The following is a 144,179-nucleotide window of genomic DNA, read 5'->3' as shown; positions in this document are numbered from 1 at the left end:
CTGCATTCATTTGCAGAATTCTTACAGTATCACATAAATTCTCCCGAATCCAGTTCCTGTTTGTCCAGCAAGCGAAAGCCTTTGAACGTATTGAAGCCATTCAGTTTAAAGTTCATGGCTGCAGAGAAATCAGCAAGGAAGGGTGGCAGAAAGTGTCGAGGAGAAACATCAAGAGATCTGCCCGATGACCTCTCAGAGCTGTACAAGACAGATCCTGAAGAGGATTACAATCAGCGCAAGACACGAATCCAATGAATTCGACGATATTGGGCAGAACAGTGGTTCAAGTACAGGTTTGTGACAAAGGAATATGCTGAGAAGAATGCCATCAAGCGACCATGGGGAGACATCCTCTACAAAAATCTTCAACCCAGGTCCAGAGATGAAGCCATTGAACAAGGCGTCTATCCCTGCATGGTCCGTGGACCACAGCCTGCGGATGCTGACCCATCGTCACTGCTATGGTGTCGTGACGACAATCTGTTCAAGCGCAACTTCCAGTTTGCTCAGAATTCGACGAAGCAGAACAAGAAGTCTTTGGGATTAGACTTCAACCCTGGTACCTCTGCTCCCCGTGCCGATGGGATCCGCGAAGCTGAACCCAATCTTGTTGGGCCCTTCTACAACCTGGAAGGTCTCATCACTCATATCGTGGTTCAAGGGACAGCCGTGGATGAGCCTGCAGATGATGCTGAATCAGATGAAGCGCCTGCAGCGCTGAAGCCAAAGAAGCAGCCTAAAGCTTCAAAGCCTGCCTCTGCACCAAAAATCTCACGGGCGAAGCCACTGGCTACTGCACCTCCTGAAGACAGTGCGCAGTCTGAAGATTTGTCACGCATCTCCAAGCCCCAAAAAGTCAAGATGCCTCTGCCACACACCGGCCAAGAACTGACAGCTGCTGCTATTCTGCGCAACGATGCCATCGATCTGTCCAGTGATGAAGATCTTGCAGATGACGCTCTTGAGCAACTGATCAAGAGCAAGGAAGAAGCAGAAATCTTCAATGATCTGCCTCTCTTTGACGTGGCAATCATACACAACTTCATTGATGAGTGGTTTGACACGCCCAACCTCAGCTTCGAAGATCTGCAACTCCCAATTGGCCTCAGTGTCGCCTTCCATGGCGCCATTGCTTTAGAGCTAGCTCTAGCTCAGCGCATCGTCGAACTGAAGCAAAAGATTGACTTTGAGAAAGCCCAGTTCAAGAAGCACATGGCCAAGCTCAGCGTGCAAGAGGTGAAAAACTTTAAGATTATGCTGCACGAGCTCAAAGAAGCATTTCTCAAGAAACGTGCAGAAGCTCAAGGTTCTCGTGAGCGCATGAAGGTCCTGGCTGACAAGAGTGTGCAAGCCTACAATTAGGCTGAGAAGCGCAAGGCCCTTGGTTGTCCTGGCATCGACCCCAGGATGGCTGCAAAGCAAAAGAAGAAGAAGAAGAAGAAGAAGAAGAAGAAGAAGAAGAAGAAGAAGAAGAAGAAGAAGAAGAAGAAGAAGAAGAAGAAGAAGAAGAAGAAGAAGAAGAAGAAGAAGAAGAAGAAGAAGAAGAAGCCTGGCTGAACCCGACGCACCAAGGTAGGAAGCAGATCCCATTGTCCTCCCAACTAGCATGACTGGCTCAATGTCAAAAGCCAGGTCTACCGCTTCAGAACTGAAGAAGACAAGGACTGCTGAGGCTGAAGTCCGAAAGAGGAAACATTCTGAAGCCTCTGATGCTGCTCCCTCCAAGAAGAAGAGGAAGACCAAAAAGGAACGGGCTGCTCCCATAGAGCCCTTAATTGTTGAACCCATCTCCATGGTTCGCCCTACCGCTGAACATCAAGAGCGCCAACTGACTGTCCATGAGCCTGCTTCCACAGAGGCTCATGAAGCTGATGACTTTCCAGCAGCTGATCCCACCGCTGCTGAAGACATTGGTCACCATAACCATGTTGAAGATGATGCAGTTCTTCCTCAGATCGAGCACCAACAGGTATCATCGCCTGTGCTTACGCACAGCGAACTCATCAGCATTGGTCGTCCTCTGACGCCAATTGCTCAGGATGCATCATGGGCTGATCACCCACAAGCGCAAGAGGAAGATGAATTTGAGGCCCCGCCAACTCCAACTCCACAGGCATCGCCAGCGTTACGCAGGCTTCGCAAAGGACCAAGGCCTCCAGTCTTCGAGTCTGAAGCTAAAGCTGCTGAAGACATTCCGGCTGCATCAGCCGATGAAAAAGAAACCCCAAGAGTTGCTACACCCCCGTCTCACCAAGAAGCTATTCTCGAGGAGAACGTGTCTGTGCCCGACCCTCCAGCTCATCAAGTGGAGGTAGAAAATCTTGAGGCTGCCACCACCAACACCAATGAAGCCACTGACACTGTCATGGCTGAAGCAAATGTGGAGCCTCCATTAACCCAAGAACCAGAAGTCAGTGAAGCAAATGCTACTGCTCCTGTTCCTGCGCCTGCTGCTGGTCCTCAGTTTGACTATCATGTTGAGCATAGGCCTCAGGTACAGAAGCCAATTCCAAGGTTGCCCAGGTTTCCAGGTCCTGCATCAGCACCTGGATCCTTCAATGTCAACGGCTTCAAAGCAGACAATACTTTCTTCAATAGCTCCAAGAACCCCTACTCAAGGGAAAGAATATCTTCTGATCGGTTCTGGAGCTATCCGCAGCGAAGCTATTACTCCTGCATTTTGTACAATCAAGGTCACATCTTCCCGCATAAGCGCCTTGACACCGAAGCAATAGCTGGTATGCCCTGTCTGGAAGAAGCTCTGGATTACTTCAAAGAGGTTGGATTGTTGCCGTTTTTCACCGACCAAGAGCACTGGAATGAAGAGTTGCTGCTCCAATTCTATGCCACACTTCACATCCGTGGGTACAACAGAGATCCGAAGACTTGGGTCCTGGAGTGGATGACAGGAAATGTTCATCATGAAGCCAAAGCCTTTGATATCATTGAGCTCACTGGTCTGCCCACTCCTGGCGATCTCTACGAACCTGGCTGTCAGCTTCACAGTGAAGCTATGGAGAGCATCTTTCAGAAGTCTGAACCAAACATGAGTCAGATGCTCAGTATGATGAAGCCCTTGCCACAAGATGTTGCATATCCTAAGGAGTTCTTTGTTGAAGACCTGGAGTATCTGCCAAGGACTATCTATCACATCATAAGGCGAACTCTCTGGCCCATCAAAGGACATTCTCCACATGACAAGCTGGAAGGTGCAATGAAGACTTTGGTCTTCTATATTCTTCATGGCAAATGCTTCAATGCACAAGACTTCTTCATCCGCCAACTTGCTGCATCAGGCTTCTATCTTTTTGGCTTGAAGTTCTACGCTCCATGGATAATGCGGCTGATTAAACTCCACTCCGCTATCTCATATCAGCCATCTGCTCGCAATCATCGGATCTTTCTGCCTGATGTGGATATGTCCGTTGAAGCTATTTATCCTGAGCCTGCCAAGGAGCCTCTTAGTCTTCAAAATGCGGAGCATCAAAGTTTCTCTCAGCACATTGAAGGAGTTGAAGCAGTCACTCGTGTTTATCCTTTGGCTGGAACTACACGTGCACCACATCCTGCCCTTACTGAAGCCACCGAAAGCACAATTGCCCAACAACCTAAGAAGCGCACTCTGGTTCTCAATGACCGAGAGCTTCTGATGGCTCTTCATCAGAAACAGGATAGGCATCATGACTAGCTGAAGCGTCAAATGCAAAGCCTCTTGGTGGATGTCAACAGCATTCGCAATCTTGCCACCAAGAATGCCTTTGTTGCACATGAAACCTCTCGACGCACATGGAAGGGGCTGACGCTTATGTGCTCTAAAGATGATCTTCAAGAGGATGGCTTCTCTGAACGCTTGAAGTTTGACTCCACACCTCCTCGAAGGGCAGTGCTGCGACGAACTCCATCTCTTGAAGACTCTGAGTTCTCTTCCTCTGCGGCAACTGTGAATGCCAGCGTGATCAAGAACGAAGACGATGCTACTTCACCGCCCCCTCCTTCAGCACGCTTTGACACTGCTCCAAGTTCTTCTGCACCGCCGAACACCACCGACGACCCTGCTGCTTCACCTACTCTTCATGGGAACGAGTAGATGCTCTATGACTTCAAACCTTTTTGGTCCTTACTGACAAAAGGGGGAGAAGCATATGAGTTTAATAGTCTTCAAGCGGGTCCCTATGGGCGGTTGCTTTATATTTTGCCTAGTGGTTACAACTCTCGTTTTGATACGTTTGATTCTTTGAGTCGTAACACTTAAACTCGATGGTCGTCTGCTACTTATTTGCTACTTTGTGATGCAATGATAAATTCCACATGTGCGAACCGCACTTAGATCATTTTGCAGACGTCCATTTTCTATTATGCATGTCATTATCTTCACATACCTTCACATGCATAATGAATTCTCATCATAAGTTGAAGAGGATCTCCACGAGTACAACCTGCCTTGTGCATTTGCATTCCAAAAGCAAATTACTTATATGCACATCTTCAGGGGGAGCCCTTGCAACTTATGAAGACAATTCCTTATCCTTTACAATTTCACATATTATATTCCCCGTTGAAAACTTCAACTAGTTTGTCATCAATCACCAAAAAGGGGGAGATTGTAAGTGCATCTAGTGCCACCCCTAGTTGGTTTTAGAGTATTGACGACAAACCTAGTTGAGGGACTAATGTGTTTGTGAGAATTGCAGGATAACACAGGTAGAAGTCCCTCATTGATTCGGTTTTCCTAACAAAGATGACCCCTAAAAATGTATGAAGACATTGATGTCAAAGGTGGTATGTGAAGATATTCACATTGAAGACTATGACAAGAGAAGACATCGCATGAAGCCTATGAAGCTCGAAGACTCAGATCTTTTGTAGTTCTTTTTCTTCTTTATTGAGTCATAGGAACCACCGTACTGTTAAGTGGGGTCCAAGAGAACCGGTCAGAATGACTGAAGTGATGCTTAACCAAAACCTATGTCTTCGAGTGAAGACTATGAGAGCGAATCTTGTCTAGAGTCGGACAAGTCAGCTTTGCTTGTAGCCCAAGTAAAGTTGCCGTGTGTGTTTGAAATCTGACCGTTGGAACATGTGTCAGTTCCTTAGTGACCCAGGGTCATTTCGGACAAATCAGGTCGGGTTGCCTAGTGGCTATAAATAGCCCACCCCCTACAACCATAAACGGTTGGCTGCTCAGAGTTAGAGTACGGCTTTTGTCGTTTGAGAGCAACCCACCTCGAAGCCTTTGAGAGAGAATTCCTTGCGAGGATAAAGCCCTAACCACCCAGAGCCAAAGAGTGTTAGGCATCACTTAAGTCTTCCTGTCTGTGTGATCTGAAGACTTATTACACTTGAGGATTGTGAATCCTCCAGCCGGTTAGGCGTCGCGTTCTGAGCATCCAAGAGCCATTGTGAATCGCCGGTGAACGAAGTCTGTGAAGGTTTGGGAGTCTACCTTGAAGACTTACCAGAGTGATTGGGCGAGGTCTGTGTGACCTTAGCACAAGGGGAATACGGTGAGGACTGGGTGTCCTGAGCTGCGTGTTCAGGACTGGGTGTCCGGAACTGTGTGTCCTCAGGTTTAAATACCTAGCCACCCTAACCAGACGTACAGTTGTCACAGCAACTGGAACTGGTCCAACAAATTATTGTCTTCAACAAGTCACTGGTTTCATCCTTCCCTTCCCTTTACTTACTATTGGTCCTTGTGAAGTCATTGTATGATTGCATTATCTTTTGTCTTCACTGAGTGACTGCTTGATCTGATTGGCTTCATAATATCTTCCTATCTGATCCTTACTACCTAGCTGCTATTAGTCATTGTGCTTTCACTTCATTGAATACTTGACTATGGCTTGCCTAGTGTAGTCTACTTTCCGCTGCATGATAATAGGTTTATTTCTATCGTTTGTCTTCGAAACTTCCACGTTTTGAAGACTTCCATAAAAATCGCCTATTCACCCCCCCTCTAGTCGATATAACGCACTTTCACGTTTGCACTTTTTCCATGCTTGTTTGAACCTGCTATTGAGTGAATTAGTCGTAGCTCAGTGTTCATATTTTGTCAAGCATCTTGAGTGGATCCCCGCCATGTGATTTTTTGCTATGTTAAAGTGCAGTAGCTTGTTGTTCTTGATGCATTTAGATGGCCTCGTGCTGTTAATCGCGACTTTGTGCCATTATTGTTTTGCTTGCCATTTGCAAACCGTGCATCCGATTCCGGTGATCTTTATATCGATTTCGACCGAAATCAACTCATCTTTCCAGCGGCACTCTTGGTTTGCCAAGTTGAGGCCTGATTCAATCTTTCCTTTCCGAAACATGCATATGCATTGCATATCACGTCCCGCATATCATGCCATGTTTTGCATCATGTTGCTTGCGCATTGCACCGTGATTGATTGTTGGTCCTTTTGCTTGTGTTCTTGCCTTGGGTAGAGTCGGGAGACGAGTTCGTGTTCGAGGATCCGTTGAGTTCGGTTACAAGGATCAAGCTTTCGTCAACTCGGAGAACTTTGCAGTCAAGATGACCATACCCTCAAAATCACTTTTATCTTTACTTGCTAGATGCTCGCTCTATTGCTATGCCTATGCTACGATACCTACCACTTGCTTATCATGCCTCCCATATTGCCATGTCAAAACCTCTAACACAGCTTGTCCTAGCAAACCGTTGTTTGGCTATGTTATCGTTTTGCTCAGCCCCTCTTATAGCGTTGTTAGTTGCAGGTGAAGATTGGAGTTTGTTCCTTGTTGGAACATGGATATGTTGGGATATCACAATATCTCTTATTTTAAATTAATGCATCTATATACTTGGTAAAGGGTGGAAGACTCGGCCTTATGCCTGGTGTTTTGTTCCACTTTTGCCGCCCTAGTTTTCCGTCATACCGGTGTTATGTTTCTTGATTTTGCATTCCTTACGCGGTTGGGTTATATTGGGAACCCCTTAACAGTTCGCCTTAAATAAAACTCCTCCAGCAAGGCCCAACCTTGGTTTTACCATCTGCACTAACAACCTAGCCTTTTCCCTTGGGTTTCCGGAGCCCGGGGGTCATCTTTATTTTAACACCCCCCCGGGGCCAGTGCTCCTCTGAGTGTTGGTCCGAACTGAGCTGTCTGAGGGGCCACCTCGGGGAAACTTGAGGGTTGGTTTTACTCGTAGCTAGTCTCATCCGGTGTTGCCCTGAGAACGAGGTACGTGCGATTCCTATCGAGATTTGTCGGCACATCGGGTGGCTTTGCTGGTCTTGTTTTACCATTGTCGAAATGTCTTGTAACCGGGATTCCGAGCCTGATCGGGTCTTCATCGGAGAAGGAATATTCTTCGTTGACCGTGAGAGCTTGTGATGGGCTAAGTTGGGACACCCCTGCAGGGTTTTGAACTTTCGAAAGTCGTGCCCGCGGTTATGCGCAGATGGGAATTTTGTTAGTGTCCGGTTGTAGAAAACTTGACACTTAACTTAATTAAAATGCATCTACCGCGGGTGTAGCCGTGATGGTCTCTTCTCGGCGGGGTCCAGGAAATGAACACGGTGTTGGAGTTATGCTTGAACGTAAGTAGTTTCAGGATCACTCTTGATCACTTCTAGTTCACGACCGTACTTTGCCTTCTCTCCTCGCTCTCATTTGCGTATGTTAGCCACCATATATGCTAGTGCTTGCTGCAGCTCCACCTCACTACCTTTTTTTCCTACCCATAAGCTTAAATAGTCTTGATCGCGAGGGTGTGAGATTGCTGAGTCCCCGTGGCTCACAGATTACTTTCAAAACCAGCTTGCAGGTGCCGATGATATCGTGCAGGTGACGCAACCGAGCTCGAGGAGGAGCTCGATGAAGATCTCGTTCATTGTGTTGTTTCGTTTCCAGTTGATCAGTAGTGGAGCCCAGTTGAGGCGATCAGGGATCTTTTGCGTTAGGGGTGATCTTCTTTTATTTTGGTTCCGTAGTCGGACCTTGTTTGTATGATGAATGATGTAATGCTATATTCATATATTGTGTGAAGTAGCGATTGTAAGCCAACTCTATACCTCTTTCTTATTCGGTACATGGGATGTGTAAAAATTACCCTTTTGCGACATGCCTACAATGCGGTTATGCCTTTAAGTCGTGCTCCGACACGTGGGAGATATAGCCGCATCGTGGGTGTTACAACTACACAGCATGTTACTATAAAACACCAGGTGATGTTAATGGAGTTCAAATCAACCATGCGGATGTCACAAGAGGTGGAGGCATTATTAGAACAGAGCAAAATGCGGAACTACACCACGAGACACGAAATATTTGAGTATGCGTTTAGAACTGGAATACACATAAGGAAACGAAACATCCAGAAGCAGCACATTTGCTGGGAAACATGCACGCGACAGATTGTTATGATTGGAAGTGCATAGGTTGAGATGACCACCTTGAAATGGTAAGAATTGCTACAGCACACTGACCAAAAATTCAGCAAGCCTTGTAACATAACCTTACACGAAACTACTTTTTTTGACCCAGATGAGCAGACGCATGATGATTGCAGCAAGTTAAGTTGCTACCAGCAGAAAATCGATATGAACTACAGTGAGCACGCCTTGCTATAACACAATAACCAACACATGAAACTGTTATTGCATTGAAATAGATGAGCACACACATGATTGCTGCAGGTTAAGCTGCTAGCCAGCGGAAAATCAATATGAACTACCAAAAATAACTTCAAGATTAAGATAAACCTGTCAAGCAAGCATATATCTGAAGCAGTAAACAAATAAGCTATAACCTTATACCTCCAACTCAACCAGTCCCTGCAGCATATGAATAATGAATCATCTTCAAGCATATCAACAAGAGGAAAACAAAACGGCCAACAGTCAAGGACATAACGACAGATGGCAGATCAAGATGTATCTTTGTCGTGAATACTACAAAGTATGCAATTTCACTTGAAGAAAAATGTGCCATACTACAATTTCACAAGAGCCTTCCCTAAATGCATAATAACAACTACATAGCATTTCGCAAAAGAGTAAATGAGGAAAATTCTCACGGTGGATATCCTCCATCCACTTTACTGAATGATATTATTGATGACACCGGCACCGACGGTCTTGCCACCTTCACGGATGGCAAACCTCATTCCCTGCTCACAAGCCACAGGCTGGATGAGCTCCACAACCATCTTGATACGGTCACCCGGCATGCACATCTTCGCCTCCTCATCCTTGTCATTCATAATGTTTGTCACATTCCCCGTGACATCAGTAGTCCGCATGTAGAATTGCGGACGGTAACCAGGAAAAAATGGGGAGTGCCGGCCACCCTCCTCCTTCTTGAGCACATACACAACAGCCTCAAACTTGGTGTGTGGCGTGATGGAACCGGGCTTTGCCAACACCATGCCTCTCTCAATGTCTTCCTTCTGCATACCACGGAGCAGAAGCCCAACATTGTCCCCAGCAATGGCATCATCCATGGTCTTCTGGAACATCTCAACACCAGTGACCGTGGCATTGCGAGTCTCCCTGATGCCGACGAGGTCGACTGGGTCCCCAACCTTGACGGTGCCACGCTCGATACGGCCAGTGGCAACTGTACCACGACCAGTGATGGAGAAGACATCCTCAACAGCGAGCAAGAAGGGTAGGTCGGTCTGCCTCTGCGGGACAGGGATGTGGGTATCCACGGAGTCAATCAAGGAGAAGATGCCATCCACCCACTCGTTATCCCCACGCTTGAGGCCAGGGGTGGCCATGAGGGCCTCGAGCGCCCTGAGTGCAGAGCCGGAGACGATTGGCACATTGTCACCATCGTACTCATAGGCCGTGAGAAGCTCGCGGACCTCGAGATCGACGAGCTCGAGCAGCTCCTCGTCGTCGACCTGGTCCTTCTTGTTGAGGAAAACAACAATGCTGGGTACACCGACCTGCTTGGCGAGCAGGATGTGCTCCTTGGTCTGCGGCATGGGCCCGTCGGCGCCGGAGACGACGAGGATGGCGCCGTCCATCTGGGCGGCCCCGGTAATCATGTTCTTGACGTAGTCGGCGTGGCCGGGGCAGTCGACGTGCGCGTAGTGGCGCGTCTCCGTCTCGTACTCGACGGTGGCGGTGTTGATGGTGATACCACGGGCGCGCTCCTCGGGGGCGGCGTCGATCTCGTCGTACTTCTTGGGCGCGCTGCCCCCGACGGAGGCGAGCACCATGGTGAGCGCGGCCGTGAGGGTGGTCTTGCCGTGGTCGACGTGGCCGATGGTGCCGATGTTGACGTGGGGTTTGTTCCGCTCGAACTTGCCCCTGGCGGCGCGCACGACGAGCAGCCCCGGGCGCCTGCCAGAGCTCCCGGCCGCCGCCGCCGCCGCCGCGCGGCGTGACCGCGCGGGCGCGGAGAAGCCGAGGGAGGTGGAGAGCGGGAGGCGGGGCTTGGAGGAGGAGGTGGAGGGCGGGAAGAGGAGGGCCGTGGAGGCGGAGGCGGCGGCGAGGGAGGCCATGGAGGCGGCTTCTCTGGCGGGAGGGGGGAGCTGCCGCGGGTGCGCGGGGTCGGGGGAGAGGATGGGATGGATAGGGAGAGGGGGCGAGAGGGGGAAGAGGGGTTCGCTTATCTAGAGAAGAAGGGTGAGGATTGGATTTGGGGGATAAGGGGAGGGCCACGGATTAGGCGAGGGCGAGGGCCGAATCGTGAGGCGCTGGATGCCTCGCGCCGTGTCTCGCCGGCTCGCCGCCGTGTCGGGGAACTCGGAACGCGAAATGGATGCAAATCTGGTGCTTCTGGGCCAGGAAAATTGGGGGTGCGGCCCAGGTTCCGCCTCGTCGCGCCGAATGTCGACCTTGCCTTTCTGCCGTTCTGGCTCCACGTTCTCTGTTTTCTCAAAAAGAAAAAAAGAAAAAGGCTCCACGTTCTCTTCATTTCACGGGAAAACGCAAAGGGTGCATATTTTCTAGAGGAGTGACCGTGACTGTTTCCACTTACGCATCATCTCGCGGTATTTTTCGACAATTGGTTTTGCGAATTATGGTACAGACACAGGCGCTTACTCATCATGGTATTTCATGGGTATCCCTCAAAAAACCAAGGTATCTTGACATTCGTAGGATTAGTCTAGCGAAATACGGTATATACATAGATATTTATATTATATTTTTTTACACCAACACAAACATTTATATGCATATATTTTTATCTCATACACGCATATGCACTCGCTCTTACAAGCATTTTCGAAAGACCAAATCAGCAAACCATGGGATTGATAGAATCATCATAGGCATCTTATAGTCAACATGAACGTCATCTTCTAGGAGCGAACATCACCAAAAGGTTTAGAATAAATTCAATAAAAGACGAGCATTCGTGATAAATTTAGGACTTGAATCTGGATGGATTGGTTTCATCACAAAGAAACCTAACCTATTTGCTATGTTCAATTCACAACATTCTTTGGGCACAAGAGGACAACCTCACTGGAGGCAAATGTAAAGCGGCATGGGAGAAGGTATGTACACCAATAGCGCAAGGAGGGCTTGTGATCCTTGATCTGCACAAGTTCAGTCGGGCTCTATGTGACGCCCCGAGATTGATGCTCGAGAAGACTTCCATAAGTTCCGGGTTTCGCCGTGTGTTTCATTTGTGTCTGCCTTTTATTTTTGCATTGCATCATGTCATTATGCCATCATTTCATAAATCTTTTGCAACTCAACTAAATAAGTTGCATGGATCTTCGGTCCATTTAAACCGAGGGAAGGGTGACTTCTCTTTATAACATATCCTCCCGATATTAGGGAGCTATTATAAATATTTCCATTCTTGTGGAATTACTGTGACAAACTTCCAATTTAAACTCTCAAGTCTTTTCTGCATCGAGTTGCTCTCTAACCTTGCCATTTATTCTTTCGTCATTTTCCGGAGCTCCACCAAAAATCCGAATATTTTTGGACTCTTCATTACCTTGAACTTATTCAAACCATTTGAATTAAATTCAAATGGATTTGAATTTGGATCTCTCGATCATGGCCTTTTCTATTTTCCCGGAACAAGCACATTTTTGTGAGTCCGGGAAAATTATCTGCGTGTCCAACTTCTTCCCCTAACCCCTCTTTCTTTTCTTTCTTAATCTCTGTTTTTTTTTCTTTTCTTTTAGTAGAGAGAGAGCCTAGCCTTGCCTCTTGGGCCTCCTGTAGCCGCAGGCCCAGCAGCAGTCAGCCCACTCCTCCCGTAACCCTAACGAGCATCTCTCCCTCGACCTTTTCCTCTGACGCCGCCTCCTATCGATCCCCTAGCGCAGCCGAACCCTTCTCCTCAGCGCCGCAGAGCCCTCGGCTCGATCCCGATCCCCTCGACCCCTTTCCTCTCGATCCCACGCGACCCCCATCTCTCTCTCTCTGGATCCCGCGCATAGCCACCCAGCTCCTCTGTCCATCGAGCCACTGCCGGAGCTCCACCTCGCCGGCCGACGAGGCCACGACCAAGCCGGAGCCTCCTCTCCTCCCTCTGCTTCGCGCCTCCCGAGCGGTGACTGGGATGTTCTTCCTCCCGCTGGAACCAGGAGCGCCGCCGCCCTTGACCCGCCTCGCCGTCGCCATGGACCGAAGCCGCGCCTCGGTTGCTTCTTGTACACAGCCGCCGGCCTCTCCTTCCTCCTGCCCGGTTCCCCCTGTTGCCTTGCCGCCGTCGAGCTGCGCCGCAGCGCCGACCTCGCTCTGCCCTTGCAGCTGCTGCTTTGTCACCTCGCGCCCGCGCCTCTTTCTCCCTCTGTTCGGCCGCAAGCGCGCCGCCGCCTTCTTCGAGCAGCAGCAGCGTGTTTTGCTGCCTGCTGACGAGCACACGACCCGGCCTTCTCCTACTGCCACCTCGAGAAGTACCACCACGACCTGCATGCCCTGTCCGCCGTAGTGGACGACTGCAACGCCCCACTGTCATCATGTACCTCCACTTGCTGTTGCTGTTGACGTCAAGTTCGACCACCGAACATGGATTAGCGCCAAGTACCACGGCGGCCAGCATTTGGATTCGACAAGTTCGACGACGCGTGTACAACTACGTTACCGAAACCGCCAAGTACCTCTACACACGGATGCGTCGAGGTCGTCTCAGATATCGCCAAGTACACCACCGAAAAGACCACATGGATGCTCGAATGAGTACTGAAACGAACGCTGAGTACCACGACACGACCATCGACATGTACCCCTAAGCCGCACCGAAACGCCGAGTTCCTCTCCGAACGCATGTACGACTACCATGGCCGAAAGTACCGTATACCACTACCGTCTCCGAAGAACCGTGTAACGGAACCGTCAAGTTCGACTACCGCCAACATGTACAACTACCATCGCCGAGATCGCGAGAACCTCTTCCGTCGACCCTAGATGCATGCGAGAACGACTACTTCCACTACTTCTTCTACGCCGACTCGAACCGCTCCGATAATGCACACTTCAGAGGTATTACGTCGAGACAACCGCCGTGGATGAATGTTGCGTGATGTATGAGTTGCACCCTATGTTGCACCGTGTCCGAGTTGTCACTTGCTCGATCCTCCTCTTCTGCCGCTAACTCGTGGGACACCCGGAATCCGGGAGCGCCCCACCATCTTTTGCACGCATCCGCATACTTCTCCTTTGCATCGGTATCTCAATCGAGTTGCCGGAACCGGGACGTTGCCGTGTCACCGTTTCGTTATCGTTGTCGTGGCACCCCTTTTCATTTCCGCCACGATGACAAATGCTTCTTAATATGCTCTTATCAACATTTTCATAAGTATTGCATAAAACTTGCATGTCATCCGCATCATGATAACAACTTCAAGAATGTTTAAATTGTTGTTGCATTAAATTACTAAGGCATATGGGGATTTGCCGGATTCGTTATTTGTTATATCCGGCCCCATTTAAATTGTTTAGATAATATAGTTTTGTTATGTATCATCTCTTGACATGCTTAACAACGTTTAATATTGGTGAGTACATAACCAAGATCGAACTGAATAATGGATTGTGGTGTTTTGTCAATATGCATCCCGATGCATATTGAGCTCCACTTAATTTGTAGTTTTGGTTGTTGCACTCTGCCATGCCATACATATTTAAACCGGACATGCATCATATTTGTTTGCGCATCATGCCATGCTTATGTGATGGTTGTTTACTATGTTGTTTGCTTCTTTCCGGTGTTGCTTCTTCGGGTTAGTTCTGTTAATGTCACGTTTGTGAGGATCCGTTCGACTACGTTTGTTTGTCTTCTTCATGGACTCGTTCTTCTTCCTTGCGGGATCTCAGGCAAGATGACCATACCCTTGAAATCACTTCTATCTTTGCTTGCTAGTTGCTCGCTCTTTTGCTATGCCTATGCTGCGATACCTACCACTTGCTTATCATGCCTCCCATATTGCCATGAGCCTCTAACGCACCTTGTCCTAGCAAACCGTTGTTTGGCTATGTTACCGCTTTGCTCAGCCCCTCTTATAGCGTTGTTAGTTGCGGGTGAAGATTGGAGTTTGTTCCTTGTTGGAACATGATTATTGCTGGGATATCACAATATCTCTTATTTAATTAACGCATCTATATACTTGGTAAAGGGTGGAAGGCTCGGCCTTATGCTTGGTGTTTTGTTCCACTCTTGTCGCCCTAGTTTCCGTCATACCGGTGTTATGTTCCTTGATTTTGCGTTCCTTATGCGGTTGGGTTATAATGGGAACCCCTTGACAGTTCGCCTTAAATAAAACTCCTCCAGCAAGGCCCAACATTGGTTTTACCATTTGCCACCTAGCCTTTTCTTTCCTTTGGGTCGGCCAACCCAAGGGTCATCTTTATTTTAACCCCCCTGGGCCAGTGCTTCTCTAAGTGTTGGTTCGAACCGAGTAGACTGTGGGGCCACCTTGGGGCAACTTGAGGGTTGGTTTTACTCGTAGGATGTCTCATCTGAGTGTGCCCTGAGAATAAGATATGTGCAGCTCCTATTGGGATTTGTCGGCACATTCGGGCGGCTTTGCTGGACTTGTTTTACCATTGTCGAGATGTCTTGTAACCGGGATTCCGAGCCTGATCGGGTCTTCCTGGGAGAAGGAATATCCTTCGTTGACCGTGAGAGCTTGTGATGGGCTAAGTTGGGACACCCCTGCAGGGATTTGAAGTTTCGAAAGTCGTGCCCGCGGTTATGGGCAGGTGGGAATTTGTTAATGTCCGGTTGTAGAAAAACCTGAAGCTTAACTTAATTAAAATACATCAACCGCGTGTGTAGCCGTGATGGTCTCTTCTCGGCGGGGTCCGGGCAGTGAACACGGTGTTGGAGTTATGCTTGACGTAGGTTGCTCTAGGATCACTTCTTGATCATAGATTCTCGACCGTGCTTTTGCCTTCTCTTCTCGCTCTCATTTGCGTACGTTAGCCACCAAATATGCTAGTCGCTTGCTGCAGCTCCACCTCATACCTTTTACCCTACCTATAAGCTTAAATAGTCTTGATCGCGAGGGTGTGAGATTGTTGAGTCCCTGTGACTCACAGGTACTTCCAAACCAGTTTGCAGGTGCTCGATGATGCCGTACAGGTGACGCAACCGAGCTCAAGGACGAGCTCGATGAAGACCTTGTTCGTAGTGTTGTTTCGTTCCAGTTGATCAGTAGTGGAGCCCAGTTGGGACGATCGGGGATCTGTGTAGCATTTGGGGTAGTCTTCTTTTATTTTGGGTTCCGTAGTCGAACCTTGTTTGTATCTGGTTGATGTAATGCTTTATTCATGTATTGTGTGAAGTGGCGATTGTAAGCCAACCATGTATCTTTTTCCCTTATGTATTACATGGGTTGTGTGAAGATTACCTCATTTGCAACATTGCTTACAATGCGGTTATGCCTCTAAGTCGTGCTTCGACACGTGGGAGATATAGCCGCATCGTGGGCATTACAAGTTGGTAATCAGAGCCTTCCCCGACTTTAGGAGCCCCCTACTTGATCGAATCGTTGGCGTTGTTGTGTCTAGAAAAATGTTTTGAGTCATTTAGGATTATATATATTGGAGAGTAGGATTCTTTTTACTCCTCAGTCCCTTCGTCGCTCTGGTGAGGCATCCTGACGTAGAGTTTTGACTCTTCTCTTCCCAAATTTCACTAAAAACATTTTTTAGGATCATGCGGGTATCTTGGAATCGTTTCGATGGTTTTGTGACGAGAACATTGTTCTTGGTGCCTCCTAACATTTAGGGGTTGTGGCAGTGTCCCGGGGAGTTGAGCTCCGAGGTGTTGTCGTCATAATTTTATCGTTGCAGTTCTGAAATACCTGAGTTTTTGCCGACATCGAAAATCTCTTTTATGTTGTTGTTGGTGAGATAACCTTGACGCCACCCAGTACTGGGGCGGGAGTTCGGGAGTATTGCCATAACTCGTATAACAGATGCTTTTCGAAGGTTGAGGTAAATGATTTCCGAAGGTTTCTTGGTTATGTGTTGAAGGATGGATACAGCTGGATGTAGGATTTGTTAGTTTTGGGTGAGATATTATGCTTCCCCTGTATCCCCAACACTTGATTGCATAACCGGAAAGTTTTAAGAGTTTATAAGTGGGAATTCAAGTAGCTCTTAGGATATCTTTCCTATAGACGCATGATATGAGATTGGGGTTCGACGTCTAGTGGTCCGCCTATCCACGGTTGGCTTTACAGTGGTCTCGTTGTGTCTTAAAGAGTCCTTGGCTATGCTGACTCGGGGACGCTTCGTATGTCATGTGCATTGCCTTGTACATGATGGTGTTGTACGATCAAGCCCGTGTGGGCCCCACCACGAAAACTTCGGACGAAATCTCTATCATATGTTTGTTCCGGCTTATTTTGCAAGCCAATCCTTTGTTTTGTTTTTCATTTGTGGTATTCGAGTTGCTTCGAAGTCAAATGTTGATTCCACACCTTTCCTAAACGGTGTTCTCATACTCCGATGTGAATACAAATCCTTCTTGATCATCAAGCTTGTCATCTAAATTTCTTCTCAACCGGTGTGTCTCTATTCAAGTGGATCCGATCATTTTCAACATCAGCAAGATCCAACTTTAGTTCTTCTCAACGGTGTTACCTTCATCCATTCCAAGTTGACTTTGTTTTTTTCCCACCCTCCCATCCCTTTTTATTCAAGGACTCAGATGTCTTAATCAAGTATCCATTTTGTTCATGTGAAGTCTCTCCATCCTTTTCTGTCAATATTCTTATCCGGTGATTCTCAAGAAGATGCTAACGGAGCTTCAAGTTCATCATTCTTCGTTTCTTTTATCTTCTCCGGTGGATTCAATTCAAGCTTTGTATTGAGCATAGTCTTTTCATTTTTCCCAATGCTTTTTGTATGACCGGTGCTCCTCATAATCATTCCCCGCTTGCTATTTAATTGTTCCGGAGTGCTGAAGATATCTCGAAGATTCATGTTTCCACTACGCATTCGATCAACCTATTCTGAGGTTGTTATCTCATTCAAGCCATTTATTTCAACCGGTGCAATCTCTCTTTTCAAGCAATCGTTCAACGGTGTTTCTTTTGAGTGGGCCCTAACCCACAGGTCTTTTTCCAGGATCTTGCCTGACTCTTCTTATTTTCCCGGAGCTATCCTAAATTCTTTTGAAGTTTGACGTAAGTATGAATTATCATCAGTCAGATGGTTTTCTCCAAGATCTGTCAAATTCTTTTCATCATTGGTTCAACCATTCTAATTTTCCATTCTGGAGTGCCTCAACAATTCTTGGTGGTGTTTCTCGTCGTCATTCTCGGATTTTGAAGACCAAAGAAGAGTTTTTCCTCCATATCTTGCTCCATTCTCTTCAAGATTCATGATTCTAGCTTGATGCCATCCTCTCATAATTGTTTTGATTGTGACAATTCTTTTCATCCTTCCGGAGCAATTCAGGAGTCTTTTCAGTTCGTTTCTCCGGAGGCCATCATTTGAGAAGGTTTATTCATTCTCAGCTTTCAGCTATTGTTCTCCAAATCTTATTGGTGCATCATTAAATATTCTCTAATCAGCTCGTGATCTCTTCGTTTCAGTTGTATCTGAATCCCCTCAATTATCATCATCTGTTCTCTAATTCTTATCGGTGATTCATCCCTTTACTTCGTCCATTTTCAATTCTTACGGTGGTTTGTTCAAGATTTCTCTTCCCTTATCAATGTATTCGTTGTTTTCAACCCTACCGGTGGTTCATTGAGTCTACGCTATATCTCTCTTAAATCCTTCTACGAGAATAAGTAGTATGCCAAATCCGCTTCTTGTCATCAATTTAAATTGGTGAAGGATAAGCATAAGGTAATTCTTATTCTTGCTTCATCCAAGCAATGGACTCATCTTCCAGAGTTCTTTCACGATGAATAAATTCTCGGTCTCAATTGTTTCATCTTTTCTTTTCCCGGAGTTCCAACCTCTTTCAATTATATTATCACAGAGATCTCTATCTAAATCATCGCAAGGCTTCACCTTGTGTTTTTCAACTTCTCTTTCTTTTGATCATCCTTTTGTTACCGGAGTTCTTCATGGAGGTTCTACATGATGGTTCATCAAGGATTTAATTCCTTCTCGAAGTGTTCATCAACATTATTTTCAAGGGAGCTCAAGCATTCTTCGTCTTACAATCCGAAGTGCAATTCTTTCAACTGTATCATTGGAGGTGGTATTATGTCATTCGTGATAATTTGAGTTCATGTTTCATGATTCACAAGTTATCAAGAATGAGGTATTTTAAATCCATCAATCTCGTTATTGGAGTTATCTTGGGTTATATTTCACCTAAAGCCTTCCCTAAGGATTGTTGCTAATTATGGTACTTATAAATGATCCAAGTTCTTCATTTATCCTTCCGGTGAAATAAGCTTCTCGTCTCCTTGCTCGTATAAAATCCAAGCTGTTGTTTTCGTTAGTGGCAGAATTTCACCTCATAATTTTGAGATGTCTTCCATAAGCCCACATCAAGCTTATCCTTTCGTTGTTGATATCCAACAACTCCGTTCTAGCATTTGTTGTAAGCATGCTCTCTCAAGATCTTGTTCCCCTCCGTCCATTCCATTCCATTCTTTCATTTCTTCCGGAGGCTTTGTGATGTTGCTCTTTTCAGTCATCATCTCGAATTGTGAAGATCATGATCTTTTCTTGCTTATCCATTTAACCGGAGTGTTGTGCCCTCTTCTCAAGTTCTTTTCATCTTATCAAGTTTCATATCACTTTTCAACCGGAGTGCTATATGAATTTGTTCTTCCTTGTTCCTCTTTTCTAACGGAGTGTTTTCAACTTCGTTCATCCCCGTTGTATTCTTTCTTTCAATTTGTTCAACCTCTCAAGGTTCTTTGGTTTCACTCGTTTGTCAAAGAAGCAACTTAGTTTTACCTCTTCTCTTTCTCTTCCGTTTTCCCTCCGGTGCCATTCTAGATCTCGGGACGAGATCCTCTCGTAGTGGTGGAGTGTTGTGACGCCCCGAGACCGATGCTCGAGAAGACTTCCATAAGTTCCGGGTTTCGCCGTGTGTTTCATTTGTGCCTGCCTTTTATTTTTGCATTGCATCATGTCATCATGCCATCATCTCATAAATCTTTTGCAACTCAACTAAATAAGTTGCATGGATCTTCGGTCCATTTAAACCGAGGGAAGGGTGACTTCTCTTTATAACATATCCTCCCGGTATTAGGGAGCTATTATAAATATTTCCATTCTTGTGGAATTACCATGACAAACTTGCAATTTAAACTCTCAAGTCTTTTTTGCTTTGAGTTGCTCTCTAACCTTGCCATTTATTCTTTCGTCATTTTCCGGAGCTCCACCAAAAATCTGAATATTTTTGGACTCTTCATTACCTTGAACTTATTCAAACCATTTGAATTAAATTCAAATGGATTTGAATTTAGATCTCTCAATCATGGCCTTTTCTATTTTCCCGGAACAAGCACATTTTTGTGTGTCCGGGAAAATTATCTGTGTGTCCAACTTCTTCCCCTAACCCCTCTTTCTTTTCTTTCTTAATCTCTGTTTTTTTTCTTTTAGTAGAGAGAGAGAGCCTAGCCTTGCCTCTTGGGCCTCCTGTAGCCGCAGGCCCAGCAGCAGTCAGCCCACTCCTCCCGTAACCCTAACGAGCATCTCTCCCTCGACCTTTTCCTCTGACGCCGCCTCCTATCGATCCCCTAGCGCAGCCGAACCCTTCTCCTCAGCGCCGCAGAGCCCTCGGCTCGATCCCGATCCCCTTGACCCCTTTCCTCTCAATCCCACGCGACCCCCATCTCTCCCTCTCTCTCTAGATCCCACGCATAGCCACCCAGCTCCTCTGTCCATCGAGCCACTGCCGGAGCTCCACCTCGCCGGCCGACGACTCCACGACCAAGCTGGAGCCTCCTCTCCTCCCTCTGCTTCTTTTCGGTGTTGCTTCTTCAGGTTAGTTCCGCTAACGTCGCGCTTGTGACGATCCGTTTGACTGCGTCCGTTTGTCTTCTTCATGGACTCGTTCTTCTTCCTTGCGGGATCTCAGGCAAGATGACCATACCCTCAAAATCACTTTTTGCTTGCTAGTTGCTCGCTCTTTTGCTATGCCTATGCTGCGATACCTACCACTTGCTTATCATGCCTCCCATATTGCCATGAGCCTCTAACCCACCTTGTCCTAGCAAACCGTTGTTTGGCTGTGTTACCGCTTTGCTCAGCCCCTCTTATAGCGTTGTTAGTTGCAGGTGAAGATTGGAGTTTGTTCCTTGTTGGAACATGAGTATTGTTGGGATATCACAATATCTCTTATTTAATTAACACATCTATATACTTGGTACAGGGTGGAAGGCTCGGCCTTATGCCTGGTGTTTTGTTCCACTCTTGCCGCCCTAGTTTCCGTCATACCGGTGTTATGTTCCTTGATTTTGCGTTCCTTACGCGGTTGGATTATAATGGGAACCCCTTGACAGTTCGCCTTGAATAAAACTCCTCCAACAAGGCCCAACATTGGTTTTACCATTTGCCACCTAGCCTTTTCTTTACCTTGGGCCGGCCAACCCAAGGGTCATCTTTATTTTAACCCCCCCGGGCCAGTGCTTCTCTAAGTGTTGGTCCGAACCGAGTAGACTGCAGGGCAACTTGAGGGTTGGTTTTACTCGTAGGATGTCTCATCTGAGTGTGCCCTGAGAACGAGATATGTGCAGCTCCTATCGGGATTTGTCGGCACATTCGGGCGGCTTTGCTGGACTTGTTTTACCATTGTCGAGATGTCTTGTAACCGGGATTCCGAGCCTGACCGGGTCTTCCTGGGAGAAGGAATATCCTTCGTTGACCGTGAGAGCTTGTGATGGGCTAAGTTGGGACACCCCTGCAAGGATTTGAACTTTCGAAAGTCGTGCCCGCGGTTATGGGCAGATGGGAATTTGTTAATGTCCGGTTGTAGAAAACCTGAAGCTTAACTTAATTAAAATACATCAACCGCGTGTGTAGCCGTGATGGTCTCTTCTCGGCGGGGTCTGGGAAGTGAACACGGTGTTGGAGTTATGCTTGACGTAGGTTGCTCTAGGATCACTTCTTGATCATAGATTCTCGACCGTGCTTTTGCCTTCTCTTCTCGCTCTCATTTGCGTATGTTAGCCCCCAAATATGCTAGTCGCTTGCTGCAGCTCCACCTCATACCTTTTACCCTACCTATAAGCTTAAATAGTCTTGATCGCGAGGGTGTGAGATTGCTGAGTCCCCGTGACTCACAGATACTTCCAAACCAGTTTGCAGGTGCTCGATGATGCCGTACAGGTGACGCAACCGAGCTCAAGGAGGAGCTCTATGAAGACCTTGTTCGTAGTGTTGTTTCGTTCCAGTTGATCAGTAGTGGAGCCCAGTTGGGACGATCGGGGATCTGTGTAGCATTTGGGGTAGTCTTCTTTTATTTTGGGTTCTGTAGTCAGACCTTGTTTGTATATGGTTGATGTAATGCTTTATTCATGTATTGTGTGAAGTGGCGATTGTAAGCCAACTATGTATCTTTTTCCCTTATGTATTACATGGGTTGTGTGAAGATTACCTCACTTGCAACATTGCTTACAATGCGGTTATGCCTCTAAGTCGTGCTTCGACACGTGGGAGATATAGCCGCATCGTGGGAGATATAGCCGCAACGGAAGCAGGACGAGCTTCCAGAAGGACAACTGGATTGGAGGGGCACCGCTGTGCACAGTCTTAGCGCAAACTCTTCCATCATGCTTGCCGAAAAAACAGGATAGTGCGGGTTGGCCTTGGCAACGAATAGTGAATCCAGGACCTACAACATGGAGACACAAATGGCAATTGCACCACAATACCTGAGATTGTGGCGTCTGATCAACGACACACACACAACTCTCAACTCAGCGGAGGAGGAGCGGATAAGTTGGTTTGACACACGTGACAGACGATACACTGTTAAATCTGCATACAAGATGCAATGCCAGCATGATCTGAACCCTAACTTCAGCTCCCTCATGTGGAATGTTTGGGCCCCTAACAAATGATGTTCATGTGGCTCTTCCTTCAGAATCGCCTATGGTGCAATGACAGACTACAGAGAAGAGGATGGCCCAATGGATACTTATGTCCTCTTTGTCTCAGAAATTTGGAAACGTCCACGCACTTGATCTGGAGCTGCAATTTCGCGAAGGAAATCTGGAGGCACAGTGCAAGCTGGACAGGATGTGCCTCGCTTGTGCCAACAGACAGACACCAGCTAAATTTGGTTTAGTTCTGTCAACACATCATTGGCAAAACGACGACAACAAATAAAAGAGTAATTAAATCAATGGTCATCATGATATCCTAGGAAATTTGGAAGGAGAGGAATGATGCGTTTTCCGGACGAAAATTCCACAGACCCAGGATGTCATCACGACAATCAGAAACAACATCGAGTGTATGATGATGGAATTGCACAATGTATTGCTTAGGTGCAATCACACGTACATATGATGTAAAATGGTGGACCACGACCTCAACTATACAAGGAAACTAGGAGGTGGGACCAATACACAATATGCACATAACACATATACTCAAACACCATCACCACCCCCCCGGGCAGTGGAAGCGGCGCCATTGCTGACACATAGACTGGACCGGAACTCCTTGAATGACGCCATAGGCAAGCCCTTGGTCATGATATCTAGAAAATGTTGGAAAGTAGGAACATGTAGAACACGAATATGGCCAAGTGTGATGCGGAGAATCCCACGGTCATCTCCATGTACACCTTCATAGCACCTCAAGACCCAACTGGACCTACCGGACTTAAGGTGAACCCGCTCCTCTTCGAGATTTACATGAATATCCATTGGACTTGGTTGCTACCTCACCATGGATCGTTGTGCATAATTAGTGTTGGGGAACGCAGTATTTCAAAAAAATCCTACGATCACGCAAGATCTATCTAGGAGATGCATAGCAACAAGAGGGGAGAGTGTGTACACGTACCCTCGTAGACCGAAAGCGGAAGCGTTTAGTAACGCAGTTCATGTACTCGAACGTCTTCGCGATCCAACCGATCAAGTACCGAACGCACGGCACCTCCGCGATTTGCACATGTTCAGTTCGGTGACGTCCCTCGAACTCTTGATCTAGTTGAGGCCGAGGGAGAGTTTTGTCAGCACGACGGCATGGTGACGGTGATGAAGAAGTTACCGATGGAGGGCTTCGCCTAAGCACTACGACAATATGACCGAGGTGGAAAATTGTGGAGGGGGACACCGCACACGGCTAAAGATCAACTTGTGTGTCTATGGGGTGTCCCCTGGCCACGTATATAAAGGAGGGAGAGGGAGAGGCAGCCGGCCCTAAGCCTGGGGTCATTGTGATCCCTTCTATGGTTGGCGGGCGCGGGGTTGTGCGAAGAGCGCGTTTGGCGGTCAGCACACAAATCATTTACCCAGGTTTGGGCCGCGGAGACGCGTAAAACCCTAGTCCTGCTTGTATGTGTATTTAGGTGTTCTTGTGTTCTTGAACTAGCTGCAGTGGCTCTCTAGTCCAAAAGATCCGAATCCCCCTCCAGTACGCCTCGGGCCTCCTTTTATAGACAAGAAGGGGCTGCCACAGTGGCACACAGGAGGTGGAAAGGTGTACAGGGGCTGAGTCTATCCCCTGGCATCATTGGACAAACACATTTAATGCGCTGCCGACATGCCCCTCTTGCTTTATTGGGGACGGCAAAGAAGCTCATCCCAGCTGTCGTCGCCTTGCCTGGCTCCGACGCGCGTCCAAGCTGACAAGGCATTGTAGCGCCACGTTGGCTGGCTGCTGGGTTGGCGCGGTTGTGGAGCCTCCATGAAGATCTGCATGCCACCACGCAGGTGCTTGCTGAGTTGGTGTAAAGGCCGCGTGCTGCCACGCAGATGCCTGCTCAGCTGGTCGAGCTGGCAGCTGTATGGGAGTAGCGGTGGAGGCTTTGGCAGACATGGGCCTGGCTGCGGCCCCACAGGCATCCTCGGCAAGGGTCTCGCTGCGGCACCACGGTCGTCCCCGGCAAGGGTCTTGCCGGGGGTCTCGTGGATCTCCTTGGCAAGGATCTCGCCAAGGGTCATTGTCTTCTGGTTCCCATCTGATCTTGTGTGTCTATGATCTCTACAAAGATCTGCATGCCACCACGGAGGTGCCTCCCGAGCCTTGGTTCCAATATGGCGTGGGGACCCCTTGGGCTCAAGGGTGGTATGCTCTGTTGGCGCCAGGCAAGTTGCCCCGGCAAGGATCTTGCCGAGGCTGCAGAAGCCACCCCGGCAAGAGTCTTCACGGGGGTGTCCACCTCACCCTCTTGCTCTCTTTGCGTATCTGGTCGTCTTGGCGTTGCTCTGGCATCCCTCCCCTGCCCTGCTTAGTGTGGCCATGGGCGCGGCTCTGACTGCCCGTGCACAAGTTAAGGGGTGCGAAATGAGAGCCCCTACTTTTGTACACCGACAGGTATGAACCATAGAGAAGTTGGAATACAATAGGTTTAACACCAATATAAATAAAGAATGAGTTCATTAAAGTACTTTAAAGTGGTGATTTGTTTTCTTATACTAATGGAGCTCGTGAGATATTCTGTTGAGTTTTGTGTTGTGAAGTTTTCAAAATTTTGGGTAAAGATTTGATGGATTTTGGAATAAGGAGTGTCAAAAGCCTAAGCTTGGGGATGCCCTGGAAGGCATCCCCTCTTTCATCTTCGTCTATCGGCAACTTTACTTGAGGCTATATTTTTATTCACCTCATGATATGTGTTTTGCTTGGAGCGTTTTGTATGATGTGAGTCTTTGCTTTTTAGTTTATCACAATCATCCTTGCTGTACACACCTTTTGGGAGAGACACACATGAATCCAAATTTATTAGAATACTCTATGTGCTTCACTTATATCTTTTGAGATAGATAATTTTGCTCTAGTGCATCACTTATATATTTTTAGAGTACGGTGGTGGTTTTATTTTATAGAAATTATTGATCTCTCATGCTTCACTTATATCATTCTGAGAGTCTTTTAGAACAGCATGGTAATTTGCTTTGGTTATAAACTTAGTCCTAATATGATGGGCATTCAAGATGGGTATAATAAAAACTTCCATATAGAGTGCATTGAATAGTTTAATACTTGATAAATGTTTTGAGATATAAAGATGGTAATATTAGAGTCGTGCTAGTTGAGTAATTGTGAAATTGAGAAATACTTGTGTTGAGGTTTGCAAGTCTCGTAGCATGTACGTATGGTGACCGTTGTGTGACAAATTTGAAGCATGAGGTGTTCTTTGAGTGCCTTATGAGTGGCGGTCGGGGGCGAGCGATGGTCTTTCCTACCAATCTATCTCCCTAGGAGCATGCGCGTAGTGCTTGGTTTTGATGACTTATAGATTTTTGCAATAAGTATGTGAGTTCTTTATGACTAATGTTGAGTTCATGGATTATACGCACTCTCACCCTTCCACAATTGCTAGCCTCTCTTGTGTCGCGCAACTTTCGCCGGTACCATAAACCTATCATTTACCTTCCTCAAAACAGCCACCATACCTACCTATTATGGCATTTCCATAGCCATTCCGAGATATATTGCCATGCAACTTTCCACTGTTACGTTTATTATGACACACTTCATCATTGTCATATTGCCTTGCATGATTATGTAGTTGACGTTGTATTTGTGGCAAAGCCACCATGCATAATTTCATACATGTTACTCTTGATTCATTGCCCATCCTGGTACACCGCCGGAGGCATTCATATAGAGTCATACTTTGTTCTAGTATCTAGTTGTAATCTTTGAGTTGTAAATAAATAGAAGTGTGATGATCATCATTAATATAGCATTTTCCCAAAAAAAGGGAAGGCCAAATGAAAAGAAAGTAAGGCCAAAAAATAAATAAAAATAATAATAAAAGGGACAATGCTACTATCCTTTTTCCACACTTGTGCTTCAAAGTAGCACCATGATCTTCATGATAGAGAGTCTCTTATATTGTCACTTTATATACTAGTGGGGATTTTTTATTATAGAAGTTGGCTTGTATATTCCAACAATGGGCTTCCTCGAATGCCCTAGGTCTTCGTGAGCAAGCAAGTTGGATGCACACCCACTTAGTTTCTTTTGTTGAACTTTCATACATTTATAGCTCTAGTGCATCCGTTGCATGATAATCCCTACTCCTCGCATTGACATCAAATTATGGACATCTCCATTGCCCGTTGATTAGCCGCGTCAATGTGAGACTTTCTCTTTTTGTCTTCTCCACACAACCCCCATCATTATATTCTATTCCACCCATAGTGCTATGTCCATGGCTCACGCTCATGTATTGCGTGAAAGTTGAAAAAAGTTTGAGATTACTAAAGTATGAAACAATTGCTTGGCTTGTCATCAGGGTTGTGCATGATGAGAGCATTTTTGTGTGACGAAAATGAAGTGTAGCCGAACTATATGATTTTGTAGGGATAAGCTTTCTTTGGCCATGTTATTTTGAGAAGACATAATTGCTTAGTTAGTATGCTTGAAGTATTATTATTTTTATGTCAATATTAAACTTTTGTCTAGAATCTTTTGGATCTGAACATTCATGCCACAATAAAGAAAATTACATTGAAAATTATGTTAGGTAGCATTCCAAATCAAAAATTCTGTTTTTATCATTTACCTACTCGAGGACGAGTAGGAATTAAGCTTGGGGATACTTGATACGTCTCCAACGTATAAATAATTTTTGATTGTTCCATGCTATTATATTATCTGTTTTGGATGTTTAATGGGCTTTACTATGCCCTTTTATATTATTTTTGGGACTAACCTATTAACCAGGGCCCAGTGCAAATTGCTGTTTTTTTGCCTGTTTCAGTGTTTCGCAGAAAAGGAATATCAAACAGAATCCAAACGGAACGAAACCTTCGCGAGGATCTTTTTTGGCAGATGCAATCCAGGAGACTTGGAGTGGACGTCAAGGAAGTAGCAAGGAAGCCATGAAGTAGGAGGGCGCGCCCAGGGGGGCAGGCATGCCCCCACCCTCGTGGGCCCCTCACAGCTCCATCGACCTACTTCTTTCACCTATATATACTCTTATACCCTGAAACCATCGGGGAGAGCCACGAAACACCTTTTCCATCGCCGCAACCTTTTGTACCTGTGAGATCCCATCTTGGAGCCTTTTCTGGCACTCCCTCGGAGGGGGATTCGATCACGGAGGGCTTCTACATCAACACCATAGCCTCTCCGATGATGTGTGAGTAGTTTACCACAGACCTTCGGGTCCATAGTTATTAGCTAGATGGCTTCTTCTCTCTCTTTGAATCTCAATACAAAGTTCTCCTCAATCTTCTTGGAGATCTATTCGATGTAATTCTTTTTGCGGTGTGTTTGTCAAGATCCGATGAATTGTGGATTTATGATCAAGATTATCTATGAACAATATTTTATTGTTCTCTGAATTCTTATATGCATGATTTAATATCTTTGCAAGTCTCTTCGAATTATCAGTTTGGTTTGGCCTACTAGATTGATCTTTCTTGCAATGGGGGTAGTGCTTAGCTTTGGGTTCAATCTTGTGGTGTCCTTTCCCAGTGACAGCAGGGGCAGCAAGGCACGTATTGTATTGTTGCCATCGAGGGTAAAAAGATGGGGTTTACATGATATTGCTTGAGTTTATCCCTCTACATCATGTCATCTTGCCTAATGCGTTACTCTGTTCTTATGAACTTAATACTCTAGATGCATGCTGGGTAGCGGTCGATGTGTGGAGTAATAGTAGTAGATGCAGAATCATTTCGGTTTACTTGTTACGTACGTGATGCCTATGTTTATGATCATGCCTAGGGCCTATCTATGACGATATATGATGAACTAGTTGAGATGAGAAAAGCTGGTATGAACTCGACCTATCTTGTTTTTGTAAATATGATTAGTTCATCGTTCCTGTTTCAGCCTATTATGAATGAAACATGTTTGCAATGACAATTAGAGATTATAGTTTCTCATGCCATGCTTAATTAGCTAGGAGTTTATAATGGTTTACCTTGCATGCCAACATGCTATTAAAATGGTTGTGATGTGGTAGATAGGGTGGCATCCTCCTTTGAACGATTCAAGTGGCTTGACATGGCACATGTTCACGCATGTAGTTGAAACAAAATTAACATAGTCTCCACGATATTTATGTTCATGGTGAATTATATCCTACTCATGCTTGCATTCAGTGTTGATTAATTTTAATGCATGTTCATGACAGTTGTCACTCTCTAGCTGGTCGCTTCCCAGTCTCTTTCTAGCCTTCACTTGTACTAAGCGGGAATATTGCTTGTGCATCCACTTCCATAAACCCCAAAAGTTATTCCATATGAGTCCACTATGCCTTCCTATATGCGGTATCTACCCACCGTTCCAAGTAAATTTGTATGTGCCAAACACTAAACCTTCAAATGAAATTCTGTTTTGTATGCTCGAATAGCTCATGTATCAACTAGGGTTGTCTATATCTTCCATGCTAGGCGGGTTATTCTCAAGAGGAGTGGACTCCGCTCCTCATTCACGAGAAAATGGCTGGTAACCGGGATGCCCAGTCCCTTGCTTAAATTAAAATAATTGCAAACAAAACTCCCCCATGATTGTTGTTAGTTGGAGGCACCCGTTGTTTCGGACAAGCCATGGATTGATGTTTGTTGGTGGTGGGGGAGTATAAACTTTACCATTCAGTTTGGGAACCGCCTATAATGTGTGTAGCATGGAAGATATCGAGATCTCTTAGTTTTTATGTTGAGAATGAAGTATAGCACTCAAAATATTATTCATCTCTATTTCATTTTTCTTGAGAGGATGATCAGGCAAAGCATTAAGTAATCGGAGAAGCCTCCCCCAAGCTTATGGGAGACTCTCTTCTTCAATTTGCACAAAATTATATATTTCCCTTAAGGCAGTTTGTTTCTTATGAGCGGGGAAATATTTAGCAGAGAAGTAATAAATCATATCCTGGGGACTACGCACACAACCAGGATCAAGAGAATTAAACCATGTTTTAGCATCACCCTTTAATGAGAATGGAAACAACTTAAGGATAAAGTAATATCGAGTTTTCTCATCATTAGTGAACAAGGTGGCTATATCATTTAATTTAGTAAGATGTGCCACAACAGTTTCAGATTCATAGCCATAAAAAGGATCAGATTCAACCAAAGTAATTAACTCAGGATCGACAGAGAAATCATAATCCTTATCAGAAATACAGATAGGTGAAGTAGCAAAAGCAGGGTCATGTTTCATTCTAGCATTCAAAGACTTCTCTTTTAGTTTAGCTAACGGTTTCTTAAGATCATATCTATCATTGCAAGCTAAAAAGTCTCTAGCAGTTTCTTCATCCATAACATAACCCTCAAGCACAACAGGAAATTCATATCTAGAGGGAGAATCTTCATCATCACTTTCATTAATATTATCAGTTTCAATAATTTCATTCTCTCTAACCCTGGCAAGTTGTTCATCAAGAAATTCACCTAGTGGCACAATATTATCAAGCATAGAAGTAGTTTCATCATAAGCATCATGCAAAGCAGAAGTGGCATCATCAATAATATGCGACATATCAGAATGAATAGCAGGAGTAGGTGTCGCAAGTTTACTCATAACAGAAGGTGAATAAAGTGCAGAGTTAGATGGCAGTTCCTTATCTCCCCTCGTAGTTGAGGGATAAATCTTGGTTCTTTCATCTCTCAGGTTCTTCATAGTGATCAATAGATATAAATCCCAAGTGACTCAAAGAATAGAGCTATGCTCCCCGGCAACGGCGCCAGAAAATAGTCTTGATAACCCACAAGTATAGGGGATCACAACAGTTTTCGAGGGTAGAGTATTCAACCCAAATTTATTGATTCGACACAAGGGGAGCCAAATAATATTCTCAAGTATTAACAGTTGTGTTATCAATTCAACCGCACCTAAAAGACTTACTATCTGCATCAAATTATTTAGCAGCAAAGTAGTATGGAAGTAACGGTAACGGTGGCGAAAGTAACAGTAGCAGTTTTATAGTAATTGTAACAGTGGCAATGGAAAAGTAACTAAGCAAAGATCAATATGTGAAAAGCTCGTAGGCATTGGATCAGTGATGGATAATTATGTCTGATGCGATTCCTCATGCAATAGTAACAACATAGGGTGACACAGAACTAGCTCCAGTTCATCAATGTAATGTAGGCATGTATACCGAGTATAGTCATACATGCTTATGGAAAAGAACTTGCATGACATCTTTTGTCCTACCCTCCCGTGGCAGCGGGGTCCTATTGGAAACTAAGGGATATTAAGGCCTCCTTTTAATAGAAGCATTAACACTTAGTGAATACATGAACTCCTCAAACTATGATCATCACCGGGAGTGGTCCCGATTATTGTCACTTCGGGGTTACCAGATCACATAGTAGGTGACTATTGACTTGCAAAATAGGATCAAGAACCCACATATATTCATGAAAACATAATAGGTTCAAATCTGAAATCATGGCACTCGGGCCCTAGTGTCAAGCATTAAGCATAGAACAGTCATAGCAACATCAATCTCAGAACATAATGGATACTAGGGATCAAACCCTAACAAAACTAACTCGATTAGATGATAAATCTCATCCAACCCATCACCGTCCAGCAAGCCTACGATGTAATTACTCACGCACGGCGGTGAGCATCATGAAATTGGTGATGGAGGAAGGTTGATGATGACGATGGCGACGGATTCCCCTCTCCGGAGCCCCGAACGGACTCTAGATCAGCCCTCCCGAGAGAGATTAGGGCTTGGCGGCGGCTCCATATCGTAAAATGCGATGAATCCTTCTCTCTGATTTTTTTCTCCCCGAACATGAATATATAGAGTTGGAGTTGAGGTCGGTGGAGCCTCAGGTGGCCCACGAGATAGGGGGGCACACCCTAGGGGGGTGGGCGTGCCCCCACCCTCGTGGATAGGGTGTGGCCCCCCTGGTGTAGATTCTTTCGCCAGTATTTTTTATATATTCCAAAAATATTCTCCGTGAAGTTTCAGGTGATTCTGAGAACTTTTGTTTCTGCACAAAAATAACACCATGGCAACTCTACTGAAAATAGCGTCAGTCCGGGTTAGTTCCATTCAAATCATGCAAGTTAGAGTCCAAAACAAGGTCAAAAGTGTTTGGAAAAGTAGATACGATGGAGACGTATCAGTGATGCCTATGTTTATGATCATGCCTAGATATTCTCATAACTATGCGCTTTTCTATCAATTGCTCGACAGTAATTTGTTCACCCACCATAATTTTTGCTATCTTGAGAGAAGCCACTAGTGAAACCTATGGCCCCCGGGTCTATTTTACATCATATTAGTCTCCCGTCAACTAGCTATTTTTGTTGCCGTTTACTTTGCAATCTTTACTTTCCAACCTATTCAACAAAAATACCAAAAATATTTATCTTATTATCTTTATCAGATCTCACTTTTGCTAGTGGCCATGAAGGGATTGACAACCCCTTTATCACATTGGTTGCAAGGTTCTTGATTGTTTGTGCAGGTACTAGGCGACTTGCGTGTAGTCTCCTACTGGATTGATACCTTGGTTCTCAAAAACCGAGGGAAATACTTACGCTACTTTGCTGCATCACCCTTTCCTCTTCAAGGGAAAACCAACACATGCTCAAGAGGTAGCATCCGACCCCCTTCTCCTAGTCCTAATCGGCCTCCTGCCCTAAGGGGGCACATCAGCCCGTTGTGGGATGGTGTGCTTCCCTCTTATGGCCCATAAGGCCCATAACTTCTCCCAGGGGGTTCAGGTAACCTCCCGGTACTCTGGAAAAATGCCCAAACCTCTCGGAACCATTCCGATGTCCAAATGCAACATTCCAATATATGAATCTTTACCTCTCGACCATTTCGAGACTCCTCGTCATGTCCGTGATCTCATCTGGGACTCCGAACAAACTTCGGTTCATCAAATCACATAACTCATAATACAAATCGTCATCGAACGTTAAGCGTGCGGACCCTAAGGGTTCGACAACTATGTAGACATGACCGAGACACATCTCCGGTCAATAACCAATAGAGGAACCTGGATGCTCATATTGGCTCCTACATATTCTACGAAGATCTTTATCGGTCAAACCGCATAACAACATACGTTGTTCCCTTTGTCATCGGTATGTTGCTTGCACGAGATTCGATCGTCGGTATCATCATACCTAGTTCAATATCGTTACCGACAAGTCTCTTTACTCGTTACGTAATGCATCATCCCGTAACTAAACCATTAGTCACATTGCTTGTAAGGATCATAGTGATGTGCATTACCGAGAGGGCCCAGAGATACCTCTCTGATACACGGAGTGACAAATCCTAATCTCGATGTATGCCAACTCAACAAACACCATCAGGGACACCTGTAGAGCATCTTTATAATCACCCAGTTACATTGTGATGTTTGATAGCACACAAGGTGTTCCTCAGGTATTCGGGAGTTGCATAATCTCATAGTCAGAGGAACATGTATAAGTCATGAAGATAACAATAGCAATAAAACTAAACGATCATAATGCTAAGCTAACGGATGTGTCTTGTCCATCACATCATTCTCTAATGATGTGATCCCATTCATCAAATGACAACACCTGTCGTTGGTTAGGAAACTTAACCATCTTTGATTAATGAGCTAGTCAAGTAGAGGCATACTAGGGACACTCTGTTTGTCTATGTATTCACACATGTACTAAGTTTCCGGTTAATACAATTCTAGCATGAATAATAAACATTTGTCATGATATAAGGAAATGTAAATAACAATTTTATTATTGCCTCTAGGGCATATTTCCTTCAATTAGGTACGAGGATGGTCGCCACCAAGCAGCTAGGGAGCTTCCCGGAGGCCAAGGAGAAGGACCACAAGGCCACAAGGAGGAAGAAGGAGTGCACCAAGATCAACTCTACACCTCCCAGGCGACCCCGTGCCCACGGGCCTAGAAGACCCCGTGCGCATGGACTACAAAGGGAGCTGGCGCTGCAGCACCCTGTGGGCACGGGCTTCTACCGTGCCCACGGGACTCCCGTGCACATGGGCCCTTCAGGATGGATGGTTGTGATCTCCTGTTGGGCCTCCACTTCGTCCCACACCTCCAGCCACCTATATATACTCCTCTCCCTCCTCCATTTAGACTTAGCAAAGGATATGACATGATCTAGTTGAGTTTTGCTCCTTGTACCTTGATACGTCTCCATCGTATATACTTTTCCTAATGCTTTTCCTCTTGTTTTGGACTCTAATTTGCATGATTTGAATGAAACTAACCCGGAATGACGCTGTTTTCAGCAGAACTACCATGGTGTTGTTTTTGTGCAGAAATAAAAGTTCTCAAATTGGAACGAAACTTTGCGAGGAATTTTAATATGCATAAAGATAATTTCTGGAGCCAAGAACCACCGGAGGGGGCACCTAGGTGGGCACATCCCACCAGGGCGCCCCCCTCTAGGCGCGCCTAGGTGGGTTGTCACCACCTGGTGGCCCCGCAGACCCTGAAACCAACGCAATAAAGTCACATTTTTCTAGAAAAAATCAGGGAGAAAGAATTATCATGTTTCATGAGATGGAGCCGCCGCTGCCTCCTATTCTTCATTGGGAGGCTAGATCTAGAGTCCGTTTGGGGCTCCGAAGAGCGATGTTAGGGCATGTCTCTTCCTAAGTGGTTTTGGTGATTGATGACAATGCTTTTGCGGACTAATCATGTGCATTGAGTATTCCAGAGATTCTTTCATTGGCACGAGACGATTCTTTCCCCTCAAAGCTTAAAGTGAAGACGGTGTAGTCTCTTTCCTTTCAGTTTTGGTGGACTTGAGTCATAGGAGACACCGTACTATCGAGAGAGGGTCCACATTGGAAAGGCTAGGGTGGAATCAACACGTACACTTCTTTCTGCACCCCCAGCTCCTTTTCTCTCCTTGGAGTTTACCATTTCGACGGAAGTGGAGATTGTGAGGTGCTAGCGGTAGTACCGCCTATGGTCCTCAAGTGGTAGTACCGCTGTCTCATAGCGGTAGTACCGCTTGGATGCATCGGCGGCCGTACCGTCTTGGTTCGGCACCACTACCGCCTTGATTTGAGGGCATCGCGTCTTGTGTCGGGTTGTGCGGCAGCAGTAGCGGTAATAGCAGTGGTAGTACCACTCACGAGCGGTAGTACCGCGGCTACTGATACGTCTCCAACGTATCTATATTTTTTGATTGTTCCATGATGTTATATTATCAATCCTGGATGTTTTATAATCATTTTATACCATTTTTGGTACTAACCTATTGACATAGTACCAAGTGCTAGTTGTTGTTTTTTTGCATTTTTTTACATCGCAGGTAATAAATATCAAATGGAGTCCAAATGCAGCGAAACTTTTTGTGGATTTTTCTGGACCAGAAGACCACCAATGGGCCAAAGAAGCACATGGGGGCTGTTCCGAGTGGAGCACAACCCACCAGGGCGCGCCTGGAGGCCCAGGCGCGTCCTGGTGGGTTGTGCCCACCTCGGGTGCCCCCCAGACCGCCTCTTTACTCTATAAATACCCCAATATTCCAGAAACCCTAGGGGAGTCAACAAAAATCAATTATAGCCGCCACAGAGTCTAGAACCACCAGATCAAATCTAGACACCATCACGGAGGGGCTCACCACTCCCATTGGTGCCTCTCCGATGATGCGTGAGTATTTCTTTGTAGACCTTCAGATCTGTAGTTAGTATCTAGATGAATTCCTCTCTCTCATTTTATTCTCAATACAATGGTCTCTTGGAGATCCATATGATGTAACTCTTTTGCGGTGTGTTTATCGGGATCCAATGAACTTTTAGTTTATGATCAGATCTATCTCTTTTTACCCATGAAAGTTATTTGAGTTTCTTTGACCTCTTATATGCATGATTCCTTATAGCCTCGTATTTCTTCTCTGATATTTCGTTTTTGTTTGGCCAACTTGATCTATTTATCTTGCAATGGAAAGAGGTGCTTTGTAGTGGGTTCAATCTTACGGTGCTTGATCCCAGTGACAAAAGGGGAACCGACATGTATGTATCGTTGCTACTAAGGATAAAACGATCGGGTCTATTTCTACATAAATAGATCTTGTCTACATCATGTCGGCGTTCTTATTGCATTACTCCGTTTCTCCATGAACTTAATACACTAGATGCATACTGGATAGCGGTCGATGTGTGGAGTAATAGTAGTAGATGCAGGCACGAGTCGGTCTACTAATCTTGGTCGTGATGCCTATATAATGATCATTGCCTGGATATCGTCATGATTATTTGAAGTTCTATCAATTTCCCAACAGTAATTTGTTCACCTACCGTTTGCTATTTTTCTCGAGAGAAGCCACTAGTGAAACCTACGGCCCCCGGGTCTCTTTCTTATATTATTTGCCTTTGCGATCTATTTTCCTTTGCTTTTATTTTCATATCTATTAAACCAAAAATAAAAAATATCTGAATACAATTTATTCTTATTTATTTTATTTGGCGTTCGATCTATCAATCTACTACAACTTATTCACGTCCGTTTGCCAACTTCTGACGTTGTTACCCGAAAGGGATTGACAACCCCTTTAATACGTCGGGTGAGTATTTGTTATTTGTGTGCAGGTGCCGTTTACGTGTTGTTGCTTGATTCTCCTACTGGTTCGATAACCTTGGTTTCATCATTGAGGGAAATACCTACTGTCGCTGTGCTGCATCATCCCTTCCTCTTTGGGGAAATCAAAAGGAATTTCTGGCGTTGTTGCCGTGGAGGATCTTCAACATATACCAGGTTCCTAATCACAAATCTCATATCCTCGCAATTTACATTATTTGCCAGTTGCCTCTCGTTTTCCTCTCCCCCACTTCACAAAAATTTGTTGTTTTATTCGCCCTCTTTTTTGTTCGCCGTTTTCTTGCCGGATCTGTTTTTCTGTGCAATCTTGTTTGCCGTTATTATTTTCATGGATAGTTCTTACTCTATTGCATGCACTCCCGAGAATGAGGTTCTCAACTTTAAACAAAGGCGAGGAGAAAATTTAAAAGATGCTTGGTATAGAATTTGCAATGCTCTTAATAGATCTATCCGTAAGCAATCTACCATTGTTCTTCTTCGTTGTTTTATGTGGGCATCACTACTTGGTATAGATTCGTCCTTGATACGATTACCGATGGAAATTTCTTGATGTGTCCCTCTCTTGATGCTTTCAATGCTATGGGATATTTAGTGGGTTAACCACCTCTTATAATTAATGAAACAACTTTGGCTCTTGAGCATGTCATGGAAAGATTAGATGCTATTGAAAAGAAAATGCTTACTGAAGAACATATTGAAAACTTGGATAAAAATATGCATAATTTTTCTACTAAAATTGGGTCAAAAGCGGGAGAAGTTTTTAAGTTGTTAAAAGAAAAGGGAACCATAATTCATGAAAGAATTGAAGAAAGTCCGCCTCGGATTGATAAACTAAGAGAAATCTTTAGTAATTTGAGAACGGCTTTTGCTTCAGCTAAAACTATTGAAAAAACTCCCAAAAATATTGGCAAGACTACTCAAGTTACTAATAGAAAGGGTGCCACTTCTAATAATAACAGTAAAGAGGATCTTAAGATGATTAGCATTCACCCGGATTTTGTTGAAGTTATGAGAGATCCCTTTGGCAAGAATGAATTCTTTAAGTTTGTTCCTAGGAGTATCATATTTGAAAATATTTATGCTAAATATTTGAAGAATTCGAAGTGTTTTATTGAAGAGTTGGACAAAGATGACAAAACTTAGATCCTTGCTTTATGCCTAGCTAAGGGCGTAAAACTATAGCGCTTGTTGGGAGGCAACCCAATGAATGAAATTTATTTTTGCTTTTTGCTTACTGTTCTTGAGTGTTAGCACAATTATGCTACTATTATGATTGTGTTTTTTGTGTTTTAATTAGTGTTTGTGCCAAGTAAAACCTTTAGGATCTTCTTGGGTGATAGTTGTTTGATCTTGCTGAAAAACTGAAAATTTTGCGTTCACGAAAACAATTCTCCTTTACTACCTAGAGAGCGATAAAATACCAATTCTTTTTGCAGAAGATTAATATACAAATTTTCCTGGCCGTCCTAATTTTTTAGAGTTTTTGGAGTTACAAAAGTACTCGAAATGTCCAGATTGCTACATACTGTTCTATTTCTGACACATTCTGTTTTCTTTGCGTTGTGTGCTTATTTTGATGATTCTATGGTTTTCTTTGATGAGTTTTTGCCATAGAAAAGTTGGAATACAGTAGATATAATGCAATAAGAAAATATAACTAGGTTTGCTACAACACTTATAGTAGTGATTTGCTTTCTTATACTAACGGATCTCATGAAGGTTTTGTTGAGTTTTGTGTGATTGAAGTTTTCAAGTTTTGGGTTATCTTACGATGGATGAAGGAATAAGGAGTAAGAAGAGCCTAAGCTTGGGTATGCCCCGACATCCCAAGCTATTATCCAAAGAGAGCAAGCAACTAAGCTTGGGGATGCCCCGAGTGGCATCCCCTCTTTCTTCTAACGACCATCGGTATTTTACTCGAAGCTATATTTTTTGTCACTTACTATGTGTTTTGCTTGGAGCGTCTTGTATGATATGAGTCTTTGCTTGTTTTATGTTGTGTTTTTAGTCTTGATCCCTTGCTGGACACACCTATTTGAGAGAGCCAAAATTATGCCATGACTTTTGAGAATTTCTCTCTATGCTTCACTTAATTTTTTTTATGATATATGGATTTGCTCTAGTGCTTCACTTATATCTTTTTGAGCATGGTGTGCTTTAGTATTTTTGAAGAAATGCTCTCTTGCTTCACTTAGATTTATTTGAGAGTTAGTAAAATTTTCAAGAAATTCTCTCTTGCTTCACTTAAATTAATTTGAGAGAAAGAAATATTATGCTCATGATCTTCACTTATATTTGTTTGAGCTTATCAAAAGCAACACATGAAAATTAGTCCCAAAGTGATAGATATCCAAGAAGGATATAATAAAAACTTTCATGAAGATCATTGGACAAAATAAACTTGCTTATTAGTAATAGTTTTGAGATATGATGATGTGGAGTCATCTTATGAGTAATTATGCTTTAGTAAGAATATTGGTGTTAAGGTTTGTGATTCCCTATGCAAGCACGAAAGTCGACAGTCATGCAATGAAATTATATCCTACTTGTGGTGCATTATTCGGTGCTAATTATGCTTAATGCTCGCTTATGAGATTATTCGTTTCTTGGTTGGCCGCTTCTCAATCTTTTGCTAGCCTTCATTTTACACTAAGTATGATCACTACTTGTGCATCCAAAATCCTTTAAACCAGTTTTGCCACATGAGTCCACTATACCTACCTATATGTGGTATTCTTTTGCCGTTCTAAGCAAATTTGTATGTGCCATCTCTAATATTCAAAATAAATTTCTCTTTTGTGTGCTCGTACCGCTCGCGAGGCGGTGAGGGGTGGCTAATATTTTCCATGCTAGATGTGTTATTCTCACGATGAGTGTTTATTCACTTGTCATTGCACGACAGTAAGGCAAAGGTATTAGGGATGCCCAGTCCCGAAATGAAAAAGAATTTACTTTATGTTGTCAAATAATAAATTCCTTGGAAAGTGTCGGTATGGAAGGCACCCATGGATATGGTTAGCCATGGAAAGTGAAAGTATGGTGGAAAAAGGAATAAACTTTAATTTCTGCTTGGGAACCGCCTATGATATATCTAGCATGGAAAGTGTTTGGAACTCTTAAGTCATTTTTGTTGGTGGGAAAAGTATGCTTCTCAAAATGTTTTTATCTCTCAATTTTTGCTTTGAGCTCTGGCACCTCTACAAATCCCTACTTACCTCCTCGAAGGGCCTTTTTTTTACTTTATGCAATTTTTATTTTTGAATTTGAGTCTCCATCTTCTCTTATAAAGCACCAACCAGGAGGTACTATGATCGTACTTGACCATTGAGTGTAATTAATATGCGAGTGTGTTTCATGAATGGATCAATGATTGAGCATGATGGGCCAGGGATAACTTATTTTAGCATTGATATTTTGAAAGACATGGTTGCTTGTTGATATGCTTGAGTATTTAAGTTATCATGTCAAAAATAGACTATTGCTTTGAACAATTTAAAAGTCCAAATGTCCATGCTATAAAGAAAAGAATATGATATGACATGTTAGGCAGCATTCCACATCAAAAATTCTGTTTTTATCATTTACCTACTCGAGGACGAGCAGGAATTAAGCTTGGGGATGCTGATACGTCTCCAATGTATCTATAATTTTTGATTGCTCCATGCTGTTATATTATCAATCTTGGATGTTTTATAATCATTTTATATCATTTTTGGTACTAACCTATTGACATAGTGCCAAGTGCGAGTTGTTGTTTTTTTGCATGTTTTTTCCATCGCAGGTAATCAATATCAAATGGAGTCCAAATGTAGTAAAACCTTTTTTGGGTTTTTTTGGACCAGAAGACAACCAATGGGCCGAAGAAGCACCTGGGGGCTGCTCTGAGGGGAGCACAACCCACCAGGGCGCGCCTAGAGGCCCAGGCGTGCCCTGGTGGGTTGTGCCCACCTTGGGTGCCCCTGGACCGCCTCTTAACTCTATAAATACCCCAATATTCCAAAAACCCTAGGGGAGTCGACGAAAATCAATTCCAGCCGCCGCAGAGTCCAAAACCACCAGATCCAATCTAGACACCATCACGGAGGGGTTCACCACTTCCATTGGTGCCTCTCCGATGATGCGTGAGTAGTTCTTTGTAGACCTTTGGGTCCGTAGTTATTAGCTAGATGGCTTCCTCTCTCTCATTTGATTCTCAATACAATGGTCTCTTGGAGATCCATATGATGTAACTCTTTTGCGGTGTGTTTGTTGGGATTCGATGAACTTTGAGTTTATGATTAGATCTATCTCTTTTTTATCCATGAAAGTTATTTGAGTTTCTTTGATCTCTTATATGCATGATTGATTATAGCCTCGTTTTTCTTCTTCGATATTTGGGTTTTGTTTGTCCAACTTGATCTATTTATCTTGCAATGGGAAGAGGTGCTTTGTAGTGGGTTCGATCTTACTGTGCTTGATCCCAGTGACAGGAGGGGAACCGACACGTATGTATAGTTGCTACTAAGGATAAAATGATGGGGTCTATTTCTGCATAAATAGATCTTGTCTACATCATGTCATTGTTCTTATTGCATTACTCCGTTTCTCCATGAACTTAATACACTAGATGCATGCTGGATAGCGGTCAATGTGTGGAGTAATAGTAGTAGATGCAGGCAGGAGTCGGTCTACTAATCTTGGACATGATGCCTATATAATGATCATTGCCTAGATATCGTCATGATTATTTGAAGTTCTATCAATTGCCCAACAATAATTTGTTCACCCACTATTTTCTATTTTTCTCGAGAGAAGCCACTAGTGAAACCTACGGCCCTGGGTCTCTTTCTCATATTATTTGCCCTTGCGATCTATTTTCCTTTGGTTTTATTTTTAGATCTATAAAACCAAAAATACAAAAATATCTTAATACAATTTATTCTTATTTATTTTATTTGGTGTTCGATCTATCAATCTACTACAAGTTATTCACGTCTGTTTGCCAATTTCTAGCGCCGTTACCCGAAAGGGATTGACAACCCCTTTAATACGTTGGGTTGCGAGTATTTGTTATTTGTGTGCAGGTGTCGTTTATGTGTTATTGCTTGGTTCTCCTACTAGTTCGATAACCTTGGTTTCATCATTGAGGGAAATACCTGCCTTCGCTGTGCTGCATCATCCCTTCCTCTTTGGGGAAACACCGATGTAGCTTCAAGACACAATCACTACCACCGCTCCTAGTGTCACGCCCAATATGCGACTCTATCCTAAAGGAACTCGAAGGTCCCACCAAGGATAGAACCGCATATTGACATGCTTTTGCAAGGTGGATATCATTACATCATACCATTACATAATAGTTGGAGATACATACAAAGGGCATACAAATGCCACAAGAATACATCAAACATCATACATGAGAACAACATCCGACTACAGATGAAACACAAACAAAAGCTCAAACGACATCCACCCTACTAACCCAGGCTACCGACCAGGAACCTAACCCAAGATTGATGATGAAGAAGAACTCCAAGACAAGCAAACATCGCTCTCATGTCATGATCATCGCATTACCTGTACTGCAACTGGTGTTGTACTAATCTATGAGCCACGAGGACTCAGCAATCCCATTACCATGGTTATCAAGACTAGCAAAGCTTAATGGGTATGGAAAGGACAAGTGGTCAGGTTGCAGCAAGCGACTAAGCATTGTATGGTGGCTAACTTACGAGTACAAGAGTAATATGAGAAACTACACAAAGGATGGCAAACTAGTAATGATCAATAAGTGATCCTGAACTACTTACGTTCAAACATAACCCAACCGTGTTCTCCTCTCGAACTTCCCCGAAAAGAGACAGTCACGGTTACGCACACGGTTGGTGTATTTTAATTGAGTTTCCTTCAAGTCCTCTACAATCGGATATTAACAAATTCCCATCTGCCACATAACCGCGGGCATGGCTCTCGAAAATTTAAACCCTGCAGGGGTGTCCCAACTTAGCCCATGAAAAGCTATCGATCTGCGGAGACAATCCTCCATCGTGGGACCCTCCGACCAGACTTGGAATCCTGGTGCACAGGACATTTCGACAATGGTAAAACTAATCCAGCAAGACCTCCTGACGTGCCGACACCCTGATAGTAGCCGCGCGTATCTAGTCTCAGGCCACGACGGATGAGCAACACATACATGTGCCAACATACCCCAAGTTTCCAAGGGGCAGCCCCGCACAGTGCTCTAGTTTGGGACCAACACCATCAGCACTGGGCCCCCTGTATGTAGAAAAGAATCCTCGGGTTCATGACGCCCTATGCCAATTAATTATTTAGTTTACGTTTTATTATGGCAAAACTTAAAACCAAAGTTGGGCCTTGCTGGAAGAGTTTTTCAAAGCGATCTGTCAAGAGGGGACCATAAACCCTCACCATGTTAGGGACGCAAAATCAAGGAACATAGCATCGGTATGACGGAAACTAGGGCGGCAAGAGTGGAACAAAACACCAGGCATAAGGCCGAGCCTTCCACCCTTTACCAAGTATATATATGCATTAATTAAATAAGAGATATTGTGATATCCCAAACTATCCATGATATCCATGTCCCAACATGGAACAACTTGCAACTACACCTGCAACTATCAACGCTATACGAGGGGCTGAGCAAAGCGGTAACATAGCCAAACAACGGTTTGCTAGGAAGGGTGAAAAGGTTAGAGGCTATCATGGCAATATGGGAGGCTTGATAAACGAGTGGTAGGTAGCGCGACATAGCGATAGCATCGAGACAACTAGCATAGCAAAGGTAGTAGTGAGATCCAAGGTGACGGTCATCTTGCCTGAAATCCTGCTAGGAAGAAGAATGAGTCCATGAAGAAGACTGTCGGGGATATACCCCGCGGTATAACCTGGCCGGGATTATAACCCGGCTGGGACTTGGTAAACCGGCAGGTGTTAAGTCAGATGATAACCCGGTAGGTGTTAAGTCAGATGATAACCCGACAGGTGTTAAGTCAGATGATAACCCGACAGGTGTTAAGTTAGATGATAACCCGACAGATGTTAAGTCAGATGATAACCCGACAGGTGTTAAGTTAGATGATAACCCGACAGGTGTTAAGTCAGATCATAACGCGGCAGATAGTCATAAACCGACAGACAATCATAACCCAGCAGACAATCATAACTCAGTAGACAGTCATAACCCAGCAGACAGAGTCGCCTGGGTTTAACAAGCCTGAGACATTAAGTAGCCCAAGATGTTAATAAGCCCATGAAGAGAAGTCAAAATAGTTTAAGTCTTAATCCGAGTTGGACTCTACATGCAACCCGCCCCTTCAACTTATATAAGGAGGGGCAGGGCACCCCAAGAGGGGAGAGAATAATTTTAAGGGTTAGGCATAATTGGGAGAGCCGGCTTACGGTGACTCCCTCGTGATGATAATGAGACCTAGCCACAAATAGCATGTAGGGTTGTTACCGGATGATATTTCCCAGGGCCCGAAGCTGTCTAAACCCTTATCTTGTGTTGCGTTTCTCGATTCCGCTCAACCCCTCTCAAGCTACCACATTGATGTCTTGGCCTCACGACTAAGTCCTCACACTAGGACATCTGCCGTGACAATTCCACGACAGTTGGCGCCCACCGTGGGGCTCGCGCAGGGTGGTGTTGAGTTCTTAGACGGATTTCTCTCAGGGATCTACAAGCTCGCGGTTGGCCGGGAGAAAAACCAACATTGGAAAGAGTATCATCACATAAGTTAGGGTTTGCTGTTGAGCCGCTGCCACCGGCTGTATAATCCGTCAAGTTGTCGTGTTTTTGCTGTTGACCGGAAGAAGAAAAGCCGGCAGTTGAGAGAAAGGTGACTGAACTCCTCCCAGCAGTTCATCGCCCCAGCCAAGAACTGACCCTCGTGAGGCTATTCTTCCTTGTATTGTTCATCATCATCAGCCCAAGAGGCAATCCACCACACACTGGAGTAGGGTATTACACCACAACGGTGGCCCGAACCAGTATAAACCCTGTGTCTCTTGTGTTGTTCTTTCCTTAGCTTAGATCCTAGCAAGGCGGAGGGGTGCAGGTAGGTAGGAGGCGAAATCTCTGCCGCGCACTCCAGTGTTCGAACCTCAAGGGTCTACCAGAACCCGAAATCCGACATTTGGCGCGCTAGGTAGGGGTGCACCGGAGTTTTCTCTTCCGCCACCGCCACGGCCCACCTCGCGATGGGTAGCACGTCGCCCGCTCCGGCCGCCGGCGCCAGCGCGGGGGCCAGGGGGCTCCGAGCCCTGGCCCCAGCCCTGCAACGGGTACGGTGGCCGGACAAGCTCAAGCCAATGACGCCGCCGCGCGACGGCGGCACGACAGATCCGCTGGCCTTCTTGCTGGCGAGCGAGGAGGCCCTCCTCGAAGCCGGAGGTGACGATAGGGTCGTGGCCGACTGGCTCCCCATGGCCCTCACCGGTGCCCCGCGCACATGGCTGCTCCACCCGCCAGCAACCTCCGTGGCTTCTCGGGAAGAGCCCCGCAACCTCTTCCCCGCCCATCGCGCTGCACCAGCACCCCCGGTCGTTGCGGCCCTCTTGGGCGGCTCGCAGGCGCCGCCTACAAGTCACCACGTCTAGCCGTTCATCCGCCGGGTCAGTGCCGCTTCCATGCGGCAGGGGGCTCCCCTGGACCGGGCGGCGCCCGAGACCGGCCTGACCTTCAGCTCGAAGGACCACCCCTCCAACTTGGCCTGCTCGGGTGCGCTCCCCATGCTGTGCACCCCCACCATCTGCCAGGTGGCCGTCACCAGAACCCTCATTGATGGCGGCGCGGGCCTCAGCATGCTCTCGGTCGAGGCCTTCAACCTCCTCTGCATACCCCTGGAACGGCTGCAACCCAGCCGGCCCTTCTCAGGCGTTGGGGGCGAGTCATCCAGCTCCTTGGGACAGATCCGGCTCCTAGTAACCTTCAGCACCTACGAGAACTTCCGCACGGAGCTGGTCGACTTCGACATCGCCCCCATCGGCCTCCCCTACAACGCCATCCTCGGCTACCCAGCGCTGGCCCAGTTCATGGCCGCGACACACCCGGCGTACAACCTCATGAAGGTACCCGGGAGCAGCGGTGTCCTCACTATGCACGGGGACGCCAGGGACGCGCTGCGGGTGTTCAAGCTCGCCTTCAAGACGGCGGCGTCGGCACAGCCTGCCGACTTGGAGACCCCCGAGCCCAAGGGGGCTGCACCCGCCAAGAAGAAACAATTGTTCACCCAAGACAAGGCAGAAACCAAGCAGATACCCGTCGATGAGGACGGGTCCACCAACGCCACTTTCACCATAGGCGCCCACCTCAAACCCGAGCAGGAGGAGGCCCTGGTCGGGTTCCTGCATGCAAACAAGAAGGTATTCGCTTGGGAGCCTGACCAGTTGGCAGGGATCCCTAGGAGTGTAATCGAGCATCACCTCAATGTGTGCCCCAACGTGCGCCCTGTGAAGCAGAAGGCCAGGCGGCAGTCCACAGAAAAGCAGGCCTTCATCGTCCAAGAGACCCGCAAATTAGAAGCCGCTGGGGTCATTCGCGAGGTCCAATACCCGGATTGGTTGGCCAACCCTGTTGTTGTGCCAAAGAAGGGAGGGAAGGAGCGCATGTGTGTCGACTTCACCAACCTCAACAAAGCATGCCCGCAAGATCCGTTCTCGCTCCCCCGCATCGACCAGATCGTCGATTCCACTGCGGAATGCGACCTGTTATGCTTCTTGGATGCCTTCTCTGGGTATCACCAGATCAAGATGGCGGTAGAAGACGTCGAGAAGACAGCCTTCCTAACCCCGTGTGGGGTGTACTGCTACACATGCATGCCATTCGGGCTGCGTAACGTAGGGGCGACCTTTCAGCGGCTGATGCACATCACCTTGGGCCCGCAGCTCGGGAAGAATGTTGAAGCTTACGTCGATGACATTGTGGTAAAGTCTCGGGAGGCCAGGACCTTGATACAAGACCTGGAGGAAACCTTCGCGAGCCTCAATGAAATGAACCTACGGCTCAACCCAGAGAAGTGTGTGTTCGGAGTCCCCTCGGGCAAGCTGTTGGGTTTCCTCGTGTCCCACCGAGGCATCAAGGCTGACCCAGAGAAGGTCAAGGCGGTGGAAGACATGAGCCCGCCAAAGACCCTCAGAGAAATGCAGAAGCTCACGGGGCGCATGACCGTGCTAGGGCGCTTCATCTCCAAGTTGGGGGAATGAGCGCTGCCCTTCTTCCAGCTAATGAAGAAAAAGGGGCCCTTCGAGTGGACTGAAGAGGCCGACAAGGCGTTCCGGGATCTCAAGAGATACCTGGCCAGCCCACCGGTCATGGTGGCTCCGCGCCCTCAAGAGCCCCTGGTGCTTTACCTCGCTGCCACTCCCTACTCCGCCAGCGCAGCCTTGGTGGCAGTCAGAGAGGAGCGCCGAATCAAAACCACGGCAGCAGCCCGAGACAAGGCAGAACAGGGACAAGGAAGGCCCACAGAAATTGCCACCGTGGCTGAGGAGGATCAGCCACCGCAGAGTGGTGCACCGGAGGCGGAAGAGGCCCCTCTCCCAGATGGCCAGTCTCAGGAGGCCTCATTGCCTCAAGAGGCGCCATGGTCTCCGAAGGGAGCCACCAACACTGACGCACTCCACCTCGTTGAGCACCCAGTGTACTTCGTCAGCACAGTGTTGTGGGATGCAAGGGCACGGTACCCCATGCCTCAGAAACTCCTCCTCGCGCTACTGGTGGCCTCGCGCAAGCTGCGACACTATTTTCAGGGTCACCCCATCAAGGTTGTCTCGTCATACCCCCTGGAGAGAGCGCTCAGGAGCCCTAATTCAGCTGGAAGGGTCGCTGAGTGGAACATAGAACTGCAAGCGTTTCAGCTCGAATTCAGCACGACCAGAGTCATCAAGGGAGCAGCGTTGGCGGATTTTGTGGCAGAATGGACGGAGGCGCCAGGCCTCAAGGCCGACGAGGATCGGTCCGTGTCCCCGGGAAGCGAGGCGCCAGAAGGCTGGGTCATGTACTTCGATGGGGCGTTCTCCAGGCATGGCGCTGGGGCCGGGGTGGTGCTTATATCGCCCACTCAAGACAAGCTCTATTACGCCGTGCAGCTCTGTTTCCAGCAAGGTGAAAAGGTCTCCAACAACATAGCGGAGTATGAAGGTTTAATAGCGGGCTTGAAGGCTGCGGCTGCCCTGGGGTGAAACGCCTCACCAGCAAGGGCGATTCACAGCTCCTTGCCAATTTCTCCAACAAGGTGTACGAGCCGAAGGATGAGCACATGGAAGCCTACCTAGCGGAGGTCCGCAGGATGGAGAAGCAGTTCTGGGGGTTGGAGTTGCAGCATGTGCCCCATGGCACCAATCAGGAGGCCGACGACATCGCCAAACGGGCGTCCAGGCGGTTACCTCAGGAGCCTGGCGTTTTCGAGGAGCGGCTCTTCAAGCCCTCAGCCCTGCCGTCATTATCGAACACGGCTCAGCCCCGGGAGGAGCTCCCCCAGCCACCTGCCTCAGGGGCTCCGGCTTGTGGCCCGGCCTCAGGAGCATGCCTGCTCCTGACGATGGAACCTTGGGAGGGATGTTGGTCGCGGAGCTCCGGAGTTACCTAATGCAAGGGACCCTGCCGGAGAAGGAGGAGGAAGCGGAGCAAGTAGCACGCCAGGCCACGGCATACTGCATCAAGGATGGAGAGCTCCACCGGAAGCGACCAAACGATGTGTCCCTGCGCTGCATCTCCAGGGAGCAAGGGAAGGAACTGCTGGAAGATATACACGGCGGAGACTGTGGACATCATTCATCATCACGGACCCTCGTCGGCAAGGCGTTCCGCAGTGGGTTTTATTGGCCCATCGCGCTCAATGACGCTGTCGAACTAGTGAAAGCTTGTGAGGCCTGCCAGTTCCACGCCAAGCAGATCCATCAGCCAGCAGGAGGCTTGCAGACTATACCCCTTTTATGGCCATTCGCAGTCTGGGGGCTGGACATCTTGGGCCCATTTCCTCGGGCGCCCGGGGGCTACCGCTACCTCTACGTCGTCGTGGACAAGTTCACCAAGTGGGCTGAAGTAGAGGCTGTCCGCACCATTCCCGCGGGTTCCGCGGTCAAGTTCATCAAGGGCATCGTGAGCCGGTTCGGGGTGCTGAATTGCATCATCACGGAGAACGGTTCGCAGTTCACCAGTAACCTCTTCAAAACATATTGTGCTAACCTTGGAACGCAGATATGCTACGCTTCGGTGGCGCACCCCCGAAGCAACGGCCAGGCTGAGCGAGCCAACGCGGAGGTCCTGAGGGGCCTCAAGACCAGGACGTTCAAGAAGAAGCTGGAGGCCTGCGGCAGAGGTTGGTACGACGAGCTTCAATCCGTGTTGTGGTCCATCCGCACAACCACGACCAAGCCGACTGGAGAGACCCCGTTCTTCCTGGTCTACGGAGCCGAAGCGGTCCTCCCTCATGAGGTCAGACGTTGCTCCGCGCGGGTCCTGGCGTTCGACGAGGCGCAGCAGGACGCCACGCGTGGGATGGACCTCGTGCTGGGGGAGGAACGTCGCTGAGACGCCGCACTACGAGCGGCGAGGTACCAACAAGCACTGCGGCGATATCACTGCCGCAACATCCGCCCCAGAACTCTCGAGGTAGGAGGCCTCGTGCTCAGGCGGGTCCTCTCCAGGGAGGGGCTGCACAAGCTCTCTCCCATGTGGGAGGGCCCGTTCAAAGTTGTTCATGTTTCCAGGCCTGGCTCCGCGTGCTTGGAGACTCAGGAGGGGGTGCCAGTCCAGAACGCATGGAACATCCAGCACCTCCGGAGGTTCTACCCCTAAAAAGGCCCAGAGCTTGTGAAGAAGGCGAATGCCTGTGAATCTATCGCGTTTTGGAAAAGGCCTGGAGCCTGTGAAGAAGGCGAATGCCTATGAAGCTATCGCGTTTTGGAAAAGGCCCGGAGCCTGTGAAGAAGGCGAATGCCTGTGAAGCTATCGCGTTTTGGAAAAGGCCCGGAGCCTGTGAAGAAGGCGAATGCCTGTGAAGCTATCGCGTTTTGGAAAAGGCCCGGAGCCTGTGAAGAAGGCGAATGCCTGTGAAGCAATCGCGTTTTGGAAAAGGCCCGGAGCCTGTGAGGAAGGCGAATGCCTGTGAAGCTATCGCGTTTTGGAAAAGGCCCGGAGCCTGTGAAGAAGGCCAACGCCTGTGAAGCTCGCCGCCCGTGACACTCTCACGTAATAATGAGTTGGGGCTGTACACGCCCCGGAGTCTCAGGAGCACCGGCCTCAGGCCCTGGGGCTCCCTCCCACGCCCAGTGGCAGCACTTAGCTCCGCGCTGGTGAGAAGACGTCGAAGACTAGATTAGGTGCCGGACGCGGCTTTTCATTTGCTTTCCGCAGTTGGCTTGTTCCTTCTCATTCGAAGTTTTATTGAAGTTGTTGCCGTCTTTGGCTTGTGGTTCTTCGACTTTTCACTCTCCTACCTCGATTTCTCTTGTGCAAGGCCTCGCGAGGGGGGCTGCCGAGCGCCCTCGCGAGTGTTCCTATCCTAGTCATTCAAAGGGTTCGCGACCTGGGCCCATTACAGGAGCACCCCTCCAGTCCGTGCCCCACGGGCACCGCGACACAAACAAAGGGCCTGGGTCGGTCGCCCCCATGGCCGGGGCCGGGAACTATCCACGCGCGGGCACGTAGCCGGAAGGTACGATAACGAAAGCAAAACGATGATTAACAGCAATAACCCAAACACGCCCCCGCAGGGCTCCACACTATTGTCTTTGTTATGCAGGAAAAAGGAAAAGAAAGAACAAATCTGGTGCGGCTCGCCTCACACCGGCCCACAGGGAAGGCCTGAGCTGCCTCCGGAGCTCAGGCGGACTCCCTCTCGCGCTTCACCAGGGCGCGACGGCGGGCGGACATGTTACCACCTCCCAAGCAGATACGGCGGCGTGGAGGCTGACCCCGGCCGCCGCTAGAAGAGTCGCCGCCTGAAGAAGAACCGGAGAAGCTTGAGGAACCCTGAGCGCCGCCAGCCGCACGAGCACTGCCCTCTCCATCATCGCCGGAGCTGGGTTCCCAGCCGCGGTCGTCACCCTCAGGGCAACACCCTGCGCGGCGACCATCTTCCCCAAACACCCTCACGTAGAGGGTGGCATCGCCATCGAACTTGAAGTGTAGGGTGCACCGACGGCTCAGGCCACGTGCGCGGGCAAACGTCTGCCAACCGCGGGCCAGGGACAGGCTCCCCGCCGCGGAGACCTCCAGTGAGACCCATGAGGCCCGGCTGCAGCAGCCGTCGGCCTGAAGCCAGAGGCCGTCCGGGGCGCCGGCCGGGAGCTCGCCAAGGAGGAAGCGAGGAAGTGGAAGCCGGGTGCTAGTCGGCTCCGCTGACCATACGACGAACTCTGGCAACACTTCAGCAGCGCGAAAGCACGGCCTAGGGGGACGCGCAGCCGGAGCGCGCCCCCAGCCGCAGCAATCCGCCCGTCGCTATGCTGAAATCGCCTCCACAGCCGCGGGGAGCTACCGTGGTGGCCACAGGATGTTTGCGAGGGTGCCCTAGGCCGTGCCTGGGCGGGGGAGAGGCGGGCTCAACATGGCGAGCCTTCCCCTTCTCTGCGGCCGAGAACCTCCTCGACGGGGCCATGAAGAAGAAGGAGAAGCAAGGGGGGATGAACTGGAAGGGCGCGCGCCGATCAGTACTTATAGCTGGCGAGGGCCAACCAACGGCCCCCACGATCGCAGGTAATTATGACCCGCTTTGCATACAGGGACTTGTCCAATCCGTGCAGTTGCCGAGGCGCCATGGGGAAGTGGAGACGCCCACGTCCAATCAACCGCCACGCGGCGCACAAGGCCGCAGGCTGTTAGGGCCCGCAGCACTTCGCTCTTGCCCTTCCGCCTCCCTGCACGGCCAAGTCTGGGCGCGCCTTGGGCCCGGGGGCTACTGTCGGTGTTCTGGGAACGGGGGTCCCCAGACTTGCCTGCCTGCGGCCTGCGGCGTGGCTCAAAAGGGGGCCCAGCGTGACCCATCTTCACCAACACAAACCCAAGACCCTCGCGAGGGGCCAAGCCTCGCAGGGTGGATGACGCGGAGCTTCCTCAGGCACGGCCTCGTCAGGCTGGCTCATGAGGAGGCGGAGAGACCAAGGCAGGATACCTCACGAGGTGCCCGTGACGCAAGCCGTGACGACCAAGGGCGCCAGGCGGGTGCCAGCCCGCGTAGTGTCCTCCTTTCCTCTTTGGTGCAAAGGGGGCAAGCGCAGCCGCGGAGTACCGAGGTATTAGGCAAAGGTTGCCATTTCAGTGCAACGAGACCAAGACCAGGAGGACTACGAGACGGAGGTCACCGTGGAGCCCAAGACGGCGTCATCACCAGAGCTTTGCGCAGGCGAAGACTACTTTTGTCAGGATAGCTGATACTAGCTGTCCCCCTTCAAATTAGCCCGCCATTGTTGTTGGCTCCCTTCCCGCTCGATATTTGGGAAGAGGACCAGGGCCTCTATAAATAGGACCAGCCACCCACAGGGCAAAGGGGGGTGGAAGAAGGAAGGAGGCTCTTTAGAGAAAGGTTTCGATCAAAAAGAGAGGGAGAGAAAGGTGACCGAACTCCTCCCAGCAGTTCATTGCCCCAGCCAAGAACTGACCCTCGCGAGGCTGTTCTTCCTTGTATTGTTCATCATCATCAGCCCAAGAGGCAATCCACCACACATTGGAGTAGGGTATTACACCACAACGGTGGCCCGAACCAGTATAAACCATGTGTCTCTTGTGTTGTTCTTTCCTTAGCTTAGATCCTAGCAAGGCAGAGGGGTGCAGGTAGGTAGGAGGCGAAATCTCCATGCGCACCCCAGTGTTTGAACCTCAAGGGTCTGCCGGAACCCGAAATCCGACAACTGCGGCTGTCGCTGACCGCCAAAATCTGTATAAATTCCATGGTACAACATGTGATGGCCGTGGTACAAAGTGTGTGCATAAGTTGATTTATGCCTGAGGCCACGTGCCACGGGCAAACTGCTAGCCCCAATGTTTGGCGTGCCCACTTCAGACAAACCCAATGGAAAAATTCTTATTGTGAGTTTAGAGAAAGACACGGATATGGAACGGTCAAACCAACTATGGACCGGAGGATAACTGAGATGTGGGTTAGACTCGGCTTAATAGCAGCGCCGTTGAGCCGCTACTACCGGCCTTGGCCCTGCCGTCTCTGCCGCCGCAATCCCGAGCCGCCGCGGCGATGAGCCACCTGTTCCAATTGGCTGCTCTCACCATCGACGCCACAACCCACGACCCGCCACAGCAGCCGCGAAGAGCCATGATGACCCACAAGTATAGGGGATCTATCGTAGTCCTTTCGATAAGTAAGAGTGTCGAACTCAACAAGGAGCATAAGGAAATGATAAGCGGTTTTCATCAAGGTAGGAAACCAGTTTGCCATGACCATTTCGTCTCCGTTGGCGGCTTCGATGCACAGCTCATAGAGCCGCAGGAACTCTGCGGGGTCCGCCGTGCCATCGTAGCGAGGGGGCAGGTCGGGCTTGAACTTGCCTGGCCATGCGACACCGCGTAGCTTGGGGGTGAGAGCATGGCAGCCTGCTATGGTCACCGGTGCCTTTTGCTGGTACTGGGCTTGCTCATGGGGATTACCGTGCGCCGCCGCTTGGTGCAGCACGGGGTCTTGGCGTGGAGGTGCAGGGACGCGATCTTGGCGCGCCGGCTCTGGGAGCGCGCGGGCACCTTCTTGGGGACGAGGGATCTCTTGGCAGCTCCTTTCTTGCTGCGCAGGTGCCGGACGCGGAGGATCTCGCCCTGGGGCTGCGCACCTTGGAGCCAGGGCGCCTTCTTGGGGAGGACGTGGTGGAGGCACCTCCTGATCCTCGCCTCCCGCGCGAAACGGAGGGCGAGGCAGCGAGAGGGATGGCAAGGGGGAGCCCACCGCGGCGCTGACGAGCTCGGTGATGCGGGCGAGCCAGACTTCATAGAGGCTGTCGACAGGGCGGTAGTGCAGGAGCTCTCTTGCCAGGAGCAGCGCGGCGTGCCCGTCCGGGGGGCGCGACGGGCGTGGGACGACGAAGCGGCTGGAGTCAGCGACGGTGTGGACTTCCCGCTGTACCGAAGGATGCTGGGACGAGGCTTGCTGCTCGTTCCCCACCGGGCCGGTGGTGGCGTTGGCGGCAGGCGACGGGGAACGATGAGGGCGTCCGCCAACCGGTGCCGTCTGGGCGACGCGGGTGGCGAGAGTAGCCCGGCGCTCAGCGCGAGCCCGGCGAGCGTCTGCGATGAACACGACGGAAGATCGTACGCGGACAGCGGAAGGAAGATTCCGGCGCACCCCTACCTGGTGCGCCAAATGTCAGATTTCGGGTTCCGGCAGACCCTTGAGGTTCGAACACTGGGGTGCGCGTGGAGATCTCTCCCCTACCGATCTACGTCCAATCTCCTCACGTGATCTAAACTGGAAAACAACGAACAACACAAGGGACACGGGGTTTATACTGGTTCAGGCCACCGTTGTGGTGTAATACCCTACTCCAGTGTGTGGTGTTGTGGATTGCCTCAGGGGCTGATGATGAACTGTACAAGGGAAGAACAGCCTCGCGAGAGGTGTTCTTGAGCTGGTGCGATGAACTGCTAGGGTGAGTTCAGTCGCCTCTCTCTCTCCCTCTCTTCTAGGGTTCTACTAGATCTCTAGATGTCCCTCTGTGTGTGTCTGTGTGTGTATTCTCTACTCTGTGGTGGCTAGCTCTATTTATAGAGGCCCTGGGCCTCTCCCCAAAATAATTTTTTTGACTGGGAACTGTGGGTCAAAACCCCCACAGCAGATCAAAACTTTATTGAAAAATATCAGATACAACAAGTTGATTACAAGGAGTAACCAGTTTACAAGAAAGAAGAAAAAAGAAAGCCCTACCAAACTAGCTTAAGGGGGGAGGTAAGAAATCGACTTGAGAAGGTCATCCTTGTAAGCAACTCTGATTCTGTGCTGCATGAGGCTAATATCCTGCCTGAAAGCAAACCTCCATTTATTGAAACTTGCCCTCTCATTTCTGAACACTTTGGCATTTCTAATGATCCAAATATGCCAGCAAGTAATGAATACCACTTCAGAGAAGAAAGGCCTATCAAAACTTCTCCTTGCCTGAGTAACCAGCTCAATCATGGAGGTGCCAGCAGACCAATCAATTTGCAGATAATTCCAGACCCTTACACTGAAATTGCAATTGAAGAACAAGTGATCCCTGGTTTCCCTAGCCTGCAAAGGGCATAGCCTACAGTGGACACCATCCTCCATGTGCCAGTGTCTTCTCTGAACCATATCCTTGGTGTTCAACCTGTCCATAACAAGCATCCAAGCAAAGACCTTGATTTTGAGAGTACAGGAGGATTTCCATATCCAATAGAGCAAAGGATTGAAGGACTCAGTCTGAAAGGAGTGTGAGTAAAACATCTTGGGCTTGTAAAACTTGGAAGAGCCCTGCCAGAACCAACAGTCCTTCGAGCTGGGGTCTCTTCTGTGTGAGTCCATTAAATCCTTTATCAGATTTAACTCATCAAAAGCTTGAGCCGATAAGGGAAGATGAAAAAGTTGGTGCAGATCATGGGTATTAAAAATATCCTTAATTGAGACCCAGGGGTCCTTTACAAAAGAGAAAAGCCTTGGGAATCTTGCCTGCAAACTAGATGTTTCACAGCCAAGGTCCCAGTTATCAGACCAAAATAGAGCAGTGTCCCCTTCATTGATCTGCACCCAGGAGCAGTCCCTAAAATGCTGCATGACTTTACAAATATCTCTCCACCAGAAGGAGCCACAATCATTTGTTACCTGGGGCATTCTTTCAAAATAATATGAATCCCAAACTAGGGATACCCAAGGAATTTCTCGTTTGTTTAAGAAATTACTGGCATGCTTGAGGAGGAGAGCCACATTATGAACCCCCAGATTAAGAATACCAAGACCTCCTTTGTTTTTTGGCCTACATATTAGTTCCCAAGCAGCCAGAGATGGGGCTGGCTCATCTCTATGCTTTCTCCACAAGCACTGTCTTTGAATTCTTTCCAACTGTTTCAGAATACCAGCTGGGAGAGCAAGACTACCCATAAAGAAAACTGGTAAAGAGGATAGAGCAGAGTTTAGAAACTGTAGCCTTTCTCCTTGGTTAAGGAAAGAAAACTGGCAGTCATTCTTCTCTCCATACAGTCAACCAGTGGCATGAAGTCTACCATTTTGGGTCTTGTGGTCCCCACAGGTAATCCCAGGTAAGTAAATGGCATTGTACCAATTTTGCAGCCAAAAGCAGTTGCCAAATCCTTCATTATAGCATTGTCAACATTGATTGGAATAATAAAGGATTTTTGATAGTTGACATCCAGACCAGTGGACTGAGAGAACACCTGTAGCATATCTTTCAGAGCCAGTAGTTGAGCCCTGTCTGCAGGGAGGATGATCAAAGTATCATCTGCATACTGGATCACAGGGTAGTCTGTATCATGGCAGGGTATGGGTAAATGCAGAAGTCCCTTCCTGTACATATCATTAATGACTGTTTGTAGTAGGTCAGCAGCTATGACAAATAGCAGGGGAGATACAGGGTCACCCTGTCTAACTCCTTTCTTACAGACAAACTTCCTCCCAGGGACTCCATTGAGCAGAATAGAAGAAGTACCAGTGGTAAGAAGCTGTTTCATCCAAAGAATCCACTTATCATTGAAGCCCTTATATCTAAGAATTTGAAAGATAGCTTCATGCTCAATAGAGTCAAAAGCCTTTTCAAAATCCAATTTGAGGATTACTATTGGCCTTTTTGACTGATGGCATTGATGCAAGTATTCAAAAGTCCAACCCAGACAGTCCTGTATTGTTCTGGTCTTAATGAAACCATATTGGTTCTTATGGATGCACTGCATAATCATTGCTTGAAATCTATTTGCAGCCACTTTGGACAAAAATTTAAGCCCCATACTAGTGAGAGAGATAGGTCTGAAGTCACCCACTTCCTCAGGAGAAAGTTTTTTGGGCACCAGAGTAATAAAAGAACTATTGATGTTTTCTAAGACAGCCACTCCCTCATGAAAAGCTTGAGCTAGCTCATAAAATTCCCCAGAAATAAGGTGCCAGCATTTCTTAAAAAACAAACCATTAAATCCATCAGGACCAGGTGCTTTATCCACAGGCATATGCTTGACCACATTGTCCATTTCCTCCTTTTCAAAAGGCCTAGTGAGCACCTCAAGGCCAGACACTGGAGAGATAAGTGTAGACAAATCAAAACCCATCACAATCCCTCTAGAGGTGCCCATTCTATTCTTAAAACAACTCCAGAGAATTCCAGCCATTTGGGAGTGATCAGAGACTACTGTTCCATCAGGTAGTCTTAAACTAGCTATAGAGTTGCTCCTGTGCCTCCCAGTGGCCATAGCATGGAAGAATTTAGTGTTTTCTCCCCCACCTTAAAGTACCGGATAGAGCATCGCTTCTTCCAGTACAGAAACTGTAAGTGCAGGAGCTTTTCCAGATGGGTTTTGACAATTCTTCTGAAATTGTTCTCTTGAATAAAGAGAGGCCTCCACTCCTCTAATTCGTCCAGAAGGAAGATGACATGATTGCATTTGCTAATCAATAACCTCAATTTGGAAATATTCATTTGCCATCTCTTAAGACACATTCTCAAACATTTAAATTTGTCTGCAATTTTAGCAGTTATGTGTGTTTTCTGAGAGGGCTGCTTCCAAGAAGATTCAACACAGTTCATGAAACCCTCCAACTCAATCCAATAGTTTTCAAACCTAAAGATATTTGATTTTGGAATGGAAGTCTTGATGGACACTAAACAAGGCACATGATCGGATGCAGTCCGAGCCAGGGGCAGAACTTCAGTCATGGGGTAATCGCAAATCCAATCTACAGAAGTAAAAAACCAGTCTAGCTGCTCAAGAAGTGGGGTGTCCTGCATATTGGACCATGTGTAGGATCTGCCTTTGATTGGAAGCTCAAGGAGGCCCAGGTGACCAATAATCTCGTTAAAAATGAACATGTCATTTATGTCCCCCCCAGGTAAGTTTCTGTTATCCACAGATCAGAGGAAATTGAAATTGCCAAGTAGCAACCAGTGCTCATTGATAGGTATGACCAGGTTGTATAACCAATTCACAAAGTTGTCCCTGGCTACACCCTGACAAGGGCCATAAACAGCCACAAGAGTCCAAGTTTCATTATTTTGCCTGGAAGTAAACTGAACAACCACAGCAAACTGCTTTACTTCAATTATAATGCCACTAAAAACTGTAGAATTCCAGACAACAATAATTCCACCAGAGGCTCCAATTGAAGGAGAACAGACAAAAGAGTCAAATCTTTTAGGGCAGAAAGATTTGATTGTCCTAGAGTCAAAAGAAGCACATTTTGTTTCTTGCAGACAAGCTATTGAACATCGGCTTTCCTCAATTTTCTGCCTAACAGCTCTCTGTCTAGCTTCAGAGTTCAGACCTCTTACATTCCAACACAGAACATTCCAGTTTCTACAAGTATTACTCATTATAGCAAAAGATAAAGACCAGAAACCACATGGCACACAATACCACATGTCTAACAGAGCATAGTCTAGTCTGTCCCAACATTACCAAGCACCAAGGTTCCAGAAGCAGAAAATTGCCAAAAAGTAAAGATAAAGCAAAGTTAAGGGCTTGCGAAACCCAATATGCCAGGGACACTCTAATCATTATATCAAGGCGAAGATACAGCAGGTGGGTCCACCATAAGTGCATCCACAGATAGCAGAGCAGCATCAATCTAAAGCTCGCGTCCAACTTCTTGGAGTCTACTGACAGGGGTTGCAGGAGGAATTTCATCAGAAGCAGGCTCTTCATACATGTGGGTCGTGAAAGGCTTGGCCTTGGGCTTCTTTCTCTTGGGCTGTAGTGCGAGCTCTTGGAATGTGGGCTTGAAACCATCACGCTGGGCCGAGCTTCTGGTGCAGCGTCGAACTGTGGTGTCGACAATTGGAGTTGGCGCCAGAGTCTTTCGGGGCCTGCGAGCTTTAACCGCACCAGAGGGGGGAACCTGCACAGGTTGCACATCAACAGGATCAGAAAAAAGCGCCCTGGCAACTGGCCTAGCTGGCTCCTCTTCCCTCCATGTAAGTCGTGGCAGGTCCGAATCGCTGAAAGCCAAATCCCAGCTCCTCTTAGACAGAACAACCGGCGACAAAGGCTGCAGCAGCATTGGCCTGGGCACAGAGAAAGCTATAGGAGCTTGCAGAAGGTTCTCAAAAGACCTCCTCCAAATCATCTCCGGGGGTAAAGGAGGCCCAAAAGGAATCGCAGGTAGAGCAATCTCCTCCGTGACAGCAGGAGGCTGATACACCACAATAGCCCAATTGTTTGCTGCATCTTCATTGACTACAGGCAACATAGTTGCTTCAGATAGATCATCCTCCACCACAATGACGGGTGGATCTTGGTCAGTAGCAGAGCTTGGTTGGGCACAGAGATCCACCACCGTTGATTCTTGATCTTGAACAGGTTCAGGCTCAGCAGTGTCTTGGCCATTTCCCCAATTGTCCTCAGCCACTTCAATGATCACAGGCTCTGGCGGCGGCGGAGGGACTGCATTCCACCCCAAGGCGGGGTAGGCAGGAAGGTTAAACGGGGGTAACTCAGGGAAAGGAACACCCGGAACTGGATGCGGATTTCCATTGATGGGCATCCAATCTTCATCCTGGGGCATTTGCTCAGCAAAGTTCGCCCCCAAAATGTATAGAGGCGCAGTCCAAGAAACCCGCGCCCCACCATAGGCCGCAAAATCCACGAAGACCAGATCACGTGGCACAAGAATATCCTCTGGGAATGAAGCAAAAACCAAAGAGCGAACCAAATAGGGGTCCTCACTGATCCAATGGTGAAATTTGCCAAAAGTATTCACAGCTTCCCTAATGCATTCAGTGTTGCGAAGGTCCAGCGGAATACCAAGAAACATAAGAAGTCCCTGACGAAAACCCTGAACGCCCCTAAAATTTTCCCCCTCGTCATGCTTCATAAATCGCACAAAACGGTCATTACCCAGCGGCTGAGGCGGAAGTTGCAGCAAAGAAAATCTGACGGCAGCATCTCTAAGCTCAAAAAGCCCAACAGACCGGACCCAAGGCTGGGCTGACCGAACATGAACACCATGCCCTTGCAACCACTGCACTACTTCCTCTCTAGCAGCACCAATCTCATCTGGTTGAGGAATAGGCATTACCTCCGCAAGCATGAACTCCTCATGGCGGCGCACAATTGGGATATGTGGCGTCACAAAGGTTCGCGGCAGATGATCTTCTCCACCATCAACGATATGGTGACCAGCAGGTACGTACCGTAGGGGATCTAGATGGAAGTTGGCCATCGGAGTCGGGAGCTCCGCCTCCAAAGACGGCGAGTGCAAGGGTGGGGGGGGGGTTGTAGGCGGCGAGGTCGGTGGTGTCTTGGGGCCGGGGCTGATGGAACTGGACGACGGCGTAAATGCGGAAGTGCAAGGGAGGTCCAAGTTTGGTAAAGGATTTGTCAGAGAGATATTCCCGCAGCGCGCCTCGGAAGACGGAGCGTTAACGGGCTTGGCTTGCCACACGAGCCCCAAGATTCTAGCAAATTTGTTACAATCTTTTTTGACGTGACCAGACCGAAGGCAGGAGATACACCAAAGCGTAGATGGACATGCAGAAGCGAAGTGACCCTTTTCAAGGCACTTCTGACACGTAGAGATTTCATCAACCATACCAGAAATTAAGTTATCAAAATCATCCCTTTCTTGTTGAGATGAGGGGATATCCAGCTGCTTCCCAAAAGAAACCGGCGAAGCCCGACCCACCTCAGAGGAGGATGATGACTGATCAAGGCCCTCCGAGGCCACAGAAGCGGGCCCAACATGGCCCGACACATCCTCATTCAAAGGAACATAATTCCCGCCCGAGATGGGTGGCGTGCGATCAGCGTGGGGCCTAAGATCATGCACCGTACCAAACGAGATAGATGGTCTCGCCGACGTCCACCGGAGAGTCGCCGGCAATGTTGGACGAATAATAACCCGCTCATGAGAAGAAATTGAGTATCCCGCCTGTTGAATATCATGAATGCAACTTTCCGTAGCTGGATAACGATAATCCTGGCAAGCACCATAGCTCTGAAAAACTGCAAATGAGAGCTTTTTGCCAATTGAATGAGCAGATTTGAAGGAAGACTTAGATGGCTTAGAACGCAGGGCTAAAACCCCAAGTGCAGCACGTCTCTTGGAGGGACTCACTAGGATCCACTCAGCATCACACTCCAAATTCCAGATCTTGAACTCACGACTCCAATTAGGACCACCGTTACTCCACAGATGAAAATAACATTTGAATTGATCGCAAGAAAAAGACCGAAGGCGAAGAATAATCATGGCAACAACCTTGCAAGAGACTTGAAATCCAAATACCTTGTCCTTTATCAAAAACACCATGAAATCAATGCCCGAACCACCAATAGCTGCTTCCAGAGCCACAGCCACGGAATCTTCGTTCAAACGAAAATTGTGGCGTCCAAACGAAACCACCATGGTGAAGATGCAGGAGTCCTCCATGGGGTGTACCGAAAAGCCCGTAGATTTGAAAACCTTCTTTGCAAAGGCCAAACCCTTGGAGAAGTCCAAGCCAAGGGTGGAACCCTCCATGGAACCCATTGAAGATGGGTATGAACGTGTAGATCTCGGAGCGCCGAAGAGATCCATTGGAAGGGAACTAGAATTTAGTGGCTAGTGGAGGAGATCGCCGGAAGGGGGTGGAGATCGCCGGGGTGGGGGTGGGTGTAGATCTCGTTGCAAGTTTTACATGGTTCCTACGGGATTCCTCCCCAAAATAATGAGTGGGAAGGGCGCCAACAATTGGCCATTTTGAAGGGGAACATATAGTACAAGTTATCCTCACCAAAGGTGGTCTTCGGCTGCCAAAAGTACTGGTGATGACGCCGTCTTGGGCTCCACGGTGACCTCCGTCCTGCTGCTCTGCTGGTCTTGGTCTTGTTGCACCGGAATGGTAACCTTTGCCCGATGCCTTGGCCTGTGCTTGCCCCCTTTGCACCAAAGAGGAAACAATGACACTGCGCAGGCCGGCACCCGCCTGGCACCTGCGTGGTCTCGATCGTCACGGCTTGCGTCACGGGTTCCTCGCGAGGTATCCCTGCCTTGATCTCTCCGCCTCCTCGCGAGCCTGCCGGATGTGGCCGCCTTTGAGGAAGCTTCCTGTCCTCCGCCCCGCGAGGCTTGGCCCATCGCGAGGGTCTTGAGCTTGAGCTGATGAAGATGGGTCGCGCTGGGCCCCCACTTGAGCCACGCCGCGGGCCGCAGGCAGGCAAGTCTAGGGACCCCCGTTCCCAGAACGCCGACACCCGCACCGCCGCTGGGTGGAAAGTGAACAGCTGCGCCGGTAGTCCCTCGCCGACGGCGACAACGTTAAGCCTCCTTCCCTTCCCGGCGGACGGATCCTGCCGGCTCTTTGAGCAGCAGTGAGGGGAGAGAGAGAGGCCAACGAAGTCTTGTTTAGATCTGGAGAGGGCGAGAGAGTGTGAAGAGAGCAACTACAAGCGCTGAGGCTCCAGCGGGAGAGGGCGAGAGAGTGAGCGAATAGGCTAACCAGCTACACAACCCTCCCGTTATGTTCAACAAGAGGGAAATAACCTTTTATACATTCCTGCATTCGTGTGACAAGCATGCCGTGTTTTGTGTGTGTGTGTGGGAGTCATTGGGATTTCAATCAAATCGTGCCATGTGGCTTTGGTGGTAAGACTATACACAGTGGTGCAGAAATAATGCAGCCTTAGTCACCTTACCTCTCTCCACGTAATACATTGGGTCCCACTAGTCAGAGGGTGAAACAAACAAATTAATAAGAAAAATTAAAAGCGCCAGGGTGTATCTTACCTCACACATCTCACTACTGCTTGGGAACACTGTCCAATTGATCCCTCTGTTCGGTCACATACTATTTTAAGTGAATCCTTATTATAACATGCACACAAATTTTGGCCACTTGTATTCGACTTAAGTTAGTGTGCCACCGCATCTCGTATACTTACTACTCCCTCCGTCTAGGTGTAATAAGTCACGTTAGAAGGTGCAACGGGACCAAGGTGCGTGTGTGTGTGTGTGTGTTTAACACCATGTGTGTGTTAGAGAGAGCGATAGATCGACCTACTCCTACAGAGAGATGTTGTGTAGTGTACGATTTTAGCCGCGAGAGTCGGTGCATCCTCTCGTTTCCGGGCGTGTCCGGTAGGGACATGCGGACAGTTGCCACGACCGCTCCTGACCAGCCTGGCCCACCCAAAGCCTCTCCATCGCCCGCGCGTGCTTCCCGCCCGAAACGGTCAGCGCCGTTCCAAATAATCGGTGCCGCATTCATGCCCGGGCAGAGCGGACGCGACCTCTCACTGGCGCAAGAGTGATGGTTGCTTCGTCTGTCCAACTTACTGCTGGGTCTATGTGATTTGATGGCTCATTGGTCTTTATTACTGAGGTGGTAGGACTGCTGGATGTCCCACGCTTTCGGCGAAAGGAGGTATACTACTACTACTAGATTACAATTTTCTCCATTCTTACAGTGGAGGCATGCAAGAGCAGTGAAAACACGCAGGCTCAGTGATTACATGGCCCACCTCACACTATCACCGTGCGACACCTAACTCTTTACATAGTAGTCCCTCCGTTCCTAAATATTACTAGATGAGTCCCTACGCGTTGGCGCCGAACAGCGGTATATCTCTCTGCGCAAAATTATCGATTTCATAGAACAAAAAAACTCTATAACCGCATGACAAATGTGGTAGCCAAACTAAATAAACTCCCATCATCGTTTAGATCATCCCACGTAAGGAAAAAAGATCAGCCAACTCCTACTGCATAATGGGATTATATTTTTCTTTTTGACATGTTAATGGGACTTAAAAGCTCACTTACATGCATGCTACCGGTGCATGCTTGCATGCAGACATGTTGATGTGATTTAAAACCCACTCACATGCATGTGGCACGGTATTTCTGCATGCTTGCATCTGGCTTAGTGCGGAGCCTCTCAACATCAAGATCAGACGGCTATTATGGACTGATTTACTTCATCTAACGGCTACATCAATTTTGATGACGTGGCTCAAGGAGAGGATAGAGAATTCCTAGTAGTGGGGGGCTAGCTATTACTAGTAGATATAAGTCTTTGTAGAGATTCCACTACATACGGAACAAAATGAATGAATTTACACTTAAAATGCATCTATATACATCCGCATGTGGTTCATGGTGAAATCTCTACAAAGACTTATATTTAGGAACGGAGGAAGTACTAGTATAGTACGTACTGTAATTTATCAGCGAGATAAATTTGTACAATGCTATGAAGCTTCTAGCTTCTGTTACATGTATCTTGCGTCCAAGGTTGCCCGTTGCAACATTTCATCAAATACAAAGGAGACTAACATGCATGCTATTGCATCTCAATGATTGACAAATCATAGCAAATATGTACTCCCTCCGTTCCAAAATAAGTTTCTCAACTTTGTGCAAAATTTAGTACAAAGTTGTACTACTACTAAAGTTGACATTTATTTTGGAATAGATGCAGCTAAAGAAAAAACGATCCATGCAGTCCCTAGCCCTTGAACCGTGAACCCTGACCAGGCTTCAATTTGCTTGCAACATTCGAGCTTCCTAATAAATGAAGTTTGCAACCTTTTGACCATCGGATCATTTTGTGCAGTTTCACCAAAATCGAGATGAGCATCCCTGTGGCAAAGAAATTGAACAAGCGTGATTAGAATAAGATTACTGGGACTAGTTGATGAGACATAAACTCATCACAAATACAGTACGTAGAAGCCAGTAGAGGTATGTGCGGGGCAAAGAAGTAGAGAAATATCCACAGGGAGTGATGTCGGCAGCTGGAGCAGTGGTGCAAGCCGGCTGTAAAGGGAGTTGTACCTAAGGGACGTAGCTCAACCTTGAGGAGGGCGGCGGGAGGCGGCAACTGCCCACGTCGCAGCAGTGAGAAAGGGACGAAGGCAACCTCACCGGATTTGTGAGAGAGAACGGCGGGGACCCCTGATCGGGACGTGCCGACAGTGGGTTTTCGCCGTCGGCGACGGCCACCGCATCTACACTAAGAATCCACCCCTTCCCCAAGTGGACGTGATCCGCCGGGATGTTAGAGATGTGGCCACAGTCGTTTTGTGCGAGAGAGTGTGAAGAGAGCAACCCCAGCAAGCAACCGTGTAGGCTGGCCCGTCCTGACTATGTATATAGTGAAGCGGTTTCCTTTTCTCTCCATATGAACCTATCATATTGCGTACGTGCCACTGAAGAAAAAAAACTTTATTTATAAATGACGCGGCACCTACTACTTGTTCTCCTATAACCTTGCGCTTGGCATCTACAAAATATTGACCTTGCGATTGGCTCTTCGCCTCTTTGGGAAGTCGAGCAATAATGGTAGTGCAGTATATATCGTTCTGGCTATATGCGACCGAATGAATTTCTACACGTCCACGACGTGGGCAAGGGTCGAGGGGCAAGGGAGAGTGCTACATACGGAGAAAAATGAGTGAATCTACACTCTAAAATATGTCTATATACATCAGTGTTTGGAGTATGTACTAGTAGTTCATATTGAAATCTACTAAAGGACATATATATTCCAAACAATATGATATAATCTCTATAACCAAGGTAGTAGGGATGAGGAGTAAACGAAGGGAGTAGTAAATTTTTCTCCTCATCCTACGAGCCACCGCGCGCATGGGCGAGGGAGCGGGCGTAAGGCATAGTAAGCAAGCTTCACCTCATCCTGCGAGCCACCGCGCCCGTGGGCGGGGGAGATGGCGTACTAAGCAAGCTTCTCCTCGTTCTGCTAGTTGATGGGACACATCGAAAGTACTCCAGTGTATAGAGCCTTGCCTCTAAGGTAGGCCCCACATGGTTTGCCTCTTTTTTTAACATAACACGTCAAGTCGCAATTTGTTTGTTCACCCGTGGTAGACGATCCTCCCTCCACCAAGTGGACAACCAGTACACGTGCCAAATTACCATGTGGGCTGCCTTTTTCGTACAGAAATGAGCTCCACCGTGTGCCCGCGCGGGTGTGGTTGGGAAAGAGACGGGAGTACGTGCGCCGTGCATGCACCTCTTCTCTTCGTGCACACCCCCCACATACGTGGGTGTGTGTGAGAGATACAAACCGCGTTCGTGAGTGTTTTTTGTTTTGGGGTGGGGGTGGGGTGGGGGGTTGATTTCATGAATTATTTGTGGGAATATGTGTCGATGACATCTCAAACAAAATTCTGCATGTAATGTGTGTGAAATGGAGGCCTATCCATATCATACATAGAGGGTCGGGCAATCCACGAGAAGAGAGGGAGGGGTCATAGCTATTGATAGAGTCGAAGAGAGGATCAAGTGGGTGGGTGCGAGATCGATGAAGAGAGCCATCGAAATTGTGTGTGTGTACAAGTCAAAGATATAGGGCGACTGGCCTACGGGAACGTTAGAGGGCACACGTCAAGTTTGTGTGTGGCAGGGAGACATGACTAGAGCGCTCCATGTATCGGTGTGTGTGGGGGGAGGGGGGTGGTGGGAGGGGTAGGCAAAGGCCTAACTATAGAGGTAGAATGACTCGTATATGTGTTGAGAAGGAGAGACCCAGCTATGTCTTGAGGGAGATCGGTCGACATCCCTACATAACTGAAGGACGGGAAATATCATGGGAGAGAGAGAGGAGAGAGAGAGGGAGGGAGAGGGGTAGAGTGCTGGATGGGTGATGGAGTTGCTTCTCGAAGATGGTGGGAGAGGCCTACTAGACAAACTGAGGGTGGAACTGCAATGTTATCAATAAGAGTGGGGATGTGTTTCTATGTGTGCCTATGCGTGATAGATCTGTCGGGACGCATCCATGGATGATGAAGGGGAACCATGTGTTTGGTAAGCAAACCTAACTAGGGCCCTGTTTGGTTTCAAATAAGTCATCAACTTATAAGTGGAAAAGTGAAAAAAGTGACTTATTTTGCCAAACAGTACCAACTTATAAGTCACCCCAACTTATAAGTCATAAGTTGCTTCACCCCAACTTAAAACTTATAAGTCACCCCCTTTTCTATGGGTCCCACCACCTTTACATAAAAAAGATGGAAAGATGTGCTCAGGTGACTTATAAGTCAGGTGACAACCAAACAGATGTGACTTATAAGTCATTGGTTTTAAGTCACCTGACTTATAAGTCAGGTGACTTATTGGAACCAAACAGGCCCTAGATCGGTAGATCAATTGTTGTTTGTCGGAGGAAGGGAGAGACACAACTAATGAGGTAGATCGATTGACGTGTGGGTAAAAACGAGTTATAAGGACCTAGCTAGCTATATGTATAGAGAGAGATTGGTCGGTGTACGTCCATTTGTTAGAGGCAAATAAGGCCCAGCGAGACGGATAGACAGAGAGAATGGAGCTAGGAGGTGGTGCGAGAGGCCCAACTACTAGCTATATAGGGGGAGGAGTGTGCGGTTGTGAGAGAGCGATGAAAAGAGGGGCGAGAGTTTACATGTGTGTCTGACCGTATGAGAGACACGAGGCAAGGACACATAAAGGAGGAGATTGAAGGTGTGTTTGTATGTTTTAGGCAGGCATCGCTGGAGAGGTTTATCGATCAGTGTGTGTCGGAAAGGATTTGTGGAGACTCTGGGAGAACGACCTAAAGAAAAAATGAATGTGCCCGGTGGATAGAATGACGAGGGAGGGGGAAGGCGAGGAGGGCGTGTGCATGCACGAGAGAAAGTTAGTGGTAGCTACAAAGGTTAGAGGATTGTGTGGGTGTAAGAGACTAACAAAGATCATAATTTGATATGAAAGCGGATTCATATATTTGAATAGAAGATCATAGTGTTTTAAACATTGCATGCATGAATATAGCGGTGATACACGTGTTGTGCACATGTTATACCATAATGTGATAATGCATGGTGTTTGCAACTCACAGCTAAATGCCGAACAATCTAAACCATACTATACATCAAACAATCTCACATTTTATTTGAATTTGTGATAATGTGTGGCATTTGCAGCTTACAACTAAATATGAACAATCTAAACAATACTATATATCGAACATTCTCACATTTTATTTGAATCTGTGGTAATGCGTGGTGTTTGCAACTCACCTCTAAATACTTGTAGGCGTAGGGGGCGGGGCACCATACATAATGTGATAAACACATTATACATATGAGACATGGTTTAGATTATGAAGATCTAGCTAGAGCTAGAAATGTAATGTGATTTGAAATCAAAATAAAGTGGATTCAAAAAATCTAGTTCGAGTTCATATAGTACACATAGTTCATATGTAACTCGAGACTAATCATGTGGTGTGCTGTGAAGATAATACACAAACGATGGTTTAACTTGACAATAATGATGATTGTAGATCTTATTAAAACAGAGAAACGAATTCAAATGCTTTGACTTCACAACAATCATTACTGTAGATCTTATTCAAATAGAGAAACAAATTCAAATTTAGTTCATATTGAAGCGGTAGTATATACGTTTGGAATGCACTAAAACGTTCATTTGAGTAGTAGGTTGCATGCATTATACACGTAGCGAAATATTTTAATTGAACATAACATGAATTCAAAGTTTTGAATGACATTTATAGGGCACATTGATTTGGTACAGTACACGTTAGACTTGTCCGGAAATTTCAACCAGCGCCTTGTTAGCCCGAAATATTTAAGATATATCTTTGTCTCATTGTGCTCCGACAACTCCCTCCATCTCAACCCGCGCCTTGCTATTTCGAAATTACAACGTGTGCAAAAACTCCCACCTCCTGTGAAATCCCGACACACGAAATGCCCGTGGTACCCCTAAACCGAAAGAACCGCCTCAAATCGGTGGGGGTACTTTCGTAACTTACCCCACATTTCGGACAAGCGCGTCTCTAAGCCATGGTTCCCCACTGCCATCCCATCCGCCCACCCATTCGTACACCGAGGCCACGAAAACCCGCGACGAAACCCCACACCCTGCTCCATCCGCCACCCAGCCGGAGCCTCTTCCCCGACGACGTCGTCCACAGCAACACCTCGACGTCCCTCGTCCACCGTACCGGATGAGGATCCGTCATCGATCTCATCGTCCCGCCGATTCAGCCACCCTGTCCTCCACCTCCAAGGAGCTGCCCCGACGTTCCCCTCGTCTTTCGCGCCACCTCCATTCCCACACCGCCGTCTTCACCTGCACCACCGGAAGAGCATCATCATCACCGTTTCCTCGGATGAAGCTGCGGCCTAATCGTCGCCACCAAAGAGGTTGTACACTAATCGCCGCATTTACTTCTTGATTCGATCTCACGGTGCTGCCGGCGCTCGGTCCCGAGCCGACACGGCGCGGCTCCATCCACGGCGGCGTCGCCGGCCACTTCCTCCATGGCGTCACTCCCTCGGCGGCTACGTCCACATCAGTAGGACCTTCTGCTGCTTTAGCTCTCGCTCGCGCTGCTGCTCTGCTCTTGCTCTCGGTCCCCTCCCTGGTCTACTCTTGCTATTGCTCTTGCTCGCGCTGCTGCTCTTGCTCTTGCTCTTGCTTGCGATGCTGCTCCGATTTAGCTACACTTCACTCCGATGTCGCCGGGGTGAAGGAAGAACTAGCCGCAGCAGGGAGGGGGGCTCACCGGAGAGGTACCCCACTATCTATCTTAGGGTTCAGGATGGGGGCGGTGGTCGCCGGCGGTGGCGGGGCGGTGGTGTGGGGATCGCCGAAGAAAAAGCTCGGCACGGGGGGGGGGGGGCTAGAGGGATGGCCGGGCGGCGGCGGACCGGCGGTGGGGAGTGGTTTCGGGGCGGGTGGGGCGGCGCACCGCCAGCCGCGGGCGGCGGGGGGGCTGCTGTTTGGCCGGCTCAGGGGGGTGGAGGTTGAAGATGAACCACAGGCCCATGATTTCGTATCCAACGGCTGCAAAATCGACTGACCAGAGATGAAAAAGTCAGTCGACCGACGTGTAGCCTCACCTTGCTAGTGCGTTCAGTTTCGACAGCAAAATTCAGTTTCGACAGCAAAATTCAGTTTCGACAGTTAAGTTCAGTTTCGACAGTTAAGTTCAGTTTCGACAGTTAAATTCAGTTTCGACAGTTAAGTTCAGAGATGAGCGGCTGATGTATTTTACATCTAGAAATTTGTGGTTATGTATTTTACGTCATGTATTGGAGATGCTATTAGAAATCCACTCAGGTTAACGTTGTTCGTTGTCTCTCTTGTCCTGCTTCAGCCTCGGCGTCGTACAACTCACCAGAGCTGCTCCAACGATGAAACCCTCCATCACAGCGGAGCAGTACCTCGGGCTCCATCTCGAGACGCCTAAGATCTTCTTCCCCTCCTCCGACAGCCAAGTCAGCCGGAGCATCCTCACCGGCCAACCCAATCACGCTGAGATCGACATGGCTTCGCCAAAGAGGTTGTACACTTGTTGCATCTCTTTTTTACTCTACATGTTATATATATTGTCCACTGAGCACACGGATTTTTTTCCTTTATTGTCTCCTTGAAAGAAAAAAATGTAGGAATTTTAATTTTCACTTGTCCTCCTTTTCAAATTCCTATTCATGAAGCACAAGACTAAGAGATAGTAGCATAATAGCATTATAACCGTACATTTTCTTGTGGTTTGACTTAATCTCACCATGCTTCTTTGCATCCTGTGATCTTCCAATTGTTGTGAATCAAACACCCAGATTGGTAGAATTCCTGTGTTTTTAAATTCTCTGTTTTGCACGTGCATTCCTATCCTATTCCTGTCTATTTCCTATCCCTGCATTGTTGGAATCCTCCAATTCAAATGATCCCTTACAGAATTACTTCTCTTACAGATAGTTGTCAAAGAAAACGTTGCGTGGTTTGTCCCGCTCCTGCTGCGCTGTCGTCCACCCCAGCTTAGCTGCTCCAACGACAGAAGGGTCCAGCACAGCAGGGATCCGGCCTCCAGACTGTCTTTCGCCGCCTCAGATCTTCCTCCCCGCTGCTGGCAGCCATGAAAACTGCTCTACCATCATCAACCGAGCAGATTACCTCGAGGACTACACGGGTCCGCAAGAGAGGTCGCACTCTTTCGTGTCTACTTACGTTATGCATCGCTTAATATTACTTGCTACTTTATCATCTTGTTCACCGATTAGACTCCGAGTCAGCTCCAAACTAATGGTCAATCTTGAGTTTTTAAATGGTTGTGGGGTACATATCGGGGCCGCTATCAATAGTATCTATCTACTATCTGGTTAATCTCCGGTGTCTACTATGAGTTTCATGTTGGGTGGGAAACAAACAGTAAAGAAGCCATTATCTGTATTTTTTAACTGAAGCCATTATCTGCCTGCTATTATTGGTTTTGGGTCTATCCACATGTTGCTACCATCACTCTGGATTTCTGCATGCACTCCTTACATAATATCACTATGTTTTATTCCTATGCATGACAGTTATTGTAAACAATGGAACTGAACATGTAGAGCAAAAGAGACGAGCCTTGTGTGGCAATAAAATTTCATGCAAACATCGCTCCATGGTAGGCGCAAAGGCAACCCCCCTCCACGCATTTCAGATTGTAATCGAGAGGAAGATATCTATTCTGAGGGGGATTCAAAAGGAGAAGACAACTCCTATTTACCCCCTGAGGTCTTCGCTCTAACTTGGCATGCTGATGTTGGTTATATCATGCATATGGTGTCTTGCATTGCTTACTTTATACATCAAATATGTCATCTGCTTAGTTTAGACATCCTTTGTGCGAATGCCATCTATTTAGTTTATTCATCATTTATGTGAATTATGCAACGCCATCTTGTTTAGCCGCACATCATATATGTGAATTTTGCAATGCCATCCTGCTTAGCCAGTCATCTTATATGTAAATTATATCAGGCCATCCTTTTTTTTCGTTAGATATTACATTTGTCAACAATGTTGTTACATTCAACTGCTCTTCATGTGCATTAGCCATTTGACACGGTGATGGCAAATTCTGGAGTGAAAACAAGGTCTTTAGAGCAGACTATGCTATCTGACGAAGCGCATATCTCGCTGGTTACGGATAGCTCCTCATAGGAGGATTCAGAGACAGATGACCAGTCCTATCCCCCCGAGGTGTATGCTCTAACTTGGCAGGGTTATGTTGCTCATATCGTGCGTATGGTGTCTCGCATTGCTATGTTATTTGATTAGTTTAGACATGCTTTGTGTGAATGCCACCTGTTCAGTGTCTAATTACCATATATGTGAATTATGCATTGCCATCTTGTTGCAAGACATTATATATGTGAATTATACAATGCTATCTTGTTGCAAAGGCATTATATATGTGAATTATGCAATGCCATGCTATTTAGCCAATCATCATGTATGTGAATTATATCATGCTATCATTTTTTTGTATTACGTGTTACATTTGGCGACAACGTTTGTATATTCAACTACTCTTCCTGTGCATCAGCCATTTGAAGTGGTGATGGAAGTATCTGGAGTGAAAACAAGGTATTCAGAGCAGACAATGCTACCTGCTGAAGCAGACATCTTCCTGGTTACAGAGAGCTCCTCAGAGGAGGATTCAGAGACTGATGACCAGTCCTATTTTCCCCCTGAGGTCTATGCTTAAACTTGGCAGGGTTATATTACCCATGTTATGCATGTTGTCTTGCATTGCTTAGTTTTTACATCATATATGGATTGCCATCTGCTTACTTGCTTACTATATAAATCATATATTTGAATTATATCATGCCATCATCTTTACATAGTACATACACATCATCTATCTGAATTATGGCATGGCAACCCATTTAATAAAGACATCATATAGTTATATCATCTCATCCTGTTTAGTGTTTACAGTCATCATAATTTGAATTATGGCATTCTATCCGTGAATGTATGTGAATTATGGCATGCCAACCTATTTAATAAACACATTATATAGTTATGTCATGTCATCCTATTTACATAGTCCCATATTCTGAACTATGTCTTTCCATCTTTTTTAGTTAGCCATCATAATGTGAAATTGTGTCATGCTATCCTGTTTAGTTAGCCATCATATATGTGAAATTGTGTCATGCTATCCTGTTTGGTTAGACAACATAAATATGAATTATTTCATGCCCTCTTTTATTGCCCACTATCCATTGCACCTGTCTATAATACAATGCCTATACTTTCAATTACTTTTCTTGTTTATCAGCCATTTGAATTGGAGAGTGTGATGGCAGTATCTAAGGGAGTAACAACACGGTCTTTCGAAAAGATAGTGCTACCAGTTGATGCAGATAGAACCACGGTTGTACTTGCCCAAGGACCAGATCCACCACACATAACCCAGACTCTCGCAGATTGTACCCCTACCCAGTTGGACAGAGAACCAGCTACACCCCTTCTAACCCCAACCCCAGCAGATAGTAACCCAGTTCCAGTTGACACAGCACCATCTCCACCACAGAGCACCCAAACACGAGCAGTTAGTAAGGGAACTGCAGTGCCGAAAGCACGAGGACCACCACTCCGAATCCCAACTCAACGCTTAAAGGAGAAGAATATTTTTTCTCAGGTCAGGTTCTGTAGCTATGGTTCATACTCCTTTGCTCTTGCATGACTGTATTTACTCATACCAACTATTTTCAAATTTGAAGGATGGAATTGAAACTCCAATGACGCAACATGTATGTTTTAAACCTGTTTCTTTAACTGGTTTGCTGTTGTAACCTGCTCTATGTTGATTTTAGTTTCAATTGAATAAATAGTTATGTTGAATAAACAGTTATGTTATCATGTCATGCACATTACAAGTGTTGTTATTGCTCTATAGTTACCCACACTTATATTCTGTCTATTCTGCTTTGTCTTGAACAAATATTATTTGAACTGTGTCTCTATCTTGATTTGGCAACAAAAACTAGAATGATATAGACCATAAAGTGACCATGGTACATAGATATATGTTTGTTTTATGCTGTTATCCTGTCCACTTTACTACTGAACTCATTTACCAAAATGAGTTTCATATACAACATGGTAAACATGTGATGTGTCTGCTTGTTTCTCTTTTAGAATGCGGACAAAATATTGGAGAACAGTACCGCGTTATCCAATGGTAAAGGAAGTAATGCAGACAAGGTTCAAGATAGTGAGGCATCCTTGTTGGTCTCCAAGAAAGCTGATAAAAACTATCTTGACGACAATGAGGGAACCCAAAAGTCCAGTCTTGATGTAGTGTTCGAGTTACTGGCCACTACTGCTGGCACAAGCCCTTCGAACTCGCTGCCTGAATCAATTAGTCTTCTTGAGTCTCAACTTCAAGTTGAAAGACATCGATCAGATGTGCTGCGACAGGAAGCTGAAGGACTGAGGAAGTCCCTGCAGAATTCAGATGCATATTTTCTGGTGCAACAGCAAGCGCTGGAGGATTTAAATGCCAAACAAGAGAAAGTTAATAAGCTTGCTAAGCATCTTGCCAGCATTATGGGTACCCAGGATATTGTTTCTTGAGATCTTTTGAAGTGGTTTCAGTTCTGGATTTGTTTTGCCGCGGCATTTATTTGCGCTGGTCGCCAACTTTGACAACCATTGTATATGATATGCTGCTTTGTTCCCTATATTTGCACTGGTGGCGAACTTTGATGCCCAGTGGATGTAATATGTGTAATAGCCGTGATAGCCAAGCATTAGTTGCTTGCTTATTTATTTCCTTTTTGTCTTGTTTATTTGTTTGCTTGTAGTCATTGCAGTTCTTTTTCTGCGGTTAGCTAGTGGCTGCAATAGCCTATTTTTTAAAACTAGGCCACAATAACCATGGGCTAATATTTGCTGTAGTGACACTGGGCCTCCTACTGGCCATAGAAATAGTGGGCCTTCTACGGGCCGTAGAAACAATGGGCCTTCTACGGGCCGTAGAAACAATGGGCCTTCTGCGGGCCGTATTATCAATGGGCCTTGTACGGGCCGTATAATCGATTGGCCAAACATGGGCCAAACAGACCGCATTATGGCCGTAAACGGGCTAGAGATGGAATCGTCCATTCATGGGCTGACCATAACGGGCCATCATTAATAGGCCGTATTTGATGACGCTATGAAATCGGCCCAACGTATTAACAGACCACAAACGGGCCGACTGTAACCACAGGCTGAATTTGGCCCACAAGCAGAAAATGACAGCAACGGGCCGTAAGTAAACGAATGCTGGAAATGAGCCCAAGAATAAATGGGCTCTGAGAAGGCTGAAAGATTACATGGGCTGGAAACAGCCCAACCGAATAACGGGCCTTTAATGGGTATAGAGTGATACACTGTTCATTACGGGCCAGTTTCACCATGGGCCGTTAATGGGTGTAAAGTGATACACTGTTCATTATGGGCCAGTTTCACCATGGGCCGTTAGTAGGCCAAGAGTTACATAGGGCCTCATATGGGCCGAAAGACGTCATGGGCCATACATGGGCCAGAAGTGAAAACGGGCTGGAATCATATTGGATGGCCCAGATGATGCTACTAGGCCTAATTCGGATAGGGTGTAACGGCCCTTGGGTTAGCAGGCTGTAAATGGGCTATATTCGAACAGGCCGTTAACAGGCTTTCCATGGGCCGGCCGGCCAGCTTTTGACCAAGTCAAACGGGCCGGCCTTTTCACAGGAATGGGCCTCTGTTGGGCCATGCCACGTGTCGACGTATCATAGGCGCCTTCCGTCCAATGAGTGGTTGACATCTATCCCAACGATGAGCCGACACGTGTTTCCTCTAGCCAATGATGATTTTACACGTGGAAAATCCCCATTGGTCGGGGCTGTTAATGGGTTATCAGATCCAAAACCCGACCCGATAGCTTAACGTCGTTCCATTACGGTGGATGCCATGTGTCAGTCACCCTTGATGAAAGCACTTCTGTGATGCGCGATTTATCTTCATGGAAGTGGACACTTCCGTGATGATAATTTTGGTAATGTCATGGAACACTTCTACGACAGCACAGGTATGACTATCTTGATTCTGTCATAAATTTTTCACGAGTGTACATGCATGACAAAAAAGCGACCTACTGTGACAAACACGTATCATCACGGAAGTGTATTTTTTTGTAGTGCGTGCCCAGAATTGCCTGGCCGATTCCCCTGGCTGCTGAGTTATATGGCTCAAGTCATCAGCATTCGGTGGTCGCACATAAGTGCCCTAGAAGTTGTCAAGGAATGCGTCTTCCAAATCCCCCCAACTGCCGACGGAGTCTGCTGGCAAGCTATTTAGCCAATGCTGAGCTGGTCCTTTGAGTTTGAGTGGGAGGTACTTGATGGCATGTAGATCGTCACCGTGAGCCATGTGGATGTGAAGGAGGAAATCCTCAATCCATACAGCGGGATCTGTTGTACCATCATAGATTCGATATTTGCGGGTTTAAAACCCTCCGGGAATTCGTGATCCATAACTTCATCAGTGAAGCATAGGGGGTGTGCGACGCCTCCGTGCCGGGCTATATCATGACACAGTTCATATGAGTCTTGTCTGTTGTATTCGGCCTGGCCGGATTTACCTTTGGTGTATCCAGTGCGACGATCATCGTCCCGTGTTGGCGCACGTGCCCGTGACCCGTATAGTGACCTTGCAAGTTTTGCCCTGCTGTCCAATACGTCTCGCAGGTCCCGTGTGTTGCCCCGGGCCTTGGTATTTTTGATTGAGTGGCGGCGGGGTGCAGGCTAAACTTCAGGCTGAAACTCCTCTCTGGCTCGGCCACGCAGTGGCCGGTCAGCCGCATCGTACACTGGTGATGGAGGTTTCAATGCTTCCTCCTCGAGGTGAGGTAGCAACCTGCATTTTGGGTAACTCTTGGAGGGGCGCTCGAGTTCGTATTCCTCGGCCGCAAGGACTTCGATCCATCTGTCTGCTGGCAAGTCTTTATCATCTTGAAGGTGTTGTTGCTTTTTCTTCAAGCTATTTGCTGTGGCCATAAGCTGGCGCTTGAAGTGCTCCTGCTCGACGGGATCCTCAGGTACGATAAATTCTTCGTGGCCGAGGCTCACCTCGTCTTCAGAGAGGGGCATGTAATTGTCCTCTTCTGGTTCTCCATCTGCCGCCTGCTCTGGAGGGCTAGCTTGTTCATCTTCCCGCTCTACATCATGCTGGAGGGGATTGTGGTTGTCTTCGACACTATCTGGAGTGTTATTATCTCTTGTGCCGGTATCACTACTTTTGCTGTGGCAGGACTTAGAGCGGCGCCGCTGACGTCGGCGCTTGGGTTGCTTCTTGGAGGGGTTATCTTCCGCTGTCTCATCTCCATTGCCTTCTTTTGGGGTGTCCACCATGTATATATCATATGACGAGGTGGCAGTCCAGCGCCCTGTGGGCGGTGGTTCCTGTTCGTCTCCTGCATCGTTGTCCATACTGTCGATGTCTTCGGAATCGAAGTCGAGCATGTCGGTTAAATCATCGTGGGTGGTGGGTGGGCAGCGAATTTCTTCGTCATCCGCATCCCATTCTAGCCGGACATAGTTCGGCCAAGGTTCTCCTGACAAGGAGAGAGACCTTAATGAATTTAGCACATCACTGAAAGGTGAGTGCTGAAATATATCTGTGGAGGTGAATTCCATGATCGGCGCCCAGTCGGATTCGATGGGCGCGGATGCAGGCGGCAAGGAGTCCATGGCCGGAGACGAATACAGTGGTTCGGCGACACGGCTCTCGTAAGGGGTGAAGTTAGTATCCGGCTCTATCGCCACTGAGAGTGCGGCCTCCATGGCGGGGTCTATCCCTCCGCTCTTGGATGGCGCGATTTGCTCTGGATTGACGGCCGGAGTAGTTGCAGATGCGATCTCCCAAATACTGTCCGATGGTAGAGTTACGTCATGCTCGTCGTGACTGTGCGGCGCACCTGACACGGGCTCGAATCCGTCGAAGATCAAGTCTCCGCGGATGTCGGCAGTGTAGTTCAAGTTTTCGAATCCGACCTGATGGCCAGGGGCGTAGCTCTCGATCTACTCCAGATGGCCAAGCGAATTGGCCCGCAGTGCGAAGCCGCCGAATACGAAGATCTGTCCGGGGAGAAAAACCTCACCCTGGACTGCATCGTTACCGATGATTGAAGGGACCATCGAGCCTTATGGTGACGACACAGTGGAACTCTCAATGAAAGCACCAATGTCGGTGTCAAAACTGGAGGATCTCGGGTAGGGGGTCCCGAACTGTGCGTCTAAGGCGGATGGTAACATGAGGTAGGGGACATGATGTTTACCCAGGTTCGGGCCCTCTTGATGGAGTTAATACCCTACGTCCTGCTTGATTGTTCTTGATGATATGAGTATTACAAGTGTTGATCTACAACGAGATCGTAGAGGCTAAACCCTAGAAGCTAGCCTATGGTATGATTGTATGTTGTCCTACAGACTAAACCCTCCGGTTTATATAGACACCGGAGGGGGCTAGGGTTACACAAGGTCGGTTACAAGGGAGGAGATCTACATATCCATATTTCCTAGCTTGCCTTCCACGCCAAGGAGAGTCCCATCCGGACATGGGACGAAGTCTTCAATCTCGTATCTTCATAGTCCAAAAGTCCGGTTGTCCGGAGACCCCCTAATCCAAGACTCCCTCAGTGCACGTCCCCCACCTACGTGGGTGTGTGTGACAGAGATACAAACTTAGACAGATGGCGTGTGCGTTCGTGACACATCAAAAATTTGACACATGCAATGTGTGTGAAATAGAGGCCTATCGATATCATATATAGAGGGGGCGATCCATGAGAAGAGAGGGAGGGGTCATAGATATTGATAGAGTCGAAGAGAGGATCAAGTGGGTGGGTGCGAGATCGATGAAGAGAGCCATCGAAATTGTGTGTGTGCAAGTCAAGGATATAGGGCGACTAACCTACCGGAACGTCGGAGGGCACATGGAAAATTTGTGTGTGGCAAGGAGACGTGACTAGAGCGCTCGATGTATTGGTGTGTGGGGGGGGAGGAGGGGGGAGGCAGAGGCCTAACTAGAGAGGTAGAATGACTCGTATATGTGTTGAGAAGGAGAGACCCTACTATGTCTTGAGGGAGATCAGTCGACATCCATACATAACTGAAGGACGGGAAATAGGTTGGACAACACAGAGAGAGAGAGAGAGAGAGAGAGAGTATAGAGAGGGGGAGGGAGAGGGGTAGAGTGCTGGATGGGTGATGGAGTTGCTTCTCGAAGATGGTGGGAGAGGCCTACTAGAAAAACTGAGGGTAGAACTGCAATATTATCAATAAGAGTGGCGATGTGTTTCTGTGTGTGCCTGTGTGTGATAGATGTGTTGGGATGCATGCATGGATGATGAAGGGGAACCATGTGTTTGGTAAGTGAACCTAACTAGACCGGTAGATCAATTGTTGTTTGTCGGAGGAAGGAAGAAACATAACTAATGAGGTAGATTGATCGACGCGTGGGGAAAACGAGTTATAAGGACCTAGCTAGCTATATGTATAGCGGGAGATCGGTCGGTGTACATCCATTTGTTAGAGGCAAATAAGGCCCTACGAGACGGATAGATAGAGAGAATGGAGTTGGAGGTGGTGCGAGATGTCGAGCTACAAGCTAGATAGGGGGAGGAGTGTGTGATTGTGAGGTCGATGAAAATAGGGGTGAGAGTTTACACGTGTGTGGGACCGTATGAGAGACACGAGGCATGGACACAAAAAGGAGGAGATGGAAGGTGCGTGTGTATGTTGTAGGAAGACATTGCTGGAGAGGTTTATCAATCGGTGTGTGTCGGAAAGGAGTTGTGGAGACTGTGGGAGAACAACCTAAAAAAAGAATGTGCGCGATGGATAGAATGCTGAGGGAGGGGGAGGGCTAGGAGGGCGTATGCATGCATGAGTGAAAGTTAGTGCTTGCTACAAAGGTTAGAGGATTGTGTGGGTGTAAGAGACTAACAAAGATGATAATTTGATATGAAAGTGGATTCATATATTTGAATAGGAGATCATAGTGTTATAAACATATGCATGCATGAATATAGCGGTGATACGCGTGTTGTCGTTTGCAACTCATAGCTAAATGTCGAACAATCTAAACCATACTATACAATGAACAATCTCACATTTTATTTGAATTTGTGATAATGTGTGGCATTTGCAGCTTACAACTAAATATTGAACAATCTAAACAATACTATATATCGAACAATCCCACGTTTTATTTGAATTTGTGGTAATGTGTGGCATTTGCAACTCACATCTAAATACTTGTAGGAGTAGGGGGCGGGGCACCATACATTATGTGATAAACACATTATACATATGAGACATGGTTTAAATTATGAAGATCTAGTTAGAGCTTGAAATGTACTGTGATTTGAAATCAACATAAAGTGGATTAAAAAATCGAGTTCGAGTTCATATAGTACACATAGTTCATATCTAACCCGACAGTAATCATGTGGTGTGCTGTGAAGATAATACACAAACGATGGTTTAACTTGACAATAATGATGATTGTAAATCTTATTAAAATAGAGAAACAAATTCAAATGGTTTGACTTCACAACAATCATTATTGCAGATCTTATTCAAATAGAGAAACAAATTCAAATTTAGTTCATATTGAAGTGGTGGTATATACGTTTGGAATGCACTAAAACGTTCATTTGAGTAGCAGGTTGCATGCATTATACATGTAGCGAAATATTTTAATTGAACATAACATGATTCAAAGTTTTGAATGTCATTTGTAGTGCGAATTGATTTGGTATAGTACACGGGACTAGACTCTCTTGTGTGGTGCGAATTGATTTATTTTTGTTTTTTCATTGACGGAAGTGCGAATTGATTTGGTACATTACACATTAGGCTTGTCCAGAAATTTCAACCCGCGCCTTGTTACCCTGAAATATTTAAGATACTTATTTGTCTTGTTGTGCTCCGAAAACTCCCTCCATCTCAACCCGTGCCTTGCTATCCCAAAATTACTACGCGCGCGAAAACTCCCACCTCCTGCGAAATCCCGACACACAAAATGCCCGTGATACCCCTGAACCGAAAGAACCGCCTAGCACAAATCGGTGGGGGTACTTCCGTAACTTACCCCACATTTCGGACAAGCGGGTCCCTAAACCATGGTTCCCCACTCCCATCCCATCAGCCCACCCATTCGTACACCGAGGCCACGAAAACCCGTGAAGCCCCACACCCTCCTCCATCTGCCACCCAGCCACAGCCTCTTCATCTATGATGTCGTCCACAGCAACACCTCGACGTCCCTCATCCACCGTACCGGATGAGGATCCGTCGTTGATCTCGCCGTTCCGCCGGTTCAGCCACCCCGTCCTCCACCTCCAAGGAGCTGCCCTGACGTTCCCCTCGTCTTTCGCGCCACCTCCATTCCCGCACCGTCGTCTTCACCTGCACGAAATGGTGATGATGATTAGCGTACAACCTCCGAGGAAACGGTGATGATGATTAGTGTACAACCTCTTTGGTGGCGCCGACTAGGCCTCAGCTTCTCCGAAGAGCATCATCATCGTTTCCTCGGATGAAGCTGAGGCCTAATCGGCCCCACCAAAGAGGTTGTACACTAATCGCCGCATTTTCTTCTAGATTCAATCTCACGGTGTTGCCAGCGCTCGGTCCCGAGCTGACACGGCGCGGCTCCATCCACGGCGGCGTCGCCAGCCACTTCCTCCACGGCATCGCTCCCTCGGTTGCGACGTCCACATCAGTAGGAGCTGCTGCTGCTGCTTTAGCTCTTGCTCGCATTGCTGCTCTGCTCTTGCTCTCGGTCCCCTGCTTGGTCTGCTCTTGCTCGCGCTACTTCTCTCGCTCTTGCTCTTACTTGCGATGCTGCTCCGATTTAGCTACACTTCAGTCGACTCAATCGACTTTTGGGTCAGTTGATTTTCAGGGGGTGGGGGGGGGGCTCGCCGGAGTTAAGGAAGAACCAGCCACGGCCGGGAGGGGGGCTCGCCTGAGAGGTACCCCACTATCTATCTTAGGGTTCAGGGTGGGGGCGATGGTTGCCGGCGGTGGTGGGGCGGTGGCGTGGGGATCGCCGGAGAAAAAGCTTGGCACGGGGGGGGGGGGGGCTAGAGGGATGGCCAGGGCGGCGGCGGACCGGCGGTGGGGAGTGGTGTCGGGGCGGGCGGCATGGGGCGGCTGTTTGGCCGGTGGTGACCGGCGGCTCACGGTAGCCTCACTTGATGCTGCTACACGACCAGCTACCCCGACTCCCGCACACGCTACTGCTTTTCTTCTACTAGTGCGTTCAGTTTCGACAACAAAATTCAGTTTCGACAGTTAAGTTCAGTTTCGACAGTTAAATTCAGTTTTGACAGTTAACTTCAGAGATGAGTGGCTGATGTATTTTACATCTAGCACATTGTCGTTACGTATTTTACGTCATCTATTGGAGATGCTATTAGAATTCCACTCAGGTTAACGCTGTCTCTCTTGTCTTGCTTCAGCCTCTGCGTCGTACAACTCACCGGAGCTGCTCCAACGATCAAACCCTCCATCACAGCGGAGCAGTACCCCGGGCTCCATCTCCAGACGTCTAAGATCTTCTTCCCCTCCTCCGACAGCCAAGTCAGCTGGAGCATCCTCACCGACCAACCCAATCACGCTGAGATCGACATGGCTTCACCAAAGAGGCTGTACACTTGTTGCATCTCTTTTTTACTCCACATTATATATATATTGTCCACTGAGCACACGTACTAACGTGAAAATACGATTATTTTATCCTACCATATGACAAGCAGTGAGGTACCAGGCAACTTAGCTATCCGTGTTGGACTCTCTTGAACACCGTCATTATTTATCTCTGCGCGTTTGAGTTGTGCATTTATCGATGGGCCTGGGAGTTGAGCTAGTAGGGTAGTGGCCTGGGTCCAAAGTAATAGAAGTAGCACAAAAGCATTTTTTGAGTGTAGGCTTTTCCTTGCTCAAGCCTGCCTACTAGAATTGCCAGTGCTTGAAAGGAAAAGTGAAGAAAAACATAGGAATTGGAAAGTTTCCTATGGTACTACTATTCATGAATTTGGTTAAAAGGAATGGAGCAAAGGAAAACTTTAGGATTTGTTCCTTCAGTGTCTCCTTGAAAGAAAAACCATAGGAATTTTAATTTCCACTTGTCCTCCTTTTCAAATTCCTATTCATGAAGCACAAGACTAAGAGATAGTAGCATAATAGCATTATAACCATACATTTTCTTGTGGTTTGACTTAATCACACCATGCTTCTTTGCAGCTAGTGATCTTCCAATTCTTGTGAATCAAACACCCAGATTGGCAGAAATCCTGTGTTTTTAAATTCTCTATTTTGCACGTGCATTCCTATCCTATTCCTGTCTATCTTCTATCCTTGCATTGTTAGAATCCTCAAATTCAAACAAGCCCTTACACAATTACTTCTGTTACAGATATGTGTCAAAGAAAACCTTGTGTGGTTTGTCCTGCTCCAGCTGTGCTGTGTTCCACCCCAGCTCATCTGCTCCAATGACGAAAGGGTTCACCACAGCAGGGATCCGCTCTCCAGACTATCTTTCGCCGGCTCAGATCTTCTTCCCCGCCGCCGGCAGCCACGACAACTGCATTACCATCATCAACTAAGCAGATGACCTTGAGGACTACATGGGTCCGCAAGAGAGGTCGCACTCTTCCGTTTCTGCTTACGTTATGCATCGCTTAATATGATGACATGCTACTTTATCGTCGTGTTCACTTATTAGACTCTGAGTCAGGTCCAAACTAATGCTGAAATTTGAGTTTTAAAATGGTTGTGGGGTACATATTGGGGCAGTAATCAGTACTATATGTCTACTATCTGGTTAATCTCGGGTGTCTACTATGAGTTTCATGTTGGGTGCAAACAAACATTAAAGGATCCATTATCTGTATTTTTAACTAAAGCTATTATCTGCCTGCTATCATTGGTTTTGGGACTATCCCCAGTTTGCTACCATCACTCTGGATTTGTGCATGCACTCCTTACATAATCTCACTATGTTTTATTCCTATGCATGTCAGTTATTGTACACAATGGAACTGAACATGTAGAGCAAAAGAGACGAGCCTTGTGTGGCAATAAAATTTTATGAAGATGTCACTCCATGGTAGGCGCAAAGGTAGCCCCCCTCCACCCATTTCGGATCGTGATCAAGAGGAAGATAACTGTTCTGAGGGGGATTCAGAAGGAGAAGACCACTCCTATTTACCCCCTGAGGTGTTCGCTCTAACTTGGCATGCTGATGTTGGTAATATCATGCATATGGTGCCTTGCATTGCTTACTGTATACATCAAATATGTCATCTACTTAGTTTAGACATGCTTTGTGTCAATGCCATATGTTTAGTTTCTTTATCGTATATGTGAATCATGTAATGCCATCTTGTTTAGCCAGGCATTGTATATGTGAATTTTGCAATGCCACTCTGGTTATCTAGTCATCTTATATGTGAATTATATCATGCCATCATTTTTTATTGTGTTAAATTTTTCAACAATTTTAGTACATTCAATTACTCTTCCTGTGCATCAGCCATTCGGCACGGTCATGGTAAAATCTGAAGTAGAAACAAGGTCTTCATAGCAGACAATGCTATCTGACGAAGCGCATGTCTTGCTGGTTACGGATAGCTCCTCGGAGGAGGATTCAAAGACAAATGACCACTCCTATTCCCCCCCCTCGAGGTGCATGCTCTAACTTGGCAGGGTTATGTTGCTCATATTGTGCGTATGGTATCTTGCATTGCTATGTCAGTTGCTTAGTTTAGACATGCTTTGTGTGAATGCCACTTGTTTAGTGTCTAATTACCATACATGTGAATTATGCGATGCCATCTTGTTGTAAGACATTATATATGTGAATTATGCAATGCTAACTTGTTGCAAGGCATTATATATGTGAATTATGCAACGCCATGCTGTTTAGCCAAGCGTCATATATGTGAAGTATATCATGTTGTCCTTTTTTTTGTATTTCTTGTTGCATTTGTCAACAATGTTTGTATATTCAACTGCTCTTCCTGTGCATCAGCCATTTGAATTGGTGATGGAGAAATCTGGAGTGAAAATAAGGTCTTTAGAGCAGACAATGCTACATGCTGAAGCAGATATCTTGCTGGTTACAGATAGCTCTTCACAGGAGGATTCAGAGGCAGATGACCAGTCCTATTACCCCCTGAGGTGTATGCTCAAACTTGGCAGGGTTATATTACTCATATCATGCATATGTTGTATTGTAATGCTTAGTTTTTACATCATATACACAATATTGAATGCCATCTCCTTAGTTGACACATCATATATGTGATTGACCTCTTCTCACTTTCTTAGTATATAAATCATATATTTGAATTATATCATGCCAAGATGTTTACATAGACAGCATGTATCTGAATTATGGCATGCCAACCCAATTTCTAAAGACATAATATAATTATATCATCCATCCTCTTTACATAGTCATCATATTTTGAATTATGTCATTCTATCCGTGAATTATATCATGCCATCATGTTTCCATCGATGGCATGTTTGTGATTTATGGCATGCCAACCACTTTAATAGACACATCGTACAGTTATATCATGTCATCCTGTTTACATAGTCATCATATTTTGAAGTATGTCATTCTATCATGTTTAGTTAGCCATCATACATGTGAAATTGTGTCATGCTATCCTGTTTAATTAGCCATCATATATGTGAAATTATGTCCTGCTATTCAATTTGGTTAGACAACATAAATGTGAATTATTTCATGCCCTGTTTTCTTCCCTACTATCCATTGCATCTGTCTATCTTACAATGTATGTACGTTCAATTACTTTTCTTGTTTATCAGCCATTTCAATTGGAGGGGGTGATGGCAGTATCTATGGGAGTAAAACACGGTCTTCAAAAAAGATCGTGCTACCTGTCGATGCAGATAGAACCACGGTTGTACTTGCCCAAGAACTAGCCCCACCACACTAACCCAGAGTCATGCAGATTGTACCCCTACCCATTTGGACAGAGAACCAACTACACCGCTTCTAACCCCAACCCGAGCAGATAGTAACCCAGTTCCAGTTGACACAGCACTGTCTCCACCATAGAGCACCCGAACACAAGCAGTTAGTAAGGCAACTGCAGTGCCCAAAGCACGAGGACCACCACTCAGAACCCCAAGTCAACGCTTAAAGCAGCAGAAGAATTGTTCTCAGGTCAGGTTCCGTAGCTATGGTTCATACTACTTTGCTCTTGCATCACTGTATTTACTCATACCAACTAATTTCAAATTTGAAGGATGCAATTGAAACTCCAATGGCGCAACAGGTATGTTTTGAACCTATTTCTTTAACGTGTTTGCTGTTGTAACTTTATCTATGTTGATTTCAGTTTCAATTGAATAAACAGTTATGTTCTCATTCCATGCACATTACAAGTGTTGTTATTGCTATGTAGTTTCCCACACTTATATTCCGTTTATGCTGCTTTGTCTTAATAGATATGATTCGAACTGTATCTATCTTGATTTGGCAACATAAACTAGAATGATATAGACCATACAGTGACCATACTACATAGATATATGTTTGTTTCATGTTGTTATCCTGTCCACCTTACTACTGAACTGGTTTACCAAAATGAGTTTCATATACTACATTGTAAACCTGTGATGTGTTTGTTTGTTTCTCTTTAAGTACGCGGATAAAATATTGGCGAAGAGTACCCCGTTATGCAATGGGAAAGGAAGTAATGCAGATAAGGTTCAAGATAGTGAGACATCCCTGTTGGTCTCCAAGAAAGCTGATAAAAACTATATTGAAGACACTGAGACAACCCCAAAGTCCTGTCTTGATGTAGTGTTTGAGTTACTGGCTACTACTGCTGGCACCAGCTCTTCGAACTTGCTGCCTAAATCAGTTCGGCTTATTGAGTCTCAACTTCAAGTTGAAAGACATCGATCAGATGTTATGCGACAGGAAGCCGAAGGACTGAGGAAGTCCCTGCAGAATTCAGATGCATACTTTCTGGTGCAACAGCAAGTGCTGGAGGATTTAAGCGCCAAACAAGAGAAAGTTAATAAGCTTGCTAAGCATCTTGCCAGCATTATGGGTACCCAGGATATTGTTTCTTGAGCTCTTCTGAAGTGGTTTCAGTTCTGGACTCGTTTTGTTGCGGCGTTTATTTGCACTGGTCGCCAACTTTGACAACGAGTGAGTGTATATGATATGATGCTTTGTTCCCTATATTTGCACTAGTGGCAAACTTTGATGCCCAGTGGATGTAATATGTGTAGTAGCCGTGATAGCCTAGTGCAAGTTGCTTGCTTACTTATTTCCTTGTTGTCTTATTTATTTGTTTGCTTGTAGTCAGTGTAGTTCTTTTTCCGCGGTTTGCTAGTGGCCACAATAACCTATTTTTTGAAACCAGGCCACAATAACCATGGGCTACATATTTACTGTAGTTACCATGGGCCTCCTGCGGGCCATAGAAACAATGGGCCTTCTAAGGGCCGTAGAAACAATGGGCCTTCTAGGGGCCGTAGCATCAATGGGCCTTCTATGTGCCGTATGATCGATAGGCCAAACATGGACCGCATTATGGGCCGTAAACGAGCTAGATTTGGAATCGTCCGTTCATGGGCCAACAATAACGGCTGCCATTAATCGAACGTATTTGATGACGCTATGAGAACGGCCCAACAGATTAACAGGCGGTAAACGGGCCGATTGTAACCGCGGGCTGAATTTGGCCCACAAGCAGAAAAGGCCAATAACGGGCCGTAAGTAACCGAATGCTGGAAATGAGCCCAAGAATAAATGGGCCCTGAGAAGGCCAAAAGATAACACGAGTTGGAAACGGCCCAATGTAATAATGGGCCGTTAATGGGTATAAAGGGGTACACTGTTCATTGCGGGCCAGATTCACCATGGGCCATTAATGGGCCAAGAGTTACAAATGGCCTTGTATGGGCCGAAAAACATCATGGGCCATACATGGGCCGAAAGTTACAACGGGATGGAATCATATTGGACGGCCCAGATGAAGCTACTAGGCTTAATTCCGATAGGCCGTAATGGGCCATGAGTTAGTGGGCCATAAATGGGCTATATACAAACATGCCATTAACAGGCTTTCCGTGGTCTGACTCGTTACCTTTTGACCAAGTCAAACGGGCCGGCCTTTTCACCGAAATGGGCCTCTGTTGGGCCGTGCCATGTGTCGACGTATCATAGGCGCCTCATGTCCAGTGAATGGATGACATTTGTCCCAACGGTGAGCCAACACGTGTTTCCTCCGGGCAATGAGAATTTTACACGTGGAAAATCCTCATTGGTCCGGGCTGTTAGCGGGTTATCGGATCCAAAACCGGACCCGATAGCTTAACGGTGACCTATTACGATGGATGCCACGTGTCGGTCACCCTTGACGAAAGCACTTCCATGACGCGTGATTTATCGTCATGGAAGTGGACACTTCCATGATGATAATTTTGGTAATGTCATGGAACACTTCTATGACAGCACATGTATGACTATCTTGATTCTATCATAAAATCGTCATGGATGTACATGCATGACAGAAAACGTGACCTACTATGACAAACACATATCATCATGGAAGTGTATTTTTTTGTAGTGCATGGTTTTTTCTCATGAAATTGGATCCCCCTCTTTGTTTTCTAGCCTAATTTTGCTTGTTCTGGTCCAATTTCAAAAATCCCCACAAAAATAGCCCCAAAATTTTTCTCGAAATTTGTCGGTTCTTGTGAGATTTGTTGTGTTTGATCCATGATTTTTATGTTTGGCAACTAGATCTAGCTTTTCCCCCATCCCCCATACAATCCCCACCGCAAAATCCATCAATTTTAACCAAAATTGCGAAATTTTCCGCCACCCCTATGCCCATGGGCCCCCAACCCCGTGCGCACGACCCCCCGCGAAGTCTCTGGTGACCCCGTGTCCTAGATATGTGTACCGTGTGCACGGGACCCAATGTCCATGGGCCCTACACCCCGTGCGCACGACCCCCTACAGCAGTCGCGAGCGCTTCACCGTTTCGCCCGTAACTTGCGCATCCGGAGTCCGTTTTTGACGTTCTTTAGCTTGTTTAGTAGCTATTGACACCCCTTACATATAGACAGGTTTACACATCATTTGACTCCATCAAAATTTTGACATTTTGGCATCTTTGCCTAGGCCCTCCACCATATCATCCGCAAAACCACCATAGCTTTCCACAACCTAACCCATTTCGATCCATATAGTATTTGTGGTTGTTTGAGTTGTGACTTGAGTCTCCTAAGGTGTTTTGGCCACTTAGGGACGGTCACTTCTTCATCAACCACCACCACTTCTACATTGCCATCTCCGACACCACCACCGCATGTCCGCTACCACCATTTGACATTTGACATTTGAGATTTTGAGTTCGCGGGTTTTCACCATTTCCTAAGGTGTTTCGGCTACTTAGGAATGGTTCAACTTCGACATCACCGCCACTCACCATCGCCCTGGTTTCGACATCCACAACAACCACTTCATCATTTTGAGACCCCAACCATACGCAAGGGCGGTAACCTTGACGACACCATTGTACATATTCCTTGCCTTTGCATTGATAGCCCCAAGCCTATTGCGTACCTTACCTGTCGAAACTAGCGAGTTGAGAATTGCCGGGCCACGCTATTTGTGCACCTTAGTGATATGCTTACGCCGCATAGCTACTTTTAGCATGCAATCATTTTGCTATCATCATTGGGCCATAAGTCTCTCACGTGCATATCTTACATACTTGTCTCATATCATACTTGGCTCGAGCACCAAACATATAAAAAAGAGCAAAAAGCTTTTAAGAAAAAGAGGAGATATAAAAGATCTCGTAAGTAATAGAAATAGCATTGAGCCATTTTGCATAGTACATACACTTGGGGCATCCATACATAGCATACTTGGGATTGAAGACGTCACGTTTACTCTCATAGGTTGGTGCACAAGTGTATGTTGCCCATTTGAGCAATAGAGCTAGTGCCTCTCTAGCATCTGTTCAACAAGAGCTTTTTCCGTGGCAACACATTTTGTGCTCATTCCTTGGTTGCGCTGATCCCCTTATCTATCCGTGTGTGTGTTTCTTTTGTCACCATAGCTTTGATCTATTTGCTTTACCTTGCAATTTTGTGAATCTTCCTCAACATTTTCAATATCTTAGACTAATATTTGCTTGAATTTTTGTGCCACTTTCCCTAACCAAGCCACTTGATAAGAATTAATTTGAAGGTGTGAGAGAACAAGTTCGGTACCAATTCCACTATTCTCTCATATCACATTGAGTGACAGGGGTACATCCTCAACTTTGGGAAAAGGTAGCTTCGTATCGTTTATCTCAATTCCTTCTCACCTTTGCTCGAGTCTTGTGATGGATAGGAAAAGCACATCATCTCCGGTCTACAATCACGACGACGAGTTCGATGCTATGAAGAACTTCATCGACGCCAAGATGGACAAGCACATGGAGGAGCTCAAGGTCCCCATCAAGAACTGCAAGCGGTCTTCCTCATCTTCGTGAAGATGCTCAAGTGCAAAGACTCCTGAGCTACCACCTCCGGCAAGTACACACAAGCATCGACATCGATAAGACCAAGAAGAGCGACCTACTGGACAAGATCTAGCTTCTCTGCCACCCCCGTGCACACGGGCATTTGACACCCGTGCACACGGGACCCCATGCACACGGGACCCCATGCACACGGGACCCCATGCACACGGCCTCCCCCCCGTGCGCATGGGCCTTACAGAACCACAACATCAACTACAAAGCTTCGGATTCTTCAACAACATTGCCATCTTCGCCAAGTGTTCTCAAGGAATCTTCACCTTTGGACGTACAACATATTCGCCTAGTTCCCACGAGTACGCCTACTACAACATAATCAATTCCAAGGCGACCACCTACAAGCAAGGGTGACACTTCCGTCTTCGGAAGCCCCTCAAGGAAGATGGCCGAGCATGGGAAATTCCCTTCGGTCATGGAGATGAGCTATGAGGTAACACATCATATGGGCCTCATACAAGACGGTGACAAGACGGTCGAGCAAGGGCCATCCTCTTCGACCACAACGACGAGCGTGAACCTATTCAACAACATGAAGACGGCACCCCATTGGGACTCGTACTCCGAGTCGAGATACGACACCGCACATGAGACCTTCTCTTTGGTCTCAGAGGAGAGTGGTGATTTGCCACATCCTACGGCATTCTTCTTTGGAGGTGTTATGGATGAGGAGGTTGAGCATGGACTATCCCTTCAACCAAGGCGACGATAGGAGTTGAGCATGGAGACATTTGCACCTACATCTCTCCGACACCCACATATGCCAAGACGCCCCATTTACCATGTGAGGAGAGCCACCACCCCATGAGTGAGATGAGTGACTCCACCATATATGACATTGAGTGCACTTCCTATGAGAGGATGACTGTGTTCACCACTAGCCCCACACACGAGAGAATGCCACAAACTGTATGTGTGGTTGAGAGCCATTTGAGTGACTCCACCAACCATACGAGTGAGTGCATCTTAGCGGGAGTGAGTGAGGTAGTTGAGAGGGCACATGAGACCACTATGATTTCTAATGACTTAACCTATACTCCGAGTGTGTTTTATTCTTTGGTGCTAGGTCTCATACATGACGACATGCCTACCCTTGACGAGTCCATACCTCCAACGGCAAGACGATGGCCATGGTGGATGATGATGCACCCCCACATGGTTCCATCACGAAAACTCACCTACACCACATTAGAGGAGCTCCAAACGTAATATAGGTAATGGTGCTTCACTTGTCCCACTAGTGTACTATCTTCACAATGATTGCTTGCATGATGTCAATCGACCTATTACCATGCTTCATGCTAGTGCGACTTCCTCATGTCATGACTTACCTATCTATGATGTATAGGATGATGAGAATGTTGAATTGCCTAGTTGTGATGCTTTGCTCCATAGGATATCATGTGAAAATTCTATCGGTCATGTCATGTTTGACAATCCCTTAAACTTGTCATATGCTATGAGTGAGATTTCTCATATTGTTTCATCACAATATCAACATAGTAACTATGCATGCCCCATTAAAATAAATCCTATTTGCACTTATGGCATACTCCCTCTGTTCCAAAATAGATGACTCAACTTTGTATTAACTTTAGTACAAAGTTAGTACAAAGTCGGGTCATCTATTTTGGAATGGAGGGGGTAGATGACAAGGTCATGGTTATTGGAATGTGTTTCTCTTGTGATGATATTGCCATGCTTCCTTTACATGATTTGTGCAATTCATCTACTATGCCATGCCATGATCACATTGCTTCGGTCATGCATTGTTTTGGATGTTGTCAATATTGTCCATGTGATGTTTCCACTAATGCTCATGAGGAGACCCCCATAGTTTCCTCATACATATTAGGAGATTTTTATTCATTTCATACTTTACATGATTCCCATGATTGTGTGCACCCTATGCATTCCATGAATAACAATGCTCTACATATTTCTCATGATGCATTACACAATTTGAGTCTCCATGATGCTATACATAACAACAAACCTATCATGATGGATGACATGTTTATATATCATGCATCTCATTTATTCGAGCATTGGATATTTTGTGCTACCAACACATGCATGTATGCATCATAATGGATGACGTGTACATATACCACACACACACAATTTTTCCTTTGTCTTTGTTTTGTGTAGGTACTTATGAATGAAGAAAATATGCCCTAGAGGCAATAATAAAGTTGTTAGTTTATATTTCCTTATTCATGATAAATGTTTATTATTCATGCTAGAATTGTATTGATCGGAAACTCAAATACATGTGTGAATACATGGACAAACACTTTGTCCCTAGTGAGGCTCTACTTGACTAGCTCGTTGATCAAAGATGGTAAAGGTTTCCTAACCATGGACATGCGTTGTCATTTGATAATGAGACACGTCATTAGGAGAATGATGTGATGGACATGACCCATCCGTTAGCTTAGCATATTGATCGTTCAGTTTTATTGCTATTGCTTTCTTCATGTCAAATACATATTCCTTCGACTATGAGATTATGCAACTCCTTGATACCGGAGGAATACCATGTGTGCTATCAAACGTCACAATGTAACTGGGTGATTATGAAGATGCTCTACAGGTATCTCCGAAAGTGTTTGTTGGGTTGGCATAGATAGAGATTAGGATTTGTCACTCCAAGTATCGGATATGTATCTCTGGGCCCTCTCGGTAATGCACATAATAAGAAGCCTTGCAAGCAAAGTGACTAATGAATTAGTTACAAGATGATGTATTATGTAACGAGTAAAGAGACTTGCTAGTAGCGAGTTTGAACTAGGTATGTGGATACCGACGATCAAATCTCGAGCAAGTAACATACCGATGACAAAGGGAATAACGTATGTTGTCATAACGGTTCGACCGATAAAGATCTTCGTAGAATATGTAGGAGCCAATATGAGCATCCAGGTTCCGCTATTGGTTATTGACCAGAGAGGTGTCTCGGTCATGTCTACATAGTTCTCGAACCCATAGGGTCCGCACGCTTAACTTTCGATGACGATTTAGTATTATATGAGTTATGTGATTTGGTGACTGAATGTTGTTCGGAGTCCCGGATGAGATCACGGACATGATGACGAGTCTCGAAATGGTTGAGAGGCAAAGATTGATATATAGGATGTTAGTGTTCGGACATCGGAAGTGTTCCGGATATTATCGGGTATTTATCTGTCACATCCCTAGCTCAGCCCCTGTTGTCCTTACTTGATCTTGTTGCATCATGTTTAAATTTTATTTAAAGTTGAAATGGGGATTGATCAAACCCTAGCACCAAAAGAACTCAGCTAGGTTCAACTTAAAAATACTTTCATTGAACCCAAAGTGCCTCAGGAAAAGTTCATTATTTTTGGTTAAGGTAGAAACCTCTGCCAAAAATGATGAATATATTTCTAGGACATTTTTGGATTTTTGAATTAACTCATATTGTATTTGAGTTGGAGCAAATAAATCCTATAATTATTTTTATTGCTCCAATTATTCTGAAACATTTTGTGGAGTTTTGGAATAATCCATATTGCATCCACAAATAATTTCAGAAGCAACAAAAATGGTTTAGTATAAGTACCAAATTAAAACAAAGCAAAACAGATAGAAAACAGAAAGAAAAATAGGAAAGAAGAAAACCCACCTGACTTACCTGGCGGCCCAGCTATTCTGGCCCAGCAGGCCGGCCCAGCCGACTGGCAGCGCTAGTCACCCCCAACCTCTCGCCAGGAGGCCAGGGGCGCATGGTGGCGGCGCGCATGCATGCTCTGCGCCACCTCCTGCTTGCCGCCGACCGCGTGGAGCTGGCTAAGGACGCCACGCACTCTCCCGACCTCTCTCGCACTCTCCCTCGCCCTCATCCCCTCCTCCGTCTCTCTCTCACACGCACAGCCGAACGGCAACGTCGCCGCTGCTTGCAGTTGCCGCGGCTAGAGCCACCTCCTCGCCCTCCGCCCGAGTCCAGAAGCTCTGCCTCTTCTGCCTCGTCCTCTCCGTCGACTCACGTGACGCCGGATGCCTCGAAGCGCCGCCCCCGACGCCTTCTTCTTCCTTGGGTCCCCAAGATCGCCTCCGCCACCCCGCTCGCTTGGGACCTCCTCCGAGCTCTCCGTCTGGACCGCTGCAACCATCGTGAGCTCTTGCCCGTTCCCCCTCCTTCGTTTTGCTTGTTTTCGTGCCGTAGCACTCTCACCCGCGAGATCCGAGCTCCGGCCGCCGCCATGGCCGACGAACTCCATGCTCCTGCGCTCTCCCACTCGCCCCATCACCACAAACATCCTCACCGCGTCCCCGGGAAGCGAACGCGCCACGCCCTTTGCTCTAGCTCGCGCTGAAACCCCGCACCCGCTCGAGCCCGAGCTACGCCGCTGCTAAACCTCGACGCCGGCGACACACCCGGCCACCCCAAGACTGCCCAAAGCCACCAACCAATGCGCCTCATTGCACCGCTTCCAACGCGCCCAGCCACGCGAGCTCCCATCGCCGGAGTTGGCCGGACGGGCATCGCCGTCGTGCTGTGCTTAGCACCGGCGTTTAGCCGCCGACGTGGCACCGTCATTAGCGGCTAAAGACCCCGCTAATTAACCCCCTCTCTCACTGACATAGGGGCCCATGCCCAAATTAACCCTGGGATTTATTCCCTGTTTAGTTTAGATTAATCCAGCCGGATCCACATGTCAGTTTGACCCTGCCACGTCAACGCTGACCTGGCCCACTAGTCAGCCTCTGTTCCCGCCCTGTGCCACTGACATGTGGACCCCACACGTCAGGTTTGACCTAGAGCCGGTCTGTTGACCTGCTGACATCACCATGACGTAATGCTGATGCAGTAAATCTTTTCTGGAATTTAAATAAATCAGGAAATGATTTATGAATTCCAGAAAATAGTTAAAACTTCTAAAAATCATAGAAAATAATCTATAACTCAGATTGGAAAGATTTATATATGAAAAATGATCAGAAAAATCCAAAGAATCTGTTTATGACATGTTCATGCATGTTTGAAGAACTTAAGCCATTGTTTATGACAATTTGAATAAATGGCATTTTAAATGTCCCATGTGGACTTTTTATTTGAACCTAGTGTTCAAACCAACTCCATTTAAATCTTTGCTAGTTGCATGAGCTCAAATCACAGAATATTGCCATGTCACATTCATGCATCATATTGTTGCATCTCATTGATTGTGTTTCTCCTCTGTTGCCGGTATTTGTCCCCTCTCAGTAGACGTGGTTTCGACGATGAGTTCGATGACACCGATGAAGAGATATACTATCTTCGGAAGTGCCAGGAAAGCAAAAACCCCTTGTTCATTCCAATACAATCCCACTCTCTCGCTCCTGCTCTCTTTTACTGCATTAGGACAACAATGTTTCAACTGTTACATGATGCGGTAGTTGAACCCCTTTCCTCTGCATGACTTGTCATTGCCACAGTAAATAGATGAAACACACCAACATGAGCAGGAGTTGTTTGAAACCTTATGTGCCTAATCATTCATGCTTGTTTGTCATGCCTGCTACTGCGTAGAGTTGAGTCAGGTCCGACTCATCGGGGATGAATTGGAATGTGGTGAACATGTCTACTATTGAGAGCTAAGTGTGTGGACACGATTTGGTAAAGGTAGCGGTGAGAGGCCATGTAGGAGTACATGGTGGGTTGTCTCATTGCAGCCGTCCTCAGGAACTGAGTTCTGTGTTTGTGATCCATGAATAGTTACTACCACGCATTGGAATGCTTAAGTTCCCCTCTCGACTTATTAATCAACCTGATCTCTGTCCAGGAGTTGCAACTAGTTTCTGGTGTTTGTAGGTTGTGTTAGTAGTCTACCAAGTGGCACCCGGTATAGGTGGGCTTGGGACAGACTAGGCACCGTGGCACGGTGTACCAAGCATAGATCCATCCATCGAGGTGGGCTTGGGAACCCTGCACACATCGTTTGGGGCCGTGAGCGACACCCCGACCGGATCTCCTTGCGGATGGAACCCGAATAGGCGATAAACCTGGACTAGAGACTTGCGTGGTTAGTCAGGTCGTGGCCGCCAGGCTTCTGCTTGAAGGTTGCTGAGATACACGACGTGTACATGGTGGTAAGTGGCGATAGCATGTGTGAAGAAGTACACCCCTGCAGGGTTAACATTATCTATTCGAATAGCCGTGTCCGCGGTAAAGGACTTCTGGGTTGCATGTACAGTTCATAGACAAGTGAAAGTGGATACTCTAAAATGTGCATGGGATGGCATTCTCGTAGGGAGACGGGAGCGGATCCATAGTGGAGTATAGATATGGTGAATATGTGGACTCGTGTGCGCCACCTCAAAGAGTTACTCGCAGTCGTAGTTCAGGATAGCCACCGAGTCAAAGCTGGCTTGCTACAGTTAAACTCCACCACCCACTTTGTTGATACTGATGCATATGTAGCTAGCTCTGATGTAAGTCTTGCTGGGTACATTTGTACTCACATTTGCTTAATTTATGTTTTTGCAGAGAGACTTCAGTCTCGCTAGTAGTTCCGCATGGACTTCGACCTTTGGCTTGTTACCTCAGCTATGATCTTGTGCCCTCGGCAGGGTCTTGTAGACAGTCAGGATTCTTAGCCTTTTCCTTTTGTAGTTGTCTATACTTAGACAAGATAAGCTTCCGCATGTGCTTGTTGCTTGTATGACTTGAATGTTGGGTCATCAGACCCATGTTTGTAATATCTGGCTCTTCGGAGCCTAATGAAAAAAATACTTTGAGTTGTTGAGTTTTGTTGTGATGCCATGTTGTATTTACACATATCGGGTGTGTATGATTGAAATTCTTGGTATGCATGGGATCCGACAACCTAGTTGTTTATCCTTGGTAGCCTCTCTTATGGGGAAATATAGTCTAGTGCTTCCACTGAGCCATGGTAGTCTGCTATAGCCGGTTTACAGGAGTCCTGCTAGCCCAGTTACTGATAATCCCCAAGTGCAAGGAATCATCGTAGCAATTTCCACAAAGAGCTAAAGGTAAGATCAATATTCTCTCAAGCCCTATCTGCCACTGATACGACTCTACGTACACCGAACGTTTGCTTCCAACTAGCAACGAGAAATAAAACTATGTTGTGGGTATGAAGTGGATAACATTGTATGATCGGAGAGCTAAAATATAAAAGTAGGTGCTGTTATCATGAAGTTAGAATATATTACAGAATATTATAAATAGCGAGTGTGGAATAATGGTGGATCGGTGTGCGGAATTGTCCTAGGCAATCGTTAACAAGACCGGTAATCACTATTGCAGTTTCATATGAGGGAGAGGCATAAGCTACCATACTTTATCTACTTGGATCATATGCACTTATGATTGGAACTCTAGCAAGCATCCGCAACTACTAAAGATCATTAAGGTAAAACCCAACCATAGAATTAAAACATCAAGTCCTCGTTATTCCCATACGCAACAACCCCCTTACTCCGGTTTGTGTTCTAGTCACTCAACATGTTGGATGATCCAAGACAATATACTTTATTTTAGATATAAGAAAACATAACCCATTACGTTGTCTTCCTTGTCCGACATCAACCTTTTAGCATGTCATATTTTAATGAGTGCTCACAATTACAAAAGATGTCCAAGATAGTATATTTATATGTGAAATCTCTCTTCCTTCAATATTCTTTCATGAATTGTTCAAGTGACCAATTCTACGTTTGCTAACTTTCAATAAGTTTACTACCTATACTTATTCTATGTGAAGTCATTACTCCCCATGGTATAAGCATATGAAACATATATAAATTCAGATTTATGATATTCAATTATTCAACCATTTACTCATAGGATATACGTGAAGCACGTGAGTAAAGGACAAACTACTCCAAAATATAATAGTGAAGGACACTGAGTAGTCAAATAATTAACTAGCCATGGGAGGATTCTTTTTCATTTCATAATTTATATCCAATGATTTTATTCAAACAGCAAGTAAAATTGAAAATACGCTCCAAGCAAAACACATATCATGTGATGAATAAAAATATAGCTCCGAGTAAGGTATACCGATAGTTTTGAAGACGAAAGAGGGGATGCCTTCCGGGGCATCCCCAAGCTTAGGCGCTTGAGTCTTCCTTGAATATTACCTTGAGGTGCCTCGGGCATCCCCAAGCTTAGGGTCTGTCCACTCCTTACTCTCCTCATATCATTATCTCACCCAAAGCTTGAAAACTTCAATCACACAAAACTTAACGGAACTTCATGAGATAGGTTAGTATGATAAAGAGTAAACCATTCACTTTGGTACTGTCAAAGACAAGGTTCATAATTTTTATCACACAATGCCTACTGTACCATATCATTTCTACAATTTATATTGAGAAATATAAGTCATAGAAACTAGAAAACAAGCAAACTATGCAATGAAAACAGAATCTGTCAGAAACAGAACAGTCTGTAATTATCTGAACACTAACCATACTTCTGCTACTCAAAGAATTATGAAATAAATTGGTGGACGTGCATAATTTTCCTATTAATCTTCTGCAAAAAGAATCAACCTAATCGACCTCTCCAATAAAAAATGGCAGAAAATCTCGTGAGCGCAAAGTTTCTGTTTTTTTACAGCAAGATCACATTAACTTTCACCCAAGTCTTCCCAAAGGTCTTACTTGGCACTTTATTGAAACAAAAGCTATAAAACATGATTACTACATTAGCTTAATCATGTAAACACACAAAAACAGTAAGGGGAAATATTGGGTTGTCTCCCAACAAGCGCTTTTCTTTACTGCCTTTTAGCTAGGAATGATGATTTCAATGATGCTGAACATAAAGAGAGCATCATGAATAATATGACTAGCACATTTAAACCTAACCCACTTCCTATGCCTAGGGATTTTGTGAGCACACAATTTATGGGAACAAGAATCAACTAGCATAGGAAGGAAAAACAAGTATAACTTCAAAACTTTAAGCAAATAGAGAGGAAAACTTGATATTATTGCACTCCTACAAGCATGTATTCCTCCCTCATAATAATTTTCAGTAGCATCATGAATGAGTTCAACAATATTACCATCACATAAAGCATTCTTTTCATGATCTACGAGCATAGAAATTTTACTACTCACCATATAAGCAAAATTCTCCTCATTCGGAATGGCGGGATCACTAGTTCCTAAAGTTGACACTCTTCCAAACCCGCTTTAGATGATAGTATTATTCATACTCCAAAAGATATAAGTGAAGTTCATGGAGCATTCTACAATTAATATAAACTAACCAATGTCCAAGCTCAAAATGTATGAGTGAAGCACACAAAGCATTCTATAAATCAATGAAGGGCTATCTCATACTAGCATGGTTCATAAAGGAAGAACAAAAAAAACACAAAGGACACAAATCATGTGAACGAAACAAAAACCGAGGTATACCGATAATTGTTGAAGAAGAAAGATGGGATGCCAACCGGGGCATCCCCAAGCTTAGATGCTTGAGTATCCTTAGAATATTTACTTGGGGTGCCTTTGGCATCCCCAAGCTTGAGCTCTTGCCTCTCTTTATTCTTCTCACATTGGTAACTCCTCGTTCTTCGAACACTTCATCCACAAAAAACTTTAACAAAAACTTTGTGAGATCCGTTAGTATAATAAAGCAAATCACTACCTTTAGGTACTTTTGCAAACTCATTCCAATTTCATATTAGAACTATATCTACTGTATTACAACTTCACCATGGTTCATACCCCCCGATACTACCCATAGATTCATCAAAATAAGCAAACAACACACGAAAAACAGAATCTGTCTAAAACGGGACAGTCTGTAGTAATCTGACGGTTTAGTAAACTTATGTAACTCCAAATGAAATAAATTTGAACAATTTGAACAATTTGTATATAAGTAAAGTTAAAAAAGTTTCAGACCCATTTGACTTTCCAGTAAAAAATGCAAAATCACGCGCTACAGCCAAAGTTTCTGTTTTTGTTCTGCAAATAGTAAACAAGCAATCTAATCATCCTAAAACCAAAGCTTGGCACATTATTTTTATAATACAATGGATATATATATAAGGGGACAATTATTTACAGATAAACTTGTGACGCCCCCGATTCAATCGTACACTAATCATACACGCAAACGTGTACGATCAAGATCAGGGACTCATGGGAAGATATCACAACACAACTCTACAAATAAAATAAGTCATACAAGCATCATATTACAAGCCAGGGGCCTCGAGGGCTCGAATACAAGAGCTCGATCATAGAGAGTCAGCGGAAGCAACAATATCTGAGTACAGACATAAGTTAAACAAGTTTGCCTTAAGAAGGCTAGCACAAACTGGGATACAGATCGAAAGAGGCGCATGCCTCCTGCTTGGGATCCTCCTAAACTACTCCTGGTCGCCGTCAGCGGGCTGCACGTAGTAGTAGGCACCTCCCGAGTAGTAGTAGTCGTCGTCGACAGTGGCGTCTGGCTCCTGGGCTCCAACGTCTGGTCGCGGCAATCGGGTATAGAAAGGGGGGAAAAGAGGGAGCAAAGCAACCGTGAGTACTCATCCAAAGTACTCGCAAGCAAGGAACTACACTACGTATGTATGCATTGGTATCAAATGGAATAAGGCTATCATATGTGAATTGAACTGCAGAATGCCAGAATAAGAGGGGGATAACTAATCCTGTGGAAGACTACGCTTCTGGCAGCCTCCGTCTTGCAGCATGTAGAAGAGAGTAGACGGTAAGTTCACCAAGTAGCATCGCATAGCATAATCCTAACCGATGATCCTCCCCTCGTCGCCCTGTGAGAGAGCGATCACCGGTTGTATCTGGCACTTGGAAGGGTGTGCGGAATTGTCCTAGGCAATCGTTAACAAGACCGGTAATCACTATTGCAGTTTCATATGAGGGAGAGGCATAAGCTACCATACTTTATCTACTTGGATCATATGCACTTATGATTGGAACTCTAGCAAGCATCCGCAACTACTAAAGATCATTAAGGTAAAACCCAACCATAGCATTAAAACATCAAGTCCTCGTTATTCCCATACGCAACAACCCCCTTACTCGGGTTTGTGTTCTAGTCACTCACCAACCCACTGTAAGCGAATCATGAACGTATTGCAACACCCTACAGCGGGAACCCCTCACGCTTGCGCGACACGGAGGGCACCATAGGATAGCATCAAAGTAAAACATACAACTCATACCAATCTAGATCATCAATCAACCCAAAGACAAAAGGTATCTACTCAAAACAGCATAGGATGGCAACACATCGTTGGATCATAATATGTGGCATAAAGCACCATGTTCAAGTAGGGATTACAGCGGGGTGCGGGAGAGTGGACCGCGTAAAAGAGATGAGAATGGTGATGTTGAGGAAGACGATCACCACGGCGATGATTCCCCTCTCGATGGCACTCTGGTGCCACCAAGAGAGAGGAGGAGAGGTTCTCCCCCTTGTGCTTCCTCCTCCATGGCCTCCCCCCTGGATGGGGAGAGGTCCCCCCTCTTGTCCTTGGCCTTCATGGTGATGATGGCCCCTCCGGGATCCTCCTCCATGCCCCCCGGTGATGATGGCCCCCTCCGGCAGGGTGCCGGAGAGGGCCCAGATTGGTTTTCGGTGGCTACGAAGGCTTCTGGCGGCGGAACTCCCGATATAGGTTAATTTTCCGAGGTTTTTGTATTTATAGGAATTTTTGGCGTCGGTCTCACGTCAAGGAGGTGCCCGAGGCGTCCACGAGGCAGGCCCACGCGCCTGTGGGGGGTGGGCTCTCCCCCCACCCTCGTGGACACCCCGGGACTCTCCTGGCCCAACTCTTTTACTCCGAGGTCTTCTTTTGGTCCATAAATAATCATCAAAAATTGGCACATCAATTGGACTCAGTTTTATATTCCTTTTCTATAAAACTCAAAAAGAAGGAAAAAAACAGAAATTGGCACTGGGCTCTAGGTTAATAGGTTTGTCCCAAAAACCATATAAAATAGCATATAAATGCATATAAAACATCCAAGGTTGATAATATAGTAGCATGAATACTTCATAAATTATAGATACGTTGAAGACGTATCAGTTACTACTGCTCCGGAACACTTAGACTGGCCGACATGTGATCCGCTTCGTTCCTGTGTCTGTCCCTTCGGGGAAATGTCAAGCGGTGATTTCCAAAGTCCTGCTAGCCTGCTACAGCAGGTTCCCAGAGTCCTGTTAGCCCAGTTGCTACAGCCCGGATTCACACATTGATGACCGACACGTTCGAGACTGGGTCATGTATGCCCGTTCCCATAAGTTAGTGCCACTTTGGGTTCACGACTAGTCATGTCGGCCCGGGTTCTCTGTCATATGGATGCTAGCGACACTATCATATATGTGAGCCAAAAGGCGCAAACGGTCCCGGGCCAGGTAAGGTGGCACCTGTGGGAATACCGTGCGTGAGGCCGCAAAGCGATATGATGTGTTACATGCTAGATCAATGTGACTTAGAATCGGGGTCCTGACATTATCGGAGTACCGGGGGGTTACCGGAACCCCCGGGGAAAAGATATGGGCCATATGGGCCATAGGAGGGGAGCACACTAGCCCACGAGGGGTGGCTCCCCTCCCCCAAGGAAGGAGGCCAAGTGGGAGAAGGGAAAGAGGGGGTTCGGCCAAAGGTAGTCAGAGTCGGGATTCAGAGTCAGATTGATTTTCCTTAGACATAATCGAGTCGTAGTATCGAGTCGTGGAATCGAGGATTCTACTAGATTTACTCAAAGAAGATATTTTGTATCCACGAAAGAAATTTATACGGGTTCTATAGAGTTTTGACACTAAATATAGAGCAAAGACATACACATCAATGCTAGTTCTATTCCACTTCTTTTTATGGCTAACCTACTATTAGCTTGGATATATGGAACATATATGAGAGGCAAATATATAGAACATTGAAATCTTCGACGCATGAAATTTACTTACGAGTTTTTTAGAATACGTGAATAACCGATGACTTGTATATCCACCCTGTAGTGCTTAACCTTGAAGGGTCTTGCTCTCCTTCTCCGATTAATCTTGACGCATCCTCCTTCCCACGCCAATTCCATTTATCGACAAGTCTGATCCTCAATTTTGATCTAGGTTTTGAGATCCAGATCAAAGGTGTCGGCGCCTGAGCATTTGGGCTTGGGAGGGGGATAAAGGGCCACGAGGCATGTGAAAATGGTTTGGATGATGGCATACTATTCTGCTACAACTAAACAAACAACTTAGATAAATTAGTAGAATCGGACATAGTCCATACCATAGTCGGGATTCTACAATTTTGTACATGATTCTATGATTTGGAGCATGACTCAACATGGATTCTACCTGATCCGGATTCATAGTGGGACTTGGATCGACATGGTTCCATAGGGTCGTGAAGTCGTAGGATTCTAGGAGTCGAGTCGGGATTCTGACTTCCTTGGTTCGGCCCCCCTTTCCTTCTCTCCTTACTCTTCCCTTTTCCCCTCCATCAAATATGGAAGGGGGGAGGCCGAATTGGGGAGGACCTCAAGTAGAACTCCTCCTACTTGGGGCGCACCCTTGCTTCTCCCCTCCCCCTCCCACCTATATATATGTGGGGATGGGGCACCTAGAACATACAACATCAATTGTTAGCCGTGTGCGGTGCCCCCCTCTGCAGTTTGCACCTCTGGTCATACTCTCGCGGTGCTTAGGCGAATCCCTGCGCGGATTACTTCACCATCACCTTCACCACGTCATCGTGTTGACGGAACTCATCTACTTCCTCGACACCTTGCTGGATCAAGAAGGCGAGGATGACATCGCGTTGTACGTGTGCAAAACTTGGAGGTGTCGTACGTCCGGTGCTTGATCGGTTGGAGCTAGAAGAAGTTCGACTACATCAACCGCGTTGTCAAACGCTTCCGTTTTCGGTATACAAGGGTACGTAGACACACTCTCCCCCTCGTTGCTATGCATCTCCTAGATAGATCTTGCGTGAGCATAGGAATTTTTTTGAAATTGCATGCTACATTTCCCAACAGTGGCATCCGAGCTAGGTCTATGCGTAGATGATATGCATGAGTAGAACACAAAGAGATGTGGGTGGTGATCTTCATACTGCTTACCACCAATGTCTTGTTTTGATTCGGCGGTATTGTTGGATGAAGCAGCCCGGACCAACCTTACATGACCACGTTCATGAGACTGGTTCCACCGACAGACATGCAGCTAGTTTTGCATAAAGGTGGCTGGCGGGTGTCTGTTTCTCCTACTTTAGTTGAATCGAATTTGACTGCGGCCGGTCCTTCTTGAAGGTTAAAATAGCAAACTTGATAAATCACCATTGTTGTTTTGATGCGTAGGTAAGAACAGTTCTTGCTAGAAGCCCGTAGCAGCCACGTAAAACTTGTAATAACAAAGTAGAGGACGTCTAACTTGTTTTTGCAGGGCATGTTGTGATGTGATATGGTCAAGACATGATGTGATATACGTTATTGTATGAGATCATCATGTTTTGTAAAAGTTATCAGCAACTGGCAGGAGCCTTAGGGTTGTCTCTTTATTGCATGAAATGCAAACGCCATGTAATTGCTTTGCTTTATCACTATGTGTTAGCGATAGTTATAGAAGCAATAGTTGGCGAGACGACCGTGACGCAACGAAGGAGATCAAGGTGTCGAGCCTGCGACAATGGAGATCATGACGATGCTTTAGAGATGGAGATCAAAAGCACAAGATGGTGATGGCCATATCATGTCACATATTTTGATTGCTTAGTACGGGGTAGCATTATAAGATGATCCCTTCACTAAATTTTAAGGTATAAGTGTTCTCCCTGAGTATGAACCGGTGCGACAATTCGTCGTGTTGAGACACCACGTGATGATCGGGTGTGATAGACTCTACATTCACATACAACGGGTGCAAGACAGTTTTGCACATGTGGTATACTCAGGTTAAACTTGACGAGTTTGGCATGTACAGACATGGCCTCGGAACACTGGAACCGAAAGGTTGAACGTGAATAATATAGTATATATGATCAACATAGACATGTTCACCATTGATGATTACTCCATCTCACGTGATGATCGTACATGGTTTAGTTGATTTGGATCATGTATCATTTAGATGACTTGAGGGATGAGTATCTAAGTGGAAGTTCTTAAGTAATTTGATTAATTGAACTTAATTTATCATGAACTTAGTCTTGATAGGTTTTGCATATCTATGTTGTAGATCCATGGCCCGTACTACCCTTCCCTTGAATTTTAATGTGTTCCTAGAGAAAGCTAAGTTGAAAGATGATGGTAGCAACTACAAGGACGGGGTCCGTAACTTGAGGATTATCCTCATTGCTGCACAGAAGAATTATGTCCTTGATGTACCGCTAGGTGAAAGGCCTGCAACAGGAGCAGATGCTGATGTTATGAACATGTGGCAAGCTCGATCTGATGACTACTCGATAGTTCAGTGTGCCATGCTTTACGACTTAGAATCGGGACTTCAAAGACGTTTTGAACGTCATGGACCATATGAGATGTTCTAGGAATTGAAGTTAATATTTCAAGCAAATGCCCAAGTTGAGAGATATGAAGTCTCCAACAAGTTCTATAGCTGCAAGATGGAGGAGAACAGTTCTGCCAGTGAACACATACTCAAAATGTCTTGGTATCATAATCACTTGACTCAGCTGAGAGTTAATATTCCAGATGATAGTGTTATTGACAGAGTTCTTCAATCACTGCCACCAAGCTACAAAGGCTTCGTGATGAACTATAATATGCAAGGGATGGATAAGACAATTCCCGAGCTCTTCGCAATGCTCAAAGCCACGGAGGTAGAAATCAAGAAGGAGCATCAAATGTTGATGGTTAACAGGACCACTAGTTTCAAGAAAAAGGGCAAGGAAAGAAGGGGGACTTCAAGAAGAAGGGAAAGCAAGTTTCCACTCCCGAGAAGAAGCCCAAAGCTGGACCCAAGCCTGAAACTGAGTGCTTCTACTACAAAGGGACTGGTCACTGGAAGCGGAACTGCCCCAAGTATTTGGCGGATAAGAAGGATGGCAAAGTGAACAAAGGAATATTTTATATGCATGTTATTGATGTGTACCTTAATAATGCTCATAGTAGCGCCAGGGTATTTGATACTGGTTCGGTTGCTCATATTTGTAACTCAAAACAGCAGCTACGGATTAAACGAAGATTGGCAAAGGACGACGTGACGATGCGCGTCGGGATTGGTTCCAAGGTCGATGTAATCACATTCTGTGCGCTACCTCTACATCTACCTTCAGGATTACTTTTAGACCTGAATAATTGTTATTTTGTGCTAGTGTTGAGCATGAACATTATATCTGGATCTTGTTTAGTGCGAGACGATTATTCATTTAAATCAGAGAATAATGGTTGTTCTATTTATACGAGTAATATCTTTTATGGTCATGCACCCTTGAAGAGTGGTCTATTTTTGTTGAATCTTGATTGTGGTGATACACATATTCATAATATTGATGCCAAAAGATGCAAAGTTGATAATGATAGTGCAACATATTTGTGGCACTACCGTTTAGGTCATATTGGTGTAAAGCGCATGAAGAAACTCCATGTAGATGGACTTTGGGAATCACTTCATTATGAATCATTTGATACTTGCGAACCATGCCTCGTGGGCAAGATGACTAAAACTCCATTCTCTGGAACAATGGAGCGAGCTAATGACTTATTGGAAATAATAGATACCGATGTATGCGGTCTGATGAGTGTTGAAGCTCACGACGGGTATCGTTATTTTCTGACCTTCACAGATGATTTGAGCAGATATGGGTATATCTATGATACGTCCATTTTGCATCATGTTTTCCTACTGTTATTTATGATGTTTTTATCCATAATAATGCTTTTTGGAGTAATTCTAATGCCTTTTCTCTCATAATATGCAAGGTATACACAAAGAGGGAGAATTCCGGCAGTTGGAAATCTGGACCTGGAAAAGCTATGTCAGGCCACCTATTTTGCACAACTCCAAACAAGCTAAAACTTCATGGAGATTTTTTTATCAAATATATGATGAATATTGGAGCAAATAACTACCAGAGGGGCCCCACCAGGTGGGCACAACCCACCTGGGTGCGCCAGGGAGCCCAGGCGCGCCCTAGTGGGTTGTGCTCACCCAGGCCCACCTCTGGTGCTCATCTTCTGGTATATAGGTTATTTTGACCTAGAAAAATTAAGAAGAGGACTTTCGGGATGGAGCGCTGCCTTCTCGAGGCGGAACTTGGGCAGGAGTGAAGCACCTTTGGTAAGTGGAATTTGGTAAGGAATCATTTATATAGTGTGCTGAAATTTATTGTCACTTGTTACTATGGAAAACAATCCTTTGAGGGGTTTGTTCGGAGTATCTTCACCTTGACCGGAACCACAATTAGCTCCCTCAACCTACTGCACCTAATGAAAATATTGAATATGAACACTGGTACTCGTCGGTGCTATACAAACGGTTTTTAACCGCTTTCCGCGACGGCATTTGGAACCGTCGCCAAGTGAGTGTGGGCGATAGGGGGTCCTTCCCACATGACCCAGAAATCGTCGGGGATAGGCCCTCCTGGGACACAGGCTAGGGCCGTGTGCGATCAGGCGAGGCATTGAAACCCAATCATTTCTGTAGGTATGTACATCCCACACGGTAATCCGAGAAAATCATTTTCGTAGGTATGTACATCCCACACGGTGAATCCCAGAAAAACATTTCCGGTCGTATGTATATCACACACAGTCAATCCAAGGAATATGTTTCTGTTCTTATGTACATCCCACATAGTCAATCCAGGGAAAATGTTTCCGTTCGTACGTACATCCCACACAGTGTTATGTGTAGGCTCATGTGTGAAAGGTGTAACTATCACACATAGTCTGCCTTGGTTAACTGTTTACTTTTATCAACTATATCACACATGATTTGATGAAAAAAACTGTGTGGCATTGGGATATCCATCGCAAGCGCTTTTTCTGCTAGAACCATTTGCAAAGGTCCATGACACATTTAGCAGGTTTATTAGTTTACAATTAATAATTCCAGTATTACGCAAATTCACATTTCATATCGAATAGTTAATTGCCAATTTCATATCAGGCACATAAATATATTATAACATCGCAGTGCAGTAGCTACATGAAAACAGCACAGTACAACATATAGCTAGTTCAACTTCATAAGAACAATATATGCATTTCCCTAATCGAGATCATCCAGGCTCGTCTTATCCACCTCTGCTTTCAGTTCAGTAAGAACCTGTTTTGCACGGGCCAACTGGGAAAGTGCCTCCTCCTTTGCCAACACCATCTTAGTGAAGTTTGATTTAAAAAATCTAAGCTCATTCTCCACCTTCAACTTTTTATCCCGCATCTTCAAATATTCTTCAGCGTTGACAACAGTTTCTTTAAGCCTACGTTTGTTCTCTTCCTCATACATGCTCCAGAGCTTCGCTAGGCACATCTTCAAAGATTGTGGCCACTCTTGATCAACCCACTCCAAGTAATAACACTTCCGTTCATCCTATAATATTTGAAACTAGATTAGTAACAACTGTAGGGGAAATGGGTTTATAGCAACATAGAAAATCACCAATGCTTATTTTGAAAGACAGAAGAAACATGTTAATTATGACATATCTTCTCAAAAAGATCAATGTGCAAATGAAATAATTGGTATTGAGACAACAACCAAATTCCGGAACATCAGAAGCTAAAATTAACTACAACGACGCTACAAGTTCTTACTCATGTACAATAAATAACAAATTGACCATTTTATGAGGAAGGTAAATATAACTACAATAGCATAGAGACAATGTTTGGATGACAACAAATTGATACTAACAGGTGTGTACATGCACAAATTTAGTAACATAGAACTAATAGCACTAAGGCCGTCCACTATGTATAGCAAAATTGGGGTAAAGACAACTGTTGCTACATCTCGCACCGGTGCCCTGCACTAGCGAGCCGGTGCAGCAGGAAAAAAATTAGGGACCCAGACTCCGGAGCACGTAGTTGCTCCGATGCCCAGTTCCTTCGTGCCATAAAGATTTAGTATTTTACTGCTTGGCTGCTCGGATGTGTGGACCAAAGATGGATGCACAAACTGCTGAAGCGGTGCCAAATAATTTTCTAATGGCACCGCTGATGAGATGACAACAATTTAAGATACTAGGTACAAACTGTGACACTGTCTTAGGATGCGTTTGCTTGAAGGTGTGGTATGAATGGGTTGGGACCATGACAGTGTCTGAATCACATCTAACAAATGATTTGTAACAATGAAAGAGCGTCTAACCTTCTCTGCACATGCCAGAAACTTCCTCCCACTATCCACAGAATCAAATGCAACTAGCTTCACGCATGGAGATTGATGGTGACAACGAGCAGATAGATCTTCAGCCACCCCGCTCCATTCGTTGCCACTGATGGTCCTAGGGAGCGACAAGAGGAAGAAATGACTCAAATCGACCGCCAGGTAAAAATCCTTCATTCCAAGTCATAGCCCGAGAGAGAGAAGAGAGGCATACTCGGGTGGTGAAGGAGTCGTCGCCGGAGGAGGAATCGCTCGAGAGGTCTTTGAAGAAGACCATGGCGACCCTGGCGGTAGCATACGAGGCGGCGAGAGCAAGGAAGCGGCTATATCTTAGCAAGGAAGGAAGGAGGAAACATGGGAAATGTGACTTGTGGTCAGGGAGAAAAGGGGGTGGGGAAGGGGGGAAGGGGGCGGGGGTAGATATTTTGGCAGTAGGCCAAAATTTTGGAAATTTGGAGGGAAACTTTGCGCGCGGTGCCGCTGGACCATTCACTTTGAACGGTTGTGTGCATCTCAAATGATTCCTCTGCTTTACGCACATGGGATGAGTTTGATAATTCAAATTTTGGTGGAAATTTCCCCGGGTACTTCATTGCATAATTTAACATCGCTTGCTAATTTGGGCACACAAAAAAGCGTATAGCAGACACACCACACTTACTGAATTTAGCAATTTTAGTAATTAAACAGAGCCAGTTGACCTAAACATTGCTCTAACAAAAGAACAGCATTAAAAGAAAGCCTAAGTACACATAATTTTAACAAATCCGCCACCGCGCCGGCCTATGCATCGCTGGTGTGAGATGAAACGTCAATGACTTGTCCTGGCGACATGCCACCGTTGGTGGACTCCGCGTCCCCTTGCTGAAGTCGACCGCGTCCTCGTCCCTGTCCTCGTCCTCGTCCTCGGCACTGCCCTCAAGGTTGTAGTACTCGTAGTAGTGGCTGCGCTAGAGCTCGCATTGGTACTCCACCGCCGATTCCTCGACAGACAGACTCTTCTCTACCTCGACCTCGGCCACGCGCAACTCCTCCTCCCGGCGCTCCTCGATCTCTACCACCTCCTGCATCTCCAGCTCCCGCTCAGCGACCTCATGAGGAAGCAGGTGCTCCATGGCCACCGCCACCTTTTCAGACGTGGGTTGCATGCTGGAGTCTGAGGTGGCCTAGAATATCTTGGCATGTGCATCCTTGATCTTGGCGTGGATGGCCTCGACATGGGCCAGGGCGACATCGGCGGCACGGACAGCAGCTCGAGCGCTCTCGGCGTTTGCAGCCGTCGTCGCAACAGCAGCTGCAGCCGTCTCGGCTGCTGCAGCTGCCCTGTCAACTGCCACAGATGCCCTCTCGGCGGAAGCGGCCGCGCTCAATGCGGATGCGGCGACACTCTCGGCGCAGGTGGCGGCGCCCGGGGGGACGCGGCCATCGTATGGGCCTTCACGAAGTGTTTCCATGGTGTCATCTTTGCAGAAAGGGGGTGAGGGAATGGGGATCAAGATTCATGGATTCGGGGGTTGCCGGCACTGGAGCAGACGAGCCAGCGAAGCTTAAGGAGGGAGACTTAAATAGACCCAGATATTTTCATCGCAAACGGTTCCTAGAAAACAACTATGTGTGATGTTGTAGATATTTTTTATTAGCTGTGAAAGACGAATTTGGAGTAAAGTGGCAACGGATGGTGTTTTAAATGAACGAGAAATTTTGTAGCACTAGTACAACTATCATGTCAAATTTTGGAAAATTTCAGGGGTCATTTGACATTTTAAGACATTTAAGTGATTTTCTAGCCATTTAATGACCATAATTGAAATTTGAACTACATGTACATGCAACAGCTAACCATAACGGTTTGAAAACTCATATTTCATGTACTTGTGTGCGATTTAATTCCATGTGCAGTAAATTGGAAGGAATTTTCAAACATATTGGTCTAACGGCTATGACACAATTAAGCATGGAGTGACATGGCATTTTAATTCCAAAAAATAAAAATCAGAAACACATGTAACCTTGGTTGATGTAATGTCATGCCACCAAGATGATGTGGTAAAAAAATTGGCATGTTTGACGAAAGTTTGGACACACACCCCTCACAAATCGGAGAAACTCACTAGAAGGCTCTTGGTTCCGAGAGGGAACAATGCATGTTTGATGACGAACGGGAGATAGCTTCCTCTTACGGCCTTCATTTTTTTCTACGTCTAACGTGCACTACTACAACTATAATGTAAATTTTTTGAAAATTCTAGGGGTCATTTAACCTTTTAAAGACATTTAAGTGATTTCTAGCCATTTAATGACCGTAATTCAAATTTGAACTACATCTACATGCAACGCCTAACCAAAACAGTTTGAAAAATCATATTTGTGTACTTGTGTGTGAGTTAATTCCATGTGCAGTAAACTAGAAGGAATTTTAAAGCATATTTGTCTCACGACATGGACACATGCATACGTATGCATGGAGTGACATGGCATTTTAATTCCAAAAAAACAAAAACACATGATACCTTGGTTGATGTAATGTCATGCCACCAAGATCATGTGGTAATGAAACTGGCATGTTTGACGAAAGTTTGGACACACATCCCTCACAAACCGGAGCAACTCACTAGAAGGCTCGTGGTTCCGAGAGGGAACAATGCATGTTTGATGACGAACGGGAGATAGCTTCCTCTTACGGCCTTCAATTTTTTTCTACGCCTAACGTGCACTACTACAACTATAATGTGAAATTTTGGAAAATTCTATGGGTCATTTGACCTTTTAAAGACATTTAAGTGATTTTCTAACCATTTAATGACCGTAATTCAAATTTGAACTACATCTACATGCAACGCCTAACCAAAACGGTTTGAAAAATCATATTTTTGTGTACTTGTGTGCGAGTTAATTCAATATGCAATAAATTAGAAGGAATTTTCAAACATATTGGTCTCAAGGCGTGGGCACATGCATGGAGTGCCATGACATTTTAATTCCAAAAAAATAAAAAATGATCTGAAAAACATGAAACCTTGCTTGATTTAATGTCATGCCACCAAGATGACATGGTAAAAAAATTGGCATGTTTGACGAAAGTTTGGACACACACCCCTCACAAACCGGAGCAACTCACTAAAAGGTTCATGGTTCCGAGAGGGAACAATGCATGTTTGATGGCGAAAGGGAGATAGCTTCCTCTTACGGCCTTCAATTTTTTTTCTACATTTAACGTGCACTAATACAATTGTCATGTGAAAATTTGGAAAATTTCAGGGGTCATTTGACCTTTTAAAGACATTTAAGTGATTTTGTAACCATTTAATGAACTTAATTCAAATTGGAACTACATCTACATTCAATGCCTAACCAAAACGGTTTGAAAAATCATATTTTTGTGTACTAGTGTGCGAGTTAATTTCATGTGCAGTAAATTAGAAGGAATTTTCAAACATATTGGTCTCAAGGCATGGGCACATGCATGGAGTGATATGGAATTTTAATTCCAAAAAATTAAAAAATGATCAAAAAAACATGAAACTAATGCTTATATGATTGAACACTTGAGTGATTATATGTCTAGAGTTAAAGGTGAACTTAAACTTATTAGTAAACATGCTTCTATGGTTACCACTCAAGTAGAAGGACTTAAAGCTCAGAATGATTTGCTTAATGAATTAAATAATAAGAAAAATGATAATGTTGTTAGAGTTGTGACTGGAGGGGGTAAAATGACTCAGGAACCTTTGTATCCTGAGGGCCACCCTAAGAGAATTGAGCAAGATTCTCAGAGAACTAATGTTGATGCACCTAGTTCTTCTAAGAAGAAGAAAAAGAAAAATGTTAGGACTTTGCATGCTTCGAGTGATCCTGTTGTTGACACACCTAAGAATCCCAATGATATTTCTATTTCTGATGCTGAACCACAATCTGGTAATGAAGATGAACCTAGTGATAATATTAATGCTGATGTTCATGTTGATGCTCAACCTAGCAATGACAATGATGTAGAGATTGAACATGCTGTTGATCTTGATAACCCACAATCAAAGAATCAACATTATGATAAGAGAGATGATGACCCACAAGTGTGGGGGATATATCGTAGCTTTTCGATAAGTAAGAGTGTCGAACCCAACAAGGAGAAGAAGGAAATGATAAGCAGTTTTAGTAAGGTATTCTCTGCAAGCACTGAAATTATCGGTAACAGATAGTTTTATGATAAGGTAATTTGTAACGACTAGCAAGTAATAAAAGTAAATAAGGTGCAGAAAGATGGCCCAATCCTTTTTGTAGCAAAGTACAAGCCTGGACAAACTCTTATTGAAGGAATATGCCCTAGAGGCAATAATAAAGTTATTATTTATTTCCTTATATCATGATAAATGTTTATTATTCATCCTAGAATTGTATTAACCGGAAACATAATACATGTGTGAATACATAGACAAACAGTATGTCACTAGTATGCCTCTACTTGACTAGCTCGTTGATCAAAGATGGTTATGTTTCCTAACCATAGACATGAGTTGTCATTTGATTAACGGGATCACATCATTAGGAGAATGATGTGATTGACTTGACCCATTTCGTTAGCTTAGCACTTGATCGTTTAGTTTGTTGCTATTGCTTTCTTCATGACTTATACATGTTCCTATGACTATGAGATTATGCAACTCCCGTTTACCGGAGGAACACTTTGTGTGCTACCAAACGTCACAACATAACTGGGTGATTATAAAGGTGCTCTACAGGTTTCTCCAAAGGTACTTGTTGGGTTGGCGTATTTCGAGATTAGGATTTGTCACTCCGATTGTCGGAGAGGTATCTCTAGGCCCTCTCGATAATGCACATCACTCAAGCCTTGCAAGCATTGCAACTAATAAGTTAGTTGCAGGATGATGTATTACAGAACGAGTAAAGAGACTTGTCGGTACGAGATTGAACTAGGTATTGAGATATCGATGATCGAATCTCGGGCAAAGTAACATACCGATGACAAAGGGAACAACATATGTTGTTATGAGGTCTTACCGATAAAGATCTTCGTAGAATATGTAGGAGCCAATATGAGCATCCAGGTTCCGCTATTGGTTATTGACCGGAGACGTGTCTCGGTCATGTCTACATAGTTCTCGAACCCGTAGGGTCCGCACGTTTAAAGTTCGATGTCGGTTATATTATGAGTTTATGTGTTTTGATGTACCGAAGGAGTTCGGAGTTCCGGATGAGATCGGGGACATGACAAGGAGTCTCGAAATGTTCGAGATGTAAAGATCGATATATTGGATGACTATATTCGAACATCGGAAAGGTTCCGAGTGATTCGAGTATTTTCAGGAGTACTAGGGAGTTACAGGAATTCGTATTGGGCCTTAATTGGCCATACGGGAATGGAGAGAAAGGCCTCAAAGGGTGGCCGCGCCCCTCCCCATGGGCTGGTCCGAACTGGACTAGGGAGGGGGGTGCCCCCTTCCTTCCTTCTCCTTTTCCCTTCCCTTTCCTTCCCTCCTACTCCTACTACTTGGAAGGGCTCCTGGTTCTACTAGGAAAGGGGAAATCCTACTCCCGGTCGGAGTAGAACTCCCCTAGGGCGCGCCATAGGGAGGGACGGCCCTCCCCCTCCTCCACTCCTTTATATACGGGGGCAGGGGCACCCCAAAGACACAACAATTGATCCCTTGGAACTCTTAGCCGTGTGCGGTGCCCCTCTCCACCATAATCCACCTCGGTCATATCGTAGCGGTGCTTAGGCGAAGCCCTGCATGGGTAGAATATCATCATCGTCACCACGCCGTCGTGCTGACGGAACTCTCCCTCAAAGCTCGGCTGGATCGGAGTTCGAGGGACGTCATCGAGTTGAACGTGTGCAGAACTCGGAGGTGCCGTGCGTTCGGTACTTGATCGGTCGGATCGTGAAGACGTACGACTACATCAACCGCGTTGTGCTAAACGCTTCTGCTTTCGGTCTACGAGGGTACGTGGACAACACTCTCCCCTCTCGTTGCTATGCATCACCATGATCTTGCGTGTGCGTAGGAAAATTTCTGAAATTACTACGTTCCCCAACAGTGGCATCCAAGCCTAGGTTTTATGCGTTGATGTTGTGCACGAGTAGAACACAAGTGAGTTGTGGGCGATATAAGTCATACTGCTTACCAGCATGTCATACTTTGGTTCGGCGGTATTGTTGGATGAAGCGGCCCGCACCGACATTATGCGTACGCTTACGCGAGACTGGTTCTACCGACGTGATTTGCACACAGGTGGCTGGCGGGTGTCAGTTTCTCCAACTTTAGTTGAACCGAGTGTGGCTACGCCCGGTCCTTGCGAAGGTTAAAACAGCACCAACTTGACAAACTATCGTTGTGGTTTTGATGCGTAGGTAAGAACGGTTCTTGCTAAGCCCGTAGCAGCCACGTAAAACTTGCAACAACAAAGTAGAGGACGTCTAACTTGTTTTTGCAGGGCATGTTGTGATGTGATATGGTCAAGACATGATGCTAAATTTTATTGTATGAGATGATCATGTTTTGTAACCGAGTTATCGGCAAGTTGGGCAGGAGCCATATGGTTGTCGCTTTATTGTATGCAATGCAATTGCGCTATAATGCTTTACTTTATCACTAAGCGGTAGCGATAGTCGTGGAAGCATAAGATTGCCGAGACGACAATGATGCTATGATGGAGATCAAGCTGTCACGCCGGTGACGATGGTGATCATGACGATACTTCGGAGATGGAGATCACAAGCACAAGATAATGATGGCCATATCATATCACTTATATTGATTGCATGTGATGTTTATCTTTTATGCATCTTATCTTGCTTTGATTGACGATAGCATTATAAGATGATCCCCCACTAAATTATCAAAGTATAAGTGTTCTCCCTGAGTACGCACCATTGCGAAAGTTCTTCGTGCTGAGACACCACGCGATGATCGGGTGTGATAGGCTCTATGTTCAAATACAACGGGTGCAAAACAGCTGCACACGCGGAATACTCAGGTTTAACTTGACGAGCCTAGCATATAACAGATATGGCCTCGGAACACGGAGACCGAAAGGTCGAGCGTGAATCATATAGTAGATATGATCAACATAGTGATGTTCACCATTGAAACTATTCCATCTCACGTGATGATCGGACATGGTTTAGTTGATTTGGATCACGTGATCACTTAGAGGATTAGAGGGATGTCTATCTAAGTGGGAGTTCTTAAGTAATATGATTAATTGAACTTTAATGAACTTAGTCCTGGTAGTATTAGCATATCTATGTTGTAGATCAATAGCTCGCGTTTAGCTCCCCTGTTTTATTTTTGATATGTTCCTAGAGAAAACTAAGTTGAAAGATGTTAGTAGCAATGATGCGGATTGGATTCGTGATATGAGGTTTATCCTCATTACTGCACAGAAGAATTATGTCTTTGATGCACCGCTAGGTGACAAACCCATTGCAGGAGCAGATGCAGATGTTATAAACATTTGGCTAGCTCAATATGATGACTACTTGATAGTTTAGTGCACCATGCTTAAACGGCTTAGAATCGGGACTTCAAAGACGTTTTGAACGTCATGGACCATATGAGATGTTCCAGGAGTTGAAGTTATATTTCAAGAAAATACCCGAGTTGAGAGATATGAAGTCTCCAACAAGTTCTATAGCTAAAAGATGGAGGAGAATAGCTCAAGCAGTGAGCATGTGCTCAGATTGTCTGGGTACTACAATCGCTTGAATCAAGTGGGAGTTAATCTTCCATATAAAATAGTGATTGACAGAATTCTCTAGTCACCATCACCAAGTTAGTAGAACTTCGTGTTGAACTATGATATGCAAGGGATAACGGAAACGATTCCCAAGCTCTTCGTAATGCTGAAATCGACGAAGGTAGAAATCAAGAAAAATATCAAGTGTTGATGGTAGACAAGACCACTAGTTTCAAGAAAAGGGCAAAGGGAAGAAGGGGAACTTCAAGAAGAACGGCAAGCAAGTTGCTGCTCAAGTGAAGAAGCCCAAGTCGGGTCCTAAGCCTGAGACTAAGTTCTTCTACTGCAAAGGGACTGGTCACTGGAAGCGGAACTGCCCCAAGTATTTGGCGGATAAGAAGGATGGCAAAGTGAACAAAGGTATATTTGATATACAGATTATTGATGTGTATTTTACTAGTGTTCATAGCAACCCCTCGGTATTTGATACTGGTTCAGTTGCTAAGACTAGTAACTCGAAACGGGAGTTGCAGAATGAACATAGACTAGTTAAGGGTGAAGTGACGATGTGTGTTGGAAGTGGTTCCAAGATTGATATGATCATCATCGCACACTCCCTATACTTTTGGGATTAGTGTTGAACCTAAATAAGTGTTATTTGGTGTTTGCGTTGAGCATGAATATGATTTGATCATGTTTATTGCAATACGGTTATTCATTTAAGTAAGAGAATAAATTGTTGTTCTATTTACATGAATAAAACCTTATATGGTTACACACCCAATGAAAATGGTTCGTTGGATCTCGATCGTAGTGATACACATATTCATAATATTGAAACCAAAAGATGCAAAGTTAATAATGATGGTGCAATTTATTTGTGGCACTGCCGTTTAGGTCATATTGGTGTAAAGCGCATGAAGAAAATCCATGCTGATGGGCTTTTGGAATCACTTGATTATGAATCAGTTGATGCTTGCGAACCATGCCTCATGGGCAAGATGACTAAGACTTCGTTCTCCGGAACAATGGAGCGAGCAACAGATTTGTTGGAAATCATACATACTCATGTATGTGGTCCGATGAATATTGAGGCTCGTGGCAGGTATCACTGATCTTCACAGATGATTTGAGCAGATATGAGTATATCTTCTTGATGAAACACAAGTCTGAAACATTTGAAAAGTTCAAAGAATTTCAGAGTGAAGTGGAGAATCATCGTAACAAAAATAAAAGTTTCTACGATATGATCGCAGAAGTAAAATATTTGAGTTACGAATTTGGCCTTCAGTTAAAGACAATGTGAAATAGTTTCACTACTCACGCCACCTGGAACACCACAGCATAATGGTGTGTCCGAACGTCATAACCGTACTTTATTAGATATGATGCGATCTATGATGTCTCTTACCGATCTACCACTATCGTTTTGGGGTTATGCATTAGAGACAGCTGCATTCACGTTAAATAGGGCACCATCTAAATCCATTGAGACAACACCGTATGAACTATGGTTTGGTAAGATACCTAAGCTGTCATTTCTTAAAATTTGAGGTTGAAATGCTTATGTGAAAAAGTTTCAACCTGATAAGCTCTAACCCAAATAGGAGAAGTGCGTCTTCATAGGATACCCAAAAGAAAATGTTGGGTACACCTTCTATCACAGATCCGAAGGCAATATATTCGTTGCTTTGAATGGATCCTTTCTAGAAAAGGAGTTTCTCTCGAAAGAAGTGGGTGGGAGGAAAGTAGAACTTGATGAGGTAACTGTACCTGCTCCCTTATTGGAAAGTAGTTCATCACAAAAATCTGTTCCTGTGTCTACCACACCGATTAGTGAGGAAGCTAATGATGATGATCATGTAACTTCAGATCAAGTTACTACCGAACCTCATAGGTAAACCAGAGTGAGATTCGCACCAGAGTGGTACGGTAATCCTGTTCTAGAGGTCATGTTACTTGACCATGACGAGCCTACGAACTATGAGGAAGCGACGATGAGCCTAGATTCCGCGAAATGGCTTGAGGCCATGAAATCTGAGATGAGATCCATGTATGAGAACAAAGTATGGACTTTGATTGACTTCCCCAATGATCGGCGAGCCATTGAGATTAAATAGATCTTCAAGAGGAAGACAGACGCTGATAGTAGTGTTACTATCTACAAAGCTAGAATTGTCGCAAAAAGGTTTTTGAAAAGTTTAAGGTGTTGACTACGATGAGAGTTTCTCACTCGTATCTATGCTTAAGTCAATCTGAATCATGTTAGAAATTGCCGCATTTTATGAAATCTGGCAAATGGATAAACAAAACTGCATTCCTTAATGGATTTATTAAAGAAGAGTTGTATATGATGCAACCAGAAGGTTTTGTCAATCCTAAAGGTACTAACAAAATATGCAAGCTCCAGCGATCCATCTATGGACTGGTGCAAGCATCTCGGAGTTGGAATATTCGCTTTGATAAGTTCATCAAAGCATATAGTTTTATACAGACTTGCGGTGAAGCCTGTATTTACAAGAAAGTGAGTGGGAGCACTACAACACTTCTGATAAGTATATGTGAATGACATATTGTTGATCGGAGATAATGTAGAATTATTCTGCAAAGCATAAAGGAATGTTTGAAAGGAGTTTTTCAAAGAAAGACCTCGGTGAAGCTGCTTACATATTGAGCATCAAGATCTATAGAGATAGATCAAGACGCTTGATAAGTTTTTTCAATGAGTACATACCTTGACAAGTTTTTGAAGTAGTTCAAAATGGAACAGTCAAAGAAGGAGTTCTTTCCTATGTTACAAGGTGTGAAGTTGAGTAAGACTCAAAACCCGACCACGACAGAAGATAGAGAGAAAATGAAAGTCATTCCCTATGCCTCAGCCATAGGTTCTATAAAGTATGCCATGCTATGTACCGGACCTATTGTATACCCTGCCCTGAGTTTGGCAAGGGAGTACAATAGTGATCTAGGAGTAGATCACTGGACATTGGTCAAAATTATCCTTAGTGGAATAAGGATATGTTTCTCGATTATGGAAGTGACAAAAGGTTCGTCATAAAGGGTTACGTCGATGCAAATTTTGACACTGATCCAGATGACTCTAAATCTCAATCTGGATACATATTGAAAGTGGGAGCAATTAGCTAGAGTAGCTCTGTGCAGAGCATTGTTGACATAGAAATTTGCAAAATACTTACGGATCTGAATGTGGCAGACCCGTTGACTAAACTTCTCTCACAAGCAAAACATGATCACACCTTAGTACTCTTTGGGTGTTAATCACATAGTGATGTGAACTAGATTATTGACTCTAGTAAACCCTTTGGGTGTTGGTCACATGTCGATGTGAACTATGGGTGTTAATCACATAGTGATGTGAACTATTAGTATTAAATCACAGGGCGATGTGAACTAGATTATTGACTCTAGTGCAAGTGGGAGACTGAAGGAATATGCCCTAGAGGCAATAATAAAGTTATTATTTATTTCCTTATATCATGATAAATGTTTATTATTCATGCTAGAATTGTATTAACCGGAAACGTAATACATGTGTGAATACATAAGACAAACAGTATGTCACTAGTATGTCTCTACTTGACTAGCTCGTTGATCAAAGATGGTTATGTTTCCTAACCATAGACATGAGTTGTCATTTGATTAACGGGATCACATCATTAGGAGAATGATGTGATTGACTTGACCCATTCCGTTAGCTTAGCACTTGATCGTTTAGTTTGTTGCTATTGCTTTCTTCATGACTTATACATGTTCCTATGACTATGAGATTATGCAACTCCCATTTACCGGAGGAACACTTTGTGTGCTACCAAACATCACAACGTAACTAGGTGATTATAAAGGTGCTCTACAGGTGTCTCCAAAGGTACTTGTTGGGTTGGCGTATTTCGAGATTAGGATTTGTCACTCCGATTGTCGGAGAGGTATCTCCGGGCCCTCTCGGTAATGCACATCACTCAAGCCTTTCAAGCATTGCAACTAATAAGTTAGTTGCAGGATGATGTATTATGGAACGAGTAAAGAGACTTGCCGGTAACGAGATTGAACTAGGTATTGAGATACCGACGATCGAATCTCGGGCAAAGTAACATACCGATGACAAAGGGAACACCGTATGTTGTTATGCGGTCTGACCGATAAAGATCTTCGTAGAATATGTAGGAGCCAATATGAGCATCCAGGTTCCGCTATTGGTTATTGACCGGAGACTTGTCTCGGTCATGTCTACATAGTTCTCGAACCCGTAGGGTCCGCACGTTTAAAGTTCGATGACGGTTATATTATGAGTTTATGTGTTTTGATGTACCGAAGGAGTTCGGAGTCCCGAATGAGATCGGAGACATGACGAGGAGTCTCGAAATGGTCGAGACGTAAAGATCAATATATTGGACGACTATATTCGGACATCGGAAAGGTTCTGAGTGATTCGGGTATTTTTGGGAGTACCGGGGAGTTACGGGAATTCGTATTGGGCCTTAATGGGCCATACAGGAAAGGTGTGACGCCCGGATAATCAAGCTACAGTAACCGCTGCTAATGATGCCACGTCACCACTCTTACTGTTGTAAATCTCACGATGGTTCAATCCCGTTCGAATTCAAAAATTCAAAATCAGGTCAAACGGTAAAGTTTTCAAACATTAAAATTAAAATGTTCTAGAGGTGGCAAACAATGCTTAGGTAATTATGGTGGAGGATCACATTTTTATAAAATAATTAAAAGCACTGAACTAAATAAAACAGTGGCTTATACAAATAATTAGATGCATTTTATAAATATTAAAACATTAAACTATTTTATTAGGTATGAGAAATTAATGTGGCAATAGAGTATTTATAAATACTAATTTAGGGGCTAGTGGTATATTTTATAAAACAAAAAAATAAATAAAACAAAAGAAACTACAAAAAACAGAAACAAACAAAAAAAGGGGGAAAGAGAGAAAGGCCCCCACTGGGCTTCGGCCCAGCAGGCCGGCCCACTCGGCCACAGGCCCAGGCCGCCCCCCCACTACCCCCTCCTTATCCACTCCCCCTGTAACCCTAACCCTCACCCGATCCCCACTTCCCCCCCCCCACTCTCCCCTCACTCCCTCGATCCAAATCGGGATCGAGGCGACCACGCCCCCGACCCCGACGACATCGCCCCGACGCACGTCGCCGTCCTCGGCGCCCCCCCACCGGAGCACCACCCCCATTGCCCTGCCGTCTCGCCGTCCCGCTACCCCATCGGTCGCCCTCGACGCCGCCACCGGTTCCCGTCGCCATCACGCCGGCGCCCCCAATCCGCCTAGACCTCGCCGGACCTCCCTCGTCGGCCTGCTTCCCCTCCGCCGTCGTCCCCGTCATCTTCCTCCCCCCCCCCCGTTGCCCCTGACCCTACATCTACCACGTGAGCACCCCCTCCTCCTCTCACGGTCACCGCACGCGCTTGTGCGCCCGGCGCCCGCCGCAGTCACCGTGCGCCCTCGTCGCGGTCGTCGCGACCGTTGACACACCCCCATGCGCCCTTGGCCCCGCTTGGCCGCGCACCGGCGCCCGTGCCCTGGCCTCCTGACGCTGGCCGTGGCCCCCTTCCCCTCTGCACCCGCCGTGGCCGCGTCCCGGCTCCCTCCGCCTCCCTACCGTTGCCGGCCCCGCCCCAGGCTGTCGTGCCTGCCACTGCCACGCTGGCCGCCTCCACCGGGGCCCCTCAATGGCTGCCGCGCCGCGGTCGTCCGCCGGTGGCACCCGGTGGCCTCGCCCCGTTTTTCCCCTGTCGGGCTCGCCCCCCCCCCACTCGGGCCATCGCCCGTTCGGGTGGAGCCCGTAACCCGCATGCCCGCATAGACCCCAGTGGCCCTATGACAATGGGGCCCCACTCCAAAACGTTTTTTTAAAACGAAATAAAAATAAATATATAATTAATTAATTAATTAAAAATTAATTAATTAATAATTAAAATATTTAATGAATTAATTAAGTTAATTGATCATGTTTAATTAAACTAATTAAGTAGATAGTTTAATTAAACCCTAATTAGACTAATCAGTCAATGACGAATGGGACCCACACGTCAGCTGACCAGTCAACGCCTTTGTTGACTGCTGACGTCATGCGGACGTCAGCATGCACTGTTCCGGATAATGTTGGATTTAAATAATTAAATAAATCCTAAAAATGAATTAAGTCTTTTAAAATTAATATAAAATAAACCGTAGCTCAGATGAAAATACTTTCTACATGAAAGTTGTTCAGAACGACGAGACGAATCCGGATACGCGACCCGTTCGTCCGCCACACCCCCCTAACCTATCGAACTCGCAACTTTCCCCCTCCGACTCCTCTGCCCATAAACGTGAAACACCGGGAATACTTTTCCGGATGTTTCCCCCTTCACCGGTATCACCTCATACCGCGTTAGGGCACACCTAGCATCACGTTTTGTCATGTCATGCATCATTATGCATCTGTTTGCATTATATTTATTGTTTCTTCCCCCTCTTCTCTCGCTAGACACCGAGACCGACGCCACTGCTACCCAGTACGACTACGGTGTTGACGACCCCTCTCTCTTGCCAGAGCAACCAGGCAAGCCCCCCGCCTTGATCACCAGATATCGCCTACTCTCCTCTATACTGCTTGCATTAGAGTAGTGTAGCATGTTACTGCTTTCCGTTATTCCTATCCTGATGCATAGCCTGTCCTTGCTACTACTGTTGTTACCATTACCTGCTATCCTACTGCTTAGTATAGGATGCTAGTGTTCCATCAGTGGCCCTACACTCTTGTCCGTCTGCCATGCTATACTACTGGGCCGTGATCACTTCGGGAGGTGATCACGGGCATATACAATATACTTTACACAGTTACCTTACCTGTGATACTGTTCGGAGATGGGGGCTGAAGGGGCAGGTGGCTCCATCCAGGTAGTGGTGGGCCTGGGTTCCCGACGGCCCCCGACTGTTACTTTGAGGCGGAGCGACAGGGCAGGTTGAGACCACCTAGGAGAGAGGTGGGCCTAGCCCTGGTCGGCGTTCGCAGATACTTAACACGTTTAATGAGATCTTGGTATTTGATCTGAGTCTGGCTACTGGCCTATACGCACTAACCATCTACGCGGGGACAGTTATGGGCACTCGACGTCGTGGTATCAGCCGAAGCCTTCGTGACGTCAGCGACTGAGTGGCGCGCGCCGGATTGGACCGTAAGCCTGCTCTTGTATTAAGGGGGCTAGTCCTGCTTTCGGCCGCGTTCGCAACGTGCAGGTGTGCTAAGGGCGATGGGCCCAGACCCCTGGGCGCTTAGGTTTAGACCGGCGTGCTGACCTCTCTGTTGTTCTAGGTGGGGCTGCGACGTGTTGATCTTCCGAGGCCGGGCATGACCCAAGAAAGTGTGTCCGGCCAAATGGGATCGAGCGTGTTGGGTTATGTGGTGCACCCCGGCAGGGAAGTTAATCTATTCGAATAGCCGTGATCTTCGGTAACAGGACGACTTGGAGTTGTACCTTGACCTTATGACAACTAGAACCGGATACTTATTAAAACACACCCTTCCAAGTGCCAGATACAACCGGTGATCGCTCTCTCACAGGGCGACGAGGGGAGGATCATCGGTTAGGATTATGTTATGCGATGCTACTTGGAGGACTTCAGTCTAATCTCTTCTACATGCTGCAAGACGGAGGCTGCCAGAAGCGTAGTCTTCGAAAGGACTAGCTATCCCCCCTTATTCCGGCTTTCTGCAGTTCAGTCCACATATGATACCCTTATTCCAAATGATACCAATGCATACATATGTAGTATAGCTCCTTGCTTGCGAGTACTTTGGATGAGTACTCACGGTTGCTTTCTCCCTCTTTTCCCCCTATCCCTTCTACCTGGTTGTCGCAACCAGATGTTGGAGCCCAGGAGCTAGACGCCACCTTTGACGACGACTTCTACTACACCGGAGGTGCCTACTACTACGTGCTTCTCGCTGACGACGACCAGGAGTAGTTAGGAGGATCCCAGGCAGGAGGCCTGCGCCTCTTTCGATCTGTATCCCAGTTTATGCTAGCCTTCTTAAGGCAACTTGTTTATCTTATGTCTGTATTCAGATATTGTTGCTTCCGCTGACTCGTCTATGATCGAGCTCTTGTATTCGAGTCTTCGAGGCCCCTGGCTTGTAATATGATGCTTGTATGACTTATTTTATTTGTAGAGTTGTGTTGTGATATCTTCCCGTGAGTCCCTGATCTTGATCGTACACGTTTGCGTGTATGATTAGTGTACGATTAAATCAGGGGCGCCACAAGTTGGTATCAGAGCCGACTGCCTGTAGGAATTCCCCTTCCACACTCCTTGGCCGAAGTTGAGTCTAGACATTACAAAAACTTTTACTAACATGGCTGTGTGCCTTATGGGCCCACATCGCCATCTGGGTGGTATTAGGCTCTTTTACTCCTCGATCCTTACTCTGGGACTCTAATCTCTCTTCTATTCGGGTTAAATGATTTTACGAACTCTGACTCTAGGATCTCGTAATTACTTCCTCCCGGAGAGCCCCTCACTCCAGATGATTGCATGGTGCGCCGAAGGATTCCGAGGATACTCTCTGATGTTATCCTGAGAACTTTTGTTCATCGTGTTTGCATTTCCCCTTCCACCGTCAACCCTTATGGATAACTACTTGCAGTTGTTATTCTTACTTTCATCCCCAGTTGGTCTTGTTATTACAAGATACCCCGAATTACTCGTCGATGTTTCGATAATCCTTTAAGCTTACTGCCTTGCAGTTATTTGTCACCTGAATACACCTATGGAAAATTCTCACACTTATCGAGTATCCGCTCATCCCCCAGTTGTTCATGTGTTTCACAATGGTCTTCGAAATACTATCCGATCTTCTGAAAATCCCGAGCAGCCTATTGCTCTTGAAATTCTCGCTTTCTTAAATTGTGGTTAATCCGATAAGTTTCGTAATCTTATTGGCCTCCCTTGTCTTTATCATTTTAAGTCCGTTGATTCAATATGTTGAGGATGCCCTCATTCCTCAGTCGAATCCTAGGATTCATCCTTCCGGCTCAGACGTCATTTGGATATGAGTTGGTTCTTGACCAATCAATGCCTTGATCGTTTGTGCTTCTAAGTCTATTGAACTTATTCATTTTTGATCAGAACGATTGCTTCTGATCCCTTGATTTGGGAATCATAAAATTTCTTTGCATTAAGCTTTGAATTAGTCAGTTGTTTCTATAATCCGATGCCTTGGCATTCCTTCTTCCTTTGATTGAGTACCGATACTCACATCAGCCCCGTTGTGGACCGCCATACCCATTGCCGGGTTATTTACCGACAGCGTCCTTCATATTCAATAACCTTGTGAGCCTTCCCTCGGATACATAATGCCTTTGGTAAATTGTATCATCTGCTTTTGAACATGCTCTACCATCGAGTTTGTGTTATTTACTCCTGAAGTTCGTGGTATATGTTCTAAGGAGCCCCGATGGCTTGAACCTATGCCTTCCTTAATCTGTGCAAACCCGGAAGATTTCACGGGTCATACTTATCTGGTATTGCACCAGGTAAAACTTTCAACAACTAATGTCATTTTAAAAATACAAGAGGTGAATGAAAGGTTATGCGTTGAACAAGTGGGAGCCGACCTTGAACCCTGTGTTCATGCCCATGGACACGATGTATACCTGATCATGGAAGCTTCTCTTAAAATAATTATCCCCTTGTTACAAGATCATCTTGTATCCTTGGATGTGGTTTCGACCAAAATTTCTTCCTTTGATCCATTTCTTGGACAAGTTAAAGTACTTGTCTTCTACAGTTCATTATACCTGTCCAATCCTTATTCTGATCTACCTTCGAGTATTACCCTCTGGTGTCTCGAGAATAACATGGAACTACATAACTTCTTACGAGTTCTTCATCAACTATTATTCTCGTCGATTCCTTTTTTCCAACGGGTTCTGAGTTGTTAGAACCCCTCAAGGACACCGACAAGTGAATCAATTCCGCACTCTGACTCAATAAGTTAATCTCCGTTGCTTATGAGTTTAATAATCCTTCAAGTCACTCCTAGCCTGATCGGCTATATCATTACCATGTTAAATTTTAACTGTGCTACCCGGTCCTTCTTCCCGTAGCACAATTATCTGACAATGAACTAAGCTTACGTCGATTTTCCTCATCATATCATTTTGCCTTGAACAACAAGCTTGATTTTGAGTTGTGCCGTACCCGTGGTTCCAATAACCTTTCGCTTCATCATTCCTTTGAATTGATGTCGTCGCTGGTTGATTACATCTTCATGAAACCTCTTGACAAAAGTGTCGTGATCATCATCAACATTCTGAGTGTTTCCAGGATATCAATTGAATTCTTGATGAGAAATAGCATCCTTTGCCCTCGATGATTTGGGTTATCATCGACAACATTATTGCATTCCCTCCAACACAAAACTTGTTCCTGATTTGTGTTGTCTTGAGTTCCTTGCTATCCAACTTATGATATGTTCTACCGCAGAGTATTACCATATTTAATGTCAAGAAGGTTGTGAGGATTGCTCCACCTCTTAAGAATTCTTGCTATAATGATACTTCTCACCATCACCATTTTTCTTGGTCCTCGTGTTGATTCCAACCGGGGTACCCACAAGTGAACGGTGGGGTATGGATTCTGCACTTCTAGCAACCCTATTGCTTTGAAGTTAATGATCGATAATTCATTCTTAGACTATAGGTTGCTGAACCACCATTCTAACATTGATCATGCTACATAACCCCATAATTCGGGTGCACCTTTCAACCAATGTTTAATTGTGTATGTTTTCCTCAAGCATACCTCCTTATGTCATCTGATCTGAGAAATGTTATCTCCTTATTCACATAGTTGCGGAAATCCATCCTTTTGGAAATCTCGAGGAATTGACGCTGAGTCCATCAACCACCTCCTCGTCCTCTCCTTGGTTAAATGATGAACTCTTGATTTGGAACTTGCTTCCACAGTTCAATTCCCGAGAATCTTACAATGTCATCTTGACAATTTGTGTTGCACCTTTTCTTCTCAGGCATCCTGAGTCTAAGGTATCCTAACACCGATCAGATTTGAATCTCGGTCAGATATGATGGTTGGAACATTTTTCCAAGAGTTATAACACTGTTCTTTTATGACCCGGTAAGGTGATGGCATGCCCAACACACCTGGCCGGAGGCCCTATTGTTATAAATTCCTTTTCAGCAAGGTTAGCCATTCTTCCATGAGGAAATTGTAATATTTATTCTATAAATTGTTCCTGATGAATCCTTTGTATATCCAAAGAGCGACCTTTGTTTGAAGACCATGTCAGTGCTATCTCGAAGCATGTATGTGGTACTCCTATCATCGATAAGAACACTTGAAGCACAATGCTAAATTTTCTTAATCAAATTATCCAAACATCGTTGTATGGATAATGTCATGAAATTTCTCTCCCCTACCCAAAAGGTTTTCTACATTATATCCTGTCATGGATATCATGCTCTGCTTGTCCTTGGGAAGGGTATACCCCTGGTATATGTGTCAAACACATTATCCTTTCCACTGTTCTGTTTGATCTGATGATCACATTTTCCTTCCATTGGTTTGTTTAAACCTCCTTGTGATCTATAATATATAAGCAGTAATATTTCCCTGCTTATGTAAACACCTCGTTGTACAATTCTGTCAGTAACACCCTGTTACTATTGTTGGTGACATCCCGGCAACCACCGATGGACGAGAACTTTGCCTATTGGTCCGCCTCGTTTCAACGAGCAGGAAAATGGGTCTCTTCGTCCCTCGCCCTTGGTACCGACTTTGTTGCCAACATAACTGACCGGTTACTCTCTGACATGCCTTGCTTATATGATCATGCAGGACATCACCCCTCTTCTTACTCTTAACCCACATGGTGGGCCCATAACCCACAGTTCCACAGGATCGAAACCTGACTCTCCTATGCAAACCCCTGTTCCCAAGGTTGTTCCTCGCACTTGGCCTCGTAAGTAATTCACGAGCCACCTTTCGAGAGGATCAACAATTCTGTTATTAGACACAATACTTATTCTCGTTCCATGAAACCCCTAACACGCCCTGTTTCAGGCATCGAACGATTGCCTGCCCGATCGAAACTTCTCATGGTACCTTCTTACTTTGCTCTCGAAATTTTCTTCAGTTACAATTCGAGAGTTACTTTTCGCCACCTTTCCTGGTGTTATCTACCAAATAAGCGACCTTCTAGAGGCCAGTTCTTCCGAAGACACCCATTATCCTTTTACGTAAGTACGATGGAACCCCCGAAGAAAGGATGACGACTTCATCATGATGCCCTGAAGCAGAGGAATGAAGACATCAACATAATGGATCGACCTCTTTGTGAAGAGCATCCAAGAGCAAGAAGATTCGTAAGAATTTAGTAACCAGAACTTCCCCCTACTCCCCTCTTAAATCTTGGGACGAGATTTCTTGTAGTGGAGGAGAATTGTGACGCCCGGATAATCAAGCTACAGTAACCGCTGCTAATGATGCCACGTCACCACTCTTACTGTTGTAAATCTCACGATGGTTCAATCCCGTTCGAATTCAAAAATTCAAAATCAGGTCAAATGGTAAAGTTTTCAAACATTAAAATTAAAATGTTCTAGAGGTGGCAAACAATGCTTAGGTAATTATGGTGGAGGATCACATTTTTATAAAATAATTAAAAGCACTAAACTAAATAAAACAGTGGCTTATACAAATAATTAGATGCATTTTATAAATATTAAAACATTAAACTATTTTATTAGGTATGAGAAATTAATGTGGCAATAGAGTATTTATAAATACTAATTTAGGGGCTAGTGGTATATTTTATAAAACAAAAAAATAAATAAAACAAAAGAAACTACAAAAAACAGAAACAAACAAAAAAAGGGGGAAAGAGAGAAAGGCCCCCACTGGGCTTCGGCCCAACAGGCCGGCCCACTCGGCCACAGGCCCAGGCCGCCCCCCACTACCCCCTCCTTATCCACTCCCCCTGTAACCCTAACCCTCACCCGATCCCCACTTCCCCCCCCCCACTTCCCCCCCCACTCTCCCCTCACTCCCTCGATCCAAATCGGGATCGAGGCGACCACGCCCCCGACCCCGACGACATCGCCCCGACGCACGTCGCCGTCCTCAGCGCCCCCCCACCGGAGCACCACCCCCATCGCCCTGCCGTCTCGCCGTCCCGCTACCCCATCGGTCGCCCCCGACGCCGCCACCGGTTCCCATCGCCACCACGCCGGCGCCCCCAATCCGCCTGGACCTCGCCGGACCTCCCTCGTCGGCCTGCTTCCCCTCCGCCGTCGTCCCCGTCATCTTCCTCCCCCCCGTTGCCCCTGACCCTACATCTACCACGTGAGCACCCCCTCCTCCTCTCACGGTCACCGCACGCGCTTGCGCGCCCGGCGCCCGCCGCAGTCACCGTGCGCCCTCGTCGCGGTCGTCGCGACCGTTGACACACCCCCATGCGCCCTTGGCCCCGCTTGGCCGCGCACCGGCGCCCGTGCCCTGGCCTCCTGACGCTGGCCGTGGCCCCCTTCCCCTCTGCGCCCGCCGTGGCCGCGTCCCGGCTCCCTCCGCCTCCCTACCGTTGCCGGCCCCGCCCCAGGCTGCCGTGCCTGCCACTGCCATGCTGGCCGCCTCCGCCGGGGCCCCTCAATGGCTGCCGCGCCGCGGTCGTCCGCCGGTGGCACCCGGTGGCCTCGCCCCGTTTTTCCCCTGTCGGGCTCGCCCCCCCCCCACTCGGGCCATCGCCCGTTCGGGTGGAGCCCGTAACCCGCACGCCCGCATAGACCCCAGTGGCCCTATGACAATGGGGCCCCACTCCAAAACATTTTTTTTAAAAACAAAATAAAAATAAATATATAATTAATTAATTAATTAAAAATTAATTAATTAAAAATTAAAATAGTTAATGAATTAATTAAGTTAATTAATCATGTTTAATTAAACTAATTAAGTAGATAGTTTAATTAAACCCTAATTAGACTAATCAGTCAATGACGAATGGGACCCACACGTCAGCTGACCAGTCAACGCCTCTGTTGACTGCTGACGTCATGCGGACGTCAGCATGCACTGTTCTGGATAATGTTGGATTTAAATAATTAAATAAATCCTAAAAATGAATTAAGTCTTTTAAAATTAATATAAAATAAACCGTAGCTCAGATGAAAATACTTTCTACATGAAAGTTGTTCAGAACGACGAGACGAATCCGGATACGCGACCCGTTCGTCCGCCACACCCCCCTAACCTATCGAACTCGCAACTTTCCCCCTCCGACTCCTCTGCCCATAAACGCGAAACACCGGGAATACTTTTCCGGATGTTTCCCCCTTCACCGGTATCACCTCATACCGCGTTAGGGCACACCTAGCATCACGTTTTGTCATGTCATGCATCATTATGCATCTGTTTGCATTATATTTATTGTTTCTTCCCCCTCTTCTCTCGCTAGACACCGAGACCGACGCCGCTGCTACCCAGTACGACTACGGTGTTGACGACCCCTCTCTCTTGCCAGAGCAACCAGGCAAGCCCCCCCCTTGATCAGCAGATATCACCTACTCTCCTCTATACTGCTTGCATTAGAGTACTGTAGCATGTTACTGCTTTCCGTTATTCCTATCCTGATGCATAGCCTGTCCTTGCTACTACTGTTGTTACCATTACCTGCTATCCTACTGCTTAGTATAGGATGCTAGTGTTCCATCAGTGGCCCTACACTCTTGTCCGTCTGCCATGCTATACTACTGGACCGTGATCACTTCGGGAGGTGATCACGGGCATATACAATATACTTTACACAGTTACCTTACCTGTGATACTGTTCGGAGATGGGGGCTGAAGGGGCAGGTGGCTCCATCCAGGTAGTGGTGGGCCTGGGTTCCCGACGGCCCCCGACTGTTACTTTGAGGCGGAGCGACAGGGCAGGTTGAGACCACCTAGGAGAGAGGTGGGCCTGGCCCTGGTCGGCGTTCGCAGATACTTAACACGTTTAACGAGATCTTGGTATTTGATCTGAGTCTGGCTACTGGCCTATACGCACTAACCATCTACGCGGGACAGTTATGGGCACTCGATGTCGTGGTATCAGCTGAAGCCTACGTGACGTCAGCGACTGAGTGGCGCGCGCCGGATTGGACCGTAAGCCTGCTCTTGTATTAAGGGGGCTAGTTCTGCTTTCGGCCGCGTTCGCAACGTGCAGGTGTGCTAAGGGCGATGGGCCCAGACCCCTGGGCGCTTAGGTTTAGACCGGCGTGCTGACCTCTCTGTTGGTCTAGGTGGGGCTGCGACGTGTTGATCTTCCGAGGCCGGGCATGACCCAGGAAAGTGTGTCCGGCCAAATGGGATCGAGCGTGTTGGGTTATGTGGTGCACCCCTGCAGGGAAGTTAATCTATTCGAATAGTTGTGATCTTCGGTAACAGGACGACTTGGAGTTGTACCTTGACCTTATGACAACTAGAACCGGATACTTAATAAAACACACCCTTCCAAGTGCCAGATACAACCGGTGATCGCTCTCTCATAGGGCGACGAGGGGAGGATCATCGGTTAGGATTATGTTATGCGATGCTACTTGGAGGACTTCAGTCTAATCTCTTCTACATGCTGCAAGACGGAGGCTGCCAGAAGCGTAGTCTTCGAAAGGACTAGCTATCCCCCCTTATTCCGGCTTTCTGCAGTTCAGTCCACATATGATACCCTTATTCCAAATGATACCAATGCATACATATGTAGTATAGCTCCTTGCTTGCGAGTACTTTGGATGGGTACTCATGGTTGCTTTCTCCCTCTTTTCCCCCTATCCCTTCTACCTGGTTGTCGCAACCAGATGTTGGAGCCCAGGAGCCAGACGCCACCTTCGACGACGACTCCTACTACACCGGAGGTGCCTACTACTACGTGCTGCCCGCTGACGACGACCAGGAGTAGTTAGGAGGATCCCAGGCAGGAGGCCTGCGCCTCTTTCGATCTGTATCCTAGTTTGTGCTAGCCTTCTTAAGGCAACTTGTTTATCTTATGTCTGTACTCAGATATTGTTGCTTCCACTGACTCGTCTATGATCGAGCTCTTGTATTCGAGTCTTCGAGGTCCCTGGCTTGTAATATGATGCTTGTATGACTTATTTTATTTGTAGAGTTGTGTTGTGATATCTTCCCGTGAGTCCCTGATCTTGATCGTACACGTTTGCGTGTATGATTAGTGTACGATTAAATCCGGGGCGTCACAAAAGGAGAGAAAGGCCTCAAAGGGTGGCCGCACCCCTCCCCACGGGCTGGTCCGAATTGGACTAGGGAGGGGGGGCGCCCCCTTCCTTCCTTCTCCTTTTCCCTTCCCTCCTACTCCTACTACTTGGAAGGGCTCCTAGTTCTACTAGGAAAGGGGAAATCCTACTCCCGGTGGGAGTAGAACTCCCCTAGGGCGCGCCACAGGGAGGGCCGGCCCTCCCCCTCCTCCACTCCTTTATATACGGGGACAGGGGCACCCCAAAGACACAACAATTGATCCCTTGGATCTCTTAGCCGTGTGCGGTGCCCCTCTCCACCATAATCCACCTCGGTCATATCGTAGCGGTGCTTAGGCGAAGCCCTGCGTCGGTAGAATATCATCATCGTCACCACGCCGTCATGCTGACGGAACTCTCCCTCAAAGCTCGGCTGGCTCGGAGTTCGAGGGACGTCATCGAGTTGAACGTGTGCAGAACTCGGAGGTGCCGTGCATTCGGTACTTGATCGGTCGGATCATGAAGACGTACGACTACATCAACCGCGTTGTGCTAAACGCTTCTGCTTTCGGTCTACGAGGGTACGTGGACATGTAGGATCTTGAAGTAGATGTGTCTAGAGGGGGGGTGATTAGACACTTAATGCTAAAGTTGCAATTTTTAAGCTTTTTCGGTTTAAGTGGAGTTTAGGCATAATTTCATCATTCACAATACATATAAAGCAAGCATGCAAAGAGTGTATAGGCAGCAGAAAGTAAAGCATGCAACTTGCAAGAATGTAAAGGGAAGGGTTTGGAGAATTCAAACGCAATTGGAGACACGGATGTTTTTCCCGTGGTTCGGATAGGTGGTGCTATCCTACATCCACGTTGATGGAGACTTCAAACCACGAAGGGTAACGGTTGCGCGAGTCCACGGAGGGCTCCACCCACAAAGCGTAACGGTTGCGCGAGTCCACGGAGGGCTCCACCCACAAAGGGTCCACGAAGAAGCAACCACCCACAAAGGGTCCACGAAGAAGCAACCTTGTCTATCCCACCATGGCCATCGCCCATGAAGGACTTGCCTCACTAGCGGTAGATCTTCACGAAGTAGGTGATCTCCTTGCCCTTACAAACTCCTTGGTTCAACTCCACAATCTTGTCGGAGGCTCCCAAGTAACACCTAGCCAATCTAGGAGACACCACTCTCCAAGAAGTAACAAATGGCGTGTAGGTAATGAACTCCTTGCTCTTGTGCTTCAAATGATAGTCTCCCCAACACTCAACTCTCTCTCATAGGATTTGGATTTTGTGGAAAGAAGATTTGAGTGGAAAGCAACTTGGGGAGGCTAGAGATCAAGATTCATATGGTAGGAATGGAATATCTTGGTCTCAACACATGAGTAGGTGGTTCTCTCTCAGAACATATGAGTTGGAATTGTGTATGTGTTCTGATGGCTCTCTCCATGAATGAAGAGGAGGTGGAGGGGTATATATAGCCTCCACACAAAATCCAACCATTACACACAGTTTTCCAATCTCGGTGGGACCGAATCAACAAACTCGGTCGGACCAAAAAGGTAAACCTAGTGACCGTTAGAGATTTTCGGTGGGACCGACTGGATCAACTCGGTGGGACCGATTTGCTAGGGTTAGGGTAAATCCAAAACTTGGTTTGACCGATTACTCAAACTCGGTGGGACCGATTTGGGTAATAAGTGAAACTGAGATTTGGTCAAGCAAACTCGGTGGGACCGATTGCATATCTCGGTGGGACGAGAATATTGCAATGGGTAACAGAGAGTTTGCAAGCCCATCTTGGTGAGACCAAGATCCCATCGGTGAGACCGAACTGATTAGGGTTTGGCAGTGGTTTATGACAAGTGAAACTCGGTGGTGACGGATAGGAAGAATTGGTAGGACCGAGTTTGACTTAGGGTTTAGGTCATATGTGGAAGTGGGAAAGTAGCTGAGGATTTTGGAGCATATCATTAAGCACACGAAGCAAGAGGCTCATTAAGCAACACCTCATCCCTCCTTGATAGTATTGGCTTTTCCTATGGACTCAATGTGATCTTGGATCACTAAAATGTAAAATGAAGAGTCTTGAGCTTTTGAGTTTGAGCCAATCCTTTGTCATTAGCATCTTAAGGGAGTTCCCACAACCTTTAGTCCATGCCACTCTATTGTTGAACTTATCTGAAACATGCTAGATAGAAATGTTAGTCCAACAAGAGATATGTTGTCATCAATTATCAAAACCACATAGGGAGCACTTGTGCTTTCAATCTCCCCCTTTTTGGTAATTGATGGCAACATACATTAAAGCTTTAGATAAAGATATAAAGAACAGCAAGTAAAGCTTTGGAAGGACATGTAACAAGCATAGGCTCCCCCTACATGTATGCACTCATGTAAATATGAAATATAGAGGCATGTGAGAGCATAACCATGACAGAGTAGGCAATGTGTTACATGTATCTTGGCCATATGCATTAGAGCAAAAGATTATCAAGGAAAATACCTTCATGCTCATGAGTCCTTCTTGCAAACAGTATGTACATAAGCAAGAACTCCTCATACTCATGATTTTGATGCATATACTTACCTTGTGGTCTTGAGTTGGCTTAGGATGGAATGAACCTGCACAAACAAAGTTAGATAACACAGGTACATCCACTAGCCAGAGCAAACAAAAGAAACCACAAGAATACCAAGACTGGGATGACATGTAGAGAGTAAGTACTAGGTACCACATTGGATTCAATATGACCCCAAGAATAAAGATATGCAATGAATTTGACTGATTTCTTTCCCTTAGGTGTCTTGCTCCCCCTGAATCTTACATGGGATGTTGGGAGAAGATAGGGAACATAAAATCAGAGCTGAAAGATACAAATGGATGGAACTTAATGCAAATACATGTCTTTCCCCCAAAAAGACATGTGACATCTCTCCTCTTGAACATCAAGCATCTGGGATCCTTGAGTATTTTCTCTCCCTGGAAATCTCTCTCTCCCCCTTAACAACATCTGGGATCCTTGAGACTTTCTCTCCCCCTTGAGGTCTCTCTCTCCCCCTTAATACTTTCTCTCTTGTAGGTTTGGTCCTTGAGACTGTTTCTCTCCCTTGATGTGATCTCTCTCTCCTACAAGCTTTGATGTGATCTCTCTCTCCCCCTTTAACATCAATTTCCAAGAAGGTTTTTCCTGGAATCCGTCGAATAGGTTTGGTCCTTGAGATTCAGCACAAAGTAGAGGATAAAATTGTGATGCTTGTAGAGGACAAGATTCATTGAGTGGAGCTGGATCAGAAGAAATGTAGAACAAGTGGCAAACTGTTTTTCTGATTGCAAAGTCGGTGGCACCGGGTGGCATATTTCGGTGGTACCGAAAAGATTCAGTTGGACCGAAAATTGCAAGTCGTTGAAACCGAGTTTACACAAAGAAAAACACTTGTCACCTCAGCTCACTAGACATGTAGGATCTCACAAAGATTTGCAATGAATTACCTGAAGGATTTGCAAGGAATTAAATGCAGAAAATGCAGAACAAAAACAAAGAGAAAAAAAGAAGAAACTGAAAGATCTAGATGAAGTTTTTTTTGAAAAAGAGAAGGAAAATAAACATGCATGAGACAAATGCAATAACACAAAGGAAGAACACAAGAGAGCTTCATCTAGAGTTGGGCGGTGACATAGTCACCTATGTTAGAGTATATTGACTTAGGAGTCAAGTGAGAACACTTGATCATAGGTCATACTCATCGTTTAAGCTCAAAATGGGGTTACCATTTTTCGTTTAAGCATCTTGATGTATTCACATCTTGTTGAGTTGCTTTGACTCATGTCTTGGAGTAAAGCTTCTCTAAGATGGAATAACATACCTTGGGTGGTGGTGTGGTTCTTGCTCATGTAGTTGAACTTGTGTGGGTGCTCAAGGTTGATGTAGCTCATCAAGAGTTGGGAGCACCACTTGGAGTTTGAGTTCATCTACCTACATGGGTTAGTTCTTGCAAGGAAGAGCACTTGTGTATCCAAAAATGACAATCATGAAGCTTAACATAGAATTTGTCAAAGGATATGTTTGAATGGTTTTGTGCTTCCTTGTCTTCAACCACTATTGTGTAGAGTCTTGGTGATGTAGAGATTGCTCAAGATATGAGTAAGTCGCAATCTCATGAAATTAGATTCAACGAAGCACCTACATGGGTTAGACAACATGCAAGGTGCAAATATATCCAAGATATAAGATAGTTATCATAAGAGATATATCATGGATTAGTCATAAGCTCATGTCTTGCATGTATCCAATGGAGTTTCTACTCCAAGTTCGAAGCATCAATGATGTTCAATTCTCCTCTCAACCTGCAAAACACTTTCTCATCAAGAGGTTTAGTAAATATATCCGCTAATTGCTTATCGGTGCAAACATGCTTAAGATTAATGTCACCCTTAGCAACATGATCTCGAATGAAATGATGACGAACTTCAATATGCTTAGTTCAAGAATGTTATACAGGATTATGACCAATTTTGATAGCACTTTCATTGTCACAAAGAAGTGGAACATGTTTCACATAAATCCCATAATCTTTAAGAGTTTGGGTCATCCAAAGTAATTGAGCACAACATGAACCAACGGCAATGTATTCCGCTTCGGCGGTGGATAAGGATACCGAGTTCTGTTTCTTGGAAGACCAAGACACAAGAGATCTACCAAGAAATTGACAAGTACCCGAAGTGGACTTTCTATCAACCTTGTCTCCGGCATAATCCGAGTCGGAATAGCCAACAAGATCAAAAGAAGACCTCTTAGGATACCAAATGCCAAAATTTGGTGTATGGATTAAATATCTCACTATCCTTTTCACAGCCTTAAGATGACAATCTTTAGGAGCAGCTTGATATCATGCACACATGCACACACTTAGCATAATATCGGAGAAGCACATAGGTATAACAATGAACCAATCATAGAGCGATAAACCTTTTGATCAACCGGTTCACCATCTTTGGTCAAATCATTATGTCCACTAGTAGGCATGGGTGTAGACATACCTTTGCATTCTTGCATATTGAACTTCTTGAATAAGTCCTTGGTGTACTTTGTTTGAGAGACAAATGTACCTTCCTTAGTTTGCTTGATTTGCAAACCGAGAAAGAATTTGAGTTCACTCATCATAGACATCTCAAACTTCTCTGACATTAGCTTTCCAAACTTTTCACTAAAGAGAGGGTTAGTTGAACCAAATATGATATCATCAACATAAATTTGGCATACAAATAGTTCTCCATTAACCCTTTTAGTAAAAAGAGTAGAATCAATTTTACCAATTTCAAAACCACTTGTAGTAAGGAACTTGGTCAAGCATTTATACCATGCTCTAGGAGCTTGTTTAAGACCATAAAGAGCTTTGTGAAGTTTGTAAACATGATTTGGTTTCTTAGGATTGATAAAGTCGGGAGGTTGTTTGACATAAACTTCCTCCTCTATTTCACCATTTAGAAAAGCACTTTTAATGTCCATTTGGTACAAGGTGATATTATGGTGATTAGCCAAGGCAAGTAAGATGCGAATGGACTCAAGTCTAGCAACGGGATCATATGTCTCACCATAGTCCATACCTTCGACTTGTGTGTACCCTTGGGCGACGAGACGTGCTTTGTTGCGAACCACCTGTCCATCTTCATCTTGCTTGTTGCGAAACACCCATTTGGTACCAATGATGTTGTGGTTGTTGTCGGGCTTCTCAACCAATGTCCAAACTTGGTTTCTCTCAAAGTTGTGTAGCTCTTCATGCATAGCGTTTATCCAATCCGGATCTTCCAATGCTTCTTCAACCTTCATAGGTTCAATGCTAGAGATGAATGAATAGTTTTCACAAAAGGTAGCTAAACGAGTTTTTGAGCGAGTGATTCTCCCGGTTTGTATATCATTGAGGATTTGCTCGACGGGATGATCTTTGGCAATTCTTGCTCGAACTCGTGAGAGCTTTTGCTTGGGTCTTCGTTGAACATCTTCTTCATCATCTTCTTTTTCTTGGCCTTCTTCATTGTTGACGTTGTCGTTCTCTTGTCGTGGTGGAGAAGGAGGTTGTTGATGTTTGTCTTGATGTACTTCCTCGTCTTCTTCATCTTGGTGTGTCCCACTTGTGGATGCTTCCGTATCAATTCTAGGTTCACCTTGTCTTGAAGTAGAAGCTTCCACTTGGACAGACGAGGTACTCCCCTTCACCTTCGTTGGACGAATTTTGCCAATGGATAAGTCTTGGATTGCTTCTGAAGGGTCTTTGTCTCCTACATCAATTGGCAATTGCTCTACTTGCGAGCCATTAGATTCATCAAACTTCACATCTACCGTCTCTTCAACCTTTCAGGTGAAATTGTTGTAGACACAGTAAGTGTGAGAGTTTGAGCCATAACCAAGTAGAAAACCTTCATGAGATTTAGGAGCAAACTTTGAACGACGATGCTTATCAAGAATGTAGCACTTTGAGCCGAATACTCGAAAGTATCCAACTTGGGGTTTGTTACCGGTGAGAAGCTCGTATGCCGTCTTGCCGAGTAGCTTTTGAAGATACAAGCGATTTGTTGCGTGACAAGCTGTCTCAACCGCTTCTGCCCAAAAGTGTTTCGGCGTCTTGTATTCATCAAGCATCGTTCTTGCCATTTCGATGAGCGTCCGGTTCTACCTCTCAACAACTCCATTTTGTTGAGGTGTGTACGTAGCCAAGAACTCGTTTGAAATCCCTTCTTCGTCAAGAAAGGTGTCCACATTTGCGTTCTTGAACTCCGTTCCGTTGTCACTCCGAACCTTCTTGATCTTCACGTCAAACTGATTTTGGGCCTTCCTAGCGAAGTTTCTGAAGATCTTCTGGAACTGCGACTTGTCATTAAGAAAGAACACCCACGTAAATCTAGAAAAATCATCAACTATAACTAGACCAAAAGAATTTCCACTGAGACTCTTGTAGGCGTTGGGACCAAAAAGATCCATATGAAGTAGCTCGAGTGGCCTCCTTGTGGTCATGATGTTCTTCACGGGATGTCTTCCTCCAACCTGTTTACCTGCTTGACAAGCACTGCAAAGTCTATCCTTATCAAATATGACATCGTTAACTCCAAGGATATGATTTCCTTTAATAAGCTTGTCAAGGTTTCTCATGCCAACGTGACCTAGTCGTCTATGCAAGTTTTAGGTTGTGCCTTTTTAGAGAAATCGACAATGTAAAGATCACCTCTACGCATACCGGTAAAGACCATTTTATGATTGTCTCGATGAAATACTTGGCAATCTACCTCAGTAAATAGGACATTCAAACCGAAATCAGCAAGTCTAGATACTGAAAGTAAGTTGTAGCCAAGAGATTCAACGAGCATGACATTTTTAATGGAACTATCATGTGAGATGGCCACCTTACCAAGGCCTACCACTTTAGCCTTTGAATTATCACCAAAGGTGACATATTTTCGAGGGCCGTCATTTTCAGCAAGCTCACGAAACATCTCTTCATCTCCGGTCATATGATCAGTACATCCACTATCAAGAACCCATTCCTTTCCTCCTGATTCATATCCCCGAATATTTGCCATAAGAACAAAATGTCTCATTGCATCATCAAGATCGAAGTCACTATCATCATCATCATCATCATAGTATCCATGTTCATCATGATCTTGTGACTCATCATTTCCTAGAGAGGGTAATTCATTAGATAAATGATCATCAAAGTGGTCACTTTTATGAATTCTTATAGCTTCGAATATGATATCACTAATGATTCCAACATCTCCTTTAGCATGCTTAAGATTGGTAAGTTCAAAAAGACAATTACCAAAACTAGGATCACTAGAGTTCATCTTACTCAAGGCAATAGATTTATGGAGAATTTCATCCAAAGTTTTCAAGGAATGATCGGGAAATCGTTCCTCAAGAAATTTCCATATAGTATAGGCACAATTAAGAGTAGGCAAACTAGCAATCAAATTTTTGGGCAATCCTCTAATGATGAGCTCAATAGTTCTAAGATTGCGAATCATGTCAATATCCTCATCTAGGGTAGGATGCAAAGGATCAATATGAGGAGCACAAGGACTAGCAATATACTTGTTCAAATGATATTGATTGAATATTACAAGCATTTCATTTTTCCACTCATGAAAATACTCTCCATCAAAAATAGGCACTCTATGTCTAAGACTCCCTAAAGTAGACACATCCATCTTCCTCCAATGGTGATTAAACCAAGGCAATGGAGACCAAAACTCTGATACCACTTGTAGGATCTTGAAGTAGATGTGTCTAGAGGGGGGTGATTAGACACTTAATGCTAAAGTTGCAATTTTTAAGCTTTTTCGGTTTAAGTGGAGTTTAGGCATAATTTCATCATTCACAATACATATCAAGCAAGCATGCAAAGAGTGTATAGGCAGCGGAAAGTAAAGCATGCAACTTGCAAGAATGTAAAGGGAAGAGTTTGGAGAATTCAAACGCAATTGGAGACACGGATGTTTTTCCCGTGGTTCGGATAGGTGGTGCTATCCTACATCCACGTTGATGGAGACTTCAACCCACGAAGGGTAACGGTTGCGCGAGTCCACGGAGGGCTCCACCCACAAAGGGTAATGGTTGCACGAGTCCACGGAGGGCTCCACCCACAAAGGGTCCACGAAGAAGCAACCACCCACAAAGGGTCCACGAAGAAGCAACCTTGTCTATCCCACCATGGCCATCGCCCACGAAGGACTTGCCTCACTAGTGGTAGATCTTCACGAAGTAGGCGATCTCCTTCCCCTTACAAACTCCTTGGTTCAAATCCACAATCTTGTCGGAGGCTCCCAAGTAACACCTAGCCAATCTAGGAGACACCACTCTCCAAGAAGTAACAAATGGTGTGTAGGTAATGAACTCCTTGCTCTTGTGCTTCAAATGATAGTCTTCCCAACAATCAACTCTCTCTCATAGGATTTGGATTTTGTGGAAAGAAGATTTGAGTGGAAAGCAACTTGGGGAGGCTAGAGATCAAGATTCATATGGTAGGAATGGAATATCTTGGTCTCAACACATGAGTAGGTGGTTCTCTCTCAGAACATATGAGTTGGAATTGTGTATGTGTTCTGATGGCTATCTCCACGAATGAAGAGGAGGTGGAGGGGTATATATAGCCTCCACACAAAATCCAACTATTACACACAGTTTTCCAATCTCGGTGGGACCGAATCAACAAACTCGGTCGGACCAAAAAGGTAAACCTAGTGACCGTTAGAGATTTTCGGTGGGACCGACTGGATCAACTCGGTGGGACCGATGTGCTAGGGTTAGGGTAAATCCAAAACTCGGTTTGACCGATTACTCAAACTCGGTGGGACCGATTTGGGTAATAAGTGAAACTGAGATTTGGTCAAGCAAACTCGGTGGGACCGATTGCATATCTCGGTGGGACCGAGAATATTGCAATGGGTAACAGAGAGTTTGCAAGCCCATCTCAGTGAGACCGAGATCCCATCGGTGAGACCGAACTGATTAGGGTTTGGCAGTGGCTTATGATAAGTGAAACTCGGTGGCGCCGGATAGGAAGAATCGGTAGGACCGAGTTTGGCTTAGGGTTTAGGTCATATGTGGAAGTGGGAAAGTAGCTGAGGATTTTGGAGCATATCATTAAGCACATGAAGCAAGAGGCTCATTAAGCAACACCTCATCCCTCCTTGATAGTATTGGCTTTTCCTATGGACTCAATGTGATCTTGGATCACTAAAATGTAAAATGAAGAGTCTTGAGCTTTTGAGTTTGAGCCAATCCTTTGTCATTAGCATCTTGAGGGAGTTCCCACAACCTTTAGTCCATGCCACTCCATTGTTGAACTTATCTGAAACATGCTAGATAGAAATGTTAGTCCAACAAGAGATATGTTGTCATCAATTATCAAAACCACCTAGGGAGCACTTGTGCTTTCAGGACAACACTCTCCCCTCTCGTTGCTATGCATCACCATGATCTTGCGCGTGCGTAGGAAAATTTCTGAAATCACTACGTTCCCCAACACTTATATGAAGGAAAGCGCTCCCGCGGACACATGGGAATTATCGTCAAGCTAGTTTTCATCACGTTCATATGATTCGCGTTCGGTACTTTCATAATTTGATATGTGGGTGGACCGGTGCTTGGGTACTGTCCTTAGTTGGACAAGCATCCCACTAATGATTAACCCCCATTGCAAGCATCCACAACTACAACATGAGTATTAAGGTAAACCTGACCATAGGATGAAACATATGGATCCAAATCAGCCCCTTACGAAGCAACGCATAAACTAGGGTTTAAGCTTCTGTCACTCTAGCAACCCATCATCTACTTATTACTTCCCAATGCCTCCCTCTAGGCCCAAACAATGGTGAAGTGTCATGTAGTCGACGTTCACATGACACCACTAGAGGGATGACAACATACATCTCATCAAAATATCGATCGAATACCAAATTCACACGACTACTAATAGCAAGACTTCTCCCATGTCCTCAGGAACAAACGTAACTACTCACAAAGCATATTCATGTTCATAATCAGAGGGGTATTAATATGCATAATGGATCTGAACATATGATCTTCCACCAAGTAAACCAACTAGCATCAACTACAAGGAGTAATCAACACTACTTGCAACCCACAGGTACCAATCTGAGGTTTGGATATAAAGATTGGATACAAGAGATGAACTAGGGTTTGAGATGAGATGGTGTTGGTGAAGATGTTGATGGAGATTGACCCCCTTCCGGTGAGAGGATCATTGGTGATGATGATGGCGATGATTTCCCCTCCCCGGAGGGAAGTTTCCCTGGCAGAACAGCTCCGCCGGAGCCCTAGATTGGTTCCGCCAAGGTTCCGCCTCGTGGCGGCGGAGTTTCTTCCCGAAAGCTTGCTTATGATTTTTTTCCTCGACGAAAGACTCCATATAGCCAAAGATGGGCATCAGAGGGCCACCCAGGGGCCCACAAGGCAGGGGGTGCACCCAGGGGGTAGGGCGCGCCCCCACCCTTGTGGCTGGTGGGTGGCCCCCCTCTGGTACTTCTTGCGCCCAATATTTTTTATATATTCTGAAAAGTGCTCCCGTGGAGTTTTGGGACTTTTGGAGATGTGCAGAATAGGTCTCTAATATTTGCTCCTTTTCCAGCCCAGAATTCCAGCTGCCTGCATTTCCCCTCTTCATGTAAACCTTGTAAAATAGGAGAGAATAGGCATAAGTATTGTGACATAATGTGTAATAACAGCCCATAATGCAATAAATATCGATATAGAAGCATGATGCAAA

The 144,179-nt window shown here is 45.8% G+C and overlaps 1 protein-coding gene across 1 annotated transcript; it reads right to left on the bottom strand.

Annotated features, from left to right (window-relative positions):
• Positions 1 to 8,855: 8,855 nt before the first annotated feature.
• Positions 8,856 to 10,558, bottom strand: RABE1B (RAB GTPase homolog E1B). The gene has a single exon (XM_048678665.2). The coding sequence runs from the start codon at positions 10,457 to 10,459 to the stop codon at positions 9,044 to 9,046; it is 1,416 nt and encodes a 471-aa protein (XP_048534622.1). The 5' UTR covers positions 10,460 to 10,558; the 3' UTR covers positions 8,856 to 9,043.
• Between the last annotated feature and the right edge of the window lie 133,621 nt (positions 10,559 to 144,179).

Source organism: Triticum urartu, chromosome 6A, assembly GCF_056163025.1.
Source record: "Triticum urartu cultivar PI428250 chromosome 6A, HENAU_Tu73, whole genome shotgun sequence".
NCBI classification, from domain to species: Eukaryota; Viridiplantae; Streptophyta; class Magnoliopsida; order Poales; family Poaceae; genus Triticum; species Triticum urartu.
The sequence above is the reverse complement of the archived record's forward strand: the minus strand, read 5'-3'. Positions and strand labels throughout refer to the sequence as shown.

What these genes read in the sequence shown, in the direction of transcription:
- RABE1B (XM_048678665.2), bottom strand. Translation starts at nt 10,459, where the DNA reads ATGGCCTCCCTCGCCGCCGCCTCCGCCTCCACGGCCCTCCTCTTCCCG.